General features: G+C 41.6%; 1 protein-coding gene and 1 long non-coding RNA gene across 2 annotated transcripts; one reads left to right on the forward strand and one right to left on the reverse strand.

The window, feature by feature from the left end:
* Positions 1-6,333: 6,333 nt before the first annotated feature.
* LOC125156493 (uncharacterized) lies at positions 6,334-69,016 on the reverse strand. Its single transcript, XR_007148627.1, has 7 exons — positions 68,879-69,016; positions 46,933-47,011; positions 30,055-30,195; positions 28,051-28,256; positions 20,364-20,481; positions 12,115-12,208; positions 6,334-7,684 (listed from the first exon to the last, which is right to left on the reverse strand). It is a non-coding gene; the product is annotated as an uncharacterized LOC125156493 (long non-coding RNA).
* Positions 69,017-69,261: 245 nt separating this feature from the next.
* Positions 69,262-97,618, forward strand: BPGM (bisphosphoglycerate mutase). The gene is made up of 3 exons (XM_047850414.1): positions 69,262-69,371; positions 83,020-83,681; positions 95,550-97,618. The coding sequence occupies exons 2-3, from the start codon at positions 83,081-83,083 to the stop codon at positions 95,729-95,731; spliced, it is 783 nt and encodes a 260-aa protein (XP_047706370.1). The 5' UTR covers positions 69,262-69,371; positions 83,020-83,080; the 3' UTR covers positions 95,732-97,618.
* The last annotated feature ends 46,561 nt before the right edge of the window (positions 97,619-144,179 follow it).

Genomic DNA, 144,179 nt, shown 5'->3' on the forward strand with positions numbered 1-144,179 from the left:
TCCATTGCACGCATACACTACCTTTTGTCTATTCATTCGTCCCTTGATGAGCACTGAAGTTGTTTCTACCTCTCCGCTACTGGGAGCTTGGGTGCATGATGCTATGGTTTTTATGAAGTGTATGGGAGAATGTCTACAAAAGGCAACCCCCAAGTTTCCTGATGACGGTGATGCTACCTGCCTTCAAGTAGTGAAATGTCAGCTGGTGTGGGGAACCTGCAGAAGATCTTGCCCCGCTTTGTGACAGGGGGCAAGGGTGGTGAGTGGGCTTCCACGACCCATTTCAAATGAACTCATTTGGACAAAAGTGGGTGACGGGTGGTGGTCACAAAAAGATGCCCGGCTATGGATGGGATGACTGGCAGTTGGACAAGAGGCCGACGAGGGCTCTCTCCGAACCACGTGGGGCATGTTCATCTTGGCGACAGTAGGAAGTATTTCCTCGACAATAAGCTCAAACGTTAAGAAGAAATCAAGGGTGATCCCAAGGACTGTTGAGGACAGTTGAAAGAATTTTGTTGAAAAGTTCAAAGATTCTGTCTTCTCTCTCGCGCTGTTCCTTCGTCATCCTCCTACCAAAAGAGCAACCACCACAACAACAAATCTCTATAATAAAATGACTGGAATAAAACATTGAAGCAAGAGTGAAAGGCTTGTCCATACACCAGGAATAGTCACTGGAAATGGGAACAAGACAGGATCCTCTGTCACCACGGTGACAAAAGATGAAAAGTACCTAGGGGTAAGCTTAACACACCCTGTGTCAGAACTATATGAGGGAAACTGTTACGTGAGGACATAAAACAATACTTCAGTAAATAAAAAGGCCTATTCTGTTTCTTGTTAGGAAAGCTAGGTGTTAAAAACGCCAAATCTACTAAAATTATAACACAGTTGCATCTAAAATCTCAGTACATTCTTTTGAAACTTGACAAAAATGGTGTTAAAATGTAGCCACAAGAATGAACATGAGAGAATATGTCTTAAAAGTATTCTAAGGGAGTGTGATTGGGCTTTTTGCATATTAAAGCATACTCTAACTGCTATCGCTGAAACAGTGGTTGAGATACAAAAAGATAAAAGGATTAATGGGTAGAGAGTTCATAGTCATCCTGGTATATGTAGGAACTTAATGTATAAAGAGCTGGGTTTTGCCTGCCTAAATGGTAAGAAAAAAAAGAATTTTTTTTAATATGAAATTTATTGTCAAATTGGTTTCCATACAACACCCAGTGCTCATCCCAACAGGTGCCCTCCTCTGTACCCCTCACCCACTCTTCCCTCCCTTCCACCCCCCCATCAACCTTCAGTTTCTTTTTAAGAGTCTCTTATGGTTTGGCTCCCTCCCTCTCTAATTTTTTTTTTTCCTTCCCTTCCCCCACGGTCTTCTGTTAAGTTTCTCAGGATCCACATAGGAGTGAAAACATGTGGTATCTGTCTTTCTCTGTAGGACTTATTTCACTTAGCATAACCCTCTCCAGTTCCATCCACGTTGCTACAAAAGGCCATATCTCATTCTTTCTCATTGCCAAGTAGTATTCTGTTGTGTATATAAACCACAATTTCTTTATCCATTCATCAGTTGATGGACAATTAGTCTCTGTCTATAATCTGGCTACTGTTGAAAGTGCTGCTACAAACATTGGGGTACAAGTGCCCCTAGGCATCAGCACCCCTGTATCCCTTGGGTAAATTCCTAGCAGTGCTATTTCTGGGTCATAGGGTAGATCTACTTTTAATTTTTTGAGGAAACTCTACACTGTTTTCCAGAGTGGCTGCACCAGCTTGCATTCCCACCAAGAGTGCAAGAGGATTCCCGTTTCTCCACATCCTCTTCAGCATCTATAGTCTCCTGATTTGTTCATTTTAGCGACTCTGACTGGCGTGAGGTGGTACCTGAGTGTGGTTTTGATTTGTATTTCCCTGATGAGGAGCGACATTGAGCATCTTTTCATGTGCCTGTTGGCCATCTGGATGTCTTCTTTAGAGAAGTGTCTATTCATGTTTTCTGCCCATTTCTTCATGGATATTTGTTTTTTGGGTGTGGAGTTTGGTGAGTTCTTTATAGATTTTAGATACTAGCTCTTTGTCTGATATGTCATTTGCAAATATCTTTTCCCATTCCGTCTGTTGCCTTTTAGTTTTGTTGATTGTTTCCTTTGCAGTGCAGAAGCTTTTTATGTTCATGAGGTCCCGATAGTTCATTTTTGCTTTTAATTTCCATTGCTTTTGGGGATGTGTCAAGTAAGAAATTGCTGCGGCTGAGGTCAGAGAGGTTTTTTCCTGCTTTCTCCTCTAGGGTTTTGATGGTTTCCTGTCTCACATTCAGGTCCTTTATCCATTTTGAGTTTACTTTTGTGAATGATGTAAGAAAGTGGTCTAGTTTCATCCTTCTGCATGTTGCTGTCCAGTTCTCCCAGCACCATTTGTTAAAGAGACTGTCTTTTTTCCATTGGATATTCTTTCCTGCTTTGTCAAAGATTAGTTAGCCATACGTTTGTGGGTCCACTTCTGGAGTCTCTATTCTATTCCATTGCTCTGTGTGTCTGTTTTTGTGCCAATACCATGCTGTCTTGGTGATTACAGCTTTGTAGTAGAGGCTAAAGTCTGGGATTGTGATGCCTCCTGCTTTGGTCTTCTTCTTCAAGATTGCTTTGGCTATTCTGGGTCTTTTGTGGTTCCATACAAATTTTAGGATGGCTTCTTCTAGCTTCAAGAAGAATGCTGGTGCAATTTTGATTGGGATTGCATTGAATGTGTAGATAGCTTTGGGTAGTATTGACATTTTAACAATATTTATTCTTCCAATCCATGAGCACGGAATGTTTTTCCATTTCTTTATATCTTTTTCAATGTCCTTCATAAGCTTTCTATGGTTTTCAGCATACAGATCTTTTACATCTTTGGTTAGGTTTATTCCTAGGTATTTGATGATTCTTGGTGCAATTGCGAATGGGATCAGTTTCTTTATTTGTCTTTCTGTTGCTTCATTATTAGTGTATAAGAATGCAACTGATTTCTGTACACTGATTTTGTATCCTGCGACTTTGCTGAATTCATGTATCAGGTCTAGCAGACTTTTGGTGGAGTCAGTCGGGTTTTCCATATATAATATCATGTCATCTGCAAAACGTGAAAGCTTGACTTCATCTTTGCCAATTTTGATGCCTTTGATTTCCTTTTGTTGTCTGATTGCTGATGCTAGCACTTCCAACACTATGTTAAACAACAGTGGTGAGAGTGGACATCCCTGTCGTGTTCCTGATCTCAGGGGAAAGCTCTCAGTTTTTCCCCATTGAAGATGATGTTAGCTGTGGGCTTTTCATAAATGGCTTTTATGATGTTTAAGTATGTTCCTTCTATCCCGACTTTCTCGAGGGTTTTTATTAAGCAAGGATGCTGAATTTTGTCAAATGCTTTTTCTGCATCGATTGACAGGATCATATGGTTCTTATCTTTTCTTTTATTAATGTGATGTATCACATTGATTGATTTGCGAATGCTGAACCAGCCCTGCAGCCCAGGAATGAATCCCACTTGATCATGGTGAATAATTCTTTTTATATGCTGTTGAATTAGATTTGCTAGTATCTTATTGAGAATTTTTGCATCCATATTCATCAGGGATATTGGCCTGTAGTTTTCTTAAAAAAATTTTTTTTAATTTATTTATTTAAATTCAGGTTGGTTAACATATGGTGTAGTAATGGTTTCGAGAGTAGAACCCAGTGATTCATAACTTATGTACAATACCCAGTGCTCATCCCAACAAGTGCCCTCCTTAATGCCCATCACCCATTTAGCCCACTCCCCACTCACCTGCCCTCCAGCAACCCTCAGTTTGTTCTCTGGATTTCAGAATCTTTTATGGTTTGCTTCCCTCTTTCTTTTTATCTTATTTTTCTTTCCCTTCCCCTCTGTTCATCTGTTTTGGTTTTTAAATTCCACAGATGAGTGAAATCATGTGATATTTGTCTTTCTCTGCCTTATTTTGCTTAGCACAACACACTCTAGTTCCATCCATGTTGTTACAAATGGTAAGATTTCACTCTTTTTGAACACCAAGTAATCGTCCATTGTGTGTGTGTGTGTGTGTGTGTGTGTGTGTGTACACATATATACATATGTATATATATTACATCTTCTTTGTCCAGTCATCAGTCGATGGACATTTGGGCTTTCCATTATTGTTCACAGCGCTGCTATAAACACTGTAGTGCATGTGCTCCTTTAAATCAGCACTTTTGTAGCCTTTGGGTAAATACCTAGTAGTGCAATTGCTGGGCCCTAGAAGACCTGTTTGTAACCTTTCATCACTTGACCTTTACCCCTTTGTTTCTCAATTTTCTCCTCTGAAAATGAAACTAATAATTGTATCTGCCTTATAGCACTGTGACAATTGAGTTGGGGAATGCCTATAGGCCATACAGCACAGTGTCTAATTATAAACAAAGAGACAAGTGCATGGCTCTGGAGAGATATAGCCTGTATCAAATCTCAGCACCACCATTTACCTTGAAAACATTGCTTACCATCTCTATTTGTCAGTTCCTCATTTGTGAAGGGGGGGCAATAATAATAGCACTGACCTTATGAGGTTGTTTGAAGAGTAAATGAGAAAATGTGTTAATCTTTTCTTAAAAGTTTATTTATTTATTTTGAGAGAGAGAGAGAGAGAGAGAGAGAGAGAGAGAGAGAATCCCAAGCAGGCTCCACACTGTCAGCATAGAGCCTGACACAGGGCTCTATCCCAGGAACCGTGAGATCATGACCTGAGCCAAAATCAAGAGTCAGACACTTAACCAACTGAGCCGCTCAGGCACCCCAAGAAATGTGTTAATCTATATAATAGTACGTAGCACAGGGCCTGTTAATAATAGTAATAATCAACCATAAAGAGAATGTGCTGGACTCAGGATCAACCCTCTCCTCATTTGATAATGAAGGCCTTTTTTGTTTGTTTTAAATTAGTTAATTTTTGTCTGGATCATTCTTCCTATGAGGTAAATTCTGAGCCAGATATTCCTCAGCTGATCATGGAACTGGAACTTAACTTTTTTAAACAAAGTTAATTTTTGGTACTATAAAGGAAAAATAATGGCTGGGAACAATGGCTCCTGGTGGATGGTATCCACTTCTGAATGTGTTCTGTTACTCTCCCAGCTCACACTTGCTTTTGCCTTCATTCCACTTTGACTTCCATTTATTTCAGGATTAAAATCCATTATGTTAGGATGTTTCGTCTGGAGGTATCATCTGGGCTCAGGAGTTTAGGGGAGATGTGAGATGTCAAGGTGAGGGGTGGTGCCTGTGTGGGTTGCCCTCTGTATGTTGGCTTCCCCTGAGACGTGGCTCATATGTCTGGTCCTTAGGTGTGACCAGCCCTGCAGTTACCCGAGATGTCCATATCCCCATCAGATCCCTAGGCACTCAACCCCTCTGTAACCTCCCCAGATTGGGCTGCCCTGAATATGATGTGCAGGTTGAAGAGGTACATTTCACAACCTTCACACTCCCAGCTCAGGGACATTTAGACACTCTCCAGAAGCTTTCTGCCAGGCAGCTTTGCCCTCACGTGAACACAAGAAACTGGTCTGTTCTCTCAAGCACTGAGCTGGGACTCCTGGACACCCCGAGGCTGCCATTGAACCCACTCAGATGGACACCTGTCATCACCGTGACTCTACAGCTTAGAGACCTGGGAGCTTCCTTGACAGGGTGTCTTCTTCCCAACCTCACCCTGGGAAATAGGGCACAGTTCTCTGCTTTGAGACTTCCCGACTCAACTGGGTATCCCCAGATGTTAACAATAATAATCCCCCAAGCGTTGATAATAATCATCTCGAAATGTGGAAATATGGATGGATTTTATTTTCTTATATAATCTTTCCTGTGCTCTCTAATGATTTTTCTGATGGTTGTCAGAAGGGTTTTGTGTGGGCATGGGTAATTGATAATGGGGATGAAGGAGTGCACTTGTTGTGATGAGCACTGAGTGATGTATGGAAGTGTTGGGTCACTATATTGTACACCTGAAACTAATATTACGCTGCATGTTAACTAGCTGGAATTTATTTTTATTTTTTTATTTTTTTAATTTTTTTTTCAACGTTTTTTATTTATTTTTGGGACAGAGAGAGACAGAGCATGAACGGGGGAGGGGCAGAGAGAGAGGGAGACACAGAATCGGAAACAGGCTCCAGGCTCTGAGCCATCAGCCCAGAGCCCGACGCGGGGCTCGAACTCACGGACCGCAAGATCGTGACCTGGCTGAAGTCGGACGCTTAACCGACTGCGCCACCCAGGCGCCCCTAACTAGCTGGAATTTAAATAAAAACTTAAAAAAAAAAAGAAATGCCATTGACTTGCTGACCCCCTGGTGATCTTACATCCCTGGATCATGTATCTGAACCAACTCTGCTATAAATGGCCTGTCCCCTGTTAGATCAGGGCGTAAGTCAAAAAGCAGGAAGAATGAGTATGATGCGGCACTTCCTTTACCCAGTACTGATGTCTCACTCTTGGTTCCTCGCAGCTATGGTCCACCTTCTTTGGGAGACCCTTAGTGAAGGAAGCCCGTCAGAATACCCTTAGGGATCTGAAACAGGACTGTCAGGACCTATCTTATTCACTGGCCACAAGGATTACAGGTTAAAGCTACTCTCTGTCCCAATCTCCAGTTCCCGAGCAGGGAACTAGAGCAGGGTACTAGAAAACAGCAGCTGTGCAGGGCTGGGGGCTGGGGTGGGCTGCAGCATGGGGTCTTGCTCTTCATGACCTGAACTGCAGGTTTTCAGGAGGAGACAATGAAACAGAAAGGCACTGGCCCAGAAAGGGGGCTGAGTCCATGTGTAGCTGCTGAGATGACCAAGCGCCTAGGTCTTCTTACAGTTACATCTAAGAGAATCATGATTTCTGGCAGCCCCAGCAAGCAATTGCCACATCATCTTTGTCCTCCTTCTGTGCCAAGGGTTCCCCTCCCAGGGGAGCTCTTACATACTACAATTGCAGGGTTCAACCCTCTGGTTAATCAAAGCACACCTTTGGGTGCCATCTTGGAGAAATGCCCAAGCATGGCCATGCTGGAAGACAGACAGCCCTCATTGAAGAAACAGAAGAATGCATTGTCTGGGGCTCCCCTCCAGCCTGCTTCGGAGAGGTGAGAGGAACACGAGTTCCTGGCTGTCTCACCTCATGTCCAGCTAGGGTGATGACAGTGTGGAATCCCTAACGGCTGGCTTCTTGAGGCTGCTAGAATACAAGTTGGCCAATATCTTCCCCCAGGAAGCCACTCCTTTGGAAGTTAACCCTTGTCTGGTGATTTTGAAACTGAAGGTTGCCTCCAAGTGTATATGGGGTCTGGTTATATGAAGTTAGTGTCCCTGATGATAATGGTGGCTTTGGGGATGCGTTAATGACAGATTTTATATCAATCCAGCAGTTTCTTTTTTTTTTTTTTAATTTTTTTTTCAACATTTATTTATTTTTGGGACAGAGAGAGACAGAGCATGAACGGGGAGGGGCAGAGAGAGAGGGAGACACAGAATCGGAAACACAATCCAGCAGTTTCTAAAATATAAAAACTTACTTACCCCAGTAGACTGGTTTAGAGGTTTCATTTCAAATCGCAAAGTTCAGAGTTTGTACAAACTACACTTTCTGATGTTTGGACTCTGGAGCATTTCTGGGGTAAAAAAATGGCACACAGATGTGGATGTTGAACGCAGGTTAGGATCTTGAAACCGCATTTAACAGAGCTGAGTGTTCAGGTGCGCATTGCACTAAGCTTTTTGTGCTGCAGTTACAGCCTGGGAAGATCCTTCTCCCCATAGATGATAAAAACAAAGTCCTCAACAGTAAAGTAAGATTCTTGGATGCCTGGGAGGTAGGCTCCATCTTGTTCTACGTGTGCTGGGAGTGAAAACTTGCCTGTAGCTATCCACAAGGGTCTACACTGGTGTGAAGGAGCCTATGTACTTGATGCTATTTAATTCCATCATCATTATCCTCTAATCTAGCTTTTTCAACTCCTTCCTAATCACCTCTGGCTTTTGGGTTCATCTGACAATATGTATATTTTCAAAGGCTGAGGACTGGATCATCAAAGGAGATAGGAATATAATGTACCTCAATATAGAGGATATACACGCTGTTCTGAAACCAGGGGGAAGGATCTGGAACAGAGGGTCTGCCCTGGGGTTGCATGCCTTGGTTGAGTAACCTGGCGTTATGTTACCTGATTTCTCTAAGCCTCAGTTTCTGCCTCTTAAAAAAAAAAAAAACAAAAAGACAAAAACAACCTTATAAAAATATATCTTTTAGGCTCTGGTAATTTAAAGATTAAGATAGCCAACATCTGTTGAGTGCCAGGAACTTTAATCATGGAGCTTATTTAATTATCTAACTTAATGGGGCAGGTACTATTATCATCCCCATTTATAAAAGAGGAAATTGAGACCTAGAGAGGTGGGTGACTTTTTCAGACCACGTTGCAAAAGTGTGGCAAAGCTGGGATCAGACCCAGGTCTACCTGTCTCCAAAGTCCAACTGTTCGAAGCCCTGCACGTGGTGTTTGGCACACAGGGAATACACACGTTTGCACATCAGGGGACACAAGTGCTTGGTTTCTGAGATCAAGTAATCACCTGTTCCATGTAATTCTTATTCAAAATCGAATTAAGGAGTGAAAGTCTTTTTCTGGTATTTTTTCCCCCTGAAAACATTGTTTCTTTCTCAAATGCTAACAGAGAACAGAGGGAATGAACAAACTGCAAATGACTGGTGACAACACCACCAAGAGTTAACTGCGTCATTTTATCGGCTTGTGGTGTGGGGGCACACGTCCTTATAAATTTGTATTGTGTTTTACTGCTTAAAACTGGATTAGGACTCACCTTTCTGAGGAGCTTAGAATTGGCATGATTTAATTAAATGTAACTTTTCTGTGGGTGGTTTGTTCAAAAGTATTTATCCGGAAGCACGGGCTTTCTTGCTACTTTGAACTTTAGCAGCTAATAGTAAGAACATTTAGAGAGAAAAATTGATTTGATAAGGAAAGCGTGATGAAGCAGAAAAGTGATCATTTCATAACGGCAAGGTTAGCAATCTTGTAAATGTATTTGAAGGGAATTATCTTTGGCAAGTAAGCCATTAAATTTGCTGGCTAGGAATAGAAAGGATGGAGGAAATGATCTGGATTTCTATGGGTGGGTTTTTGGGACTGTTATGAAAGCTCTCTAGGTTGTATATAAAGCAAATCCACCAGCTGTGATAAAGATCTTCAGTATCACCACTGAATTTGCTCGACAGGATATGTCATTTGCAGTTAGGTGCTACGAGCCTAAATTCGCAATAGTAAAATAGCAATGATTTATGTCATTAAGAACCATACTAAATAATAAATTACTGAAAATATATCGCACGAGCAAGACACTATCCATCGAAGCAAAATCAAATAAATAGTCTCATGAAGCCATCAATTTGTCATGCCTTCTGCTATTTTGATTATGTAATTAAATACAGACCCACAGTCAATGTGACAAAATGTCACTGCTATACAAGCCATCAGCTGGGTGAGCCCAAATACTAGAAAGATGGTTCAAACTACAAGTTGAAACATGCCGGTTTTTTTTTTTTTTTCGGACTTACATATTCTTATTTGCCTTAATGACCACACAAGTCATTATCCAACTACCTAGTCTTACATACTTGTTTGATGTATTTACTGAAATAAATTTGTTAAGCCTGAATCTTGGAGATGAGATATTAATTTCTCTTTGCTAGTGACAAAACCATAGCCATCAAAACATAAAAAGAAACTCAAATTCTGGTACTTAACTGTAAAAAAAAAAAGTCAACATATTTCTTCTGCTACCACAAACAACCTTCCATTAGGGAAATGTTTCAGGTTTGATGATTTATTGAGCAACATAGTGGTTTAGGTGCATGGATTCAACTCAATGAATGTTTTATTCCCGGGAATGAAAACTGTGGCAAGACCTACAACAAAGCCTAAAATTTCAGCAGACTCAGACTTTGCATTAAATCTGATAAGAGGGCTCTATGATATATATTACCCAGGTAAAATACGACATCTTCTACCCTTAGGAATTATTCTTTGTGAAATGTGGAGACCAGCACACCTCTAAGGTTGGTTCTGTGAGATTTTTTGCCCTAGTTCTTATGACGATATTCAATGTGGCAATTATGTCATTGTTCTCTGCAAGAAGTACCCCAGTTTCACAGTGCCATGCCCTTGGAATGGATTTCAGAATAACCACTAACTAAAAGATTCGGGGTCATGAAAAGATTTTGATGAACAAAGTCTGTGGGTCCACGATGAAACAGCACTGAACACGTAAGCGATAGATTTTTATGTGGATCCAAGACCAGTTCAATAGAAACCTAACTGACCACCCTGAACCACATGGGAGAAAAAAGTATAAAGGAGTCCACGTGGGCCCTATACCCCCTTACACCTGATCTATGACACACGGAAACTTTTATAGTATCTCATTGCTCAACTCAGGCATGTCGTGGACCTTGTGATCTCATCAATTCTAAACTCCTTTGCCCAGTTTGAAGACCGACATCATCTACCCTAGTGGCCCTCAGCCTTGGCTGTACCTTGAAATCAGCAGGGGAGTTTGAAGAAATTCCAGTGCTGAGGCTACATCCCAGACCAATTTGGTAAGAAACTCTGGGAGTGGATCCTGAGATCGGTATATTGTAAAGTCCTCAGGGGATTCCAAATGGCTGTCAGATTTAAGAACCATCGCATGAAGTGTCCCTTGAGCACCTCAAGTTTGTCCCTGCCACAAATCCTGCTTTCTTCCCTCCACCCCTGCTCTTGTTCTTTCTCTCTTTCCTCCAAGTCATTTTTCAAGTCCCAGTTTAAACTCCACCCGGAGTCTGCCCTTCCTTCTCTGACCTCCCTGATTCCCAGTGCTATGCTGTCAAGCGACTGGAGACAGCCTCAGCATCTGGCGGACTGATGGATCCCCAGAGGGGAACCCTAGCACTTTAATTGGACTGTGAGAGTCTTGGCAGAAGGAGGTACACGGTATACTTTTATATCCCGACAACTCCTGGACAGGTTCTGGATGCGTAATAAATGCATAATAAATACATGTTGAATCTGGACTGCTGTTAACATATAGGGTATCTTGGGACAATTTCGGAAAAGTATCCTTCACAGGCTAAAAATCATGGGAAGATACCTTTCCTCAAGTTCAATGTAGTTTCTGTACCTGGGAACATGTCTTGGTAAGTGGCTAGTGGCCAGATTGGGGCCCCATTCAATCACTTGGCCTGGTGCCCCTGCCAGGGCACAACCTGCATGACCCTCTCCAGTGGCCCTGATATTATTGCCAGCCAAACCGATGTCAGCGTGGGAGAGGGTGACTCCAGATGCAGACAAGAGGTGCTTCCCCACATGCTGCAGCCTCTTCCAGGGCCAACTCGTGTCACCCAGATGTAGGCAAGAGGAGGGGAGCAAGTATATCGAAGTTCTACCTTTTCCTCCTTGTTTCACTGGGGCTGGTAAAGGGCAGTAGGGCTGAAACCAAGGAGCTTTATGGCACACATGAGCTGGACAACTGGACTGAAATTTCCTTTTCATGCTTCAGCTAACGTTGCCATGATGGCTCCTTTACCAGCTTCTCCTGCCCCAGAGAAGACGAAGACAAGCCAGGGTCCCTGCAGTCTCTCTAGGACTGCTCCAAAGGTGTTCCTTTCTGTGATAGGCCATGAAGGACCTGGTGGACCAGGGGCTGGTGAAAGCCATTGGCATTTCCAACTTCAACCACTTCCAGATTCAAAGGCTCTTGAACAAACCTGGACTGAAATATAAACCAGTGACTGGCCAGGTAAACTGTTTAGGGAAGGGTAAGAGTCCTGCCCTTTTCCTTCTCAAACATTTGGAGCAAGTTCAATGCTGTGTACTCAGTCTTTGGGGAGGGGCGAGACAGGTCTCAGGGTCTGGTTTAGGCAGTCCAGCAGTGGGAAGGGTTTGACCTCTGCTTGGCAGTCTTTTTTTACGTGGGGGGCTCCCTCTGTGCAGCTTGAAATGCAGGCCACCTTCCCTAGTGATGGCAGGTTGGGTGTCATCCTTACCTTATACAGGAGAAACAGATCCAGTAATGTCACTCCAAGCGCATCACTGTCACATGGTGGTATTTGAAGCCATGTGATGGGGTAAATGAGTTTCCTGGAAAGCAAGTTTCCATAGAATAGAGAGGTTAAACAATGCCTTCCTCCAATTTACTTTGTCAACCATAGGTTTCATTCTTAATTGAATGCTTATTAAAGGAAGTGGGAGTAACTTCACCTTAAATCTCTTATAAGCATCCAAGATGAATTTTTTACTCTTGCTAGGTGATCCTTCTAAATGATCTATTAATCGGGGCGCCTGGGTGGCGCAGTCGGTTAAGCGTCCAACTTCAGCCAGGTCACGATCTCGCGGTCCGTGAGTTCGAGCCCTGCGTCGGGCTCTGGGCTGATGGCTCAGAGCCTGGAGCCTGTTTCCGATTCTGTGTCTCCCTCTCTCTCTGCCCCTCGCCCGTTCATGTTCTGTCTCTCTCTGTCCCAAAAATAAAAAAAAAAATTAAAAAAAAATAAAATAAATGATCTATTAATCTTTCACCAGTGCTTTCTGATTATTAGATCCCATTAAAGATATCAAAGATATTTGTCCTTGGGAAGATGGCTTGTGACATTTGATATTGCCAGGTGCCCAGTTTAATGACAATCTGAATCTCTTCTATGGTTTTTAAAGCCAAAACAACAACTCAGTTTTTCAAGAGCATTTCAGTGTCTCAAGCATCAGTTTGCATGGCATGATGTTCCATATCCACCCTGCCCACCCCGGGTATCATAGAGCTGCCTTTCCCCACTTACAACTGCTTATTTTTGTTAGAGGGCAGCAAAGCAGCAGCTACTTAGAATGACAAGGAATGTCAAATGTCGAATGTGACCTTCCCCAGGATGAAACTACCTCTCCTCCTACCAGCATCATTTCTGATGGAGGCAACAGAGGGGTGGGCTCACGAGTGAGAGTCCACATCCCAGCTCCACCATTTATTTCTTAGCCGTGTCACCTTCGGTAGATTTCCCGTTTCCCAAGTTGGTTTCTTTATCCACAAATTTGGGATGATTGTACTAAGTGCAGCTAACATCTACTGCGTGTTCGCTCAGAAAGGGGTAGGCATCCTAAGCTCTTTGCATGTATTATTAACTCACCCAATGCTCACAGCATCCCCCAAACCATTCTCTTGTTCTCTACTCACACGGTTGTGAGAATAAGTGGGGGTGATACTGGGAGGGCGCTCAGCTCCGTGCTGGGCACCAAGCTTATTATTAGCTATCCATTAGGGTTTATTCTGGTGCCCCGATCCCTGCTTCCTGCCCTCCTTCCTAGCACACCATTTGGGGCAGTTGGATGGAAGGTCAAGGCAGGGCCCCTTCTTGTGTCCTTACAGCATCTTGTGGGGAGGGCTCTGAGGGAGCACAAAACCATAGGGCACACCACAGGAGAATGCCTTCTCAACTAGTTAATGCTCACATACTCTCCTTTGGCCTTGTTTTCTCTGCAGGTTGTCTCATTTGGAGGATTACCCCTTCCAGAATCCAGAATCAGAATAAGAAAGCTGAATCTCCTGATAAGATGACCCCACAGATTCTCTCTCTTCACTTTATTGAAGTGTAACTCTTTCTGCCAGAGTCTGACTTTTGCCAAACTTGTCTGAAATCATACTGACACTGGCCTCATAGGCAGGATCTAGGCGGTGTTGTATCGAGATTGGTATGCTCAACCAGGAGCAGATTATCACAGGGAGACCTGAATTAGATAAGCAAATTACAGGGTGTCCTCTTTTGCTACCCCCACTCATTTGATCTGACGATCATCACAGGGGAACTCTGCTAACACTGAGGATCCAAAGATAAAAAGAACAAAGAATGATAATAATAACCAAAATGGATTGAGAGATTGCTATGCGCCAGCACTATTCAAAGTGCTTTTTGTATCTGTTCTCATTGAATCTTGCAACCACCACACTTTTGCAGAAAAGTAAATGCAAGGATGGAGAGGCCAAGGGACTTGCTCAAGGGCATCCGTGTTGTGAGTTGCTGAACCAAGTGTCAAAGACAAAAAGACTGGGAGAGCTCACCGTGATTGGTTATCCTCTCCCTCCCAAGCTTCTGGAAACTTCCCTCTTTGCCTTTCCTTCTTCTTTTCCTTCCTCATCCTCCTACTCTGCCTTTAACATGACCTCATGCCCAAGAGTCAACCCTGGTGATTGGCAGAGCCTGTAAGACCCACCCACTTGCCACCCTCCTTTGAAGAAGAGCCATGGCGAATCATCAGGAGTGAGGTTGGAAAGGGAGGTGAGTCTAAACAAGGAGAATGTTCCTTATTCCATTAACCTAGAACATTTCTTTTTTTCTACAATAATTTCTTCTTTGAAGTATTCCAATTATGCAGAAATGCAAGAGACTACTATAATGAGCATCTGGCCACCTACTTTGTACATTTAACAGATGCTGACATTTTGCCATATTGGCTTCAAACTTAAAAAAAAATTATCAATGAAATAAGTGGTTACCAATACAGTTGAGGACCACTCTGTACCCTCCCCTCCCCATTCTCTGGACTCCCTTTCCAGGAAGAAGGTCTTGCACATCCACAGGTTGGTGAGGCGCCTGCCCCCTTTTCTGCCACTCACTTGCCTGCTTGCTCCCAACCATTACCCTCCTCTATTCTCAATGGGAGGGAGAAGGGGAGTCCACGGACTACATTTCCCAGGATTCCCAGCCACTTCTGCTGGGTTTGGTCAATGGGAGGTACAGTCAGGCGATTGGAGGGCAGGAGGAAGAGAGAAGCCAGGTGTTTCTCCCTCTCTCTCAGCCTTGAGTGGCATCTCCAAATGCAGTTACATTTCCTGTGTGGTCCCAGCTCTTGCCAGACAGCCTCCACTTGAATTTCTCTCTCTCTTACCAGGGGACATGGCTTCTGGGATTAGAAGTATCACTTCCTCCTAGGTGCTCCATTTAGGACCATAGTTCTTTCCTGCTGCTGTTAACCCCTGAGTCACCTCACTGGCTCTTCTCCCTTTTCATATCCCAGCTCTTCCATCACCTGGGTAACCAAGTCTTTGAATTAAATATCCAATGTTCAACAATCTTAGAGTACATTCTGTTCTCCCAGCTGGACCCTGACTGATACACTTCCCATCCATGTTTTTATATTTTTACTATTTATCTACACATCCATAAATAATCTATGGGAGTGGTTTTTTTGTGTGTGTGCTTTCAAAATGTTATAATTTTTTTCCTTCATGTGATTATGATTTCCTTGATTAAAAAGCTTAGATTATAAGATAAAAATATTTCTATTAATAAATTACATGACATTTTTGTTTCACTTAAATTTAACAAACCAGAGGTAAATAAATAAGCTAATATAGAGAAAGGCTGTATTCTACAAAAACAACTTCTTATTTATTGCTGATTTTATTTTATACATTTAAATCTCAAGGAACGAGAACTTTGCCAACCTTGGGGTCCCTAATATCACAGTTCTAACAGATACAATGAATCCATCCTAAAATTTGTTCACTGTTTTTGAATTGCTGGGAATAAAGCCACTCTAGGCATCAACTGAATTTGCATCCACCGTCATAGAGAGTCTAAGGTATACATTACAGGGGTGTGTTAAGTGAACGCTTTCTACTCCATGAGTGTGTAGGAAACTTGCTTTATCTTATGGAGAGAGAGAAGGGGAGTAGCTGGGGAGGAAGGGATCCAAGGCAGGATGTGGAAAAGAAGGGAGCTTATCATGGAAAGTTGTGGGCCCTCGTGTCCCTAGTACGTCTCTTCCACCCATTGTCCTGGATTGGTCTGGAAAACAGAGTACTAGCTAACCTGGAGATCCAGGAGTCACTGCTGCTGTCCTGCAGGTCCCAAGAAGTCTTGGGACTTGATTTGACCCCTCAGTATGTAAGTGAGATCTAGCAAATGCCCACCAGCAGATGTCAAACTACGGCTGGGACCTGGAGGGATTGGAATTGCTCAGCCAGATGCCATAATGCCCAACTGCCCAGGCCTGCTTTAGTCAATCATTAAACCTACAGTAATTGCATTTCATGTAATTAAATTTTTGGACCCTACCTATTGCATTATTGTGGGATTTCACTGTACATTATAGAGCAAAAGCAGTACCAATATAGAGCAAAAGCAGTACCATAATTTTCAGTAAAATTTGAAAAGACTCTTTTAGTGAACATTGTTGGAAATAAATATTTCTTTGGCTTTAATATTGAGTATGCATGACTATAAAAATACAAAATTTGGACATAAAAACTATGCAAAAATAATGGGCAGTAAAGAATCTTGGAAAAAAACATTTACCATGAATGTGACAGAAAATGGATTCATGGTTTTCTTATGATTAAAAAGCTTTTTCAGATCGGTAAGAAAAATTTAAGAGAAAGCAAAGTTGATACATGAAACCTGGCCAGTAAAGCATGTGAAAAGTTGTTCACACTAGTACCCAAAAATGCAAATTAAAACAAGCTATTTTCACTATCAAATCAACAAAGTTTAAAATAAAAGGGAAATCTATCTAGAAAGATAGAAATGTAAATAGTTTTTTTTTTCCTATGTAGTCACAAGCAAATTTTTTTCTTGTTATTTCACATAATTTTCAAGTTTTTTACAATGGGAAATTCATTTTTACAATCAGAGAAGTATTAAGCCTTTTAAAAAATAACAAATAAGGATCCAACTCAATTAAATATTTCATACACCTACACTGTTACTTGAAATTATTTTCATTCAATTGGCCTTTCAACTTTAGAAAACAAATATTCTGAATGTACTACACAGTGGAATTTGATTACATTTTACTTTTAAATTCTACCCAGCTTGTTGCTCCTCATTTGTTGTCAGTAGGGTAAATGTTTTCCCAGAAATTTCAGGGAAGGGCTTAACCCTTCAACTTGATAGTGCTGCCTACAGGCACTTTCATTGTTTCTTTTAAAAAAAATTTTTTTTAATGTTTATTTATTTTTGAGACAGAGAGAGACAGAGCATGAACGGGGGAGGGGCAGAGAGAGAGGGAGACACAGAATCGGAAGCAGGCTCCAGGCTCTGAGCCATCAGCCCAGAGCCCGACGCAGGGCTCGAACTCACGGACCGCGAGATCGTGACCTGAGCTGAAGTCGGCGCTTAACCGACTGAGCCACCCAGGCGCCCCCACTTTTATTGTTTCAAAAAGGTCAGCCCTCGGGTAAGTTGGGGAGTATTGGTGGGGACCAAGAAGAAGAACTTGACCATCATTAAAATATAACACAAAACAGGTAGTTTGGGGTTACCACTGTGTTTGTGCCCCAGGACCTTTGCTATTGTTATTCTGGTTGCCTGGGATGTGCCACCCTCATATATGGGAGTGTTTCTCTGCCTGATATTCTTCTGGTCTTTGCTCACTAACCATCTTCTCAGGCCTCAGTGAGGACTTCCTTCACCGCCCTGTTTAAAATTAATCCATCTCCTGTGGTAATCTCTTTCCTTTCTTTGTTTTCTTTTCCACCATACGATATATATATAATTTATAGTTTGTTGGCTTGCTTGCTCTGTTTCTACCCAAAAGAATGTAAGCTCTATGAGAGCAGGACTTCTGGTCTGTTTTGTTTGTTGCTGTATTCTCTGTTCCTCAATCCTATATTTTGAATAAATGGACGAATGGATGGGTAGGTGGGTGGGTAGGTGGATGCAAGGTGTGCTTATTGTTATTTTACACATGAGAAAACTGGAACCAAGCCTCTTCATTCTTACACTTCCTGGTGCCTACCCACATAATCTGAAATGATTCTATGAGTGACTCAACAACTAATTATATATATTTTTTATTTGAGAGAGAGAGAGAGAGAGTAAGGTGCATAAGTGGGGGACAAGGGCAGAGAGAGAGAGAGAGAGAATCGTAAGCAGGCTCCAGGCTTAGTGCAGAGCCTGACACAGGGCTCTATCCCATGACCGCAAGATCATGACCAAAGCCAAGATCAAGAGTTGGTCGCTCAACCGACTGAGCCACCCAGGCACCCCTACAACTAATTATAAACTTCAGGGGCTATATGACATTCTTAAACTGGAATTGAACTGACCATTTTGGAGTCAGGGGTGATACATGGAGAATGTCAGTTAACTCATGATCAATTTTTTACTCCTGTCCTCACTTGGGTATAATTGTAAGGGCTAAAATAACCATTGAAAAGCAATTCGTATTCTCCTCCTTCAGTTCTGTTTGTTTGATTCCATACCAGAAACAAGTGAATTCCTTTTATTAGCAATTCCTTCCTAAATGTGATTTGAACAGGGCTTGGTGATAAGCCACAGTCCCAGGATCTTTTCTACCAGGGCACATCTTCAGAAGGCCAGGCCAGGGAGGCAGTGAGTGGAGGAGAATGGCCGTGGTCCTATTCTCCATGAGTCAAGTGATGCTAGCAGCTCAGGAAAGCAGCAGGGCCAATCACAGCCTATTTGTCAGCCTTCCAGGGGTCTTAAGCTGTCATAATTGGAAAAACTGTATTCCACTGCCTCAACCTTGGACGAATCCTGGAAATTAAGGAAATATAGTGGCTGTCTCATGTTGATTGATAAGTGGAATTCATAACCCTTGCTATCTTCCTATGAACAGAAATATTCTGATTTTTCCAGTTTTGATTTCTTCCTTAGTGCCTGTACTAATTTTCCCAGGGTGGGTGTAACAAATTACCACAAAGTTGGTGCCTTAAAACAGCATGAACTTATTCTCTCACAGTCCTGTAAGTCCAAAATCAAGGCCATACTCCTTTTGACAGCTCTAGGGGAGAATCCTTCCCTACCTTTTCTAGCTTCTGGTAGTTGCTAGCAATGCTTGAGGCTCCTTTGCTTATCGGAAAGGGGATAGGATTCCAATGTCAGCCTCTGCTTATATAACCTTCTTATAAAGACACTAGTCATTGGATTTATGGCCCAATGTACTCCAGTATTACCTCATCTTAACTTATTATATCTGCAAAGACCTCATGGTCAAATAAGGCCACATTCTGAGGCCCTGGGTGGACACAGACTTTTGAAGGACACTATTCAACTCAGTACACTGTCAACTCAGCGTCAGTTACCGTGACCATAGTTGAAGGCCCAATACTTGTGAGAATGTATTTATGGACTTTCTTGAACAGGACTTCCCTTTAGCATTAGTTTGTTACCCAAATAGCTAAAAGAGCATCTGAACGTCATCCGAATCATATTTAGGCCCATTTTTTCCCAACAGCCTGTTTGCTTCTGTTCGTATCCATTCTCTCCGCTTTCTGCCTGTATTACCTTATCCAAGGCGAAGCATTTTCAGCTGTGTTTGCAAATGTTGGCAGCTTCCCTGGCACCATGCCTTTGCATTTGCCAGTCTCTGTTCTCTGACATGAGAATTGCGCCTTAGGAAAACAGACACCTGTTGCCTCTGCAGAAGACCCCAAATTGCCTGACATGACTGAAGAAGTTTCCGGATCTTTATCCATCTGGCCTACGGGTATTTTCCTCTTCAGATCCAGGCCCAGCAGGGGCCAAGATAACACACTTAACGTGATCACAAATGAACTTAACAATTTCCTTGGGGTCACTAGCCATTATCTATCTTAAGGTAGATGTAGAAGGCAGAATTAAGACAGCCTTCAATGACCCTCACTCTTGTATAATCTCCTTCCCTGGAGTGTGGACCTTATGCATATGATAAGATAGTACCCAAATATTGATGTGATATTGTATGGTACAGGGTATTTTACAGATGTAACTAAGGTCCCAAATCAGCTGACCTTATGACGGAGATCGCTGGGGTGGGCCTGACCTAATCATGTGAATCCTTACTTGTGTTACTTCTGCTTATTAGACAATCCGTTGCACTGAAAATGACAGAGAAGAAAGGAAATATAGGGCAAACCATCGTTCCTTTTCTTTTCAGTACATCCTCAATCATCTGTAAGCCAAATGTAGAACCAAATGTGGGAAAATGCATGCATATCCAGAAATGAAATAAAAACAATTGAGTTAGTTTTATGCAATCTTTCTACTATTGTGGTAAGAATGACATATATACATGTGTATGAGCTCCAAAATATAGCTGTGTAACGTTGATGATTTTGCATATGAGTTAAATGCTCTCCTATTTGCATTTGAAACTGATATTGCAGAATATAAAGATAAATAGTAAAATTCATGCTAATAATTTTCAACTTAAAATTTTCTTTACTTAAAATGACATTAAATAGCAAATTAAAAAACACTATGGTGGAGAGAGACTATGAGCAAAAATTAAAAGCTTTATATTTTAGTACCTTTAATAGCATTTTTTTCCTCCCAGGGGGTAAGGGCTCTGCATTTTCATTTTCCATTTAGTTCTGCAAATTATGTAGTCAGTCATGGACTCAGATTTCTTGTTTTAAGCAGTTACAACTACAGAAAGACACAAAACTAGAATGAACTCTGTGGAATTGGATTAGGGTTGGTGTGAACTCATGAGTTTCTATATGGATGGGGTGGCATAGAAGTAGAGATGTAAATATCCATAAAGCTATAGATATGTATGTACTATTCTCCATTAAAAGAAACCAGGTTACTTGGAAAGCTAGATGACTCCAGGATTGAATCAGGGAACAGATTTTTCCACCGGGAAGTGAGGGAGTGCTCAGTGAATGATGGGCTTCTGCCTAAAGGCACAGAGACCAGCTCAATTAGAGCATAAAATTAATAATGACACTAATGGATTATGACCCATTGAATAAAAGAGGAATTCATGGAACCACTCTGAAATGAATAAATAAGGACAGAAAACTCTCCCTCACCGTATATTGTCAACTAATATGCAGGAGAAATAATGGAATCAGAGGACCATGATTTTAACCACCATATTAATAATTAACCCATCCAAGAAACATCAATTGATACTTAAACTAATAAGTGGGTAAACATTTGATAAGGGATAAGATATTTGTCTAGTCTTAAAGTACCTCTTTACAAAATGCTTATTAATTGCTATTATGTACTAAATGTGTCTCCCCAAATTCATATGTTGAAATTCTAACCCCCCAATGTGATGGTATTAGGAGGTGGGACCTTTGGGAGGTAATTAAATCATGAAGGTAGAAGCTTTATGAATAGGTCCTCATAAGAAGGGCCTCATAAGAAGTATATTAACATATACTTGAAAGCTCGAAACACACCCACTTATGATCTCACAGTTCTATAAGTCAGTAGTGTGGGTGGCTTCAATGGGGTTCTCTGCTCTGAGTCCACCAAGATTGAAATCAAGCTGTCAGCCAGGCTAGACTCTTACCTGGAGTCCTCTGGGGAGGAATCTACCCTCTAAGCTGGTTCAGGTTGACAGGACTCCACTTCCTTTATTTCTTTGTTAATTTTTTAATGTTTACTTATTTTTGAGAGAGAGACAGAGCACGAGCAGGGGGAGGGGCAGGACTCTGTTTCTGGAAGCTGTAAGACCGAGTCCCTATTTCCTTGTTGGCTGTCAGCTAGGGTCCAGGAAAAGCCCCCTGAACCTACAGGCTGATCTTGGGTCTTTGCCTTGGGTCTTCTTCATCTCCTTGAGGTACACCTTCCTAGAGTTGAATCCCTGTGACACTTCAAATCTCTCTGACCTCTGCCTCTGTTAACAGTCAGTGAAAACTCTACTTTTAAAGTACTGATATGATTGTGTCCACTAGATAATCTCCCTTTTGCCATATCATGATCATAAGAGTAACACCACCAGCCAAAGTCATAGAGCCATCCTAAGTTTCTGCCTATTAGCCCACCTTAATCAAGGGCTCAATTTAATATTACCAGTAATATGACAAATCGAAATTGTATACCAATAGGATGCAATGAGAAGAACTCAGCATCACATCTGTGATATTCCTGCCAAAGTATAATTTAAATACAAACTTGAAAAACATCAAACAATCCCATCATAAGACACATTTGACGAAATTAGTGGTCTGTAATCTTCAAAATGGTCAAAGTCATGAAAGTGAGAAAAAAATTGGGGGAACTGATTGAGATCAAGAAACACAAAAATACACAAGAAACAAATGTGATGTGTGACTCTGAACTGGATTCTTTTGCTATAAAGACATTATTGGGACAACTGCTAAACCTTGGATGGGGTCTAAAATTAAGTGCCATCAATGAATTACAGTTAATGTTCTCGTTTTGAGGGTTGCAATGTAATTATATGGGAAGTCCTTGTATGTAAGAATTGCACACTAAAGTATTCAAGGGCAATGGAGCATCATGTCAGCAAATCACTCAGAAAGAAAAGCTCTTCCTACTATTTCTGAAGTTATTATTTAAATCATTTCAAAAGAAAAAAAAGGAAATCATTACTTAGTCAAGACAACAAGAAAAACAGGCTAGATTCCCAACAGAATTTAAAATAAATGATTTTAAAATAAATTCTTCTTTCTTTTTAAATTTTTTTAAATGTTTACTTATCTTTGAGAAAGAGAGAGAGAGAGAGACAGAGCACAAGTGGGGGGGTGCAGAGAGAGAGAGGGAGACACAGAATCTAAAGCAGCTCTCTGAGCTATCAGCACAGAGCCTGATGCGGGGCTCAAACCCACAAAGTCTGAGATCAAGACCTGAGCTGAAATCAAGACGCCCAACCAACTGAGCCACCCAGGTGCCCCTTGTTTTGAGTATACAAGAAATTAAATGAAAACCAAAGAAAAGGATTTGTTCCCTTTAGGATGTCAGTTTGTAAAAATGGAGAATTTGCTAACTGGAAGAAAGTGGAATTGAATCAGAGTGAGTTAGAAAACTGGTCTGAGTAGTTGTCAGACTAATGATGTATCACAATGGAAAAGCTGAAGCTCAGAGGGACAGAAAAATAGAGTATTTGTTTCTCCAGTGTGTTGGGAAAGTAATTCACATTTTTTATAATACAATTGACTCCTGACCAAGCCAGGTTTGGACAGTGTGGGTCCACTTACACATGGGTTTTTTACAGTACGGCCTTGTAAATGTATTTTCTCTTCCTTATGGTTTTCCTAAGAACATTTTCTTTCCTCTGGCTTGCTTTGTTAGAATACGCTATATAATACACATAACATGTGAAATATGTGTTAATTGACTGATTATGTTACCAGTAAGGCTTCCCATCAACAGTAGTTAAATTTTTGAAAAGTCAAAAGCTGTATGTGGATTTTCAGCTGCTCGGGGCAGAGGGTGGGGGGGTCGATGCCCCTAACCCCTGCACAACTGTCTAGGGGTCAACTCTATACAGAAGTACAAGAGTTTTGTCAGGGTCCCAGACCACTCCTTGTGGTTACAGAAAGAATGGCCTCCCTTTATAAAGCAATAAGCAGGGTTTATGCTAGTTATGTTTAAAATAATTAATATTGATGGATTATTTTTACACATTTCTCCTAGAATTCAGCATTTAATAAATACATAGGGACTACTCTTTGGTTCGGTAAAAGAAAGAAAAGAAAGAAAGAAAGAAAGAAAGAAAGAAAGAAGAAAGAAAGAAAGAAAGAAAGAAAGAAAGAAAAAGAAAAAGAACACTGGCTTTTTTTTTTTTTTTTTTAGAGCTCTGTTGGTTTCTGCACTTTGCACGACCCGTATCCAAATACAATCTTATCCTTTGTTAAGCTGTTGGCTGACTTCCCCAGCACCATGACTCTGCATATACATCTTCCTCACTCTGTCTTTAGATTTAGGGCTTTGGCCTTCGTCAGCATAAGCCCTAGGATTGTCACTCTTTCTCCCACCAAGGCAAGGGCTGTGGAGTCTCAGAGCGGGTAGGCTTCTGAAGATCCAAAATACCCATAAGCTCTAGCTCATGCTTTCTAGTGACAACCTCTTTTCCTGCTGTTAGTTACTGTAATAAAGCAACATATACGTGACCCATACATACTCCAGTATAAATCAAATACCAAGTATTTTCTTAAAAGTCCCGAAACAGAAATAGGTTCGTAAAGTGGTGAATTGGAACCGACAACTCTTGCTAAAGTATTATCTCCATATCCACCAAAGTGAAGTTCCCTCTCTGCTGCCTGCCTCAGATTAGTCGCTCCAGAAAAGGCTCTTCCTGGACCCCACACTCTCCACTTCCTGGCAACAATATGAATTTAGTTCTAAGGCCCTACAACTCCTGAATAAATTTCCTTAATTTTTGCTTGGGCTTTCAGAAGGGGGAAAAATGATTTCGGGACAATAAATCTCTCTACTCATTTCTTCTTTGATTCCAGCACTTTAAGACTGCAGCTTCTATCTTTCAGCATTGCTTGATTTATTTCTAAGCCAAACGGGTAATATTCTAAAGCGGAAAATCCTGCTGTAATTGTGTTCTAATGGCTTATAACTCAATTCAGCTCCACCTGTAAGCTAGAAGCCAAGAATCCGGACCAGGATTTTAAACACTTGCTTCCTCATAATGATCAGCCTTGCAACATCATGCATTACAAATCTACGAGATGAGAGGCAGCACTCTCATCGCCACAAGTTCGGATAAAGATGCAGGTGTGTGTCCCTAGAGCCACATCCTGCTTCCTTGTAGGAGCTGAGTGAGGGCTGGCAGCAAAAGGGGCCTCGGTTTCCGTACAGTTGTGCACTTGGGGTTGCAGCAGAAATGACCGGGCTGATTTAGGAGATCACAGACTCTCAGAGCTGGTGGGATCTTAGAGGCGCTGGAGGTCTTCCAGATCTTCAACACCACAGGCTGGCAAATCCCCAACTCCCTCAGGTGACCAACAATTCACTTTTCCCAATGAATAGTTAGAGAAATCTTGTTGTTTAGAGGGGTCTTTGTGATGCTAAGCTAAAATGGGCTTTCCCACATCTTCTACCTGTTGATCTTCATTCTGTACATGCTTTGACCACACAGGACAGGTTTTACCCTATTCGAAAATCTTCTGAATATTTGTTGTAGCTGTTATATCCCTATGTTATACCCAATTGTTTGTGGTAAATACTGCTACTCAATTGATACAGTTTAAATGAATTAAATGCATCTTGAATAATTTAATTTGTTAACAAATTTATTATCCAATAAATTAATTTGTTAATATTAAAGCTCATGGCATTAATTAATACACTCATTCATTAATTCAATGAATACAGATTAAAATGGACGTGCCTTTGGGTTGATAGTGGTAGCTTTAAGAGAAGGAGGGTCAGGCTGAACTTTAGAGGATTCCAGCCCGCAAATTAGTGAGCTCATTCTGAGGCCAAGTTCACATCTACAGCATTGTAGATTTCAAAATCCTTTCTTGTTTGTTCACTCAGGAGTGATCGGGGGGGGGGGGTGTTGATGATCCATAATAATCTATTTCATAAGAAACTGATGAAGATGATGGAATTCTCATTTACATCACTGTTCTCAGAGATGTGCCCGTCAAGCAGACTAGAACATGCGTGTATCTGCTGGCCACACATTATCTTTCCATTAGATAAAAAGCCTTTGAGCACTACTTGAATATCAGCAGTGATTATAATAAAAAAAGTTAAGCCCGAGGCACTTACTCTTTGTCTGAACTCACAGCTGAGCACACTGGCATATGCCTGCTGGCCAGAGAGCGGACTCTCTTTCCACAGTGCTGGAGGGAGAGTCTGACAAATTCTGGATGAATGATTCTTCTTTTAAAATATTCTTTATCTGCCACAAAAGTGCTGCATCAGCACATTTGTGTATATGGCAGCATGTCGTGGTTAGGAGTCTCGGCTCAAGTCAGTAAGTATTTATTAACTGAATGAGTGAACAAATGAATCAGAAATCATTGGATAGGACAAGCTCAGTGGAAATCTGCCAGAATAGAATATATTTTACGTAAGTTTGTTACTTTTTAGGGAATAGTTTGAAATCACTGTCTTTGCAGATGAGGTTTATAAAAGCTGCCGCCCAGGGCTTCTTCCTGTAAGTCAGGAAGCACTCCAGTCACCAACATTTGTAACTGGACTGGACTAAACACTTGTGCACCCCCAAAATTCATATGCTGAGACCCTAACCCCCAACGTGATGGCATTTGGAGGTGGGGTTTAGGTTAGTTGATGGGGTGAGGGCCTCCTGATGGGATAAGGGGTCTAACAAGAAGAGAGAGAGATCTCTTTCTCTTTCTGTATACATCCTGCCAAGGAAAGACCTTGAAAAGATGTAATGAGAAGGTGGCAGGTGCTCACCAGCAACCGAATAGGCTGGTGCCTCCATCTTGAACCTCCTAGGCTCCAGAATTGTGAGAAATAAATGTTAATTGTTGAAGCCTCCCAGGCTGCAGTGTTTTATTATAGCAGCCCGAGCTGATGCAGAGCATAAAGTATCTTTCACAGAAGCAAATTGGTTCTGAGATGAGATGCAGGGTATTGCTTTATTACTTGTATTGAAGAGGGTGGCATTCCTGACGTCTTCCCCCACCAACTCTAGGAAGGTCCCACGGAGGACTCTGTAGGTCCTGTGCTCAGTCTGCAGTGGACAGGGGTTGCAGGGAAGGACTGGATGGATAGTCCCAGTCCTTAGATAAAGGAGGATGTGAGACTGGGGAGCTGAAATGTGGAAAGGGACTTCAGGGAGTGGAGCAGGATTAGAATTGTGTCTATAAGCGATGCCCCAAGGAGTTAACTAAGGACAAAAGGAAAGGTGAACAGCCTTGAGGTCACCACTGAGGTTACAAATTATGGATGCAGAGTTGAGTAATGTGTAGACCGTTGCAACTTTCTGTAGGAGAACCTGGCTACCCAGAAGGAGAGAGGCAAGAGAGTTGGCTACTTAGCAGTGGGGATCAGCAAGGCAGTTAAGAGCAAAAGATTCCAGGAGGCTTACTGGTATTAAGTCACTAACCCTGAAATAGAAAGTGCTTCAGAGAAGTTAGGCAGCGAGTGTTTCAAAGCAGAGGGAGACTGCCCACATGAATAGGTACGAAATGGTTACAGTCAATGAACCTGGGAGTGTCCCGCTACCCCCCTCCCCCGTTGCTTAGGTTCAGCCATTTCTCTGGTTTACATTTATGTGGAGGCTCAAGATCTTCTTGTCCCCAGCCAACGTATCTCTCTGTGTTCTCTACCATTTGTTTAATTCCATTTCTTCCTTAAACTTGAGGCTCCAGTGATTAATAACAATTATCTTGGGGCCCAAGCTGGGGGACAGTTTAGTTGAGACTCTGCTGCCACCTAGTGGTCCTTGGTCGCTTTACATGCCTGTGGCATTGAGGCTAGGAAAGAGGCAAGTGAAAACCAAGAGAGCTGACTATATGGATATGAATATCCAATGGGTCTGGGGTTCACGCTGAGAATAAAGGGGAAAAAATTAATCGGTGTGAGAATTACAGAAGAATAAGGTCTTGTAGTCTAAGAGAATTTCAGAGTTTGAAATCTTGACCACGAAGGAATATCAAGTGAGGATTGATTCCAAAGGCATGGCTATGGTTTTGTGTACCTGAAAATGTCCTGAAGAGAGAGGTTTAAGTTGAAGGTCAAAGAATCCAGGGCCAGGTTTTTTCAAGGGCCATTTACATTCTCCATTTAGAAATGAATGCTCCTGTGTTAGAGTCCATGTTTCAATAATATTTTTCCTCTTCCACACTTCCTGACACATGGTTTATAAAAGGCTATTTGAATGGATTTGAAGTTTACACATCATTAACGGTGATTATAGAGGATGGACTGGAGATTACAACCGTGAACTGGTTGGCCTATATTTTAAATATGATAGAGTTTCAAATATTTGGTTTTCTCAAGCCAAGCAGCTATTTTCTTTTTCTTTCTTTTTTAAGTTTATTTTATTTATTTTGAGAGAGAGAGTGAAAGCAGGGGAGAGGCAAAGAGAAAGGGAGAGACAGAACTCCAAGCAGGCTCCACACTGTCAGTGCAGAGCCCCACGCGGGGCTCGAACTCACTAAATGTGAGATCGTGACCTTAGTGGAGATCAAGAGTCAAACACTTAACCGATTGAACCACCCAGGCGCCCCCAAGCAGCTATTTCCACCCTTCCAGTGACTTCCCCTATGCATCTCTACTAGGCAGATGATGTCCACATACCTGGTACTTTCCGGCTTCACGTGTATCTTCCTAGGGCAGGAAAACATCCTGGATGTTGCTACTCCTTGCCTGAAGTGGACACACCATATTCCGCAATTCCCCTCTTGCCTTCCCTGCCACTTACTCTCCACTGTGAACTTTCTATAAGATTTTCATCGAGGGATTCTTAATCTGGGGTTCATGGATCCCAGGCTTTGGGGAAGCCCCTGAAATCAAATGCAAAAATTTATTTTGTGCACACTTGTTTATTTTCTCTCATTTAAAAAATTTAAATTCTTAAAGGAATGTGTGGCTCATGAAAGAACAGCCCTTGCTTCAGGCAATTTGACTTCCTTTGATCTCAGGCAAGTTTCTGAACCACTGAACTCCATCACCTTTCCCTCCTTTCTGAGTTTGTAAAAGTTTTTCAAAGTTAACTCACTCAACTTTTCCATGCTTGTCCAAGGAAGTCTGGAAACCCTGCATATCTACCCACTGGGTTATCTATCTTTTGTGCATACTATCCTCAGTCAGCTGAGTCTTTGGCTGAACCAGAGGGTTTCCCTTCTCCACTCCCCAATGGGCAGAGGATTTCTAGACATTTTTTCCATTCTTTACCGAGTGGATTCTACATTTCTTCCAACTGAGAGCTCAACCAAATCATATGCTTGACTCATTCTTGCTGACCTTCGGATTCTCCCCGGGGCCCATTAATTCTAAGGCTGAAGCTGGCAGTGGTTCCCCAGACATCCAGGGCCTGAAGGACCCACTGCTGTCCGGTCCTTTGAACACTTTGATGAATACTCTGGTTACCTCGTGATTCTTTTTTGAAGTTTATTTATTTATTTTGAGAGAGAGAGAGAGAGAGAGAGAGAGAGAGAGAAAACAGGGGAGGGGCACAGAGAGAATCCCAAGCAGGCTCTGTGCTGTCAGTGCAGAGCCCGGGGCTCAAACTCATGAACCGTGACGTCATGACCTGAGCCGAAATCAAGAGTCGGATGCTTAACCGACTGAGCCACCCAGCCCTGGTTACCTCTTGATTCTTAAGACAGCTTTATAGGCCAACTTATCTATCATGTAGCTTCCTTGTCAGTTGTGATAGCAGACACTATTTTTTTGTAACTTCTTACTATGGAAAATTTCAGAAATATACAAAATTAGAGAGAATAGTATATTGACTGTAATGTACAGTTTACTCAGCCTTCATCATTTTATGACCAATATTATTTCATCTGTACCCCCTTGCTTTCCACTCCTGCCCCTGATTATTTTGAAGCAAATCCCAACATCATGCCCTCTCATCTATAAATATATCAGTAGATATGTCTAAAAGATAAGAATTCTTAATACCACATCACATCTAAAAATTAGCAAAAACTTTCTGAAGTTCATTGAGCATTAAATAATAGTGGTTGAATGTGGCTCTTGTTCAGAAAGAAAACCTCAATTTCAGTCTTGAGCTAAAAACAAAGAATCGCAATTAAATTTTACCACTACTAAGACACCAAGTCAGGATATTTTGCTTCTATTTCTTTTTCTTTTTTTTTAAGTTTAGTTATTTATTGAGAGATAGCAAGCTAGTGCAAGTGGAGGGGCAGAGAGAGAGAGAGAGATGGAGAGAGAATCCCAAGCAGGCTCTGCACTGGCAGTGCAGAGCCCAACACGGGAGCTCAAACCCACAAACCACAAGCCACGAGCCACAAGATCATGACCTGTGCTGAAGTCAGACACTCAGTCGACTGAGCCACCCAGGCTCCCTGCTTCTATTTCTGACAAAAATTCATAGAATTGAAGATGCTTAAGTCCATAAGAGTGAATTAAGTTCATTTTTTACACTATTGGTTCCACAACACAAAGATTCAAATATTTTTTGCAAAGGATATACTGATGAATAATACAGTAAATAATCACAGGCGTTAACACCTTATTGTTTTATAAGTTTTGTAAATTTGTCCAATTAAGCCTTTTTCTGTTCCACAGAAGTTTTTACCACCAGCAGTTGTAATACTGTTTAGCAGATTCTACCTCGGTTTGTACTGCATTATAGAGCTTCTCAACTTGTCACTGTTCTTTATGCACCATTTGTAGGATCCAATTCTTCAGCCATTTCAAACTTGACATTGACACGTCAAGTAAACAGCAATAACTGAGCATTATCTGGGGCACCTGTCAAGGCATCAAGATACAAGGAAAGATACTCAGCCATTAGCCTTGTCTTTTTTATGTTTTGTTTGTTTCTTTGTTTTAACTAACTGTTGATGTTATTCCCAATGTCTTCAGCACTTGGACCAGCTGTTCTTACCAAAAGACTGGTTACCTTAAACAAGTGTCTTTTCTCTGGACACGTTTTTTTCAGCTTCTGCAGTCAAACATGTTTTAATGAATTTACTAATGGTCAATGGCTTTTCTTGTTTGCTACCAAATGAGCCACTTGAAAACGTTAGCCTCATTTACGTGTTTAATTTTTGCGAAGAAATTCTGCTATATTGAGATATTCCATTTTAAATTTCTTAATATTTCTGACTATCGCTTTTCTGTGAGTTGGAAATATTGTGATGGCCGCTTAATCTGGTAAGGTTGTTTTAGCACAATTATAGTGTCATTACATAATGAGTATAATCCAATAAAAAGGAAATCACACTCCAGTGATGAAAAAGTGCAGCATTTGAAGTCCCCTTTTCTTGCTTTGACATGAAGGATATGCATTGGTGATATGAAATGAAATGAAATGAAATGAAATGAAATGAAATGAAATGAAATAAAATAAAATAAAATAAAATAAAATAAAATAAAATAAAATATCATGGTACAACAATATGCTTAGCACCCATAATACTGTGTTGAGTGAGTTATGCTCCCCTGAGAAGCAGTATGAAGTGAAGAGAGTTCCACATATAGTCTCTGTTGCAACTTCTCAGCTCTACTGTTGAAGCTTGAATGTGGCCATAGACAACACATAAATGAATGAGTGTGGCTGTGTGGCAATAAAATGTCATTCACAGACACTAATCTTTAATTTCAAGTATTTTTCACATGTCACAAAATACTATTCTCCTTCTGATTTTTTTTCCCCCAACCATTTAAAAATGTAACACCATTCTCAGTTTGCAGGCCATATAAAAATAGGCAGTGGACCAGATCTGGCCCATAGGCCATAGCTTGTCAATCTGTGGTCTAGACCACTGTGTCTCTAAAAATTCCACAGATGTGTCAGTTTCTTGAATCATCTCCTATTATCTCTTACTTACACATTCAAAGTTCTAGCCCACTTTCTGATACCAGGCCCAATTGGCATGGTGTCATCAGGGTAATAGAACAGTGACCAGAATGTCCAGATAACCAAAGTCCATCCATCCACAATCTATATACTTTCAGCAAGGACCAGACTGTCAATTGAATGGGTTACCGTGAAGAGCATCACTCCTGTATCCTTTGAGTGGCTGAGGGTGACCTCAATTGCTACAGGATTCTCTGTTGGCATCAACTTACTATTTTTGCCTAAGGATAGGGATCAGGGAGGATTTTTAGGAATTTCCACTTAGCCTTTCCTACGATGAAGACTTAACTCCACAGAGAACCAACATGAGAGTTTTTCCAGCTGCTAAGAATACCACAGCCCTCTGACTTGGGCTAGGATGACATCTATTACCTGGCCTCTAAACATCCCTCTCTAATAAGGATTTTGATGCTATTTTGGGTCCCTTGGTGTCCATGTCAGCCTATCCATGGCCCTCAAAATACCCGAATATTCACTTTCCCCTGTATATGATGAATCTGGTTAAAGTCTATAGACTCCTTTCGGGAAGGATTGTTAATAGCCACTGTAACTACTTGCTATGGTGCTTCAAAGTCCTTCCTCAAGGGGGCATGGCCCTTCAATCAATGGATTCTGAGACTGAAAACTGCCTAAACTCTTGAAACTAGACAGGAGACCATGATTTTCCACTGTGGTACTGACTGACTCAAGAGGAGGTTTTCTTGGATATATAAATCAAACAATGCCTTCATTGCTTGCCCATATATCTCACTTCTAGGTGACCTGGCTTTGCCACAATTTCTAAGGGTCAAGTCCTCTTGGTTGTCACTGTTTCCCATTAGGATAATTGCATCTACCTGGCTTATTGTGGCAATTAACACAGCCAATTAATTCCACCGACCCTACCTCCACTCTGCTACTTTTGTGTTATCAGCTGGCTTTTGCTATTCCAGAATCCTATTATCCCCATTAAATCCAGGGAGACCACTTTCCCAGAAGATCTTCTGTCAGCTTTGGCCTGCAGAAACAAACAACACTGAGTTTGTCAAGGTGTTGGTGTCTCCCTTTTGAAGCATTTCTTTCTACTTTAGTGAAGAGTGTTCTCTGGGTTTTGCTGAGAACCACCGGCATCTGATAGTTCTCTGGTGTTGCACAGTAAGTCTGTTCTAACATACCCACCTTTCTGAGCCTTTCACCCCTTCCTCAGCCAAGGAACTTCCAGCATCTCTACCTCATTTACTATAATTATCATTTTTTCCAAGCCTTATTTAAGAGGCATTCTGGCAGTGTATTAGGAGTGGCTCCAGGTATGCTTACCAGGCAAGCTGGGGGAAGAGAAAGCAAAAAGAAAGGGAAGCAAAAGAATAGGCCACATATCTTTTTTCCCACTGGTAAGTCCTCAAACCAAAAATCAGTTCTGAGCTAAGGGAAGGGAAACACTCTGACCTGGATGACAGTTTGAAGTTTTTGACTGGATAATACCTTCTAATACTTGAAAAGCCAAGCTGTTTCAATACTCAAGAGCAAATGGAAAGTGAATGGAGAGCCTTTGGATCTGCCCATGATATCACCAAGGGAGAGAGAGGGAAGGGAGAACCAGCAGAGTATTTCAAGGCAGAGGCAGAAGAAAAATAGAGCTGTTTCCTCACTGTACCCTATCAATCATAGATGGTTTAAATATCCAGTTGCACAAGTGTTGAAGTACAAAATGGTGTTGCTGCCTTTTAGTTTTCCGAGTTGTTTTTCCCATTTAGGAAATGGGTTACAATGAGCCATTATGCAATGTGAAACCACTAGACATTCCATTTTTATAAACAGAGGGAACAAAATGAATAAGCTGTCCATGTCATAATATGTAAACTGGTCTCAGAGACTGGCAAGTAGCAACATAGGTGCCATACAAAAGTTTTAGCTATGTACTATGGAGCTCAATGAAGGAAACATTTCATCTATGGGTCAGTGGTTGCAGGGTCAAAAAGGAGATGATATTTAAAAGGAATTTGAACTACTGAGTATGATTTTGAAAGGTGTAGAGAAAGAAGTCCTTCCAAGTGCAGGAAACAACAGGGAGAGGCCTGGCAGAGTGATACTAGGGATGAGAACTTCAATTTAGATGAAACAGAGAACCTATGTAGAGATGTAATAGAACAAAGATTGAAAAACACATTCCATTTGTATCTGGAGAGTCCTGGGTACCAGGGAGCGGGATTTATATTTCATAGGGAGGTATAGGAGTGATTGATTGTAATGCTAATGCTTTCCTTAGTATTTTCCAAATAATTTCTTGGACAGTATCTTCAAGTTGTTGTTTGAAAAATAACCCAAAGGTAGAGTAAGTGGGAGTAAGGCTCTGCTAAGGAGCCAGTGGGCAGGGACTTGCTGATGCAGAGCAGTGACTGGGGGTGGCTATACCATACTGTTCCATAGCAGTGACCTGGAGAACAGGCAGAGCTCTAGAGTTCTTGTCCTGCCTACCAGCCAGCAGTAGCTGAGGTGGAAGGAAGCAGGTGCCATTTCTGGGTTTGACAGCTTTCAGTAAACCCCCCTTTCCACTGCCCTCCTCCACTCTTGTCCTGGTCTGAGTACAGGAAGTGGGTGGTGAACACTGTGTTGGACCCTATGAGCAAAGGACCTTTTTCCTCTAAAGTTGATTGCCTAGTCTTCAAGGTGAATATTGGAGCCCAGTGTCAGCGTACTGTATTTATATGAACAAGCTTATGCTTTCCCCTCGCTGGATCTTCAAAGGGAAGAGAGTTATTAGAACACTCCTAAGGTGCTAGACATGCACCAGTGGCTATCTCAGAGAGTTTGTGCAGGGAGGTAGTGCAACAACACACGTAAAATGGTTATCATTTCCTGGCACAGAGTTGACACAATATTAAGTTCCCTTTCTGTCACTTTTCTATGTCAGGGAGCAGCACAGAGTAAGTCATCTCTTATCTCCTTGAACCCCTGCCCCCCACCCAGGTAACTGAAAACATATTACATCCTTTATCAATTATATTCCCCATTCCTGCAGACATTTTCCATAGGAGATGGTTTCAGAGTTGCCTCTTCCCAGCCACTTCTTCTGGACCTCTATGGGTTGATGTTGTCCCTCAATGACACAATACCTGGAAGACCACTCAGTTCTCCAGGTAAGGGCTGACCAGTGAAGGAGAAACAAAAGGGTTCCCGCACCTCGCCCTAGATACTAAAATGCTGTTTTTCCAGGTTAAGATTTCTTTAGGGTTTTATTTTATTTTGTTTTGTTAAGCAGCAACAACTTGCTGTTGACTCATATTTAGCTTCCAGCCAACAGAAACTGGAGTCTTTTCTTTTTCCCCATGTGGTGCCATTAAGCCATCTCAACCCCACCCAGGTCTTGGACATTTGTTTGTTTTTACAGATCTGAATAAAGGACTTCTCATGTCTGTTAAATTCCATCTTGTTAGGTTCATTTTCTCCATTCTAGCTTCTAGCACATTAACTATCCTGTCCCAGCCCTATCCCATAAGAACCAGATACCAATCTTCTTTAAAATAGATTGAGTTTTAATGGTATCCTTTACTGAAATTTATTAAAAATTTTAAAAGGGGCAGCAGCCCCCCCAAAAAAGGCAGCCCAAAGCTCTGGGACCTGCCACAAGAGGCCTCTTAACAGAGCGAAAGGAAATTCCGTAAGTGCCCCTCTTTGGGTATGGTCATTCAACTGGACATGAATTCACCTAATTGATCTAGAATCCAGTTCCCATTATTACACCCTTTCTAAAATAAATTATGAGGGGACTTGCCAAATGCCTTGCCCACGTAGACAATTTATGCTGTATTCACTCCATCTTCCATTCTAGAAACTCTACCAGAAATGAAATGAATCTAGAGTGCAGTGGCTTCCTCTTTGTGAATACCACATTTACCACGACCTGGGGCATTGCCCTTCCATCCCTCTTCCCTACACAACAGTGGTCTCTAAAACATACTCCCTTTTTCACAAAGGCAGCACTGTGAGAAAGATCATGAAGAGCATGAGTCTGGGCTTGAATCCTGGCTCCTCCAATAGCTGGCTGTGTGAACTTGGGCAATTTGTCTCACCAATCTGTGCCTCAGGGTCTTCATCAGTAAAATGGGGATAAGAATAGAGGCCACTTCATCAGGTTGGTAGGAGAATTGAATAACTCAATATTTGTTTAAAGCATGTAGAACTATTTCTGGCCCATTCATAAGGAATATAAAAATTCTTGTTAAATAACTAAGTGAAAAAAATAATAAACCCAGTGTGCTGGTATACAGGTGTCAGAACAAAGCCTAAAACATCAAATCATGGACACCCCTCTAGTGGCCGAGTATAAATAGCAACAAAACACACCACAGCAAACATAAACTGTAGTTTTCTTAAAAATAACCCACAAGCCTTGTAACTGACCAGAGGTAGAGTCTCTGTTAACTTCTCAATACTTTAGAGTCAAAAAAAAAATTATTAGGGGAATACATTACGTCTCCAGAACTTATGACTTCTTATTACTGTCTAGTAGTCATATGTGTATTTTGTATTAATGAGCATATGCTTTCCTCTTCCAAATCATTTTAAATACTCTAATTGGTACTAAATAATTGAATAGCACAACACTTTCTATTACTTTTACTTTTACCAGAAAAAAAGTCTATATAAAATCGGGATATCTCTTAAGTTCCTGTGCATTTTATACTCTACTTCAGATTGAGGAGAAATTCACATAACATTAAATTCACCATTTTAAGGTGAACCATTCAGTGGCATTTAGTACATTCACAATTTTATACAACCCTCACCTACCTCCATCTAGGTCCAACACATTTTCATTACCCCAGAAACTCTGTGACCATTACATAGCTAATTAAACTCCCCATTCTCCTCTCTCTCAGCACTGCCCTGACAATGACCAACCTGTCTTCTTTCTATAGATCTGCTTATTCTGGACATTTCAAATAAATGGAATCATTCAGTATGTAGCCTTTTGTGTCTGACTTCTTTCACTTAACATAATGTTTGTGAGGTACATTCATGCTGTAGCATGTATCAGCACTCCATTCCTTTTTATGGTTGAATAATATTCCATTATATAGGTATTCCACCTTTGTTTATCGATTCATCCACTGATGGATATTTGGATTATGTCCACCTTTTAACTATTGTGAATAGTGCTGCTATAAACATCCAGCACATGTATTTGTTTGAATATTGATTTTCCATTCTCTTGAGCGTATACCTAAAAGTGAAACTGCCAGTGCATATGGTAATTCTAAGTTCGATTTTTTGAGTACCCACCAAACTGTTCTCCATAGTGGCCGCACCATTTTACATTCCCACCAGTATTGTAAGGAGTTCCAATGTCTCTATACCCTCACGTGTTTTATTTTATTTTTTTAATTAATTTGGTTTTTTTAATGAAATTTATTGTCAAATTGGTTTCCATACAACACCCAGTGCTCATCCCAAAAAATGCCCTCCTCAATACCCATCACCCACCCGCCCCTCCCTCCCACCCCCCATCAACCCTCAGTTTGTTCTCAGTTTTTAAGAGTCTCTTATGCTTTGGCTCTCTCCCACTCTAACCTCTTTTTTTTTTCTTCCCCTCCCCCCATGGGTTTCTGTTAAGTTTCTCAGGATCCACATAAGACTGAAAACATATGGTATCTGTCTTTCTCTGTAGGACTTATTTCACTTAGCATAACACTCTCCAGTTCCATCCACGTTGCTACAAAAGGCCATATTTCATTCTTTCTCATTGCCACGTAGTACTCCATTGTGTATATAAACCACAATTTCTTTATCCATTCATCAGTTGATGGACATTTAGGCTCTTTCCATAATTTGGCTATTGTTGAGAGTGCTGCTATAAGCATTGGGGTACAAGTGCCCCTATGTATCAGCACTCCTGTATCCCTTGGGTAAATTCCTAGCAGTGCTATTTCTGGGTCATAGGGTAGATCTATTTTTAATTTTTTGAGGAACCTCCACACTGTTTTCCAGAGCAGTTGCACCAGTTTGCATTCCCACCAACAGTGCAAGCGGGTTCCCATTTCTCCACATCCTCTTCAGCATCTATAGTCTCCTGATTTGTTCATTTTGGCCACTCTGACTGGCATACCCCCACGTGTTTTAAAGTAGTCCCTCATCATCCTTTCTATTTCTGTAAAATCAGTAGTAATGTCTCCACTTTCATTTCTGATTTTAGTTATTTGTGTCTCCTCCTTTTCTTCTTTGCCATATATGCTAAAGGTTTTTCAGTTTTGTTGATCTTTTCAGAGAAACAACATGTGGTTTAATTGGTCCTCTTTGTTGTTTTTATATCATCTATTTCATTTGTTTCTGCTCTAATCTTCATTCGTCCCTTCCTTTTGCTAGCTTTGGGTTAACTTTGCTTGTCTTTTTCCAAGGTATAAAGTTGGGTCATTGGTTTGAGATCTTTCTTCCTTTTTAATGTGTTCAGCTATAAACTTCCCTCTGAGCATTGCTGTCACCGCCTCCCATGGGTTTTAGTATGTTATGTCTTCACTTTCAAAGTACTTACTAATTTCCATTGCAATTTCTTTTTTTAAGTTTGCTTGTTTGTTTATTTATTTTGAGAGAGAGGAGAGAGACAGAGAGACAGAGAGGCAGCGAGAGCAGGAGAAAGAGAACCCCAAGCAGGCTCTACACTGTCAATGCAGAGCCTGACGTGGGGCTTGAACTCACGAACCACGAGATCATGACCTCAGCTGAAACCAAGAGGTGGCCACTTAACTGACTGAGCCACCCAGACACCCCTGTTGCAATTTCTTATTTGAGCCATTGGTTGTTTATGAGGGTGTTGTTTAATTTCCATATATTTGTGATTATATGCTACTTTAAATCACACTTCATAGTCAATGTTAAATTCTATATATTCTACCTTAAGGATCTTATTTGAATCCTTACTAAACCTCATTTTCTTGTATTTATCATACCATTTAGACAAATTGTTTTTGGATTCCGATTTCATCATTCAATATATTTGGCCTAGAAGACTTTTATCAAATAAATGATAAAAATGTAGAACAGGATTAGTTAAGATATACCTGTCTTCATAATTAGTACATAATTATACATAACAGTAGCAGTTCACTTTATTCTTTTTTTACCTTTTGAAAAAGTAAAAGGTTAGGATTGAAGATCCCAGCCTACTTTCTTCAGACTATAAATCCTTAATATAATTTATATTCTACAAATATAATTAAATACGCTATAATCTTGCTGTGATGGTTCATTTTATGTATCAACTCAACTGGGCCACAGTGCCCAAATATTTGGTCAAACATTATTCTGGAGGTTTCTATGAAACTGTTTTTTGGATATGGTTAGCATTTAAATTGGTGGACTTTGAGTAAAGCATATTACCCTTCACAAAGTGGGTGGGCCTCATCCAATCAGTTGAAGGCCTTCTGGGAAAAGACTGACCTCCCCCTTGCAAGAAGGACTCAAACTATACCACTTCCCTGAGTCTCCAGCCTGATGGCCTACTCCATCGGATATTTGATTTACCAAGCCTCCACAATCGTGTAAGCCAACTCTTCAAAGGAAATCTCTCTTTATACACATACATGTTGTTGCTTCTGTTTCTTTGGAAGAGTGACTAATAAACGTGTTATGTAGTATTATTCTGAAGCTAAATATTTCCCTTTTGTCCTCTGATTTATACTTTGTTTCCAGAGTAAAACCTATCCAGAACTTAATTTCTCATGTTGGATTCCATCATGCATTCATTGATTCATTCATTTGGCAAACATTTACTGAACATCTACAATGCACCAGGCACTGAACACAAGGCAGTGGACAAATAAGGAAATATATAGCATGTCAAATGGTGGTAAGTGTTATGGAAAGCAACAAAGGGCAGGATGCAGGGGGTATTTACGAGGATACAGGAGTGTTACCATACACCTTCTGTCTTCTTCTCTAGATCTGTTCCCTACCTTTCTTCACTCCATTATCTGTCATCAGAGGGTGATATGTATAGACTACACAATATACTCTTTTGTACTTCGGCATCCAGGTTGGTTTGGCTGGTTGGAGCGCTGGCAAAGGATTACAGGAAAAGAAAAGAGTTGATTTTGGATATTTCTTCTTCTGGCTCCTTTCCTATCACATTACCATGTTTCAGCTATATCTTTCTACTGAAGCTTTTGCAGGTGGGATGTCCATCTCACTACACCTGTCTCTCTTAGGGTTCTAATAAGCTGCCCTTGCCTGGTACGTTTCAACCTCGGGCACTTCTTTCCCCTAGGGGACATTTAGTGATGTGTGGAGATCATCTTCATTGTCCCGACGGGGGGAATGCTACTGGCATCCAGTGGGCAGAAGACAGGGACGCTGTTATACATCCTTAAAATGTGCAGAACATCCCTCCCCCAACCACATAAAATTATCTAGCCCCAAATGTTGCTAGTACTGAGGTTGAGAATCCCTGCCTTGCCCCCTTGGGCCTGGGAGTTGGTAAGTAAGGGCTCCAAGCCGTTCCTGGCCCAGAGTTACTGTACCATCCCTCACTGTTTCTCCAAAACCAAACCAACACCTGTGTAAACAGTTCCTTTTATTAAACTTTCCTCTAATTACACGTTTCCTTCTGGGACTGAAACTGATACAAGTTGTCAGTCAGATTCAGTGACTCCAACAGAAATAGGCCTAGAGAATCAAAAGAGAGGAATTTATTGGGAAGAATTGATTGCATGGGTATTGGAATACCTGAGGGGCCAAATAATTCACATTAAAGAAACCTGGAAATCAACAATGGCTGGAAGCCACTAGCATTCCTAGGCTGGAGGAACAAAGGGTTGGACAAGAGAATGATAGGAGAACATGTAGGCTTGTACCTAACAACGAAAGTCCCTTCTAAGTAAGATGACATTTCAGTAAGAACTTGAACGAATGAATAGGCAAACCATGTAGATATTTGGAATAAGAATTTTCTGGGTTGCAGGGAAAAGTGCAAAGGTCCTAGGAAGTAGCATGCTTAGTGTATTAAGAGGAAAGTATTGCTAATGATCCCACAACAGAAAGAATGAGTGGGAAAGTGGTGGGAGGTAAGATCAGAGGTTAAGACAGGCAGCAGACAATATGGGACTTTATGTGCCATACTGTGGACTTGGGTTCTGGCTCTGAGATGAAGTCATTGACAAGTTTTGAGCAGAGGAGTAACAATGTGATTATGGTTTAGAAGGATCCTTGTGACTGCTGTGAGGAAAATAGACTTTTAAAAAAAATTTTTTTTATTATTATGTTTATTTTTTGAGAGAGAGAGAAACAGAGCGTGAGTGGGGGAGGGGCAGAGAGAGAGGGAGGCACAGATTCCGAAGCAGACTCCAGGCTCTGAGCTGTCAGCACAAAGCCCAACGCAGGGCTCAAACCCATGAGTGTGAGATCATGACCTGAGTTGAAGTCGGACGCTCAACCGACTGAGCCACCCAGGTGCCCCAGGAAAATAGACTTTAATGGAGCAAGAGATGAAGAGAGAGAAAGAGAGCAGTTGGGAAATTATCTCAATAATCTAGGGAAGGCAGCTTGAGTGAGGGCCCAAGGGGTAGATGAGAAGAGGTAGGTTTTTGCACATATGTTGAAGGTAAACCCAACAGATTTGGTTGGGTGATACGTAAGTGTGAAAGAGTCAAAAATGGCTTCAACTTGAGAAGTGCAGTTTGGAGAGAAAATCAGGAGCTCACTTGTGGACACATTAAGTTTGAGATGGAGACTAGATATCCATTCAGAGCTGTGGGGGAGGGCCATTGGATATATGATTCTGGAATTTGGGGGATGTTTAGATGAGAGATATAAATATGGGAGTCATTGGCATAGGAGCATTTGTCTTAGTTTGGGTTCCCCTAGAAGCAGACCCTGACAAGAATTTGAGTGCAAGCAGTTTGTTTGGGAGGAAGGTCCAGGAATTACCAGTAGAGAAGTGAAAGCAAAAGAGGAAGGAAGTAAAAGGTACACTATGAAGTAAGTTATCCCTTTTGGCAACTTAACTCTATTCCCATTGTGGAATTCTAGGAAAGAGTGTAGAATAGGCCTCAAAGGCATCCTGAGGGATCAGAAAGCTAGGTTTATTACCCACCAAATTGCCATCCATCTTTGGTTGAGGGCTTGCTCTTGGGGACATTTACTCTCTAGGACTTCCAGGTTTCTCCATAGGAGAGTCCAGTACTGCCTGGGCCAATAAAAGCCCCCTTGATAGAACATCAGAAGTGAGGATCCAAGTAAGCAGCGCTCTGTGTGCACAGGTCTTAAAGAACATAGGTGGGGGTTCCAGTCATGAGATGGTCCAGCGTCACCCCCAGAGTGAGTGAGGTTAGAGAGAGATGTCTGGTCTTCTATAAGCTCTATAAGCATTCCATCATTTAGAGATCAAGGAAATAAGAAGGAACCAGCAAAGGAGACTGAGGAGAGGCCAATGAAAAAGAGAGAATGGAGTCCTAGAAGCCAAGTTCAGAAAGTGCTCCTAAAGGTTGGAAGCGATTAGCTACCAAATGCTGCAGAAGGTTCAAGTAAGGTGAGGATTGAGGATTGACCATTGGATTTAGCAATTTGGAGGTCACTGGTGACCTTGAGAAGATCCAAGGAGCAGTGGTTCAAGACAGGGAGTGAGTTCAACAGAAAAAAGAAATCAGAGACAGTCTGTAGAGACAACTTTTTCAAATAGTTTTGTTGTAGAGAAATTGTATGCTAGCTGGAAGGAGATGTGGGGGTCAAAAGAGATGTGTGTGTGTGTGTGTGTGTGTGTGTTTAAGATGGGAAGTGTTGCAGCATGTTTGTGTGTTGATAAGAGTAATCCAGGCAAAAGGGAAAAACTGATAATGCAGGAAAGAGAGGAAAAGTCACAGAAGTGATATTCTTGGTACACAAGAGGGAACGGGGTCTGTACACAGCTAGACAGAACTGCCTTAGGAGCACAGATATGTATCAGTAGTGACAGAGGGAAGGCAGAGGGTAGCTGTGGAGGTGGTGGAGTGTGTGGAAATGCTCTTCTGAATTGCAGTATTTTTCACAGAAGCAAGGAAGTCAGCTAACATTTGAGGGTGGAGGAGGAATTGTTGAAGGGTTGGGGAGAGAGAAGAGGTATGAAATAGTCGTTCAGGATTGGGAATAGTGGAGAGAAATAGAGAAGGATGGCCAAGAAGCAACTGGCCTTAGTGATCATGACTTTGAAGTGAGTGCAGTCAGCGTGGTTGAGTCTGTCTCCAGCCATGTTCAGCTGCTTGGGTGTGGCCATGGGGTAAGACAACCAGGCTGACTGCTCTCACTTTAAATTAGACTTGACCAAAGGTTGGGTGTGCTTTGTTTACAATGCCCAGCATTTCATTTCGCTCCAGAAATGAGGTTTCTTGGGGAAATCATCCTAAATTCTCAGATTCTAGAGAATACGTTTATAAGCAAATGGAGAAAAAAGAGATTTGTGGGAAGATCAAAGCAGAACTTGCTTTATTGAACACATTTTGAAAGTGTTGCTCTGCCAAAACCGATCTGGGACTCAGCAGGAAACAATAGGTCAACCCCTTTACCTTCGATAAATGTAGTGAGCTGAATTTCCTCTCTGAGTTTCTTGACTCTGGTGAACTCTATAGCCACTGATTAAGGAACTGGAACCCAACATGCCATTTAACTGTTAGAGTTCTAAATAATTTATTCCAGTTTACAAGAGGCTGAGTGTACTACAACCACAGGGAATGTAAAAAGCAAGAAAGGTGTTTTTGAAGTTGCCCCACCTTCCTCTAGTAAAATTGTCTTACTACTTTTGCAGATAGAGCTCACATCTTTGATGAGCCTCTGGTCAAAGATTCCAGTAAGAAAACTCTTGAGACAGGGAGCTGTATACTTTGGACTTTCATTTTACCCCCGGCCAAAGAGAATTAACATACTGAGTCTTTGTGTCCCAGTAGCTAGTTTCTGAACAAGGTCAAACAGCCCATTTATGAGTGCTCAGAAGACATCCATAGCATTAAGCCACCAGATAAAGGCAATGAAAAGGCAGGCACAGTGGTTGAATATTGTGCCCCCAAAAGATATGCCCAAGTCCTAACTCCTGGAAACTGTGACTGTGACCTTGTTTGAAAACAGGATCTTTGCAGACATAATTAAGGATCTTGGGATGAGATCATCCTGGATTTATGGTGGGCCACAAATCGAATGCCTGGCATCCTTACAAGAGAGGGGATGAGACACATAGAGACGCCAAGAAGGGCAATGTGAAGATGGAGAAAGAGACGCATGGCGTCCATGAGAGGCAAGGAAGTGATGGGACGGGCACATAATAGTCTCCCTCCGCTTCTCCCGAAGGAACCAGCCCTGCTGACCCCTTGATTTCAGACTTCTGGCCCTACTGAACAGAAAGAGGATAAATTTCTGTTGTTCAGGTTTGTGGTGACTTGTTATGGCAGCTGTACAAAACTGATGCAGGGAATGAACTCACATTTTAATAAAGTGAAAAGTGCATAGTCAGGAAAATGGTACTGAATGAAACGTTCTTGGGACTAGGGAAAGAGGCTGGGACCACTTGCATTTCCTAAAACCTTGGGGTGTTTCCCTTAGTTTCCCTCTAGAAGAACATAGCTAGCTAGCTTCTCCTCCTGAAATCATGCCTCCTGACAGTCTGGAAAACATGCCCGTGAGTCCATTGCTTCATTTCCATGAAGGTGTTTGCAAGTATCCGGCTCCCCCAACAAATCCTACCCTCATGACTTCATCAGCCTGATTCTGCAGTCCTGAAATTTCTGCTTGTAACAGGTCCGAGCTGAGAAGTCTGTACTTTAGAGAACAGCCTCCCAGACACCTGTCTCCCCCTGGATTCCTGTCTCATCTGTAGTGAAAAGAAGTAACAGCTAGCACCACACTTTGATGTGCTTTTTTTTCATTCTGATCTCTACTTTAATGCTCACACTCCACTTAGGGAACTCTTGCCTCTCCTTCAAGACTTGCCCAAATGCCTTCTGCTCTGTGATGGTCTCCTTGGAACCACGGAATCAATTATGTTTTCTTCTACATTCCCACAGAACTTGAGCACCTCTGTTAAAGGGCATAATTAAATTTTATTACAGCCTATTTTTTACCTATCTGTCTTACCTGAAACACTCCAGAGGAAGTGTTATTCATGTCTGAATCACCAGCAGTTGGTCTAGCTCAATAAATACTTTTTGTATAAACTAAGGAAAGCAGTATCTTAGAAAAGTCCACAATAACCAAATTCAAAGGTTCTCAAAAATATACAACTGCTGTTAATTAACTTCATTTATTTTGGATTTCAAGCCATTAGCACTTGGCAAAGAAACAAAGCAACATAGAAATTAGTACGTCCCATATGAGTAAAGAGTTCAGTGCAGAAGTTTGGAGGTAAGTGTTGACTGCTTTGCCATTAGCAAGAGGGAAACTTCTTTCCCGGAGATAAAAAGGGCAATGGATGGCAACATTCTTCAACACATGGGAGATAAGTTCTTCCTATTTTGGATGAAAGTTTAGCAAAAGCTTTCTAGAATTAACCACTGAAGAAGCACAATGAACCACATTTCCTTCATCTGGTCACTGCAGAAAGCTGAAGTGTTCACAGCAGATGGTGTTCAGTGTGATGTTATCATACCATGGCTTATCCAAATGTCTCCTTTCATCATGTTTTGTTTGGAGTTATACCTGGAGTTTTATGTATTTGAAAATATTCAAAATGAATCCTCAGTTGTTGAAGAAACATGGATTGTGCTCTAAGCTTATATGTGAACATGTTCTGTAGAAAAGATGAAAACATCCAAGTGAACAGAGGCCCAGAGCATAAATTTAAGAGGAGGGTTTGAGTAGGTAAGTATGTATGTTCTCATGGGAACACACAGCTGCTGCCAACAAAAACCATGGGAAAAGGCCACAGACTCTTTCTATGATTCAGGCTAAAATCAAATTTGTAAAGGAGTCAAAATACCCATGAATCATCTCCTCTTTCAACCACCATGATCATTACTATCTCCAAGTCAAAAGCGGGCCAAGAGTTACAATGAAAACCAGCCTGTTGTGACAACTGGAGATGTTTGTACTAAGTAATCTCCCTGCCAAGGAATTCTGGCAGCTTCTAACATCCCCCAAATACCCTTTAAGTTCCTTTGCTTATTAAGACCCCCATAATCTGGTACTATAATTGCTATCTCATCTAATTTGTGACCACTTCCCCATTTTGGTCGAGGTGGTCTTTTCACTACCCGGTACACTTTCATGTTCATTCATGCCAAAACTTGACTCACTCTTTGTCCCCCAGTTCATGTTCCTTCTTCTTCAGGTATTCAAACCAATTTGTTCTTAAATTCCAGTCCCAGTACCATCTGATTGGTGGGGTCTGTCATGACTGCTGACCATATTTGCATTACCCTGCTCTTAATTCCCATACTGACACTTCAGAGCTAGAATCACAAGCTAATGTTTCTTTCTTTTTGTTTGTTTATTAGAGAGAGAGAGAGAGTGCAAGTCAGGGAGGGAGGGAGGGAGGGAGGGAGGGAGAGAATTCCAAACAGGCTCTGCACACAGTGAAGCCCCAATGTGGGGCTCGAACTCACAAACCATGAGATCATGACCTGCGCCGAAGCTGGATGCTTAACCGACTGAGCCATCCAGGTGCCCCCCAAGCTAATGTTTCTTTTGAAATCAGTCTATCATCTATGGACACTCATTGGATTCACACACTGCTAGGAGCATAATGGAGATTTCTGGTTGACTTTCTAGCTATTGTCTTTGTTGCTCACCATTGTAAACACGTCTTTCCTTCCCAAAGATGACCAAGATAAGTAAGGGCTCTTGTTCCTTTTTAATCCTATGCAAGGGAAACATCTCTCCCCCTTCTAGGCAAAAAAGAATCAGTTCGTACTAAACTGGTGAAAGCTATTGGAATCTTGACCTTTAACCCCTTCCAAACTGCATAAACCTCAGCTAAACTACAAATCAGTTACTAGTTGAGAAAACCCTATGCAGATAAAGGAATACTGGTTTGGGGTACCACTTGGAATAAGTGGTCTGGATCCCAGATTTTGGATATCCAGACTGTGGAGTCACTAATAGGCATATTCCATAGTCAGGATTCAGAATAAGAGTAATTCTTTTGGAATCTGAATCTTGCGGGGAAAAATAAATGAACAGGGCTAGATTCAGGTCTCAGAGTCTGGCAATCACAGTTTAGTCACGAACAGATAATGGAATCTCTGTAACATTTGCTTAACATCTAAAACCTCAAAATGCCTCCATTTCTAGGGCAATGTCATCTTTGTATCAAGAAACCATTTCTGGGCATGGAGACATTTAGCCTGGTATTTTATTTTATTTTATTTTAGCCTGGTATTTTAAAAAGTCACACTAGTTCATCTGTGCTGATTGAGGGGAAAACTGAAAGAAATTTTTTTTCCACCTCTTTAACTGAACAAACTGTAGCTGCCCTTGAATGACCTTTCTGTAGCTTACTCACTGCGTAAGTCACTGTCAAAAATGTTTACACCTTTCCCCTCCATGAAAGGGACATCCTTCTCCCACTCCTTTACTTTGGTTTGGCCATGTGACCTGCAGCTATGTAAGATTAAATGACTGTTATTCTACTGAGTTTGGGGGAAAGTTTGTTACACAGAGTTCTTGTGGCAACAGCTAACTGATGTACATACCATTACCTTCATAGGTAGGTAGTTTCCGAAGTTTCCAGATTTTCCGAAGTTCTGTTTCAGCTCCCAGAAAATGCCATTCGTGACCCTGAAAGATGCAAATATAATATTTTCCTATGGGCTTCTAGATCAAATGGCGTAGTTGCTTCAGACACATGCTTCTATTTTTTTTTTTTTTTCAATTTCCGACATCGTGTTTCCTGCGGAATATTGCAAGTAGTCACAGGGAAATGTGATGTCTCTATGTGCACAGGTTACTTGATTCCAGGCCCAGAGGGATCTGGTTGTGATCCCTAAATCTGTCACTATGTCATGGACCGCTGAAAAGTTGAAGGTAGGAGGCTACATCAGCCAGGGGCTCAACAAGAAACAGAGGGCACACTCAGTTTTGTTGTGTAGAGGCTTTTTATTTAAGGAACTATTTATAGAGATACCGGTAGGATTACAGGAACCCGCGGGGGAGGAACAAGAGACTAAGGACAGCAGAGATCATTTGCAATCCCCAGCCTGAACAGCAGGGGGAGACAACCCTATTACCAAGACCCTGGTTGAGAGCTAAAGTCAGAGAGGAACTTCCCCATGGTAGCTGTGGTTTGGTGATAAGGCCATAGACCTCAGGGAAGCAGAGTGTTTGGGAGGGAATAAATGCCCTGGCATCTCTCTCCATCCACATTCTGACCTCCTGCTGGTGCCTCCTACTTGCTAGAGGGTGACATAGCCCATAGAGGTCAGCTTCCCAGGGCAAAGAACACAGAAGAGGAAAACAGAACAGATCTGGGGAGAACCAAAGAATAATCAGAATACAGGATACCTCAGAGATATCGCGGACTCAATTCCAGACCACCACAATAAAGTGAATATTGCAATAAAGTGAGTCCAATGAAGTTTTTGGTTTCCTAGTACATATAAAAGTTATGTATAAACTATAATCTAGTAAGTGTGCAATAGCACGATGTACATACCTTAATTAAAAATTCTTTATTGCTAAAAAGTGCTAACCATCATCTGAGCTTTAAGTGAGTTGCCACCATCTTTTTGCTGGTGGAGGGGCTTGCCTCAATGGTGATGGCTGCTGACTGATCAGGGTGGTGGTTGCTGGAGACTGGGGTGGCTGTGGCAATTTCTTAAAATAACACAACAATACATACACCGTATTGATTGATTTCCTTTTTTGCAAATGATTTCTCTGTAGCATGTGGTGCTGTTTGATAACATTTTACCCACAGTAGAACTTTCAAAATTGGAGTCAATCCTCTGAAACTCTGCCACTGCTTTATCAACTCAGTTTATGTCATATTCTAAATCCTTTCAACAAACTTCGCAGCATCTTCACCAGGAATAAATTCCATCTCAAGAAACCATTTCCTTTGCGCATCCATGAGAAGCAACTCCTCATCTGCTAAAGTTTTCTCATGAGATTGCAGCAATTCGAATATAATAATAATGAAAACATTTGAAAAATATTGCAAAGAATTATCAAAATGTGAGGCAGAGACCCAAAATGAGCAAACATGGGGAAAATGGTGCCAATAAACTTGCTTGACTCAAGGTTGCCACAAACCTTCAATTTGTAAAAAATACAGTACCTGCGAAGCACAATAAAACAAAGTATGACTGTAGATGTTCATTAACGCTTGACCCAGTTCTCTCAGGAAAAAAAAAAAAAAAACATGGCAGGAAGGGAGGCCAAAAATGGTGTCATGATTAGGGAAAGTGCATGGTCTTTCATTGCTAATTGATTAGCAAAAAGATGGAGATTTAGATAACCTGTAATTGGACCAGTAGGTTGCTTTGCATTGCACCTATGTCACCTTCAAGAATTTCTCTAAAAGCATCGTGACATAAGCCAGTGGCACTAGAAGGCATCAGTGAAATTAACACTAAAGTACCTGGAAGATAATATTTTGAGGAGGGCAATGAAACTAAGGCTCAGACCTGAATTTATGGATTTGGGATTGTGATTTAAGAAGAGATATGTTAATGGATAATGAGGCAAAACCTATCTTGGTGCCAGGAGATTTCTAGCATCTGAGCCACGAAACCCTAATGCTATTTCGATTTTGTGATATTCTTCAGATTCTGGACCTATAAAAATATTATGTGGAGATATTTACCAAACTTAACTCATGACACATCCATAAACCCAAACTTTCCAAAATATTTTAGGTGAGGGTGTGGAGGGCAAGGGATACTGAGGACTCCTGGGTCCATATACACGCATGCCTATACATACACCAGCATCAGCTGTCTTTCTTCAGCAGAATTACACTTCCTTTACATTTTTGGAAACAAAAGTATGCTCAAGTGAGTAAAACTAAAATATCAATATGTTGAGGGTACCTTTTATTACACACAGAAATATCTTAATATGCTGGGAAACAGTATTATACATTATACCAATTTGCTTTGAGAAATCAATTAGCTGACTATTCATCTGAACTCAAATATGTGAGACACACTTCCATGGTTTTGAGATCATTCCTTAAGCTGGATCTTTATCTCAGGAGAATTCTCGAACAGTAATATTTCAGGGATAATGCTAGGTAAACTCAGAGGAAATGAATTCTAGGTCCTTAGGAATGCTGGATGTGAACCATCTGAAGCATCAGAAGATTTACTACCAACATCTTCATCCTAATATTTTATTAGTGCGTTTGCTTGATTTAAAGCTAGCCTAGATCGGGTTTCTCCAGAACAGACCCTGACTAGGACCAAGGCTACAAGTTTATTTGGGAGGTGATCTCAGGAAACATTGGGCTGGGGAAGGGGCAGTGAGCCAGGAGATGAATCCAGGAGTATGCTACAGCTGTGGGAAACTTGGGCTCATTCCAAACGTGTTCCTCTAGGAGGTGGTGTAGAGAGAGCATACCTGGTCATTGTTGCACTCCAAGGATGAAAAACGTGGAGGACTTAGCCACCGAACCCCCACCTGTCATTAGTTTGAGGCTGTTCCCATGGATGTTAATGTGCTGGCACTTCCTGCCCGCCTGGCACCCAGAATGCTCCTGTGGTCAAAGAAAGCTCTCAGCCTAAGGGGTGCAGGTATTGGCAATAGAAAGCTTATCGGCACGTATAGGAATGTTGGGTTACAGGGGGATAAAAATGGTGTGCCAAAAGTACCTACTCAGAGGCATAACCAATTATAAACACATGACTAAATCTTTCTCTCAGTGGGAGGAAACCAAAAGGCCAGCAACCAAGGGTGGCAAGATCTGGAAAGCATAGACGGTAATCCTTCTGATAGCAGTCCTACTCTCTTCCCACACAGGATCCTTGCAAGCTTCTCCTCAACCCCCAGGCAGTCCCTGGAGGTCAGACTAAGGGAGGCCTGAGAACATTTTTTGCTTATCTTCTTGGAAGACATTGGGAACAGGTCAGGGAAGAAGCTATACAGAACACAGCAGGAGAATGCCATGCTTTTCGAATCAATGGTAACTTAGAGTCCATATTCGAAATAGTATTTCTCATGCTGTAAATTGTAATCATCCTATTTATCTACAGGCTTGAAAGCCACAGGATTATCTCTTCAAAGGGAAATATTGAAGCTGAGGTGCTTATTGTTCTTCAATAAAATTTCCACATAGTACTTTCCTTTTAGGTTTTATGGTATCTTACGTCCCAGCCTTACAAGCTTCTTGTACCTCTTAACATCAAATTGAATGAGCAACTATGACTTGGGCTGTTGGTATTTCCTAAATTGGGAATTGGAGAAGGGTTGAGGAAAGGGGAGTTTCCCCTGCCCTAAGCTTTCAGTGCCCTTTGAAAAGACAGTGGTTGATGCTGAGTCTAGAAAACTGGTTCTTATGTAGCTTTTAGGCTTATTTCCTCATCTCCTAACTTTATGGGAGGAAGGTTTTCTTTCAATAAAGTAAGGACTAGATAAGGAGTAAGTAGTTAATCAGAAAAGCGTGGTAGTAAATGTTCTGGGCAAGGGAACCACGTGTGAAAAACATATTAAGCCAAAGGGTGCGCTCATGAAAACATGTTCAGTATCTAGCCATTAGAGAAATGCAAATTAACACTAAATGGAGGTACTACTTCACACCCATTAGAATGGCTAAAATTTAAGACTGACAAATACCAAGTGTTGATGGGGATGTAAAACAATTAGAACTCATACATACTACTGGTGGGAGTGTAAAAGTGTGGTAAAGGGCGTGGTAGTTTCTTATAAAGTTAAACATATACTTACCTTATGATCAGCAATTGTAGATCCAGGTCATTGCCCAAGATAAGTGAAACTATATGTTCACAAAAGGAGTTGTATAAAGAGTGTTCATAGCAGTTTAATTCACAGTAGCCAAGAACTGAAAACAACCCAAAGGTCCATCAACAAGACAATGAGTAAGCAAGCTGTGGTATATTACCACTCAGAAATAAAAGGGATAAATTAGTAATGTTCTGATACCTGCAACACCATGACTGAATCTCACAAACCTGATGCTGAGAAAAGCAGCCAGACACAGAGGGTATATAATTAATGTTTCCACTTACATGAAGTTCTAGAATAGGCAAAACTCATCTAAAGTGGGAAAAAAAAATCAGTGGTGGCTTTTGGGGGACTTGGGGGATCAGCTGGGAAGGGCAGAGGACTTTCTCACAAGATGGAATGCTGGTAAGATTGTAGGTACACAAGTGTAACTAGTTATTAAGATTGTTCAATTAAGATCTGTGCATTTCAATGTATGTAAATTTTACCTTAAAAACTCTAAAAATAATGATAATTAAATAGGCTGGGGAGTGGGTGGAATAGATAAAACAAGAGTGGTAGAATATTCACAGTTAAAGTTAAGTGGGGCTCATTATACTATTCTGTTTATCTATGAAATCTTCCACACACACATGTAAAAAAAAAAAAACAATAAACAAGCATCATCAAAAGGCTTTAAGGGAACTGAAAATAGTTGAGAATGATTGAAGTGGAGTGTCTTTTCCACTCTTTCATCTCGTAGGAATCTTACCAGACTGTGCTGGACTGAAGATACCAAATCTCTTAGTCACATCTCACTTTACAGCACGGATGGTTACAATGACGAGCTAACATAAACTCTGCGGCAAAAACAGACATTTATATCTCGTGTATAAACATAACTTACCAAATATTGTTCCTTGAGGTACCTTGCAGCAATTGGAACAAGAACTTAAACATGAGCCATTTGGCTACCATGCAATATGGACATGTTTACTGGTACAGGCTCAGACCAGTATAATCCCCTTTCTTAACCTGGTAGAGCTCCTGAAGTCGCAGTAACTAAACTATACCACACCCAGTCAACAACTGATTTTTAAAAAGCCATAAATGTCTTATAAATCAAAAGTCATGTCTGAAAATATATAAGAAATACACCCAATAAATCATCACCTCTCATCACTTCCTGCTTTAAAACAGATTGATGCCAATGCTGTGAATGTTTCATACGAGTTTACATTAAAATTCCTTCATCTTAATGTAATGCAGTTGTGTGTGTGTGTGTGTGTGTGTGTGTGTGTGTGAGTGTGTGTGTTTGTGTATGTGTGAGAGAGAGAGAGAGAGAGAGAGAGAGAAATCACAGGTCTATGTAGACTTGTTAGAGTGAATTACAGATTTCCTTTTTAGGAAAAACTTAAAGCTCCCTTTAATTTTGCAGATGAGGGAACTGAAACCAGGAAAAATGAGATCACTGTCCAAGATAACAAGAGTAAGAACGTCACTCAGATCTTATTTCTTCAAGTTGAGATGGATCATTCTGCAACGTGCATAAATATGAAATCCTTTCCATTAGCTGTATCCACATTGAATAACTCTAGAGAACTTTATCTTGGCAGTTTACAGAACACTACACAAATTCAGAATTGTTCAAAATGTTTCCAGCGCATTAGTAGAAATGCACTTTTGAGCCATGGAGATTACTACGCTGGAACATGGTGACTCCTTCAAAAGACCTTGGAAAATACCGCCAATTTGCCATTTGCATATGCTTGCTGACCCAGCATTAGAGTAGATAATTGAACTACTCAAGATCTTTTCTTCTATTTTTTTTGCTTGTCCACATTTTTACTTGGGTGATATCACACACTACACCAGTTTTTTAAAGTAGTGTGTTATAGTCCCTTAGTGAGTTATGAGATCAACTTAATGGTACACAATTAGCATTTTTTAAAAAAAGAAACTAATTAGATTAGAAAATAGTGTACAATATACATACTTAGGGCAAGGATTATTTTGTAAAATTTTTGTTTCATATACCTATGTGTGGACACTGGGTGACAATATAAAACATTTATTATTATAGATCACAATTAAAAGCACTTGAGAGCCATCGGCTCTCAAAACTTAAAATTCCCACAAGCAATGTTCAAGGGTCTCCTAAGGACTTTAATGCTATAACTCTTGATTACTCCTTTCTCAACTCACTTGTTTGTGTTGCCTACTATTTTAATTCTCACTCGTAGAACCACACGAATGAGACATTATTATCATCATCAATAATATTATGCAATTTCTGAATTTACCTATATGTTTGTTAATTTCTTTGTACCTGTCAACTTTATCGTGGTAAAATTCACATCACATAAAATTCAGTTTTAACCACTGTAATGTGTATAATTCAGATGTACATTTAGTACATCACCTCTATCTGGTTCCAGAGCATTTTTATTATCCCAAAAGGAAAACTCTACAGCTGTTAAGCCGTCACTTCCCATTCCTCCCTCTCCTCAAACACTGGCGACCAGTAATCTGCTGTCTCTATGGATCTGCCTATTCTGAGTATTTCAAACAGAGTCATACAGTACGTGACCTTCTGTGTCTGGCTTCTTTCACTCAGCATAATGTGGTTATTGTGAATAGTGCTGCTATGAACATTTGTGTACAAGTATCTGTTTTCAATTTGGGGGGGGTGGTATATAACTAGAGGTGGGTTTGCTAGTTCATATGGTAATTCTATGTTTAACTTTTTGAGGAACCATCAAAGTTTTTTCCATGGCAGCTGCACCATCTAAAATTCCCACAAGCAATGTACAAGGGTTCTAATTTCTCCATATCCTCCCCAACACTTGTTTTCCATTTAAAAAACTATAGCCATTCTACTGAGCATGAAGTGGGTATCTCATTGCAGTCTTGATGTGAATTTCTCTAATGACTAATGATGTTGGACATCTTTTTGTGTGTTTGTTGGCCATTTGTGTATCTTCTTTGGAAAAATGTCTATTCAAGTGTTTGCCCCACTTTTCAACTGGGTTGTTTGTCTTTTTGTTGTTAAGTTATACAAGTTCCTTATAACTTCTGGATGCTAGACACATGATTTTTATGATTTACAAATAGCTCCCATTCTGTAGGTTCATTTTTGATAATATCCTTTGATACACAAAATTTTTAATTTTGAAGTCCAATTTTTGTTGTTGTTGTTGTTTCTTGTGCTCTTGGTGCCCTAAGAAACCATTGCTAAATCCAAGATAATGGAGATTTACCCCTATGTTTTCTTCGAAGGGTATTGTGGTTTCAGGTCTTTGATCCAATTTGAGCTAATTTTTTGTAGACTTCGTTCTTTTGCATGTGGGTATCCTGGAACTTGTTTTTAGAATCATCTTTCTTCTTTTTAAAGTACATTCTTTACAAATTCCTTTACAGAAGGTTTCTTGGTTGTAAATGCAATCTCTATTTATCTGAAAGTGTCTTTTATTGCCTTTGTCCTATAAAAATAGTTTTGCTAAATCCACAAATCTAGGTTGACAGTTATTTTCTCTTCAGAACTTTGAAGATATTATTCCACTCTGTTCTGGTTTCCATTGTTGCCGCTCAGATATTGATATCTACTTATCCTCTTTTGTAAATTATCTACCTTTTTTCTCTGCCTGCTTTTAAGATCTTCTATTTGTCTTTGATATTCTTTGGTTTTCCTAACATATATCTGGGTGTGGCTTTCTTTTTATTTCTCTATTTTGGACTCTTGTTTTCCGTTATCTCTGGATTCATGTCCTTTTGTCAATTTTGGGAGAATTTCAGCCTTTATATTTTCAAATATTGCCTCTTCTCTATTTTCTCCTTCTGGAACTCCAATTAGATGTGTTATACATATTCATTATATCCTCCATGTAGCTTAATCTCTCTTCCATATTTACTGCCTTGTCTGTATGTATTATAGTCTGAGTATTTCCTTCAGATTTAACTCTCTTCAGCTGCATATATTCTGCTGTGTAATTCATCCACTAAGACATTAATTATAATAATTATATTTTATTTATAAATGTCCTAAGTGGTTTTTTTTCAAACATGCCTGTTATTTTCATTAGATTTATATTTTGACACTTTTTCAGTTTTTATTCCATCTTTAATTTCTGGAAAAATTTGATCCACAATTATTTTATACTCTCTATCCAATCATTTCAATATCTTATTATATTTTATTTCTATGTTATGTTTTATTGTATTTAATTTTAACAAATCAGAAGTATTCACTGGGGATTTCTGTTTGTTTCTTCATGGATCAGTGGGGGTTGGGGGGAGAGGGAGGAGATTGACCTGGGACCACTCTAGCCTCCTTCAAAGACTCTTGGTTAAGGGAAGAGTTTCGCTCTCCACTTTGCAGAAAGCCCAAAGCCTTAAAGTTTCTATAGTTAAATAATATCTTAAATTTACAGACAAATAACTTAGATTACAGTTTTAAGCAATTTATCCTAAAGTCACACAACTAGTATAATAAATCGTGGGAGTAAAGTCAAAGTCTCCTGACTCCAAGCCATGCTTATATATTACACCACATTCTACCATTGAATGGACTTGATACTAATTGTTCAAATATGTGGCATTGCATACCAAAAAGAACGGGGAAAAATGCTCTCTTTGAACTAGTTGTTTTCTTCCCTTTCTTTTTACAGAACTGATGACTTCACTCATAACCTTGTTTACTGAAAGAAGCACATAGTTTTGATGAGTATAAATCCTCTATTGTGTATTTTTTTAACTTTTTAACTTTTTTTAACTTTTTAAATTTATTTTTGAGACAGAGAGAGACAGAGCATGAATGGGGGAGGGGCAGAGAGAGAGGGAGACACAGAATCGGAAGCAGGCTCCAGGCTCTAAGCCATCAGCCCAGAGCCCAACGCGGGACGAGAACTCATGGACCGCGAGATTGTGACCTGAGCTGAAGTTGGTCGCTTAACTGACTGAGCCATCCAGGCGCCCCCTGTATTGTGCATTTTTTTTAAAAAATAATTTGCACCATAAGAACAAAAATCTTTTCTTTCCTCCTTCTTTTTCTTCCCCCCCTTTGGTAATTGTTCAACTCCTAACTTCAGTAGATAAGGATGGATACTGCCCAAAAGTAAACAAGAAACACAGTTCTAGTTAAAGACCAGGAAAAAGCTGATTGGTGCATCAGAATCAAGATCTCTCAGAGATATACATAGAAAATGAGTGATGAATGAGGTTAAGGAAAGGTAGAGCTTGTATGCGTGTGAAATGGGGCAGGTCAAGATTTGAAATTCCCAGAGATATATATGCTTAGCTGTTGCTGACTTTGGGGTAGGTTGTAAAGGGGTAAAGGCTCAATACACATTAACTTTGTCTACTTTTCTATGTCCCTTCAGGGTGAGGCCTAGTAGAACTGGACTGGAGTTTCTTTAGTGATTTAACAGAAGGTTACTAGATGGTCGAGCCTGGCTTGTAGCACTTATAGACTCCCATTTGGTAATCAGGTGCTGCAGCTGTTTTCCATAATGCCGGGAATCCAGGATAACATTTCCAGTCCAAATTTCCTTCCTCAATAGCAGAGGTGGACTATGGAGGCAGAGTGGGGAGGCAGAGTGTACAGGATAGATGTAGCTAGGCTGGGTGGGTCAGGGGACAGTGGAGGACAGGTGTATGTAAACATACAGGTGAGGAGGGATGGAGACGGAAGTCACATACAGTGACAACCTTGCACACCCAAGAATAGCACAAGTCTCTGCCTCACAGCTGGGATTAGTACCAGATTGGCTAGGAAGACACTACACATGTTTCACTGCTTAAATAGACTTCTCTGGTGTGTGTCACTTGTTTAAGATCTGATAGCTCTTTTTTTGCCTACTGGTGGGTAGGGCAGGAAATGATCAAATAGGGGGTAGATACACATAGAGTGGATACGAGAGACTGGTCAGTAGGTTATGCAGTCAGAGAGAAATGATGGCCACTTGAATAACAAAAGGATTATTCGTACAGTCAAAAAAGATAGTTGAACTGTATAAGAGAACACTACATAAAATTTTGCCCCAAACTGGAAAATCTAGATGCAATAGATGATTATATAGAAAATACAAATGACCACAAGCAACTAAAGAAGAGAGAGAAAAACTTAGGTAGACCAAGTAGCACCAGGGGTGGGAGGTGGGGTTGAAGGTGTAAAAAGCAGGTAAAATGTCTACCCTCTAAAAAGTCCCCAAGCTAGGATGATTTACAGAGAGCACTCTACCAAACATTCAGAGTCCAGGTATTATCTGTGACAGTCACATTATTCCAAAGTATCAGAAAAGAAGGAATTTTCCCAACTCATCTTATAAGGATAGAATAACCCAGGACAAAAATCCTTCCCAAGAATCATTCAAAACTGTAGACTAGTCTCTCAAAAAAAAAAATGAATAAAATATATAACAATTGATTCTAATGGCATATTTATAAAATATAAAAAATATAAAAAATATTAAAAAACGCTGTGCCAAAATAGGTCTTATTTTTAGAAATTCAAAGACAGCTAAATACTAGAATACCTATAAAGTGATCCATTAATGAATTTTATTAATAGAACACATGACTTAAAAAGCAAAAGATCAAGAGCCAGTAGCTACAGAAGAAGGCAGAGGCCGAAAAATCAGCCTATTTGGAGTGCAGTCAAAATGCAGCAAAGATGATTATTCTAAGCAAAGAAGAGGGACAAAGAGAAAATTTAAGCATAGGGGCTGAGTCTCTAATCTAGATATGGTTGGTGATGTCTCCTGTTGGTTTATTTCCCCTTTGGGGCCATTCTACTACAGTAGGAAGATCCTTTCTGGCACAAATAATTCAAGCCATTTAGCATATATATATATATATATATATATATATATATACACACATATATATATAATAGTATAATATACATTATATATATTAAATATATATTTATATATTTTATATACATATATATATATTGACTTAAGTGTGCCAATATCTTGACTTAAGTGTGAAGTTGGCTGGTGACGAGGAGCTCTATCAGCCTACAGACGATACCTGTGAGCAGTTAAGACCTGTGAGATTTCAGTCCGTCAAAAGACATTTGGGGTAGATGCAGAGTAGGGGCTATGGCTGCAGATAGCCATGAGGAGGACCTCTGCTCCTGTCACTCACTTGGTGACCTGGGGTCATTTACTTCAATTCTCTGGGGCCCTATATTCTCATCTGTAAAATGGGGATAATATGACGTGTCTCACGGGGCTGTTGTGAGAATGAAAGGAGATCATGAAGAGGACGAAGCCCAGAGCCTGGCAGATGGCGAGGCCCGGGAGCCCTGCCCTGAAAGCGCTTACTATTGTGTTCTTTCGGAAAAGCCCCTTCACATGTGTGATCTCCTCTGAGCACCAGGCAGCACACCGACACTGCCCGTCCCCAGGGACCACTGCTCATAAGTTGTGCAGCCTGAGACCTCGGATTATACTGCCCTGCTATGAATTTTGGCGGAGCAAACCAACCTTCTTGAAAGGCATATGCACAGTATCTGCTTTCCTCCTCACGTTGGTTGAGCAAGGAGTCCGCAGGACGCAAACCCAGAGCCCTTGAATATGAACTTGTACGTGAGGTATACTAAACTTCTGGCATTAGGAAGCAAGATCATTTGAGGTATGAATTTTCTTTTTCTTTCATATTTTAGAACACTTCATTACTTTTTCCAAGTACTATTCTACAGTTACAAACATTTCATTTTATCCTCAAAATAACACGGGAAAGTTTGCAGGACAAAGTACATTTTTCCCGTTTAACTGGTATGGAAACTGAGGCTCGAAGTGTGGTGATTCATCCAAAGCCAGACAGACAGTTGGTGTCAGAATTTGAACTACCACCAACTAGATCTTAAGACACCATTACAGGAATGCTTTTTTGTTTTTCTTTCCTTTTCTTCATCTTTCCCGGTCTCTTTCCATCCCTTCTTTGCTTCCTCTCTTCTTTTTTCTTCTTTCCCTAACTCCAATTTCCCCTCACTACATTATACAATACACACACACACACACACACACACACACACACACACACACAAACGGTTGCCTATAGTCCATTTACCCACCTTTCTGTTTAAGAAATATACTGCCATTATCTCTTAAGCTTACTGCATCCCACCCCCTACCTGTAATCCACTATCCTGGATTTTGTAGTTATCATTCCCTTTTCTTTCTAGTTTTACCATCTTATCGTTTATGCATCCCTACAAATATCCACATTGTTTTATTTTGCATGTTGATGGACTTCAAGTGAAGGGAATCATACTTCACTTTCATTTTTGTGCAATATTATGTATCTGAGATTTATTCCTGCTGACGTGTGTAGTTGTAGCTCATTTCCACCGCTTTAGAGTATTCCATTTTATGAATATACCACATTTTACTCATCTTTTCTCCTACTGATGGGCATTTGGGTCATTTCAGTTTTGTGCTTTTCTGAACAAAGCTGCGCTAACTCCTGTCGCACATAGGCAAGAGTTTTTCCACTGGAATTACTGGTGCATGGAATGTACCTACCTACAACTTTACTAGCTAATGCTAAATTGTCTTCCACACTGATGGTACCAATTCTCATAAGCATATGAATTCTAATTAGTCCAAATTCTCATCAACTTGAAATTGTCAGAAATTTTAGCCAATTTCACATCTTTTGCTCAGATCTTGGTTTCCAAACACGCCTCTAACACAACTGTTACACTCTAACTGTTTCTTCCTTGGGAAACAGTTGATTCCAGGGCCAGGGCACATCATACGTAAGATGAACCTGGAATATGTTGCAGTGCCAGAAAGTAAAAACACGGTCCAAAATAAAACAGAACTAGGGACCAACCTGAATTAGCTCTTAAGTGCCAAAGCTGGAAAAATTTGAGCAGCAAAATAAATAATCACAGTGTTTTATTCTAATCCATAAATATAATAGATACCCACGAGTCCATACAGATAAAAATAATTAATTAGGGGCGCCTGGGTGGCTCAGTCAGGTAAGTGTCCGACTTCGGCTCAGGTCATGATCTCGCAGTTTGTGAGCTCGAGCCAGGCGTCGGGCTCTGTGCTGACAGCTCAGAGCCTGGAGCCTGCTTCACATACTATGTCTCCCTCTCTGTCTGCCCCTCCCCCACTCAAGCTCTGTCTCTGTCTCTCAAAAATAAACATTAAAAACTTTTTAAAAATTAAGTAAGTGGGGGAGATGCGACAGCTTTTCCTTTGGTAGAATTTGAACAAATAAATGTAAAAGGAAAGAGGAAAATATAAAATTATCAGGAAATACCACAATAATAACGGCTGCAGACAAACTCCATCACCAGATGGTAAAATTAGTGGGTCAAGTTTGTGGAGAAATAAAGTTTTCATCATTTCAAAATATCTGCCTCAAGATATTTATTAATCACAAAGCGGGATTCAGTAGTTTTAAGTGGAAAAACCTGGCAGAAGCCACCTTAACCAAGTGATGAAGGTTTATACCACCAATGATGAGACACATCAGTATCATGAACTCTGTGATATGATGCAGGAAGGAGAACACGGTATTTCGTGGTATTCTCACCTAACGTGCATAACCTCAGTTTAATCATGAGAAAATATCAGGTGAACTCAAACTGAGAGACATCTGACAAAATAATCTGTACTCTTCGAAAATACCAAGGTCGTGAAAGACAAGAAAGGCTAAGGAATGATTACACACTGCAAGGGACTCAGGACAGCTGCCAACTTCTTTGCACCCCCAGAGCCTCCCTCCTCCCTACATACTTAATACTTCCATCAAAACACCTCAATAATTACACTTGCACTTATATTTGTTGGGCCATAATGAACAATTCATGAGTTGGTCTCTTTCCTTTTAGACCATACTCCTTAGGGACAAGGAAAATGTTTCACTTATATTTATATCTCTTGCTCCCAGCACGGTTCAAGGTAGGCACTAAATGTACTGTTAACTCACTTCGTTCAAAACCTAACACAATTTCTTAAACATGAGGAGACATTCAATGAATGATTGGTTACTTTTGGGTTTGATTTGCTGGTTGAGACCAGATCCTATGCATTTCTGAAGATGTTACTGGTTTGTTTGTTTTTTTAATTTTTTCTTTTCCTTTTTTGTTCTTCTTTCTTCTCCATTGTTAGAGAAGGTGGAGACTCCATAAAGCATAAGAAAATATGGGAGTTTAAGCAAAGAGGAATACATATTATATATTTATATATTATATACCTGAAAATATAAGGAGTTATACATATTTGCTGAATTTACCCTTTTCTGGAGATAAAAAATGTAACTTTTTCCACAATATTTTGTTAAAAGTTGGTCTGTTGTTAATATTTTGCCTAATATGATTTGATTTGGAGCTGAGAACATAGGTTTTTTTTTCCTATTGGTCTTAAAAATACTTTTCAACACAAGGGAAGTGTTAGCAAGATACAGATGCCTGGCCTTTACATACTTGCTTAAAGTTCCAAAGGTGAAGAAATGTAGGTCATGTGGCATTGCAGGTTCTCTGCTTCAGCTGTCACGGAGTAATCATGGATCACAACAATCTGAGTTTCAACACGTCATTCAGCACGTCAAGAATCATCAGCATTGGTGCCTTTGCCATTACTCACCTTATACACCATACCTAGTTTACAGAGCAACCTTTTTTTTTGCTAACTTTTCCATTCTGTGCTTACCACACAGGTGATCTACCTAGTTCTCTTATCTGACATCCCCCTGAGAGATAATGTCAGAGACTAGGATACTCAACTGGCATAAAAAGACCAATGCTCAGTTGTTGGTACTGGCTGATGGTCGCAAGACTGGTAACAAATTGCTTATTCTCATTACTCTGTACTTGAAAACTCACGATAAACGAAGCCAACCAAGCAATCTTCTACATGTATGTAGTGAAGATTCAAATGGGGAACATAAAGAGCTTAGTCTCACTCATGTTGGAGTCACAGACATGTAAGTAAAGTAGCTTACAAAACAGAACTTAGAAGGAGCTACAGAAATGACAGCCCTGAAAGCCACCAGAGAACATTCTGTTAAAAAATTCTGGGACCTCAGGTAGCTTCAAAAATGTTTATTACGCAAGGAAAAGATACTTTACATAATAAGGCTTGGTTTAGAAGCGTATGATAATTTCATTTGTAAATAGATTGTCTTTTGTTTGCTGTTGTGATTTTTAAAACTATTTTAGATTTCTTTAGTGTTTTCCTCTCTGTATTTTTTAAACCCCTAGGCTTCATTTTTTTCTCAACACGCTAGCATCTGTGTCCTGGCACTTGTTTTCACTAAGTAATCACATGTCTTACCCTACGTAGTGCAGCCCCTGAAACCTTATCTGCTAGGACCAGCCTTCTCCTGCCCTAAGAGGGCCTCCCAGTTGCCTACTGTATCAGTTTTTCTCTAGAAGAAAAGAGAATATCAACAAGGTTGATTTTATTCTATACATAAGAAATAATATTGGGCCCTTAATCTACCGTGGAGACTTTTTAAAGCTAAAATTTATTGACCTCCTTCCATATGTTAACTTATTTAAATAATACAACTTTATAAGGTAGGTACCTTTAAATAAGGCAAGGATGCTAAACAGGTTGTCCAAGTGCACATGGTTAGCACAGGACAGAATCAGGCAGACTGCTTCCAGAGCCCACACTCTTACACTTCTTTTGAACCTCCAAGTCATATTTTCTTCCTGTTGGATAATTATTAGTCCCCAGTAATATACTTGCATTAGAGATTCAGCCTGGGAATTAGGAAATTTGAAATATTGTTCTATTACTTTAACTGGGGAGGAAACAGCATTCTAGGGAGGGAAAATGCATGCACAAAGTCTTAGTGGCTATGGAGAGGAAGAAGGAAGGCCAATATTAGGAATAATGGGAAACCACTGCAGTGTTTGAAGCTAGAGGGGCTGGGAGATTAGTTGTGATATGACTCCAAAGATACTCTACCAATATCACCTTGGCTTCCTAAAAGAGAGCAACAGTGGATTCAGGAAAATTTGGTTAGGAGTCTGCTGAGAAAATCCAGGCAGGAGGTGATGGTAGCTTGGGTTAGGGTATTGGTAGTGTGTGTGTGTGTGTGTGTGTGTGTGTGGTGGAAGGATGGAAAAAGGGTATTTTAAAACATGTACCCTTGATTAAAACTGATTTTGATTAGATCATATAAAGAAACTTTAGCAACACATTCTAGAAACTACACCTCCAGATAACATGTTACTGGCTTCAAAGTATCACATTGGGATGTTAAACACCTATTTCAAAATGCTTCATGGCTCCAAATAATTCTGGAAAACCTTTTTTAGAATTTCCTTCAGAAACCATTTATGAGCCAAACCAGAAAAATAGGCTCATTGCTATATACGTGCTTCATATTTTATATATGTATTTTAAGTCACATTTCATATTATACATATACATATACACACACACATATATACACAGGTATACTATAAATCCCAAAAGCTAAGGGAACTGTGTATAATGTTGTTAAATTGCTGCAGGATTTATAAGAACTTCCTTTTATGACTCTCACCTTCCAATGTATATAGTAAGGACACTTCTATAAGAAAATAAGCAACACAGGGGGAAAAAAGCTACATCATCTGATTGTTCACCAAAAACTGAAGATATGTTCTTTTGGCAAAGAGTGAGCCAATTCAGGAAACCCATAGACAGAAGGAATTCTTGGAAAGTCAGGAGGTGTTTTTTTTTGTTTTTGTTTTTTTTTTTACGGAATAGATATAAATATATATCCTAGAAGATTGACAACAAATTTCTCACAGGAAAAAAAAAAATGAAGTTCCACCCATCAGCTTTTAGGAGCAGTGGACAGCATGGTGGGAAGAGTCAAAATTTTAGAACCATGCCTAGGAGTCAAGCTCTGGTTCTCTTAACTAGCTACGCAGGTTTGAACAAATTCTCGGAGCCTTACTTTCCTCATCTATAAAATGGAGACACAAATGCCAGGAGTTTTGTAAGGTTCTATTAACGGACCCCTGTCCATTCCCTCCCCCAATTTTCTGTCACCTAAACTCCCTTTTCCTCAGGAAACTCTGAGGCAAGCAGGGCTTAAAGGCCAACCCCTCTGGGAGCTTTAGGCTTAAATGGCTTCTGCTCTCTCAGCCCTGCAATACCAGGGCACAGAGAAAAGACTTCTTGGCCACCTTACCAGCCCTGTCAAAAAAGAACTGGGACCAGCAGACAGTCCCTTTGGTTCAACAGACATTTCCAGAGCACCCTGTCACTGGGGGAAATAAGCAGTCCATTTAAATCCCTGAATCTTTTCAAGACACTGAAACACCCACAATGTCTGGAAGTAGCAGACTGGTTGAATTATGAGACATAATTCTTGAAGGCACATTCACATGATAGAATTATGTGCTGAAAAAGAATTTTAAATGACGGGGAGATGTTCATAATAAATTAAGTAAATGTTGCTGTAAAATAGTATATACATTAAGGATTCCAGGGTTTTTTTTTAAATAATTCATTTATAGGGAAAACCAGAAGGAAATAAAAATTGTCAATGATAAATTCTGAGTGGTTGGATTATGGGTATTTTGATTTTTTTAATGTTTATTTTTGAGAGGGAGAGAGACAGAGCACAAGCAGGGGAGGGGCAGAGAAGAGAGGGAGACACAGAATCTGAAACAGGCTCTAGGCTCTAAGCTGTCAACACAAAGCCCACATGGGGCTCAAACTCATGAACCGTGAGATCATGACCTGAGCCAAAGTCGGATGCTTAACCGACAGGCGCCCCAGATTACGGATATTTTAATTTTTTTCTTTTCTAAACCTTATACAATAAATGTAATAGTTTTCAATATAGTGTTTCAATATGTAAATATGATACAGCATTTAGGAAACAACTCCACTGGGCAGAAACTGTGACTACCTTGTTCATCACCATAGAAAAATAAGCTTTTTAAATTTTTTTTAACGTTTGTTTATTTTTGGGACAGAGACAGAACATGAGTGGGGGAGGGTCAGAGAGAGAGGGAGACACAGAATCTGAAACAGGCTCCAGGCTCTGAGCCCCCGATGCGGGGCTCGAACTCACGGACCGCGAGATCGTGACCTGAGCCGAAGTCGGACGCTTAACGACTGAGCCACCCAGGTGCCCCGAAAAATAAGCATTTTAAAGAAATGTGCCCTTTTCCTCAATAGAGAGGTAAAAAATTTGGATGGGGCAAATTTTTTGGATGAGGCCCCTCCCTCCCTTCCTTGAGTTTTGGGTGTCCCTACACAGCCCAGAACTGAGAGTGGAAAATTTAAAAAAAAAAATCATCCTGGCTCTTTTCCTGTCCATAGATGCTCAGTGTTGAGACTTAGGATGGGGAAATTTCACATAGTTGAGACCTCCCAATACAGGGGCTCCTGGCCTTGTCCATGGGTCTGCACCCTCTCCACATTCACTTCCTGACAGTCGCTTCTCCGGGTGGCCGTGAGATACTGGGAGACTCCCGTCCTATATCCTCTGCAGGAGGTCAGGTCTCTGCTTGGGAGCAGGAAAGGGAAGGAAGGCACAAGGCCCACATTTTCTTGAATTCTTAAAATGCGAGTACTGCTAAGCAGTTAGAACACTTGACGTTTATCATTAGCGTAATTGTTAAGAATAACTACCACTTACTGAATGCTTTCCAGGTGCCAGGTACACACTGTGTTCTTTCATTGAATTTTCACATTAGCCACATTGGTTTTATTCCTATTTCACAGATAAAGACACAGGCTGAGGTCAAGCAGCATGCCTAAGTTCCCAGTTCTATAAAATGGCTGACGTAAGGTGCTTCACAGATTGTGAAACTGTTTCAAAACGGCCTCTGTTATTTTTCACACTACTCTGTGAGAAGCAGATTCTACGTTTTCACTTGTGAATGAAGGGGCAGATGGCTTTAATGTCCTCTCTGTGGGTCTACGTGCCTGATCCATGAGAGCATTCCCAGCGTTTGGTTTCAGTTAGAGGAGTCCTATACTTAGGGCGATGGTGGGAGCCAAACCTGACCCGACTATACTAGATTGTGCGTGACAGATTTTAATATGACTCTGAAGAAGGTAGGGTGTGGTGGGGGACTAGATACCAGCAGCAAACAACCAGATCAGGATGTGACCTGACACTGTGAAGACAAGGAGACAGTCCTGTACATTGCATATAGGGTCAGTTAATTCTGGACTTTGCTGGTGAGAAGCGGGGGGAGGAGGGAGCCAATGGCTCTGCAGGGAAGAAAAAGGCAGAATAGCCTAAGTCAATGGATGATGTTTTGATGCTCGGTGGACCAGCTCGACCCTACCTCAAAGGCTATATAAACAGCTGTGAAATTCTTTTGGCCAGGTATGTATGCTATCATAAAAGTATTTTATTCAGGTTCTGAATAAGACAATCTGCTACTAACCCTTAAAGTACCACGTGTTAACATCGACTTTTCAATATACACACGTAACAGAGAGAAAAACAAAGAGACAACACGGCTATGATAATTTACGGCATTTTCTTTTTTTTTTAACTTTTTTAAATGTTTTATTTATTTTTGAGAGAGAGAGAGAACGCATGCGCACGAGGAGGGGAGGGGGCAGAGAGAGGGGGAGACACAGAATCTGAAGCAGGCTCCAGCCTCTGAGCTGTCAGCACAGAGCCCGATGCGGGGCTTGAACCCACGAATTCTGAGATCATGACCTGAGTCAAAGTCGGATGCTCAAGCGACTCAGCCACCCAGGCGCCCCAATTTACTGCATTTTCATTTGTTTGGATGAAAGTGGGACTACACCAAAGTTGCTGGAAACAAAGCAGTGAACTGTGACACTATTTCCATAGCTAAACTGCTTGCCTGTATCAGAATTAAATTTCTCCTGATTGGCCTTAATGGAAGTTAATTTTAACATCAGTAACCTTGATTAAAAAAAAAAAACAAACTTTTGGGGCCCCCGGGTGGCTCCGTCGGTCAAGTGTCTCACTTCAGCTCAGGTCATGATCTTGCAGTCTGTGAATTTGAGCCCCGCGTTGCTCTCTGTGCTGACAGCTCAGAGCCTGGAACCTGCTTCAGATTCTGTGCGTCCCTCTCTCTGCCCCTCCCCCACTCACGCCTCTGTCTCTCTCTCTCTTTATCTCAAAAGTAAATAAACATTAAAATAATAATAAAAAAAAACCTATTGTTTATTTTTGGGGAAAGCAGTGGAAGAGGAAACATTTTCTCAGAATTATGAATCGGCAACCTTGGGTCCTTGCCATGGTTCTGTCCCCAACTGGTGTAATAATTGTGAACGTTAAACCTTTTAAAGTTCCGATTTCTCACCTGTACAAAGAGATTCTAAAATGCAAGTGATGTTTGGGATTGTTCATGTCCTAGGTGCCCAGCTAGCCTTCCATGGGTATCCACAACAGTGAAACCAAATCCAATGAGCAGGGGCCCTTAAGTCCTAAGTAAGGATCCCTAAATGTCAAATGCTGTAAGAGTCTGACACGTGAATGGTCGTCTTTAGACTCCAGAGTAGGGATGGGGGGCACGGAGTAGGGAGCTTCGATGCTACCCTGTAGTAGAAAAGCTTTTTCCTGGGGCGCCTGGGTGGCGCAGTCGGTTAAACGTCCCACTTCAGCCAGGTCACGATCTCGCGGTCCGGGAGTTCGAGCCCCGCGTCAGGCTCTGGGCTGATGGCTCAGAGCCTGGAGTCTGTTTCCGATTCTGTGTCTCCCTCTCTCTCTGCCCCTCCCCCGTTCATGCTCTGTCTCTCTCTGTCCCAAAAATAAATAAACATTGAAAAAAAATTAAAAAAAAAGAAAAGCTTTTTCCTCACTTTGCCCCCATCTGGCATGGAGAAGAGGAAAAACAAGTGAGTACGAGTATAGGATTTAGAAGCTGCATTCCTGGGTGTGAACACTGGACGCTGCCTCCTCCAGTTGCTCTGACCTGACTCTCGTCAATCTCGTGCAAGGTGAATTCTAACTATCGCTAGGTGGGACCTATCACCTGCTGGGACCCGTCAGGCCTTGGACGTGTGCTCTCCCAGAAGTAAAGCTCTTGTCTTTGAGATTCCAGGAGGAACTGTCACATTCAAAGACAGGGAAATGCTATGCTGAGCTAACTACAAACACTTGGGTGGGAAGGAGTTCAGTACATAGTGTGTCACAGAGTTTAAAATGTGGAAGGATGATCTTTTCCAAATGATGTTTAATTTAGGCTTATGTTTATGCCTGGTGGTCACAAACCTACTGAACTTGTCACGAGGATGAAATAGGAAAAAAACAAAAGAGGACACTAAACAGTAGGTAGGGCAGCTTCTAGAAATCAAGAAGGACAATTTCCCAGGTGGTCAGGCAAACCTATCATTCCTTATCTTTCTTGTCCACCCAAAAGTTCTGACACTCGCTTCAAAGAAGTGTGGTAGTTCAAAGCTACTCAGATGCTTACAGGGCCTCGTGCCGAGCTTTGGGTATTTTCATGGGGTTTTCCTGTTCAGTCACTGTGGCCTCCCAATCTATAATTCTCCTCCTCTTTCCATTCCATCCTTCCTTCAACTGTTCTAGCTTTTTTCATGCATCCCTCTTATCACTTTTCTTCCCCAACCAAAATAGTGTCGGGGAATTGCCCAAAGGGAGTCCCTATGAACGTACTAAGAGAAAGGGGCATGAGTTACTGCTCATATATCGGGCACTTTAAAGGCTTTTGCTTTAATCACGATGTAAGTCTGACAACCACTGAGGAAAGCAGGAGCTTTTCGCCTGCGAGGACTCCCACCTTCATCCCCAGGATGAAAATTTCCCATGAGCAAAAGAAGGTATCACCTCATCACTTCCAGGATTCCGCGGACACTTCTCTACGTTGGCAGATAGTTCATTTGTGACCCGAATCGCTTTCCAGCAGCACCTCAAGGGTTTAAACGCTACCCAAGCCCAAAGGTTTTCTATCGCCGCTGCGATGCTCCCGGCTTTGTTTTTTTCTACTTCCCCAGGCCCAGGCCCGCCCCCCGGCGTCGAAGTCAGGTCTTTACTGGTCTGCGAGTATGCTCGTCTCCGCAGAGAGCCAATCAAAGCCTCGCCTTCTACCCCAGGGCTTTGGGAAGCGGAAAAGACCCGGACCTGATCCCGGGAGTGGGGCGAGGCCTCAAATGAGTGACAGCTCGACTCTCCAATAGGCAGAGCGCTAGGACCTGCCCCTTCTGGCTCCAGAGCTAGAAAAGAGCGTCGATGCCGGCGGGCAGTGATGAGTTGTAGGAGGAGCTGGCTGCTTGGCGGTTCTGAGGAGCGGTGGCTGCTGCTGCTGGTGGCCTCTTTGCAGGTGAGTGGTTTTGTTTTCGAATTTTGCTGTTGCGAACCTTAACGTTTTTCAGTGATGTGGTGTTTTAATTTGAGCGCAGGAAGGCCAATTCTTTACTCCCCGGATTCCGTCTTTGGAGAGGATCTGGAGCTCGCTCGTCCGCCCCTTGAGCTCCCACCCTCACTTACTCCCCAAGGTCCCTCTCAGCTGTTCCTTTCGCAGAATGTGCCCCTCTGGGAGTCAGATCTGTCAGCTGAAAGGAGGACTCCGCGTTGCCAGTGGTGTCTTGACGGCAAGAATAAACAGGAGTTGGAGGGAGTGATGAACTCCTCGCTCCTAGACGTTTGAGGCACAGTGTGGCAGAGCCCCTTCACTAGTAGGGGTCCTGGAAGCAAGCTCGGGTGTTTTCAGAGCCATGCCACTAGGACGATGGCAGACCTGGCCCTAAACGTCTAAGTAGAGAGAAAAAAACTGAATGGCAGGGAAGGAGAAAGAGGTGAATATCTGCGATGGTTTCATGTAGCTCTCAAATCGAGCTAAATCACAGGTTCTTAGAATCACTAAAAATTAAAAAAAAAAAAAAAAAAGTAAGTTTATTTCTCCTCCTTCCAAAGGGACGGGGGCTGCATTACTCGAGAAGGGCAACAGAAATGCATGATGGAAGTAAAGTTCACAGTTACTCTGAAAAAGTAAAGTTAAAGGATAATTGGTTGTTTGCTAACTTATTATAACCCTCTTCCCCTACTGCCTCCCTTCCAAATTATGGAGGATTTACAGCCCGTGAGTGGTACCAGAATGTTGACCGAATGTAGACTTTTCGAGAAAAGAATCAAATGCTGTCTTTCACCAGCAGCTGCTACAGTTTTCTGTGATGAGAGCAGAACACATGTCAGTTTGTACTTTGTTCTAAACCTCTCTCCCCTGAGGACAGGGACTAGGTTTTATCCATCTTTGTATTCCTGTACCATCTCGACACACCACAGATGCCCCTCGAATGTGGTGGACTTTCTTTTATTTTAAGTTTTAATTTTTAATCCTAGTTAGTTAACATAGAGTGTTATATTAGCTTCAGGTGAACAACGCAGTGATTCAACACTTCCATACATCACCCTGTGCTCATCACAAGTGCACTCCCTAATCCCCATGTTGGTGGACTTTAGAGAAGTGTAATTCAAACATATGGTGTAATGGAAGGAGCTCTGAGCTGGAAGTCAGGACACCTAGGGTTTAGTCATGAAGCTGTTGCTATTTGTGTAATCTTAAACAAATCATTTCAACCCTCTGACTTAGTTTTTTGCATCTTTAAAAAGCGGATGGTGCAGTGGATTATTTCCGAGGGCCATGCCTGTGTTAAAAGCCGGTTTTAAACTAAAGGTGATGAGACGTTTTCCACCACGAGTACATAAGCAAAAAAGCTCATAGCAGTAAATTCTGGGCCGATCTGTTGGCAAATAAAAGTTCCCATCTACAAAGGGTGGTGCTTACTCTTTTGTGCCCCCGTTTAAACCAAACCAAATGGATCATTGTAGAAAATTTGGTCAGTGTACAGAATGACCATTGTACAGGGCGTAATGTGGCAGAAAATGTCATCCTTTATTCCGTCGCTCAGAGGTAACCACTGTTAGTGTTTGGGCAGATCTTCCAGTCTCTCTTCCTCTTTTGCCTTCTACGGTTGGTTGAAATTAAGTGGCACATTTCATTTCAAGTAATGACTGGTACATCTAAATTCAGCTGTGCCTTCATTTCTGTGGGCCTGGTGCTCAGAGAACAGAGGATACACAAATATTTGAACCAACAGGTCTCTTGAACATCCTTGGAATGAAGTCTGGTTGTGAGAGGATGTTTACGTGGAAAAATAAGACTACAAGTATTACTTAATGGTAATACTCTTGCACTGAAATTTGGCCACAAATATTGAAAAAAATATACTTTATAAAACATAAACTTGACCAAGGCATTTGGATTGTAGAATACTGCTTAATATTTTGTATGTTTCTAGAGCTGTATCTTAACATCTACTCCCCACACCCCCAACGCACACAACATTTGATTGTATTTCTCCTTCCACTACCTAATTTAACCTTTTCTCTTTACCCCCGCCCTCACTTTACTTTTTTTAATTATTTTTTAAAGTTATTTTTTTATTTTTTTTTATTTTATTTATTTATTTTAATTTTTTCAACGTTTATTTATTTTTGGGACAGAGAGAGACAGAGCATGAACGGGGGAGGGGCAGAGAGACAGAGGGAGACACAGAATCGGAAACAGGCTCCAGGCTCTGAGCCATCAGCCCAGAGCCTGACGCGGGGCTCGAACTCCCGGACCGCGAGATCGTGACCTGGCTGAAGTGGGACGCTTAACCGACTGCGCCACACAGGCGCCCCAAAGTTATTATTTTTTTAATGTTTATTTTTTTTGAGAGAGAGAGAGAGCATGAGGTGGGGGGGGGGAGTATAGAGAGAGGGAGACACAGAATCTGAAGCAGGCTGTGTAGGCTCTGAGCTGTCAGCACAGAGCTCAAAGCGGGGCTCGAACTCACAGACTGCAAGATCGTGACCTGAGCCAAAGTCAGGCATTTAACCGACTGAACCACTCAGGTGCCCCTCATTTAACTTTATTCCCAGCATTTACTTCTGCGCATACCTCAGCAAGGAGGATCACTTTCAGGAGCCTGAGGTCTGTGCCAGGCTTGGTTCGTCAAAGTCTGCTGCATTCAACCCAGAATACTTTTCACTTCGGCAGGAGTGCTTCACTGTAATTTCATTTAGTCTCACTCATAGCCCTTGAGAACAGCGGTTATCCTTATCTTTATGGATAAGGAGCCTGAGGTCCAGAAAATTTGAATAACTTGGTCAATATCACGCTGTCAGTAAGTAGCAGAGCTGGGACTAATGTCCAGGTTTCTTGACTTCAAACTTCTGGGATTTGGTGGAAATAGCTTGTGTTGACAAAAGCTACTATCCTGGGGGAATAAGTAACCAAAGTTAGGAAGGAGGTGTCATGAGTGGGTGTTTTGCTCATCAGTGATGCCATGCAGGCCGGAACAAGCAACGTGCCTCAGGCAAACACTCATCTCATTACGGATGTAGATGTCTTCCCTGTGAATAGGGGTCTCCCTGCTGTGGTTTGCTTTGCATGTACCAAGTGATCAGTGGGGGCTGCTGGTAGATATAAAGCTGGAGAATGACAGGGTCGTAATGCCTGCAAAACACCTGGAAGTGATAGCATTTGCTCCTGGTAGAGAGGCAAAGCTTTAGGGAAAGTAATAGGTAGTGGAAAACAAGGTACTTTCAGGTACATGTTTGAACTTTTAATATTGAGCTTGATTTGGGGGGAAGAACACTTTGTTAAGACTCCGAGAACTGAGCTCTGGATTTCATTTCCCTTAAGAACAGTTCCTTTTTAATTTATTAGAAACATGGCAGAAAAAAAACCTCTTTTTTTTTCTGTCCTCAAATACAGCCAGCCTATGTTCTGTAGAGTTGGATTCCTACAGAGTTAGGTTAAGAGTTGTTCAAAGCTGTGCAATGAGGTTTTGGACTAGGAAAAACATCAGAGTGGTTGAGGGTAGCATTTGAAGAGCTAATAATTAAGGGTAATCTTTTGATCAAAGCAACCCTGACTCTGTATCCCTTTTTTTTAAGTTTATTTATTTTGAGAGAAAGAGCAAGAGAGAAGGAGTCAGGGAGGGGTAGAGAGAGAGGAAAGGAGAGAATCCCAAGCAGGCTCCGTACTGTCAGTACAGAGCCCTACGCAGGGCTCAACCTCACGAACTGTGAGATCATGACCTGAGCCAAAATCAGACACTTAACTGACTGAGCCACCCAGGTGCCCTTCTGTATCCATTATTTTTATGTTACCTCAATATGATATCACTGATCACATTTCTTCCTCAGTTTTTGGAAGCAGAAAACAAACTAAGTTTTTAGACTGGTCTTTAGCCTGTAATTGTCCCCACCCATTCATGAGTTGTTATGCTAGAGTATTAGACATCATTACTTTTCAAACACCTGAGGAAGGGAGGCAGCAACGTCTCAGGAGCATTAGTTTGGAAGACGGAACGAGCGTCAGTTATTGGGGTTGGCGGGGGAGGTGAGTGAAATTATACGCGTTAATGAAAGGCAGGAGTAGGAGGCAGCCGCAAGATTGTTGTGCTGCATTTGTTGAAACTACCTAGAGGTCCTGGAAATATTGTAGTAGTAACCTCAGTAAATGCAGGGCCATGTGTTTGCACCAGTCCCCTACCTGCCTGCTCTCTCCAGGCTTGCCTTGCTGAAAGGATGCTGAGTCTAAAAAAATAAATAAATAGGGGCTCAGCTGGTTAAGCATCTGACTTCAGCTCAGGTCATGATCTCACGGTTTGTGGGTTCAAGCCCCGCAGCAGGCTCTGTGCTGGCAGCTCAGAGCCTGGAGCCTGCTTCAGATCCCGTGTCTCCCCCTCTCTCTGTCTCTCTGTCTCTCTCTGTTTCTCCCTTAAAAAAAAAATAAACATTTGAAAATAAATAACATAACTTCAATTTTATGGTGGCATTTATGGAAAGAATATTTTTTTGGCTCTACAAGCGATTTAGGTGGAATTTCTGTGCCTACACGTAGTGAAAAGTCTTTGAAAAGATGTCACCTGCATAGCGTGTTTCCTTTGAATCACCTGTCGATTTACTGCTGGGCCAATTGCTAAGCTTGTATTCCCGAGCAAGTGTACATTCACCTGAAGTGTGAGACACTGTGGCAATTTATGAAGACGATAGTCTAAGAAAAGTAAAGCATGTCAAAATGACCTATTTCTGAAGTTGCTTAATACCATGAATACATCTTCTCTCTAACTTTACCTTGGACCCGTTATGAATTAGGTGAATTAAGCAAAAGTAAGCTCCTCAGACTGATTTAAATGAGTTCAGTATTGTCTTCTGTGAGGAATAAAAACAATTATGAATGGGATTTCATTCCTCAAGGTACTTGCAGTTCTGGCCAAGAATAAAATCAGGTGATTTAATAATTCTGAGATTATCCCATGACAGGATGCTTAAAGGTTCAAAATGCTGATATGATTAGTAGATCTGAATATGATATCCAGCTAGGCCAGGGATTGGCAAACTAAGGCCTTCTGGTCTACTCCCTGTTTTTGTACAGCCCACAAGCTCTGAATAGTTTTTACCTCATTTACTGGTTGAAATAAGTCAAACAATGACAATATTTCACATGGATGAGAATTATATACAATTCTAATTTCAGTGTCCACACATAAAATTTTATTGGAATAAAGCTTCATTTATTCATTTATGAACTGTCTATGGCTGCTATCAGCTACAGTGGCAGAACTGAGTAACTGCAACAGAAGCCAGATAGCCCACGGAGCCTAAAATGTTTACTATTTGGCCTTTTACAAAAAAAGTTGCCAACACCTCAGCTAAGCTGTACTGTCTTTCACGTTCATCTCCTTCATCGCATCTCAACAGCCATTATCCTGGTCCAGGTCTCCATTATCTACATTACCAGAATCATTGCAAAAGCCTCTCAAGTTTTCCTATCAGTGGTTTTTCCCATCTCATTCTGTGTTTGTAAGTGCTGCCTGATCCTCCTAAAATACACATACTTATTTTAGTGATGTCCCAATACTTATGGAAGAACCTATCTTCTTTGCACAAGACCTTTCTGGGGCCACTATTCAGTCTTATCTTTCTAGGCTAATCTCCTCCTACTTCCTTGTTAGACCCTATACTTAGGATAGAGATCATAAAATCTTCCAAATGGGACACTCAAGTGTGAAAGGGGCCCTATAATGATTACGTGGGGGAAACAGGCCTAAAGCAAGACTGTTCTAGGCAAAGCAGGAAATGTGGTCACACTATCTATACTCCATCCGGTTTGAATGGCTCACCATTCTCCATATGCACCCGTTCCCTTGCTTCTACTCATTATTCCCTTAGGCTCGAGTTCCTTTTCCTTGTTTTATAAGTCTGAGTCTTGAACATCTTTCCAAATCCAGGGTCAATAGTGCCATGTCCATGAGCCTTACTCAGAAATAATCTTTCCTTTTTTTATCTCCCTTATGAATGGCTTTCTCATGGTGTGGATGACTTTGTGCCTTAGTGGTACACACACACACACACATCCTTTTTCCCCATCAGTTCCTTGAAGACATAATCTGTGTTGGATCCTGTACTCCTCATAGTCCTAGCATTATGTCATGCTCAGGTGGTGGTTGCAACACATGTTTAAAGAATGAATTAATTGACCAGACTGGGGAGACTGATGAATATTTGGGGCTGTCAATTTGTAAATCATCCATTTTAATGTGATTAAAGTAGTGAGAAAAGTTGGGTTTCCAAGGACTGAGGAGAGCCTCGGATGTCAGCATGGCAGTGTAGCAGAGTGGTTCTAGGCGTAAAGATAGGCATTGGGGTCCAGCCTGCCTGAGACTGATTGCCAGCTCTGCCATTTACAATCTGTGTCACTTTGGGCAAGTTGACCTTTCCTCCTAAGTTTCTGCATCTGCAAAATGGGAGTAGTCCTAGAATCTTCTCCATAGAATGGTGGTTGAGGATTCAAATAGTCCCAAATCACATGGTGAGCCCTCTATGAATATTAGCTGCTGTGATACCGCATGCTGTCTTCATCATCACGGTACTATTAATGGTGGGTAGGAAAATACAGCGACTCGAGACAAGGATATAACAATAGAAGAGCTGAGAGAAATGCAGCCCCGAAATCTTAGAATAATTGTACCCCCTTGATTGAAGTAGTCAGTTTCAGAGGGACCAAAGTGGTGTGAGTCCTGCGAGAAGATGGTTTCACTTAGTAAGAAATGACTAGTTAGCAGTTTTTTGAGAGACCAGTTCAGTCGAGTGGTCAAGGCACAGGTTAGGTGTCCGAGAACTAAATAAGTACTGGCCAGAAGGCGGGGAAACAGTGAATAGGAAGGGGTGAGAAGGGGAGACATAGAAGCATATAAAAGATCTATTTGTTTAGTAAGTTTTTTCTTTCAGCTTTACCATACTTTAAAAAGGAAGAGGGATGCCTGGGTGGCTCAGTTGGTTAAGCGACTGACTTCGGCTCAGGTCATGATCTTGCAGTTTGTGGGTTCGAGCCCCGCGTCGGGCTCTGTGCTGAGAGCTCAGAGCCTGGGACCTGCTTCAGATTCTGTGTCTCCCCCTCTCTCTAGTCCTCCCCTGCTCACGCTCTGTCTCTCAATAATAAATAAATGTTAAAAAAAACAATAAAAATAAAAAGGAAGAAACCCTGGGATATGCTAATTCAGTGACCTGTGTGGCCCTTTTTGGAATGAAGTAAATCATTGACTAAAATTGGTGCTTAATTCAGGTGCTGGTAACCCTTGCCAAGGGATACATAAGGAACCTTCAGAACCAACTCCAGAGTGGTTAGCTTTACCAAACACAACACAAAAAACAAAGCTTAATTTAAAAAATAATAATAATTTTTCATTTGAGAGTGGGGAGTATATATTCATAGTACGGCACCCCTCTAAATTGCCCACTTGACTTTGTACCTTGAGGTTTTTCTCGAGCAGTCATAAGCTGAGCCCTCCTTTATACTCCCCTTGTTTGTATGCATTTTATGAAATGACTGCCTGGGTTTGGACGGACAAGTTGTGACTGGAGATGCTCCTGTGAAGTGAAGCCAAGTGGAGCCTAGATACTCAAAAAACCCAGACCCTGAAGTCTCTCCTGGTGAGAAGAAGGAGCACAGGCATTGGAGGCAGAAGGCGTGGATTGTCGTTCCAATTTGCCACTTAGTTGTTTGTTGGTTGGTTGCTTGTTGTTGTTGTGGTTTTTTTTTTCAAGTTTTTATTTGAATTCCAGTTACTTACCAGATGGTATAATATGGTCAGTAGGAGTCTCTTCTTTCTGGAGATTATGACCATTCATGAATATATTCAACTGTCAAGGACCCAGAAGTGTAATGGATGATGGTTATCGGCTCTGGCTTTGCCACTAAATACACTGTGATTCTTGAATTAAGGCTTCCTAACCCCTCGGGCCTGCCAACTGAGTGGTTTTTACTTTGGAAGTTACCGCTAAAACGGTCAGGCCTTAGGCTCATTAAGCACAATGTAATCACCCCTGTCAAACTGACTTCAAGTCAATCAACACAGCTCCTTACTAAGTACCTTGTGTGTGTCGTATGTCAAGTGCCATGCTAGATTCCAGAGATAGGGCAAGTAGCACCTGCCGTGATACAGTTCACAGTCTAATAGGGCACCCAGATGCCGGACAAGTAATCTGTCACAAGTGACCCATCACAGCTGTATGCAGTGTTGTAGAGCAGGGTGCTTCACGAGTGTTTTCCAAGCAGGACTGTCCACTTCCCAATGGGTGAAAGGGAAGGGTAGAGAAGTCTGCCTAGAGCAGAGGTTCTCAAAGCATGGTCCTCAAACTGGCAGGATGTCAGCATCATGTGGGAACTTGTTAGAAATACAGATTCTCAGGCCCACCCAGATGTGGTCAGTCAGGCCTTGGAAGTGAGGCCCAGCACTCTGTTTTAACCACTTCTCTTGGTGATTCTCATGTACATTCAAGTTTGAGAATGATTGGCCTAGAGGAAATAACCTTTAAGCTCTAAAGCTGTTCTGATCCGTTTGGTAGCCACTGGTCACATGTGGCTCTTGAGCCTTTGAAATGTGGCTGGTCCAAATTGAGACGTGCTGTAAGTATAAATACATATCAGGTTTCAAAGACCTACTATGAAAAAAAAAGAATGTAAAATACCCCATTAATACTTTTATATAGATTGTGTGTTGGAATAGTATTTTGATTCTATAAGGTTAAATAAAATATATTATTTTTTTGAGTTTATTTGTTTCAAGGAAGAAGAGACAGCATGAGTCGGGGAGGGGCAGAGAGAGGGGAGGAGAGAGAATCCCAAATAGGCTCTGCACTGTCAGCACAGAGCCTGATGAGGGGCTTGAACCCACAAAACTGTGAGATCATGACCTAAGCCAAAACCAAGAGTTGGGCGCTCAACCGACTGAGCCACTCGGGTGCCCCTCAATAAGGTATATTATTAAAATTAATTGCATTTATTTCTTTTCCCTTTTTAATATGAATTTTAAGAAATCTAAAATTATATATGTGGCTTGCAGCATATTGTGATTGACATAGCTGATCTAAAGGGTAACTAGAGGTTACCTCAAGCTGGGTGGGACCAAAGTGGCAGTGGAGGGGAGGGGATGCAGGGCGAGGGTTCTGGGTAGGGTACAGTGTGTGCAGGGGTCCTGAAGCAAGAAAGAACATGGGATGCTCAAGGAAATAAGAGAAAACCAAAGCCTTGCAAGTCATGTTCAGGATTTTGGACTTTATCCTAAGACCAACGGGAAGTGATTGAGGATTTTAAATAGGGTGCTCACTTTTCAGGAAGTTTGCAGTTAATAAATGAAGGCAAGAGAGCTACATCTGAATATATCAAGACTCTCAAAGTCAAAGCTTCTCCCCTCCCCAAAAGATGGTGGGCATGGAGGCATTTGGTCCGGATTGAAAGGGCGCAGGACCCTGCCCGTCACCAACCCGTGCCCCAGGGCTTTAGGCCCAAACAGCCCCGAGTCAAGGGAGAAGCAGACACCTGGAAGAGGTAGTTTTGCTTTCAGTTCATTTTCAGCATGGTTAAAGCTCAGAGCTGGCCGAAGCATTCCAGGAAGAGTCCAAAGTTGAGTGGAAGTTTGATTACAGAGCTGAGGCTCTTCAGGGCACTGGCCCAGGCTTTGGTGAAGAAGGGTCAGGGACAAGGAGCCTAGCACATGTGGGAGTTAGAGGGTGTTGGACAAAGCAGAGGAAAGCTGGGATTGGAGCCTGGAGGCTGGGGGACTGACCTTCTCCTGGGGTATGGTGGCCTCTTCATTCATCTGTGGCCTGGAGATTTCCCTGTAAGTCATGGTACATATGTTAGCAGACTCAAACTGGCCTCCAGACACATTTCACTTAGTTCATGTTTTTAAAATGTATTTAAATTAGTCACCACTATTAATATCAGATTTCACACAAAACTGCGCATTTCTGGGGCACCTGGGTGACTCAGTTGGTTGGGTGTTCGACTCTTGATTTTGGCTCAGGTCATGATCCCAGGGTTGTGGGATTGAACTCTGTGTCAGGCTCTGCACTGAGTGTGGAGCCTGCTTAAGATTCTTCCCCCGCTGCCCCTCTCTCTCTCCCTCTCCCCCTGTCCCCCTCTCCCCCTCTGTCCCTCCCCTGCTCACAACCCCCCCCCCCCACTCTCTCTCTTTCTCACTACAGTTGTCTTTAATGTACATTTCTGGTGTTTTTGAAAATTGGAAGATCCAGGAACCCCACAGAGACATGGAGCAGCCAAGTAGTAGCTACTCCTTTTATTTTTATATGAACTTTTAGGAGCTGAAATGACCATTTAAAAAAAATTTTTTTAATGTTTATTTTTGAGAGAGAGAGAGACAGACAGAGTGCTATAAGGGGAGGAGGAGAGAGAAAGGGGGAGACACAGAATCCGAAACAGGCTCCAGGCTCCGAGCTGTCAGCATAGAGCCTGACGTGGGGCTTGAACTCATGAGCCGTGAGATCATGACCTGAGCCGAAGTCAGACACTTCACTGACTGAGCCACCCAGGCACCCCCTGAAATGACCATTTTTATGTTTTTTAAAGAAGACATTTATTTACCCTAAAGACAAAACTGAGTCCCTAGGTTCTCTGTGGTCTGACTCGAAGTATTGCAGTCTCTCCAGTGTTTGCTTTGAGGAGTCCCTTCTTCTGTGTATTCTCCAGAAAGGTTGTAAGAATGGGACCCTTAGTTCAGTGAGACCAAGTTATACAAAAGCTCTGTCCATCTGCACAAGAGCCACGTCCATCAGAGAAGCACATATGCTCTCTACAGTTTTCCATGGTTCCCATCATGCCTGTGGCTCAGTGTGTGTGTTTGTGTGTTTGTTGGTAAACACTTGGTATACCAGCTCCCATGATGATTAAAATCTTAAACTTTAAACCTCAGCAGATCCCCTGTAAATATTCAGTAGTTAATTAAATGGGAAGTCAGTTGATAGCAGCAAGGAGGAAAGAAGGAAGTGACTTTATTTACCCAAGATAGATGCACTAATCTGTACTTTGTCCTATGTTCACCCCTGTACACCAGAGGGAGGGAGGGGTGTAGTCTTTGTGGCTGTGGTACTGTTTCTCTGCTCTCTCTCTCTCTCTCTCTCTCTCTCTTTCTCTCTCTCTCTCTCTATATATACATATATATATGTATTGGGGGTGGGGGGAACAGAAATTGTTTTATTTCTTAAACAGAGTAAGCAAATATAGCAGATTAAAATACTGCAAGCTTGGTGTTAAGTGCCTGAATGTTCATGATGTTATTGCCATATATATTTTTTGTTCTCTTGGTATAGTTCATAATCAAAGGCAGTGGAGAAGTGCTTTTGGCTGCAGAATTTGTCCATCCTACCCTTTTTTAAAATATATATTTTAGAGGGAGGGAGGGAGGGAGAGAGAGAGAGAGTATGAGCAGGGGAGAAGGGCAGAGGGAGAGAGAGAGCATGAACAGGGTAGAGGAGCAGAGGGGGAGAGAGAGAGAGGGAAGGAGAGAGAATCTTAAGCAGGCTCCACACTCAGCACAGAGCCCAATGTGGGGCTTGATGCAGGGCTCAATCCTGTGACCCTGGGATCATGACCTGAGCCGAAATCAAGAGTCAGAGGCTCAACTGATTGAGCCTCCCAGGCACCCCATCATACCCTTATTCATTTAAAGGGAAAACAACTTTATTAGCATAAGGAGGCTTCTTGCTTGACACGACAAAGTGAGGGTTGGGGTGGAGGAACACTTGATAGCCTCTCTTTTCTCCATTCCCTTCTCTACCAGCATCAAAAAACAAAACAATAAATGTTACAGGAGGGTGGGTCTAGTTTTTGATCTGACAGAAGTTTCTAGTACTTGGTGAATTGGGGCTCTTTGAAGAAACAATATAAAAATGTCTTTCTTTTGCAAAGTAAACACACACACATACACACACGCCCACACATTCATTATTTGGTCTCTCCCCGTGCCTTAGACGGGGTTTGTTCAAGTGAAAGATCCTGAAATTTGAGCTCATTAGCTTCGTGATTATTCTGCTTCTGGGCACCAGTGATCACACAGCAAAACACTGCCCAGATGTGTGTCATCCCATTCTCTGTTCTTCCGCCAACCTCATGCCCCTCTGGGCTGAGGGTAGAATCATCCCTCTTCCTCCAGAAATTCTCAGCTGTCTGATGTACCTTCGCCCGAGCCCAGTCTCTTCCAGATGCTTCCTGTTTCACATGCACTAAAGCTTCAAACCTGATGCTTGACCAGAAAGGGGTGTCATAAACCTGACGACCCTGGTCTTTCAGCTACTTGCAGATTACCTCAATCTGCTTCTTCCCTCAGGGCCCCATCAGTTTACCTTCTCCTGCAGTGAGATGAAGCCTTGTTTTAAAGGGTTTTTTTTCCCCTTCAGAATCTCTGGAAATTACTAAAGAAAGGAAGAAACTAGATACCTAGATTCCAGTTAACTTTGTCACTGACTGTTATGTAACTGTGGGTGAATCACGGATTAAGTGGGCCAGAAAATCTCCCATTTCATGGAAGTTGCAAGAACGGCAGGAGACCAGGCCCCGATGTTCATATCATTTTTAGTCCCCAGTGTGGGAAACCCTGGGGTGGAAGTGGAGAGCCTGGGCACGCAAGGCGGGCAGTGTTTGTTGGCATACATATGTCCACTGCAAGGAGGGTGAGGGCAGGCTGATGCAGCCGGAACAGCAGATTCTCCAGGGGATGGAGTGGGCCCAGCAGACCTTCGGGCCAGCAGCCTAACTTAGGGAATTCAGAAACACTGTAAGGTTGTCTGTCCCACTTCACCAGATTCTTCTCCCGCTGAGATGCGGCTGGTGTGTGTAGGGCAGCCTAAGATTTGGGCAGGAGGGGGCGGGGCCTCCTTATCAGCGTGCTTCCTGTCACTTCTTCAGACCCGCTCCTGCTAATCTCTTTCTACAGGCAGCATCTCTTCTACAGCTGCTTGCATTTGATAGCTTTTTTGCACCAGGATTTATGCCTGCCGAGCGTTGTTTTGGGGGCAGGTGAGAGATTATTTAGGTGAGTACCGTATTCAGTGTTAATGTTGTTTTAAATCACTTTTGGTGTTGTTTGAACGTTGGACCGTAGATTTTCTTATATGTAGTGTCGCCTGTGGCATTGAAGAGCGAGTTGCCACCCATTAGTGATTTACATACCAAGCAGATGTGGTGGTTCATTGAATTAACATGTTTAACTTCTATAATAAGGTGACACTGGTAAATATTCTTTTTCCACCAGGGGAAAAACAAAGTGAGAAGGATGCCTTCAACCTGGAGTCAGCTGCTAGGAGCTGGGAGTTCCCAGCTACTAGTCATACTTTCAGACATCTATAACTCGTTCTAGTAAATCCTCTCTTCTGTAAGCACAGACTGCCTTTTTATCTGGTGGAAACGCAGCATGCCATTAGAATGACATGTCCTGTCATCTTACATCATACAATTAAGATATTGTCTAGCTGTCAGAAAATTCAAATCGACTAGGCTCCCTGTAATTAATTATCTGTAGAATGTGCCATAGTGTATATGTTGTAAAGTTGTGCTTCCATTCAGGTAGTCGTTTGAATGAAGACCATAACATACTTTTTGTTCCTTCTCTTTCTAGATGTCTTGCTGTCATTGAACACGGGCCCATTTGAAAGTGCTAGGCGAGCTCAGCCATCAGTATGTCCAAGTACAAACTGATTATGTTAAGACATGGAGAGGGCGCTTGGAATAAAGAGAATCGGTTTTGTAGCTGGGTGGATCAGAAACTTAACAGTGAAGGAATGGAGGAAGCTCGGAACTGTGGGAAGCAACTCAAAGCACTAAACTTTGAGTTTGATCTCATATTCACGTCCATCCTTAATCGGTCCATCCACACAGCCTGGCTGATCCTGGAAGAGCTGGGGCAGGAATGGGTTCCGGTGGAAAGCTCGTGGCGTCTAAACGAACGTCACTATGGAGCTTTGATCGGTCTCAACAGGGAGCAGATGGCTTTGAATCACGGTGAAGAACAAGTGAGGCTCTGGAGGAGAAGTTACAATGTGACCCCACCACCCATTGACGAAACTCACCCTTACTACCATGAAATCTACAGTGACCGGAGGTATAAAGTGTGCGATGTACCTGTCGATCAGCTGCCACGATCTGAAAGCTTAAAGGATGTTCTGGAGAGACTCCTACCCTTTTGGAATGAAAGGATTGCTCCTGAAGTCTTAAGTGGCAAAACCATTCTGATATCTGCTCATGGAAATAGCAGTAGGGCTCTCCTGAAACATCTGGAAGGTACCATCTTTATGCTACTACTTATTAGAGGTTGCTAAATGTTATGCTTGGACCTTAATCTAGAAAGGACAGGGTTTCTGAGCACAATTTACATAATGAACTTTCTTGCCCTATTCCCTTTTATCATTTCAGTCTTTTTTTTTTAATTATATGAAATTTATTGTCAAATTAGTTTCCATACTCATTTCAGTCTTTTAAGAATCATTTTGTTCTATTAAATCAAAAACCCTGTGCCTTTCACATTCATACTATATAAAGCAATGATTCTAAAACTTTAGCAAGCATCAGATTTCCCTGGAGGGAGACTTTGGTCTACTCCAGATTGCTGGCCCCATCCTTGAAGTTTCTGAATTTGTAGGCCCGGGGGTATGGTTGGAGAATTTGCACTTCTAAGGTGTTTTCAGGTGATGTGCGGTTACTGCTGCTTGGGGGTTTTCCACTTTGAGAACTATTGATCTAAAGGATAATAAGGTTTTTGCTGTAGCAAGGTAAAAGCAGGCTAGGGAGGGAATTAATTTCTATAGAGATGGTATGCAAAGTCAATTTATTTATTTGAGTCGTTCCAGATAAACAAAATTATCTAGACTTCAGTTTTGCCTATATTCTTCCAACTCTAAACAATTATTCCTGCGTTGCAGATCTGTGTTTCTTGAACAATTCCTTTGTTCCAGCTCTTTCCTTCCAGACCAGGCCTATTCATTGATTGGGAGAAAGTTAGGGGGAAGGTAAATAAAGGGATTGCCTGTTGGAGATAATCAGTCGGCTCAATTTTATTTTAACCACTTCATGTTGTGTTCTAAACATATTCTGAAATGTACAATATTGTTATCTTCCTCTTAACTGATGTAAACTAGGAACCCCTGAGGACTCGGGCTCACCGCTTTGGGGCATCAGTGATTGCACTGTGACACTTAGAGGGGGTTCTTCCTTCCCCTTTCTCCCTTCACTAAGCAATCCCAGGCATTTGTGCTTTTTGAGTGATCTGCTCCCTCGTCCTTTGTCCTGACAGCACCAGCAGTAGTTAGCCCCTGATATTAGAATGCATTTCTCTAACATTCCTTGCCCATTCTGCTTTACTTTTCTCTATGAGGCTGTGAAAAATGAAGAGGTTGACATTGTATGTGAAATAAGTGAAAATAGGTTATTGGTAACCAAACAAAGTGATCTTTATGAGATTTTATTGTAAACTTTTTAGCATGTGCTTTTGCCCCTGATTTTTATAACATGGCCAAAAGCCAAATCATTACTCGAATACTTGCATCCATTAGTTGTGCAGAGATCTAAACTCTACAGACTTTATTGGCTATTAAAAATGTTATTGGCTAGACATGGCGCTCACCCTGTTTGTGTATATATCTTATTTACTCAACTACATAAAGGCTTCTATTCTTTTTCTTTCAGAATAGTCAGGTATTTGATTAAGTGATAAATAACTTCATCATTATTGGACTACAGTACTTTATTATTTGAAGAAGAGTTGAGCCTTCTCTTAGGACAACAACAAACTGAAATTCAGAATTTCGAAGTTTCTGCCAAAAGGTGTATTCTGTTCCACCACTCCAATTCCCTTGTTCCAGAGACGAGACTTCGATCTCTCTGTGGCCAAGCTCCCTTCCCTAAAGAAGATGCCATCATCTGCTTCAGGAACCTCTTTTCTCCCCTGTCTTAACTAGGAAACCCTCCCTTTAAAAAATGATTTCTTGCTATTTAATACTATTTATTCTTCAACTGTCTTTAGGTTTAGATGTCTTTAAGATTATTCTGCATCCCCAGCCACAGCCCATTCTAGATACTCCCTTCTGTTAGTGCATCGAGGATTTCCCTATTTGTTACTGTTCTTTTTTGAAGGGAATAGGAAGGTTTAGCCAATGGTGAAGAAGACTGTCATCCTGGTCAGAGTAGAGGGAGAATTACCTGTGGACGGCAAGGTTACCCATAGAAAGCTTACTTCCTGTATTTGAGGGAGGTTTTGAAACCATTAATAATTTACCGAAAAACCATCATTTGGTATAGCTGCTGTGGAAAACAATCTGTCAGCTTCTCTATAGATTAGACCTGCGGTTACCATACGATCCCACCAATTCTATTGCTAGGTATTTACCTGTATTCATTTCCTAGCGCTACCGTAACGAAGTACCAATAACTGCAAGGCTTAAAACAACAGATACTAATTTTCCTCACATTTCCCGGGGCTGGAAGTCCTAAATTAAAGTGTTGCCCGGGTCATATTCTCTCTATCCTTTCTTGCGTCTTCTAGCTTCTTGGGCTTGTTGGCAATCTTTGGCGTTCCCTGGTTTGTAGGTGCATCCGTACAGACCTGTCTTCACTAGGTGTTTTCCCTGTGCGTCTCTGTTTCTTGTCCAGATTTCCCCTTTTCGTAAGAATACACATAATATTAGAGTAGGATGAAAGATATCATTTTAACTTGACTACCTCTATAAAGACCCTGTTTCCAAATAAGGTCACATTCTGAAGTTAGGACTTCAACGTATCTTTTTTGGAGGGATAATAGTTCAACCCATAGCAATACTTAAGAGAGATGAAAACCTATGTCCAAATGAAAACATGTACACAAACCTTCATAGTAGTAGTATTCATAAGAGCCAAAACACAGAGAAGCATCCCAAATGCGTGTCACCTAGTGACTAGATACATTAAATTTGGTATCCATACAATACAGTATGATTCAGCAATGAAAAAGAATGAAATACTCTTATGTGCTACAGTGTGGATGAACTTTAAACTCATCATTACCTGAAAGAAGGGAGTCACAAAGGAATATTTATTGTGCAATTCTACTTAAATGTCCAGAATGGCCACATCTTTACAGACAGAAAATAGATAATGTGTTTCCTGGGCCTGGGGTAGAGGTGGAAGGGTGTGGAATGAACAGTGGCTGCCGTTAGGTACAGAGTTTCTTGTTGGGGTGGTGAAACGTGCTAAAGTTGATTGTGATGATGGTCGCACGAGTCTGAATATACTAAAAGCCGTGGGGTAAATAGATAAATTGTATAGTATGTGAGTTACCAAGTTAAAGCTGCAAAAATAGTTTAATCAATGGGATTGAAAGATTAAAGGATGTGGCATTGGCCTAGAGAAAAATATTGGAGGGCAAATAGGGGAAGCAGTGTCAAAGTAGACATGTATGGATGTGGAGTAAAGAATAAGGAAAAATAAAATAAACTACAGCTTTGGTCACTAGAGCAGAAATGGATTTATAGGGGATGCTGAGAAATTAGTAGGCATTAGTCCTCAGGCTTTATTTAAGCTTTCTTCTAGAGCTCTTTTTTTTTTTTTTTTTTTTAAGTTGGATGTATAATGCTAAATGACTTTTCAGAGCTTAACACAACTGAAGCAACCTTAAATTATAATTCCTGTATCTCTCCCTATCTATAGGCCTTATACAAAATGTTGTTATTTGGAAGATAATTGATTTAAAACAGCAGTTTTCATGCTGGAAGAGGCAAATGGTATGAGATTTGAGAAGGAAGTACGTGAAAGTAGAAAAGGCATAAAGTTGGCTGATGTCTGCAGCAGAGGACAGGGGAGGTGTAGATGAGGGAGACAGGAAGTGGAAATGGGAGGGTTAGTGACCATGGCGGATGGCAGACATTCAGGGGGAGAAAAATGGCAGAAAATCCAGAATATTCCATTAGGCACAAGCCATAGAGTGGGGAAGCAAAAGCAGTGGATGTGAAGATTGGGATCTGTCCATAGGAAGACAGAAGGCTGGTATGTAAATTTGGCTCACCCACCCCGGGCAGAACAACTTGGTTCCTTTTGGCCTATGGTACCCCCTGGTGGTGCCATTGTTAAGACTCATGGAGCTCTTTGGTGTCGCTGTGACTCCCTTTAGAATGACCTCCACGCCTAACATGGAAGAAATTATTTTAGATTTTAGAATCACTCCATAAATTAGTTATCATGTCTTATTTTAGGAGTTCCCTAAATACCAATCTCCACTAATGGATTTCTCTTACTATATATTGAAAAATAAGATCCATGTATTCGATGTCACAGCTCTAAGAATTAAGCATAAATGACTTTGCCAAGATCCGAAGGAACAGTGTTATGTTATTTCTTCCACATAATTTCTGTTAATGAGATTTTAGCTTTTTAAAAATTTATTCTGGATGTATATGTTTACCAGAATAGGAATACCAACATTAGTCTTACCTCACACATCTGACTTTCAGGAACTCAAGTTATAGGGCTTTATGTGGTATTTGATAAATTCTCAGCCTAAAAGAAAATATTCCTTTGAATTTGGATGCTAACTTAAAAAAAAATTTTTTTTTGACATTTATTCATTTTTGAGAGACAGAGACAGAGTGTGAGTGGAGGAGGGGGAGAGAGAGAGGGAGACACAGAATCCAAAGCACGCTTCAGGGCCTGAGCTGTCAGCACAGAGCCTGATGTGGGGCTCGAACTCCTGGACCGCAAGATCATGACCTGAGCCGAAGTCAGATGCTTAACCTACTGAGCCACCCAGGGGCCCCTGGATGCTAACTTTTTAAGATTCCAGAAATTAAGTGAATCTTACTTACTTTAGGGGGAAATACAGGTATTTATCATATAGGAAGGACCACTGGCCAATTTATTTGTGTGTGTGTATGTTCATTGTGTTAAAAAATATCATAAAATTTACCATTTTAATTGCCAGTTTATTCTTACTGTAAAGTTACATGACTGTATCACCCCCATTTTCTGGTTAATACCTGTTGTTCCAGTGCAATTATTAATAGCATCTCCTTTCACTTTCATAAGTGCCCTGCTTGAATGATAAATTATGTGGTCACCTTACAATAAAGGTGTTAGCCTTTACTAGTATTAAGAATGAATCCCTGAAATAGGTGTGACCAGATTCCATATTTCCTGTAAACACAAAAGTTGCTAAATTCTTTGCATTGATTACAAAAGTAAAGATGTTTGTGGTTGTAGATTCATCTGATTCCTAGTCATGCTTTCTAGATACGTTTATATAAAATTCTCTCCTATTAACAGGATCTTTCAAGGAACTGGGCAATTTTTCCCTGTATTATCCTTAAACTGCCTGACAAACTTAAAGCATGTTACCTTCTGCTGGGGAGGAGTATGGTAGCTGATAGAATCAACGACAGCATACTCTCATATCACAAAAATACTTTATTGTTTAAAGACTATAACTTTGGGGTAGGAAGGATGATGACCCAGTAAAATAACTAATTAGAATATTAGTCTACCCTGAAATCTCAAAGTGCCTTATGATCTCTCTACTTAAAAGTATACTAGTGTTACACATCTACTCTACCTTGTATACACCTCAACAATGGAGACTGTTGGTTCTTAAGACGTTATTTTGTTTGTCAACTATTTGGTGCTATGACTTTATCCTATAGGCAGTTCAGTCCTGACTGACACTTCTTCCATTTGTGAAAAAGAAGACAGGTGCCGTTGAGGGGAAATGAAAGCCAGACAGACCTCAGATGACTTAGCCATGATCATGATAATTAGTTGGAGTCGTGAACTCCACCCAAACCCAGTTCACTGAGTCTCCACACATGATTACCACCTGGGCTTTTTTGTTTTAAATGTTTTCTGAAAAGTAGCCCTTCCCTTGATCTATTTTTTGTTTGGAATACTATGTTTTAAGAAGCTGAGTCAAGAGTATCCTTGGCAGGCTAACCATTAAAAGTTTATTTGATGCAGCTAACTGAGTCTCAAATTATTATTGCTGTTACCCTAATATTGTGGTTTGTGAATGGTGTTCCCTAGTACAGATGTACGAGGTGACCTTTTTTTTTTTTTGAGCACATGCTAAGTGCAGCTCTAGGCATTTACATACATATCCTATTTAATATAGGAACTAGAGCCAGGCTGTGAACTCACTGGAAAACTGAGGTTCAGTCCCGTGTTTTACACTGCTGTTTAGTGTATCTGGGTCATACTTTTTATTTCATTTGACCAATCATTGATCACTCAGCTGTTTTGCTTAAAGAAACTGCTCTAATGAAAAGGAACAAACTACTGATACCCTCAACATCGTGGCTGAACCTCAACGGCATTATGCTAAGTGAAAGACCTGGGCTCAAAAAGCTGAGTATTGTACATTCTTGTTGAAGTCTTAGCCTTCAGTAGTTCAGAATGTGACCGTATTTAGATAGAGAGTCTTTAAAGAAGTAATTAAAGTAAAATTGGGCCATTAGGGTGGCCCTAATCCAACGTGATTGGCGTCCTCATAAGAGATCAGGACACAGACACACACAGAGAGAAGACCATGTGAAGGTACAGGGAGATGACAACCATGTACAAGCCAAGGAAAGTGACTTCAGACTTTGATATCCCCAGAACAGTGAGAAAAGAACTTTGAGTTTTGTTTTGTTTGTTTGTTTGAGTTTTGTTTTTTTTTGTTTTTTGGTTTTTTTTTTAGCAAAAAACAAGCAAACTATGCACTGTATGACTCCCATTTATATGCCTGTCAGGAAAAGGCAACACTATCGGGTCAGAAAACAGATCAGTGGAAGAAAAGGTAGGATGCAGGGAGGCATAAGGAAATTTTGGGGGGTTCATTAGAGCTATTCTGTACACTAAAACCGGTAAATTTTACTGCATGTGAATTATAGTTCGGTGTAAAAAGTCTAGCTTTTATCCAGTGAAATGACCATTTCCCTAATGGGGACCATGGCTTTTGTTGCCTAAGATAAAGACTCGATTAGTTTGTCAACTAGTAGAATGAATTAAATGAAGGTTGCTACATACGCCTAATTGTGCCTTTGAAAACTAACCCGGAGGGCCCCGGCATGCTCTCTCAAGACTGGGAGCAAGTAGTGCTGACTTTACGCAGCACCCAAACCATGGACATCACAGGGAATCGCTGGCACAGCCGGTCTTCGCAAGTGACCTAGAAGCTGTTGGACCAAGAAGCTTTGTCCTTCGAGGTTGTGAGCCTGTCTAGGAAAGGTTTTTCTGCCCCAGAACTATTTCTGCTCACTTGACACTGAATTCTCTAGTCGTCCTTGGGTCTTCTATCTGTCCTTTTTTTCTTCTCACAACCACCTAGGCAAGGAGTAGGTCAATGCAAGAGCATGAAAAGAACAGCAAGGCAAGTGATACTGATTTGGAACTAGGCAGCACTCTTGTGCAAGAATTGCAAACACAGGAACCCATGTCAGGGCCTAGGATACGCTTCTTGCCTGATCAGGACAGCTTCTACCATGTCGATTACTTATTTAACATCTCTGCTTTTAAATTGTAGGTAATTGGGAGGTTGCATTACTTTTAACTGGAAAGTAGTCCTTGACACTTTCGGAAGAAGGACTGCAGACAGACCTATGAGATACGATATAGTAAGAAAATTCCTACCGAAGGAACTGCTTTATCTGTTTCTAGCAGCGTAGAGGATTGCCTGTGCTGTGCTAATAAGTCCAGGCAAAAGCAGGGCTCTGCGCTGACTGGTTCAGACACACTTGTCACAGAGCACCACCGCGAAAGCTCCTAACACAGGCTTAGTATCTAAAAGCATCTCGTTCTGTAGCGCTCCAGACAGGCGTTTGTTTCTTTCTCTGTGGTTGGCATAGTCACTTCCTGTTTGTTTGCTGCTGGCCCACACTGAAGGAAAATCCAGGGCCTGAACTGAAGCGTTGGATGTAGTCTGCGTCTTGCCAGCGGAAGTGGATTGTTTAGTCTGGGTTCAAGCACAGGACTAGGCAGTTTCAAGTTTGGAATCAGAGTGGCATGCGGGAGACTCATGAACAACAGGCTTGGTCCCTGAAGAATTGGGTGCAGCTGCACACATAGCAAGGCAAGGAAGCCTTGAGGCAAAATTAGAGAGCCGGGGAGGGCAGGTCAGCCGGGGCCAGCTGTGGCGGCGGGGCTGACGAGTGCTTCACCTTTGGCATTTTAGCGTGATATTTTCGGAAGCTGCAAATTCAGACCTCTCTCCTGTAAAGCAAATGCTTGTCTGGTGGTATGGTCAGGCTTTCTCTTATTCAAAGTTTAATTGATGTAGGAAAACTTGTACTTTTAAAAGTTGCAGGCTATCTTAACTTTAAAATTCAATGTGGATTCTTCTTTTTGCCTTTCCAAATTAGAGGCTGTTATCCTATCATTGTGTTGCAATATTCAAATAACCCCTTTGCACTTGCTCCCCAGCATAAGTTGTAAATAGTAGCATCCAAACTTTAAAGATTTCTAATTAAAGATAGATAGATCATCTATGAAATTGAGAACATCTTGTGTCAGCTCTCATTTTTACAATAGAATACAGGCCTCTCACCACAGACAGCCCATCAGCGGGGTTTGAATTGTGACCTTCTTGACTGGGAAAGGTAAGTGGGGCATGGGTGCACCTCACGGCCAAATGAATTGGTCAAAGTGGCTTCCCTCTTTTCCTAGTTTCCAAAAGTATACACTATAGATTTGGGGTTTGCTTTCATCCTGTGACAAATCTGTCTCCCTGGCCATCTTTTCTCCTGTGGCCCGAGATGAGCAAACCTTTGGAGGAAATCAAAGAAAATATATAGACAAATTTAATTTGAATTGTTTATTAGCACTAAATACCTTGTATTCAAGCCTAAGTGCCTTCTGTCTCTCTCTCTCTCTCTCTCTCTCTCTCTCTCTCTCTCTCTCTCTGTCTCTCTGGTAAGGTTATAAAGGAAACACAGTCTTTAATCAAGGTTTCAAGAGTAAAAGAATAGATTTAATTAGAAAGCCCAGAGAGTTCAGGTTTATTCATTTCAGCTGTGTGCTGAGGGCCTGTCAAATCAGGTGCTGTTCTTGGCGCAGGATATAGCCCCTAGAATTGGACACGCAAAATCCTGGCTTTTGAGGAGCTGTGTCCCCATTTTGATCTCTTTCTGAAATTCGGCCGATACTGGAACTCTGGCAAAGTCTTCAGAGTGCTTTCATGTATGGACTTTATAAGTTAGAGTTTGTAGCTAATGTTCTGTTACTTATTGCTTGTATTTGTATATAAAAAGTAGATTCAGGGGCGCCTGGATGGCGCAGCCGGTTAAGCGTCCGACTTCAGCCAGGTCACGATCTCGCGGTCCCGCAGTTCGAGCCCCGCGTCAGGCTCTGGGCTGATGGCTCAGAGCCTGGAGCCTGTTTCTGATTCTGTGTCTCCCTCTCTCTCTGCCCTCCCCTGTTCATGCTCTGTCTCTCTCTGTCCCAAAAATAAATAAACGTTGAAAAAAAAAATTTTTTAAAAAGAAGTAGATTCATACAATATATACAGTTGTAAAAGTGGATCATACAGCGGAACAGTTTCTGGATCCTGGCAGCCAATGCATATAATAGAAGGTTCTTTACAGTTGAACAAATATTACTGAGTTCTCGCAGGGGGTAAGGCACTGGTCTGAGAGCATGTGTGACACAGGGATGGATGAGACATGGTCCCTCTTCTCAAGGCGTTTATAATCCTGGTTGGCGAAGCGAGCATTTGCACAGCCACCTCTAATAGAAGGCCAAGTGTGAATGCTGTAAGTGTATCTTAATACACTTAATTAATGTATATACATATTAACGTAGGTATTAATATACTTAATAATGTACAGTGATCTCGGGGCACCTGGGTGGCTCAGTCAGTTAAGCGTCCCGACTTCAGCTTCAGGTCATGATCTCACGGTTCGTGGGTTCGAGCCCTGCCTCGGGCTCTGTGCTGACAGCTCAGGGCCTGGAGGCTTATTCTGATTCTGTGTCTCCCTCTCTGCCCCTCCTCCGCTCCCATTCTGTCTCTCTCTCAAAAATAAATAAACATTTAAAAAATAAATAAAATAATGTACAGTGATCTCAATAACTGACTGTGGCTCCTGTTCCTACTATAATGACTTGGTGGAGAGGGCTCATAGGTGCAGATTTGACTTTCTAGAGCTATTCCTGTATGCAGAAAATGAAGTTGTTTGAATTTCTACCCTTACTGGCATTGAGTTACCCCCTTTGACTTACCGTAAACTTTCACTGTTTCTTACTCGAAATAGCCCAACCATTTGGATTGACCACAGTTAACTCCTAGGTGCTCCTACGTGAAGATTCAAGAATTAAAGACAATGGTTGGGGGCTGAAGAAGGGGTGGCAGTGGAGGGAGCGGTGACGGAGAAGGGCAGTTGCAGGGTGAGAACTCTGATATTTCCCTTCAAACGTTCTTGGAGCCAAAAAAACAACAACAAAAATCTAAGCCAGTTATCAGACAGGGGATGTGCTGTTTGTTCACTCATTTTAACTTTCATATGGTGTTCCAGTTAGTGAATTTATAATACAGTATTGCATAATACAGTATTGATTCAGTTTGGCTTAATTCAGTGCAGATGCATTATTCTAGCCTTAGGAGTTCTGCTGGCTTAACTTTCTCAGGATGAAGAATGGCTTATGCCAAAATCGAGTAATGAGTAATAGCTTCACTGCGGTTTTTCCTAATTTGCTATTTTAAAATTTCAGTCTGTTAAGTCTCATTGACTGATTATTAACCAGTCTAAGCATTTTAAATATTTGTAAGTAATTAGTCTGCTGTGTGAATGATTTGAGTAGTCATTAAAGTGGAATGTCAACTTGGTGTTTATTGGAAATGTCTCTATTTTTGTTGAGCTCTCCTTCCTTTGTATGTGAAATATGATAGTTCTCGTGGCCTTTGTTTAGTTGGCTCTTTGATTTGGTCCCACACAAAAGTGGGATGGTATCTGAGCCATAGACATGAGCTCGAGTGTGGTGCTGTTGAAGAGAGGACCTGTCAAGATCTGGTTAGATCTGGGACCTTGGCCAAACAGGAGAGTCCCATGTGCTCTCCAGCCCCTTGCCAAAGACCTAGAACTCATTTCTAAGGTCCCAGACGACAACCCCTAAACCTGGCGCATCATGATCCCAGTGTGTTAGCTGTTTCAAGGGGATCAGATGAATCTGTTCATGTCCTTACTAGCCCTGAAGACGCAGGAACACGAGGTGCTACTGTTTAGTTAGTACCCAGCCCTTCAAAAGGGCAGAACATGATTGCAAACATTCTCTTCTCTCCTTATACTGCGCTGGAAGTAGCCGTGAACAAGTCGGATGACCAGAGTTGAAATCCTGGGATTTGGGAATAAGAAAACCAGGTGCAATGTGATTGCCTTATCAGTCTTGTGATTTGAGAAATTTAATTTAACTTCTCTGGATCTGTTTAGTATTTTTTAACAGCTTTCTTGAGATATAATTTACATAATGCACAGTTCAGTGGTTTTTAGTATGTGTACAGAATTGCCCATCTATCACCACAGTCAATTTTGGAACATTTTCATTAGTCCCAAAAGTAACCCTATACTTAACTGTCACTTCCCAGTTTCCTCATTCTCTCTAGCCCTAGGCAATCACTAATCTATTTTTCTCACACTAGATTTTCCTATATAAATGGAATCCTACAACATGCCATCCTTTATGACTGGCTTCTTTCATTAGCATAATGTTTTCGGGGGTCATCAATGTTTAGCATGTATTAAGCACTTTTTTTATGGCTAAATAATGTTCCATTGTATGGGTATACCGCAATTACTATAGTTAATTTATCCATTCATCAATTAATGGACATTTAGGATGTATCCACTTTTTGGCTATTATGCTACTATGATGGTTCATATACAAGATTTAGATAGGAAACATGAAGGAACAACAGGTTGCCCTGAAAGGTATCTACTATCCTAAAATTTAATATTTCGCGAATCTCTGTCTAAGCTTTTTTTTTTTTTTTTTTAATTTCTGAGAAGTTTTTATATTTCCAGGAACTATAGCTAGAATCCCTTACAGTATCAGGAGTGGTTCCAGACATGCCACTAATATGGGACTCAATAAATGTGCAGTGAAACAACCGAACAGAACTACCTCCTGTGTTGTCTTTAATGCTTTGTCCCTTCCTCTCCCAATCTACAGGTATCTCCGACGAAGACATTATCAACATTACTCTTCCCACTGGAGTGCCCATTCTCCTGGAACTGGATGAGAACCTGCATGCTGTTGGGCCTCACCAGTTCCTGGGCGACCAAGAGGCTATCCAAGCCGCCATTAAGAAAGTAGAGGATCAAGGAAAAGTGAAAAAACGAGTTGAAAAATGAAAGCTTTCCCATTTACTTGCTAGGAATAGCTGCAAAGGAAGTGGCATGCAGTATTTTTTGGGTGCTGATCTCCCTCTCTTTTTTTCCCCCTGATTTTTCCAGAACTAGTCAATGGGATAGAGTTTATAAGGTAACTCGGTAAATGTTATTGCCCAGATAAAAGATTTAGGATGCCTGAGTGCTTTGTCATAAGTCTGATGAGAACTCTCTTGCTAGTCCTGTTTGAATTAGTCATTCATGGGGCTAATTGGTAACCAGTGGGGTTTAATCAAGGTCCTGAGTGTCTAAGATGAGAGAGTAACAAGTAGAGGTGAAGTTTAAGGTATTCATCATTTAATAAATCGTTATTGAGTCACTATTGACAGACACTACTTATTCCAATAGGTAGTTCACTTTTATATTTACTGAGACTTTCTGGGATGATAATAAGGTATATTAGATAATATGCTCTACTTAAGTATTTATTACTAGTCTTCTCTAGGAAAAGGGATGCTTTGCTAGTTAAAACCAGAGGCCCATTAAATGGGAGAAATCACCGATGGATTCCTCCAAGAAAGCCAACAACAAACAGTAAGGCGCTTTGCCTTGTCTCTAGACCAGAGACATCCTTTCTTTGACAGTTGGTACGATTCCCCTTTGGCTGCTGGGATTAGCCACGTGTCGACAGCCATAGCTGTTGATGTTCTCCTTTTGTTTTGTTGAACTTTAATCATTGGTTACTTAAAATTGCTTAAAACTCAAGGTCTGTGACCTAAAATGAATCTCCTCAAAGCATCTCCATGTGACTGATAAACATTAGGTAAAGGCCTCTGAACTAGTCTTTGGCTCAAATCTTCTGTAACTCTCAAAGTGTTGCACCTATTTCATTGCATGGACACTCCTAATTCCCTATAAATTGAACATCAGGGTCAGGGGGAAGGTAAAATATAATGCATGTAATTTTATTCCCATGAGCAGGAAAAATATGGTACATTGGGGCTGGCCATACACATTTATTGTTCATCAGCAGAGAGCAAAAGATTATAGTATGTGACATAGAGCAGCTAGGGTAGGCCACAGACAGAAATGGTTGCTGATCAATCTCAATGATACTGTTTTCCAGATCATATTTTTAGATGTCATGGGTATATAAGTCACGGTTTCTTCAAACTCTTGCCTTATTTTAAGGCAAGGGACATATATTTCAGTGACAAAGTTATGGAAAAAATCTGTAGCTGTTTATCAGTTTTTCATGATTTTCCATTTGTGGGTTAGTCTATTTGTATCCATTTTAGAGTAAATGGCAATGGAAGAAAACTAATTCTAAAACCCTTGCCACTGCTTGGGCTCCATTTGGTCCTTCCTTTGAGACCTTTTAGAACAAAGATGTCTGGGAAGAAGAGATGACCCTGGTGTGCTCCCAGCTGGCCACATCTGGGATGTGTCGGGACACGGCATGCGGATGCTTTACATTTCTGACGAACCAGTAGTGTCTGCTGTAGCCCTTCATTTTAGTCCACTTACTTAACCAAATAATATTCTTTGGAATTCAGAGATCAGATCTTTCTAGAATTCCAAGCCTATGGCCAGGCTATACCTCAGACCATTCTTTAACAGCTTCATCTCTGGATTTTCTGAATTTCCTAACCCGAGTGGTGACCGTATCTTAATGCAGCTGAAGACCCTAGAGTTGGATTCTTCCCTTGTCCTTCGCTTGTCCTTGTTCACTTCCAGGGAGCGCCCCCGGCAGAATGATGTGGTTCTGCACACAAAGCGACACTCACAACCAGTCACTTGGGAATCTGGCAGATCTCCTAAGATAGGGATAATTTTTGCTGATACTTTCTGATGTAATTTGGTGTATTGTTTTTGAGATCTTGGCTGAAATAAATGAGACATTTATGAAAACCTCATGTTAAATTATTTTTTTGGTAAAGATTCTATTTTTAAAACTCTACACCCAACGTGGCGCTCAAACACAATCCCGACCGAGATCAAGCGTCGCATGCCATACTGACTGAGCCAGCCGGGCACCCCATTTTTTTTAAAGACAGGTAAAATTATTTTTAGCAATTCCAGCACTTCGTCCTTAGACCGCCTAATGTAGCTGTTTTCTTCACATGGCTCAATTCCAGAATTTTTGATGTAGGAATCTTGAAGGCCAACCTGCATCCTAATCTTGGCAACCTTCTGTTCTCTATGAAGCTGGGACCAAACAAAGGGGGATTTTTTTTTCTTTGAAAGTAAAGGCAGATAGCCTGTCTAGAAATTTGGCTGTTAGAGAGGGCAGCCTGGCCTGCTGCCAGGATGGACTTGCCCTGAAGCCGGCTAGACCCGTCTCCTCTGCCCAGGTTGGAATGACTGACTGCCCCCCGGGGTGCAGCAAGTGTGGTAAGGGCCACAGCAGGATGCTTCTCCCAGGCTTTAAGTTGTAAATTTTCCACAAGTGCTGTATCCCAGTACACCGAGAATCTTTTTTTTCTAAGAGAGCACGAGTTCTGCTTCAGAACACGGAGGTTTTCACATCCTCTAATGCTAATTTGAGCACTGACAACAAAGCGTCCTTGGATGAAAATGCATTACGTCATGTATTTTTCTTTGATAAGATGTGCAGGAAAGATTTCTAAATGAGACCTGTTTATCTCTCAAGCTCATCCAGATTTTTTTGCCTGCGATTTGTAGATTATTTCCCATCTTGGAGCTTGATCACCTTGATGGAAATGCTGTTACCACATGTGCACAATAGGGTGGTGGTTCTTTGTCTTCCAGTCTGGGAAGCGTCCCCAGGCCCTGTAGCTTCTAGAGGGGATTTTTTTTTTGGGGGGGGGGGGGGGGGTCAGTGTGTGAGCCTGTTAAAACCAGTCCCGGGTGGGCAGCACTTGGCCGATGTGGTGGCCAAATATAGAAACCCTCCTGATCATGTTGCCGCCCCCAGAAAAGAGAGAAGACTCAGGTAATTCCCTGCTCCTTCTCTCATGTAGCTGTAGTTCTTTATTTCCCTAGGCCCCTTCCTCCTTTTGACCGAATCGGTTAGGGGAAGCACTTTTACTACACAGAGGTTTCATCATCTCTGGTGTCATTTTTCATTCACTTTCTTGCTTTTATAAGCAAGAGTGACTTTTCAAAGTTCAGCTTCCCTATTACCTGGAAAGCCTTTCTTTTCCTTTTAATGATGTATTTATTTAAATTCTAATTAGTTAACATACAGTGTGATAATGATTTCAGGAGTAGAACCCAGGGCTCATCCCAAAAAGTGTCCTCCTTAATGCCCATCCCCCCACCCACCTCCCCTCCAGCAACCCTCAGTTTGTTCTGTGTATTTAAGAGTCTCTTGTGGTTTGCCTCCCTCTGTCTTCATTTTATTTTTTCCTTCCCTTCCCCTATGTTCATCTGCTGAGTGTCTCAAATTCTACGTATGAGTGAAATCATATGATGTTTGTCTTTCTAACTTCTTTCACTTAGCATAATACACTCTAGTTCCATCAACTGATGAATGGATAAAGAAAGGGTGTTCATGCGTGTGTGTGTGTGTGTGTGTGTGTGTGTGTGTGTGTGTGTCCATACATAATGGAATATTACTCAGTGATCAAAAAGAATGAAATCTTGCCATTTGCAACAACGTGGGTGGAATTGGAAAGCCTTTCATATGTTCTTTTTCCCTCAGAAAGATACCAAAATTGCCTCAAGGTTGCAGTTCCTTATTATGTTTCCTGTTTTTCTGTTTTGCATAATTGGATTTTGCAAGTTTTTGGCTGACTTTTATAGCAGCACTTGTTGTATTAAATCGTGCCTTGCCTCACAGCAGGTCTGGCTTTGGTGGATGCCATGTTATGCTGTGGCCTGAGGGTTTTCACATTGGACTGTGAAGGGAATTTAAGCCACCGATTCCAAGAGGAATATGAAACATCCAAAATGTAAGAATATTTTAATCATTGAATCTCCCTCTTATGACAAAGTCATTTGGCCGAATGATGGGCAGAACGAAAGTCATTCTTTTTCCGCAATTGGTAATGTTTTACTTATTGGAGGATAATCTGGCTGTGTAGCCTAGCCTTTAAGACATTGGGACCTTAAGTTGCCCAAAACTGTAAGTTCCTTTGACAGTTTTCTAGAGGTAAGCTAGAGTGTCCCCATCACTGCCTCTTTACACATAAAACAGCCACATATCTCTTACTTGCTTTTTATTTAAGTCAAGGGCTTATTTAAGTTAAAGGCTGGCCATTTAAGCTTCCACTTACTCTGATTTGACAGGAATACATTTTTTAAAATCTTTTTATTGTAGGGATGCCTGGGTGGCTCAGTTGGTTGACCACACCGGATTCTGCACTGAGTATAGAGCCTACTTAAGATTCTCTCTCTCTCTATCTCCCTCTGTCCCTCTCCTCATTCGCACCCTCTCTCCCTCTCTCTAAAATGAAATAAACAAAAACAAAAAAAAAATTTTTATTCTAGAATGCTTTAGAGTATAAAAGCAGAGAGTATAAAAAGTACAAAGAGGGGCACCTGGGTGTCTCAGTCGGTTAAGCGTCCGACTTAGGCTCAGGTCATGATCTCACGGTTCGTGGGTTCAAGCGCCGCATCAGGCTCTGTGCTGACAGCTCAGAGCCCGGAGCCTCCCGCAGATTGTGTCTCCTTCTCTCTCTGTCCCTCCCCGCTTGCACTCTGTCTGTCTCTCTCAAAAATAGATAAACATCAAAAAAAATTGTTTAAAAAAATAAATAGTACCAAGAACACTCATGCCCATCTGCCATTCAACTGCCACCTCATTAGCTTATGACCACTGTTATGTAGATCTTCCCTCTCTCTTCCCCCACCGCACTGGATCATTCTGAAATAAACGCCACACATCAAACAGGATAGATTTCGAAAAGAAAACAGCTTAAACAGTCTTTGTGCAGTTAAAATCGAAGCCATCAATCATCTGTTCCGAACTCTGTCTTTTGTTGGTACTAAAGAGAAACCAAACAGCAGCCATTGCTAAATCGTCAAATTTGAGTCGGGCTTGTATATAGTCTGTACTGTCTCTGTTTGCTGTCTAGAGACCTGTTGATCTGTTATGTGTGACTTCTGCTGAAGGATGCAGGATGATTTGGTGACTGACGTTAAGGATGACAATGTTCCTGAGACCCTTTTTAATAATTCTGAAACAAGCTCATGAGTTTAAAAAATGAGCAAATCTGTTGGTGTTCTTGTAAATCAGGGTGCTTCCTACGGAAGAAGGGAGATAAAACATGGAGGCAGATAAAGAGGAATGCTATTTTATTGGTTTTGAACTGGAGATATTTATATGACTGTGTGTGTGTGTGTGTGTGTGTGTGTGTGTGTGTGTGTGTGTGTTTTCCTTTCCCTAACACCCTCCCCTCCCCACCTCTCACCCCCAACTCTGTCCCTGTCCTCTGAAAGGACCTAGAAGCAATAACCTAGTAATAATCAGCACGTCTACCCTCCTGAGTTTGCCTTCTAATTACTATTCCACAGAACCAGGGTGTTTGCAAAAATGGTCAATTCCAGGTTTGGGACAGATAAAGTACCAAATGAGCTTCGAACATCTTAAATCAGAAAAGAAGAAATAGCCCGAAGACTACTGGGACACAAAAACTGGCTCCAATGGCCACATTTGGGACAATTCGAAGTTAAAGGCAAGAGTAATGACAGTGGATTATAGAACATTTGTCTTAGTATACTCAAGCTGCTATAACAATACCACAAACCAGGTGGCTTCAACAACAGACATTTGTCACAGTCTTGGAGACTGGGACGTCGAAGATCAAGGAACTGGCAGATTTGGTGCCTGATGGGGGCCCTCGTGGTTTTCAGACAGATGTCTTCTTGCTCTCCTCACATGGTGGAGAGAGGAAAGGAGGGCGAGGACACTAATCTCATCATAAGGGATCTATCCTCATGACCTCATGTAAATCTAAGTACTTACCAAAGGCCCCACCTCCAAATACCATCACACCGTGGACTAGGGCTTCAACATTTGAACTTCAATTGGATATTTTTAAGTTAAAAGTCATAAAGGACATTTGGGGTCTGTAGCATTTAAGGGTGAAGTGTCGTGTCTGTAACCCACCTTCAAATGATTAGGCCAACACAATTGTCCCTCTATATTTAGAGAGAGAACGCAAACATAGTAAATGTTATAATTGAAGGAAAGAATGTATAATACTGTACTATGGTACTATTCTTCTAGCTTTTCTGTAGGTCTGAAATTTTTCAAAACGAAACCAGGAAAAATAAAGTGACGGGAGGAAAAAAATACTGACAGAGCAGCAACTGAAACAACCTCTGTGTAGTGGCTGGATAAAGGCTACTGCTTTCTGTGCTTTTTTACTCTACTTGAAATCTCAGTCCTTTAGGTAAGTCGCACACTCATTTTATTTCGATTATGTTTGGCACTACAGTTAGGTGTTAGACCAACAATCAGCTTTTCTGTTGATACAGCAAATCAGGAACAGGATTATGATTGCCATTACCTTGTAGCCGAACAAATAGTAAATGGAATTTCTTTCTCCTGTTGCAAAGCCTTCTTTGTAAATCTCCTTTACTGCCTTAGGGTGGCATCCCTTCTTCCTGTCACCAGTTTGGCTCCTAAACTGTATGTAATCTTTGGGCCTACATTCCCTTGAATTTGAGGTCTGTGCAGCAGCCACCTTGGAAGTGTCCCATGGGTCACTCAGTGACATAGCCCAGTTGAAAACGTGATTCTGAAGCAGCCTGGGTTTCTACTGTTCCTCTATGCATCCTTCTGCTAAGACTGCTGAGGGTCAATGAATGGTTCTCATTGCCCCAAACTAAAGGTAAATGGGTTGTGTTGGTACCAAAGATATGCCTCTTATTTATGTTGTGATTGGCCACGTCAGCCTTAAGTTTATTCTCACTTAAAAAAAAAAAACAAGGTTCATGAAAAAGATCCTGTTTTCATGAAGGAAGCTCTACCCATCAAGACAGCTTTATCACTCAACCTGTTCATTTAATTCTCTGCAAAGCCAAGTTTTTAAAAACTTCAAGCATAGCCCAGAATGTGACATAAACATGTCTCCAAAGAGCCAGCACCTGGTTTCCAGTCTGGAGAAGATAGATGCTGACTGACAGTAACTGGAGCAACCATTGGCCAAAATGTCAAATGGTCATTTTCTCACTTTCTCGATAAGGCACCTGCAGCACCTGAAGGAGTTATTTTGCTGCAGAGAGTTTACTCGAGAATTTTTCATGAATTCACTCTAGCCACACAGCTATTGAAAAGGGAACGTTCGCCAACTGTACAGCCTTGCATCTACTTGAAGAGGAAACTTCATTTGACATAATGTTGACCTCGGTGGGGAATCAGAGGTAGAGTTTTTTTTAGTGAAATTCGTTACATAAATTTCCCTTTTAGTGAGAAGAGTCTTTGGAGTAATTGAAACTGGACCTTGGAGCAGAGAGGGCAAAGTCCATGCATCCATTGGCCACTTGCATTGAGGCCACTTCATCCATTCTGGCACTTGTCCTATAGAATATCCATTAGAATTCTCCAGGCAGTCATTAGCCATAGGTTAGCTAGTCGGCATTTTAATTTCTGAATCACATTAGGATTCTGAATGGCATTGTAGGGAATGTTACTTGTTTCGTAGCTTGAATTCCAGGTCCTCTCTCAGAAGGCTTGGTATCTTATAATCTTTACTTTCTAATCCTTATTTAATGTTTATTTCTGCACCCAGACACTGGGGGTCAGTATTCATTCATAAATGCCTCTAGATTTGACTGCAAACCTAGTTCCATTTATAAAAGGTCATGCCCAAAGAGGCCTGGAATCGATTGTGGGATTTCTTTTTCCAATAATGTAACTGTAGAGCTTGGCCTATGTAAACATAAAATGTAAGTATAAACATTATGGATCCCCATGGGTTTGTAACCTGGGAAAAAGGCAGACATAAATAAATATAAATTTATAATTTCAATCTAAAATATAAACTAATACTGAGTCCTTGCTGGTTTCTGGAGATTGGTAACACCGGTCCTACCAATGCCCTCTGATGCTTAGCCAGCATCGTGGCTGCCATCCTTGGCTTTCCTTCTGACCAGTTACAGAGTCCTGGTAATTCTCTTTCCTCATTCCTTTCAAATTCATCTCCCCTCTATCCCCACTACTCAGGCTTTGGGTCACATCCTCAGCTTTTCTCTCTTTAAACGTTTCAAAAACTGATCTCCCTGCTCTTAATTTTACTCTTCTCCAATCCTCTCCAAAAAATCTGTCAGGTGACTATTCAAAAGCTCTGCCACACAGAGCTTGATGCAGACTTTCAGGGACACCTGCACTTTTTTTTTTAAATTTTTTTTTTTTTTCAACGTTTATTTTATTTTTGGGACAGAGAGAGACAGAGCATGAACGGGGGAGGGGCAGAGAGAGAGGGAGACACAGAATCGGAAACAGGCTCTAGGCTCCGAGCCATCAGCCCAGAGCCTGACGCGGGGCTCGAACTCCCGGACCGCGAGATCGTGACCTGGCTGAAGTCGGACGCTTAACCGACTGCGCCACCCAGGCGCCCCGAAAGGCTCTGCCTTTGCCCTCGTTCATTGTCTCTCTTCTATCGCCCACCCACCTTACCTTCTTTCATTGCCTGCGTAGTATCGGCTCATCCCTCAGGATGCTTAGGCTCCCTTAGAGTCCCTGGCTTACCTATGCTGGACCTCATGTGTCCCCTTGTCCCTTCTCTTCCCTGGCAAGAGAACTGAATGAATCATAAGTCCTCCACCTCATGAAGTTGGTGCCAGACAAAGTCATGCAAACTTATTCTCCAAAATTCCAAAAATGTATTCCCCTTGAGTCCTGAACTATCCATTTTTATAGATTCTTTAGATTATTTCTTGTCTAGCAGATATTTGATCCTAATCTGTACAGCCCTCTGTGGCTGTCTTCCCACTATATCCACAAGAGCAAAAGTAGAAACCCTGCTGCTGGCAGACAGAAAGCCAAGGGAGGCCAAGTGGCCTCACAGCTCAAAGCATTTCTCCATTGGCAGCAGCCATAATAGTGTGGGAACGGGTTAATGATCTGTGTTCTTGCTTTTTATCCAAATTATAGAGCTAAGTGTAGCAGTATAAATAGTTTGAAAATAAGTAGAGAAGATTCCTAAATCCTACCATCCTGAGAACTATTTCATTTATTTCTTTCCGTATGCATTTTTCATGTAGCCTTAATTTACATTCCATTGTGCTTTTTTAATCGTAAACATTCCTCCATGGTTCATAGGCTTCAAGCAATCTTATTATATGGATAAATATTGTTCCATCATTTGGATAGAACTTAAATGTCCCACAGGGAAAAGAATTAGGTGCTTTCAACATTCTGCTATAATAAATAATTCTGTTTATATAACTTCCCATCTTGAATATGCGTGAGGTTTGATACAAGAGCATAATGGTGGCCCACATGCTACTTGTCTATTTTAAAATACCAATCAAGCTAGCAAACTTACATAAAATATTTTGTATGTTTTATATAACTTGATAAATATACCTTCAAAACAAAAATAAAAAAATAAAAATATGTAAAGCCATTTTACATGATTGAAAGCCACCAAACATCAAGAATGGTTATGGAGGGGCACCTGGGTGGCTCAGTCAGTTGAGCATCCTGACTCTTGATTTTGGCTCAAGTCATGATCCCAGGGTCATGGGATTGAGCCCCACATCAGGTTCCATGCTGAGCTTGGAGCCTGCTTAAGATTTTCTCTCCCTCTCCCTCTCTCCCTCTCCCCTTCTCCCCAATTTGCTCTCTCTCCCTTTGTCTAAAAATAAAAATAAATCAATAAATAAAAGAATGGTTATGGAAGTCTTCTCTGAAAAGATTTCATATATACTATACCTTGAATGATGCAGTGTGTATATTTATCTGTGTGTGTGTGGTGTGTGTGTGTGTGCATGTACACATATGCATGTGTCGGTGCTAAGGCAGAAAAGGTTTTCAAAAAATAATAGCTGAGGTCAGGGTAGCTTTGTACAGTAATGAGTAGTGAAGTCTCATGGGATGGGATTAGAGAAGTAGATAAAAGTCACCTTGGGCCATGGTGAGAGGTATGGGAGATATAGAAAGTTTTCTAAGCAAAAGAGTGGTCAATGGCCCAAGCTATTCTTGCCATAAAGAGCTTCAGCCAGGGGTATCTGGATGGCTCAGTTGGTTAAGCCTCTGACTCTTGATTTCAGCTTAGGTCAGGATCCCACCAAGAGATCGAGCCCTGCAACAAGTTCTGCCCCGAGCATGGAACTGTTTGGGATTCTCTCTCCTTTTCTCTCTGCCCCTCCCCTGCTCATGCTCTCTCTCTCTTTCTCTCAAAATAAATAAACATTAAAAAAAAAAAAAAAAGAGCTTCACTCATTTGAGTATATAGTCTCCCCAAGGCAGCATTTACATTCCACTCTTGTGAAATATGATCCCCTTGAGAACTGTAAATCCTATCACAGTTAAAGAGAGATTAAGGCTTCCAAATATATAATTGTTGAGGAACTGAAGGGAGAAATGGACAGCAATACCACAACAGTAGGAGAATTTAATACCTCCGCTTAAGTTATGATAGAACAACTAGACAGATCAACAAGGAAAAACAGAAGATTTGAACAGCACAATTAAACCAGTTGGATCTAACAGACATATACAAAACACCACACCCCAAAACAGCAGAATACACATTCTTCTCAAGTGCACATAGAATATTCTTCAAGAAAGACCACATGTTAAGCCACAAACCAAGCCTTAACAAAGTTAAGAATATTGAAATCATATAAAGATCTTTGACCACATGAAATGAAACTAGGAATCAATAGCAGAAAGAAAACAGGAAAATCATCTAAAATATGGAAATAAATAATTCACTTTAAACAATTAGTGATTCAAAGAAGAAATCACAAGGGGATTTAGTAGAAATGAAATCTGGAGATAAAATGAAAAAACAACATACCAAAACAGATGGAATATAGTAAAAGCAATACTAAGAAGAAAGTTTATAGTGGCAAACGCTTACCTTAAAAAGAGGAAGGATCTCAAATCAACATCCTAATTTTGCATCTCAAGGAACTACAAAAGGAAGAAAAATTTAAACCAAGAGTTAGCAGAAAGAAGGAAATAATAAATATTGGAGCACAGATACATGGAATAGAGAATAGAAGCAATAGAAAAATTAACAAAACCAAGGTTTTTTTTTAATATCAACAAAATTGACAAGTCCTTACCTAGACAAAGAGAAAGAGTTGAGACTCAAAAAACAAAATTAGAAATGAAAGAAGGGACACTATAACTGATGTCACAGAAATCAAAAAGATTCTAACAGACCACCATGAACAATTATATGCCAACAAATTGGATAACCTGGAAGAAATGGATACATTCCTAGAAACATACAACCTACCAACACTGAATCATAAGAAATTAAAAGATCAAAATAGACTTATAACTAGTAAGGAGGTTGAAGCAGTAATCAAAAGCCTCCCAACAAAAGAAAGTCTAGGACCAGAGGCTTCACTGGAGAATTCTGCCAAACATTTAAATAAGAATTAATACCAATCCTTCTTAAGCTTTTCCAAAGAATTGAAGATGAGGGAATATTTTCAAACTCAATGAGGCCAGCATTACTCTGATGCTAAAAACAACAACAACAACAACAAAAAACAAAAACAAAAACAAACAAAACAACAAATTGGAAAGGAAAAAGTAAAATTGTATCTTTTTCACAAATGACATAATTTTGTATGTCAAAAACCCTAAAGATTTCACACAAAAAAACTTAAATTATTTTAACAAAGTTACAGGATAGAAAATCAGCAAACAAAACCCAGTTGTGGTTCTGTGTACTAACAATGACCAATCTGAAAAGACAAGAAAACAAGCTCATTTAGTGTACATCAAAAAGAATAAAATACTTAGGAATAAATTTAACCAACGAGATGAAAATCCTGTACACTGAATACTCCAAAACATTGCTAAAAGAAATGAAGAAGATACAAATAGATGGAAAGACATTCTGTGCTCATGGATTAGAAGACTTAATATTGTTAAAATGTTCATACTACCCAAAGTTATCTACAGATTCAGTGCAATCCTTATCAAAATCCCAATGGCATTCTTTTCAGGGATAGAATCAAATATCCTAGAAATGAATCTCAAGAGACTCTGAATAGCCAAAGCAATCTTGAAAAAGAAGAGTGAAGTTGGAGGCCTCACACTGCTTGATTTCAAAACATACTACAAACCAACAGTAATCAAGACTGTGTAGGAGTGGCATAAAAACATGTAGAGACCAATGGAACAGAATAGAGAGCCCATAAATAAACCTTTGCATAATATGGTCATATGATTTTTGATAAAGATGCCAAGACTACACAATAAGGAAGGGACAGTCTCTTCAAATGGTACTGGGAAAACTGGATATCCGTGTACAAAAGAACTAAGTTGGATCTTACCTTACACCACATAAAAATTAGCTCAAAATGGATTAAAAACCTAACCATAAAACCAAAACTATAAAACTCTTAAAAGAAAACATAGGGGGAAAGATTTAGGACATTGGACTTGGCAATGATTTCTTTGGTATGATACTAAAGGCACAGGCAACAAAAGCAAAAATAGGCATATGGAGCTATATCGAATGTGAAAACTTCTATGCATCAAAGGAAACACTCAACAGAGTGAAAAGGCAACCTACAGAATGGGAGAAAATATTTGCAAATCATAGATATAAGAAGTTATATGCAGAATATGCAAGGAACTTCTACAACTCAACAACAACAACAAAAAACAACCCAATTTAAAAATGGGCAAATGACTTGAATAAACAATTCTCCAAAGATAATATACAAATGCCCAACACATATATGAAAAGATACCCCACATCATGAGTTATAAGAGAAATGCAAATCAAAGCAATCAAAACTACATATCCATTAGAATGGCCATGATCAAAAGAACAGAAAATAACAAGTGTTGGCAAGGATGCACAGAAATTGGAACTCTTAGGCACTGTTGGTGGGGATGTAAAATGGTGCAGCCATCATGGAAAACTAGAAGTTCCTCAAAAAATTAAAAATAGTATTACCATATGATCCAGAAATCCCACCTCTAGATATATATCCCAAAGAATTCAAACCCAAAATATCAAAGAGATATTTACACACCTGTCCACTGCAACATTATTCAAAATAGCCAAGAGATAGAAGCAAACCAAATGTCCATTGGCAAATGAATGGATAAAGAAAATGTGAAATATACATACAATGGAATATTATGTAGCCTTAAAAAAAGAAGAAAGTTCTGTCACATGCTGCAACATAGATGAACCTCAAGGATATTATGCTAAGAGAAATAAGCCAGTCACAAAAAGACAAATATTGGTGATTCCATCATATGAAGTATCTAAAGTAGTCAAAATCATACAAGCAAGAAATAGAAAAGTCGTTGCCAAAGGCAAGGGGGAATTAATATTTAATGCTTATAGAGTTCCAGTTTTGCAAGTTGAAAAAGTTTTAGGGATCTGCACACCAATGTGAATATACTTAACTGTACACTTAAAAATGGTTACATTGGTAAATTTAATGTCATATTTTTTATCACAATATAAGAAAGAGCTTAAGAGGAAGACTTCTATACTTCCAAATGTACCACTTCTGGAAATGATGTCATGACAAGCATCACAATGAAATGAAAATGATGATGACTATTTTTATGACTGTCAAAGTCATGCAAAAGTAGCAAAAGTACCATATTTAAAATCTCGATTTTGAATTTTATCACACAAGTATTCCCAAAGATGCTTCTCCAATGCAAATTGAGCCTGGTCATAGATCTTCTTAAGATCTTACAGAGGAGCCTGAGAAAAGCTGAGTAACGGGCCCAAAGTCACAAAGCTGGTATATAGCTGCTGCAGGATTCAAATCCAGAACTCTCTATAGCCCATGCTCTTGGTCACTATTCCATATGGTTTGTAGTTTGAAAGAAATTTTAAATTGAGGTGTCCATCTAAAAGTGGCCAAAGAATAAGATCATCCAACGAAGCCACAATGAGCAAATTTTATTTTCATTCTCTTACAAAATACTACGGTGCCGCAGAAGTACAACAGAACACTGAGTGGAGCTAGAGAGCTTTGATTTTTTTACACAAAATTTAAGTGTTTGCTTTTCTCAGCGAGAGAAATAGAGTTTTCTTTCCTTCTTTCCTCAGACCATTTGCTCTGATATTTGGGGACTCCAGAGCTTGTGTATCACAGCCTAACTGGATTATTTGAATACGTACACAGAAATAGGTAAACTAAACATTATATTTGCCAAAAAATAAAGCAAAAATCGTGCCTTCTTCAGTATGGGATATTTAAAGCCACAGCCCTCCAACCTCAGAAAACTATATTGTGTCAGGATCCTCAATCAGAAACAGTAGAAACCACTCTAACTAGTCTAAACAAAACAGGAATTTGTTAAAGGATATCAAGTGCCTCACAGACTTTTGGGCAAGGCCAGAGAGCTAAGTTTGGAAGGCCACCCAGCTGAGAGTAACACCCCCAAAGCACAGTGTGGGATGGCTCTAGCAAGGTCTCCGATGACCCTGCTATTGGGCACAGACGCTGTAGTTCCCAGCGATGTTGTTGGGCACTGAGTGCTAGAACATCTGCTGCTGTTTACCCCAATTGGCAATAGTCTTATAGATTGTAAAAATGGCCATAAATTCTTCTTGTCTCCTGTATCCATCCATCCATGGTCCTTTACCATGAAACGTGGAATGACCCCCCACCTGATTCTGGGCTCAGCCATTGGGATCCCGGGAAAGTGAAACAAGCAGACACCTGAGAAGCCTGGGCACTATGGAGCTTGTCTTCATTCAGAACCCTGAAGCTGTCACGTGAAGAAACCCAAGCTGACCTCCAGGATGATGAGATATACATGGCACAGTCACTTCTGTTACCCAAACCTTCAGCTTGACAACCACTGGACACGTGATTGGAGGTCAGCCTAGGTCTCCCATCTATTAGGCAACTTGCCAGTTCACCATGACACGTGAGTGAGCCCAGCAATGATCAACGAAGCTGACACAGACCACACGGTCTGGCCAACCCACAAAATCACACACTAAATAAATGGCCGCTATTCTAAGTCACTGTGTTTGGAGTATCAGCAGCGGAAAGGTACCTGATACTAGTTTTCTAAATTCTTTCACATACCTTTTCTCACAACTTACCCTGCCCACAACTTTGTAAGGCAGGAGGAGCAGGTATATTATCCACATGTTTCAAGGAGGAGGAAATTGAGCCCCACAGAAGCTTAATGACTTGCCAAACGTCAAACCACTAATAAATAAAAAAGGTGGATTTAGAATGGAGGTTACCTTGACCCCCTAGTCAAAATATATACATCACCCATATTGTTTAATTTGGGGCGAAGAAATAGCGCAATACGACTTCAGCTTAGCCAATGGTTCTGGTAACATATCATCTCCTCTGATTGTCATCTAAACTCTTAAAATTCAAAAATCTCTTCCATCATTTAGAGGCAACTATCAAGTAGCCAGACTTGGCTGGAGTTTCAGGTGATTGTAGGGAATAAACAGGCAAATATGTCCTGTGAAGAGTCTACTTTGGAAGAAGTCAATATTTCTTAATCTCTGTTATGGTCTCCCACTTGCTGATAAACTCTTACAGGCACCAGTGTCGGTAAGCATATTACAGGCAAATGGATTACAGGCCATCTTAGGATGGAGTTTTGTGTCAGTACTAATATGAAGGCAAGCTCTTGGTTCTCTGAAGGAGCTTAACTCAAGTTTGTCATTAGCTATGGTTCCAGGAGGAATGTGCACAGCGTTATGAAGTGGGAATAATAAAATACTGTTGGCGCTCATTAGCAGGGTTCACAAAAGCTTTCATGAGGGAGGTCCTGCATCGGAGCTGGGCTCTAAGGATTGCCAAGAGAAGGATGGGAGGAAGGGTGGGGGGAAATGAATCTGGCAGGAGGCTGGCTAGAAGGGATCTAAGAAAATGGGAAGATCCAAATAGACTAAGGTAGATTTTAAGCAGGAATGACCTGAATAGCCTTAATTAAAGTACAGGAGTGATTCATAAAGGCACCAATTCTAGGATCTGCTAGCGATAAGAAACCAATGAAATAGGTGCTAGCTTATAGTCTAAAGAAGAAAGAAAGGGGCTGGTTTAGGGAAACGGATCGTGAGTTTCATTTTGAATATGTCGGGCTTGAGGTATCAATCGATTGTCTTTATGGGCATGTCTGTGACCAGTTGAAAACATAGCCCCAGACCACAAAAGAGAAGTCAACAGGCTCAGCTCAGCTCAGCTCAGCTGTGATTCCTACCTCGTAGAGTTTTGTGAGAATAAGTAGGATAATATATCTGCATGTCTAGCAGAGCGCTTGGCCACTGAAGAAAGTTTAAATTACCATTCAGTTCCTAGAGTAAACAGTTTCCTTTACTCCACGTTTTTCTTCTCCCTTGGAAATGGGGAAGCCTGACTTTGAATGTTTCCTGGGACCCGCCGAGACTACCTGAAAGACCTTTACCAAGCACCCATTACCAAGAATGGTTTGTGAACCCCATTCTAGAGAAAACAGTACGGTGGTTTTAAAACAATTAAAAACAGGATTGCAATATGATTCTGCAATTCTGATAAACACGTGCACAAAATAATTGAAAATGTGTTCCTGAAAAGGTATTTGTACACCATGTTCTTAGTAGCATTATTCAAAACAGCTAAACCATGGAAACACCCAAATGTCCATTGACACTTGAATGGATAAATCAAATGTCTTATATACATACATTACAATATTATTCAGCTTTAAAAAGGAAGGAAATTTTGACACATGCTACAACACGGATAAACTTTGAAGCTACTCTGCTAAGTGAAATAAGTTACTCACAAAAAGACAAATACTATATGTTTCCACTTAGAATTTGGAGTGGTCAACATCATTGAGACAGATGATAGAATAGTGTTTGCCAGGAGCGGGAGGGCGGGGAGGGGGAATGGGGAGTTAATGTTTAATGGGTACAGAGTTTCAGCTTTGCGAGATAAAAAAGGGTTCTGGAGATGGATGGTGGGAGTGGCTGTACAACACCACGATCTGTACACTTTAAAATGGTTAAAAAAATAAATTTGTGTTATATATATCTTACCACTATAGATATATACATTATATATATGTATAAGTACATACATATACATATATATACATATATGTGTGTGTGTGTGTGTATATATATATATATATATATTTTTTTTTTTTTTTTTTTTTTTTTTTTTTGAAAAAGAAATCACATCACCTGGAGAGCTTGGTAAGATACAGATTCCTGGGCTTCGCCACCAGAGGCACTGGTTCAATAGCTCTGAAGTGGGGTCTAAAATTTGAAATTTCTACCAAGCTCTCAGGTGATGCTTAAGCTGACCAGCCCCAGACCGCACTTTAAAGAGAGCACTGCCCTAGGGGAAAGCAGATGAACAACAGGAAAGGAATTGGGGTCACTAAATGATCTTATGTAACAGAGAAGACAGAAATAAACTTTCTTCCTTTCTTTTTTCTCTCTAATGTTTATTTTTGAGAGAGCGCAAGCCTGGGGAGGGGCAGAGGGAGAGGACGATAGAAGACCCCAAGAGGCCTCTGCGCTGACAGCCGTGAGCCGACCAGCGGGGCTTGAACTCCAGAACGGTGAGATCAGTACCCGAGCGGAAGTCGCACGCTCAACCAACTGAGCCCCCCCAGGGCCTCCCGGAAATGAACTTTCTTGAGCCAGTGTCAGTATAGCGCATGCCACCTTGTGGTAGATTAGCTCCCATCCTAATTCAGTTGGTACTCAATAATTGCCTGTTGGATGACTGAGTAAGTGGACTCTTGTGTTCAGAGAGAAAACAACAACAACAAAGCCTGGGCTGCTTGGTTCTTCTGGGTCTTTTGCTACTTGTGAGAGGCAGACTGATCCTGACTCCTGAATGGGACTAAGATGGAGACTGGGGCGTGGCCAAGGGCTTCAGGGCTTCTGGGCAGTGAGAAGTTTCTACAGCAACCCAGAGCCAGGCGCTCAGCTCCGGCTCCAGGAGCTGCTGTGGCTGCTGCCTGCCTGTGTGCAGGTCGGGCCGCTCCCATTCCCCTGGGCCTCCAGCTACCAGCTATTCAGGCCCAGAGAGAGTTAAAGCACCCGTTACCTCGCAGGGCATGATGGGCGCGCAGGCTTGCTGAGAGAGCTTGATTCCAAGTCCATGAGACGAAGAGACTAATAATGGGCAGCGTCAGACCAGGGAGGCGCTGCTGTGGGGGGAAAGAATGCTGGTCTCGACCACTTCCTTCTCTTTATTCTGCAGAGCAGTTAAATGCTGGCCTTGCCCGAATGTCACGCTGAGACCTGGACCTCAGGAACTCCAAAACACACACCCTTTCCAGAAATTTGTAATTTCATCATTTCTTGACCAAATGACTCCAACCGCAGAAAGGCACAGATTTTTCCATTGGGATTTCTTCTGCTGCTCCCTTTTGGTGGGCATACTCTTTCTGTCTTGCTTTTGAAACCCCAATTCATTATATGAAGTATAGGTTTTTCAAAACTCATTTTAAAGTAAGCTTGTTATTAAATATACATATCTTGTCTCTTTCTTGTTCCACTTTATGGGTTTGAGAATGGAGACACAGACCAGCCTATGGCTTAGAGAAGCTAAATTCGCTTTTCATTTGGACCATGCACCATAATCTGGGCTTTGAAGTCGAACGATCTAGGATTACCGGCCCTCTTCCCTGCCCTCGGTATGGCCAGACCCTGATGCAAAAAGCCAGGAACCTCATTCCCCAAGTAAAAGCAATCCAAGACTTCCAGTTTCTGGTTGCAATCGAAGGCTAGTAAATTTGGAGAACAGAATGGAACTGTTTCTTGTACAGGCAAACAATTTGTAATCGTTAAGAAGTATGAACCTAATGAAAAGCAATTAGTCCAACGGCAAGCCTCGCCATAAATTTTATTCCCGAGAACACATGATACAGGCATGATTCTTGATTTCAGATAAAGTAGAAAATGTGGAGCTATTATTAAATCCAAAGCAAAACGACATGAAAAAAATGCCAGGAGATAGAAGGAATGTAAGCAGGAGCCCTGGGGCAGAGGGAGGGAAGAGCTAGCGAAGGCGGATGCGTGGGGAAGGCGAGGGGTGAGGGGCACTGTGCTGTGGAGCTGTGCCAAGTTGAGTCAGTCTCCAAGCTGGCGATGAGGGGCCAGCGACAGAGCCAGCTCCCTTCCCCCCCACCCCAGCCCAAGGAGTTCTGAGCCTGGATCTCTGCAGCTCTGTCTGAACCACTCAGCCCTCCCCACCCCGCTGCCCCTTCCACAGAGAGTCACATGGTGCCCTCCCCTTATGGAGCAAGAAATAAAGAATGACTCCTCATTTTCCTGGAACACTCCAGACCACAGGGGAGTTGGCAGAGGCAGGGGAAAGTTAAGATGTTTGGTGGAACGGGGGCAGGGGGAGAGGGCACTAAAGCTACCTATGTATCTCTCCCTCCCAGATGGAATGCCGGCCAAATGCATGTGATGGCCTTTGAGGTGGCCTGTGGTTGAAGAATCAACCAGGATGAGCGTAGAGCCAAAATGCCAGGTAGGGATCTCTGCCTTTGAAAGATTAAAATAGAATTTGCTCTTAGGCCACCTTAAGGGTACCTTGAATGAATACCTAATATGATCACAAGATCTTCCTAACCACAAGAAAAAGTGTCTTCCCCTGTTTCCATCCCAGATGCCTGAAATTCCTCCGATACAGGACAAAAAAAAAAAAATCTTTATGAAATCATTCAAGATAACATTCTCAAAGCAAATACCACAGAGGAACAGAGCATACCGAAGACACTCATTTATGATAGAAGGCAGTAAGTTAGGCAGTAAATTGAACAATAGGTGACATTTTGGGCAGCAGATTTCCCTGTTTTGATAGAAAGAAGGGGTGCTAAAGAAGAGGAGGGGCTCATGTGGAAGAAAGATCTGGAAAGCAAAGTTACTGACTAGCTGACTGTACTAAAGGTTGGCCTTGTTTATCTTCAGTTGGGGTGGAGGAGAGACAAGAGTGCACTTTCAAGCTGGGCATGAAGATATCTTTGTCTCACGGGGCTGTTGACAATAGATAATCTCATGCACACTTTATGGAGATTTGGCACTTGCTTTCTTAAAGCTTCCTAAAAAGCATTATTTGAGCATTCCACAGCATCATTATTTGAGATCTACATGTCCGAGAGACAGGTGGCGGCCCAGCACGGTGAGATGCTAAGGGCCTGGTATTAGAAGCCCCAGATTTGTGATCTGCCCCGGGCTCTTGCCACCCACTAACTAAATGACCTGTGGCCAGTCATTTCAGTGCTGATGCTCGATTTTCTCAGCGCCGTTGGTCAGGCTTTCCTTCTTTCCGAATTGGGATGCTTTGTTTGAAAGCAGGGCTGTCCATGCGGGAGTAGAGAAGGCCCCAGAACCCTGCCCACCCAGCTCCCTGCTTCCCACCCCCCCCCCCCCCCGGCCTGTGAGGCACTTCATCAGATACCCCGGACTGGACCGTTTGAACTGCACTGCCTGAGACGGTGGCTAACGTCTCCAGGAGCTTATTAAAGAGGAGCTTCTGCTGGAGGAGTGTCACAGACACGCTCTGGGAGTGTAGCAATCCTGTTCATTCCCTGAGCCTTTTGTGCTCAGGGGCTGTGCACGGGTGTCAGAAGAAGCTGCTTGTTCGTGGGCGGTGGGATTCTCCCAAAGGGTAGATCATCTCTTTGTTAGCTGCGTGGGAGGCCAGAATATATGGAGGGCGTAGGAATTTTTATTAATAATTCTTTTGTTGAGAAAAGCTCTGCCCATGACATCTTCTCTTAACAATTATTTACTCTGCCCGCCAGTTCAACTCCTTCTTGCTAGCCTAGGCTTCCTCTTGTCCCTTTCCATCTCTGTCATCCTGTTGGAGCCTGATGATAAATGTTCAACCATGTGTCACAGGTGGCTTACATGGTTAGAATGACTACTTCCTGTCTTACCTGATGAACTTATCATCCACCTGCCCACCACTCCCACCAGATACAGAGAAAACAGATAGGAGATCTGTGCTCTTGTCCTAAAAATTATTAAGCCCGGGAAGAAATAAGAAGTGACTTAAAAAATGAGAAGTGAGGGAACTGGCTCTTTAAGTCTCCATGAAAATCAAAGGCATGTCCAAAGCCACATCACATACAGGACAGAAGCCCTGCAGATTCTTAAAAATTGGAGTGCGGGGAGAGAAAATTGTATTTGGAAAAAAACTACTCTGGCAAAGAGATGGTAAGGGGATCCGAGCAGGGAAAACTCAAAACAGGGAGACCGATGGTTGTATGATTCCAGACTCTGGGTGTGGTGGATGGATCTGTGCTGGAATGACAGCTCTCCTCTATGAGAGCAGCACCAGGCAGTGGGGAGACCTAGGTCTGGGATGGGAGACTGGGAGACCCAGGGGCTGTCAACTTGTCAGTGAGAGGCTTTGAGAATGAGGGGTGGGTCCCCATAATCTACGAGGACCTCCCTGACCCATACAGCCTATGGCTGTCTCCTTCCTCAGCCTCTGTGATCCAGAAAGGCCACAGTCACTAGGCATGTTTCCCTGTATTCCCTGCCTGTATTTTAGCTTGTCCCTAGAGCCTTCTAGACACCCTCCTCGTTGATGGGTAAAAGTCAATAGAGCAGTCCCCGATGGCTGAAAGTCCTGTCTAGAAACATTATATAATAGTAACTAGGACCTCTGTGGAAGCAAGCCTTGCTTAGTTGCTTAATATATTAGTGTATGAAGCACACACTATTATTCCAATTTTATAGGTCAGGAAATCAAGGAACAGAGCAGTTAAGTACGTTGCTCAAGGTCACACAGCTACAAGCTGGGCTTTAAACCTAGGCAGTTTGGCTCTGGAGCCCATGTGTTAAACCTCCACTTTCACCACCTCTCCATTATAAAACATACAGTAATAGCAGTGATACGATACCATACGTGCGAACGGCTCGACCATTCTGAACAAGGAGAGTTTTGAGCCCTCAGGAGAGAGCCAGTGCAGCAAGGAGTGGGGGCGTGGCAGGGGGCGGGGGGCAGGGTATCTCAGGGTGTGCTAAGGGGCTTTGGAGGATGTCACAGCTACTGTATACATCCATTGCTGCCACTGTACCCACTTCTTTCTGAAAATTAACAGCAACAAAGGAACACGATCATTTGCAACTTTAAAAAGGAGCTAGCAGCTATAGGAATCTGGAAATAATATCCCCTTAACTCAGAGGACTGATGCATTGGTTTAAAAGGGGTTGACTTTAAAGCTGGTATGTGAGTTTACTGGGGCCATTGGCAGGGATGCTAACAATTTATGGAACGCATTTTTGGAAAGGATTAGGGGAAAAAACATGTTGTGTCTTACAAACCCAGAGTTAGGAATACAGCTCTAAGGGGTGAGCATTAAATATCAAGCTTTCAGTATGCATAGTTTCTAAGGGAATGGGTTTGCCTTCTTTCTGCTCCTGCTTTTCTTTTTCAGATCTTACCCAAAGGATCAGATTCAGGCCATACCGGATGTGCCCAAATCATTTCCATCTGACGCCCAGGACAGCCTGGGAGGCCTGGTCTTAGGGAGCAACTCCCAGCTAGTGCTATTCATGCAGGGACCCAAATAGAACCACGTCAGTTGAGTCTGTCCAGCCTGGGCCCAGGCTCTGTTTACATCGTCTCGCTAGTTCTCTTCTGTCAGCTGAGTTTTAGAAATGTGTTGCTGTTTGCATTCTGGCCGTGGACTAAAGTAGGGAGGGTGGGGGAAGCCTTCATTCCTGTTTTACCTGCCTCCCAACTTCTCCCTCCCCACCATACAAACGACATGCTTCTTATAAAGCAGAGTTTATTTACAAAGATGGGTAAACTGAGGCACCAAGTGGTAAACTGATGTGCCCCCGGCTCTGCTTCATAATTGTTTAACAAAGAAAGGGACATCTCCCTGTCCAGAACAAAACCTTTGGAAGCTAAGAGAGTGTTAAATCAAAAGGAAAACACCAGACTTTGTAAAGAATCCCTTTGTTGCCGTTTCTGGGAATTCTGCTTGGAGCCCACCTGCCTGGCCCCCAGATCTTCACTGCTCCCCAAGACACAGAGAGCCTTTTAGTTCTGTGTTCGCCTCTGCATTGTGCAGGCATAATCAGACGAAATACACCTGGCAGAAAGGATTTCCAGCTGCTGCTGAAGGCAGCAGTGTTTGCGTGGAGGATGGAGGTCGAACATGCTAGCATTTAACAGGGAGGCGGTGTCTAACGTGAAGTGAGACAGGAAGATGTGACTGACGGCCCAAGGCACTGGGCCAGGTCTGCTCAGGGCCTCTGCCTCTGCTGGCTCGTTCTAGCACAGACAGTGGTCCTACCTCAGGAAGGCCCGTTACACATCCTTACGTTCAGCCCTCTGTTATTTTTCAAAAAGACTATTTTTTTTAGGGCAGTTTTAGGTTCATAACAAAACGGGGAGGAAGGTACAGAGATTTCCCATACACACCCTGTCCCCACGCACACGCCCCCCCCCCCCCCCCCCCGTTATTTATGTCGCTCGCCAGATACATTTGTTACCAAGGAGGGACCAACATTAACACATCCTGATCACCCAGAGTCCGAGACCTAAATTAGCCTTAGGTTTCACTCTTGGTATGGCGCACTCTGTAGATTGGAACAATGTATAAACACATGTATCCGTCAGTATAATATCATATGGAGTATTTTCACTGCCCTAAAAATCCTCTGTGCTCTGCCTAATGATCCCTCCTCTCCCCCTCCACCCCAGCCCCTGGCAACCACTGATCCTATTACTATCTCCACAGTTTTGCCTTTTCCAAAACGTCATATAGGTGGAATCATATCACGTAGCCTTTTGAAGTGGCTTCTTTCGCTTAGTATAATGTTCCACCATGTCTTTTCTTGGCTTGATAGCTCATTTCTTTTTCGTGCTGAATAATATTCCATAGTCTGGATGTACCACAGTTTATTTATCCATTCACATACTGAAGGATATCTTGGTTGCTACCCAGTCTTGGCAATTATAAGTAGAGCTACTATTAAACATGCACGCAGGGTTTTGTGTGGACGTGTTTGCAACTCCTTTAGGTAAATACCAAGAAGATTGCTTGCTGGCCCATGGAGTAGGAGTATATTGAGTTTTATGAGAAACCACCAAACTGTCTTTCAAAGTGGCTGTCCCATTTTGCATTCCCACCAACAATGAATGGGACTTCCTGGTGCCCCACATTCTCACAAGCGTCTGGTGGCGTGAGTGTTCTGGATTTTGGCCAATCTAATAGGTGTGCAGTGGTATCTCATTTGCATTTCCCTGATGCATATGGTGTGGAGCATCTTTCCATATGCTGATTGTCCATCTGTATATCTTCTTTGGTGAGGTGTCTGTTAAGGTCTTTGGCCCATTTTTTTTTTTTCAACGTTTATTTATTTTTGGGACAGAGAGAGACAGAGCATGAACGGGGGAGGGGCAGAGAGAGAGGGAGACACAGAATCGGAAACAGGCTCCAGGCTCTGAGCCATCAGCCCAGAGCCTGACGCGGGGCTCGAACTCACGGACCTCGAGATCGTGACCTGACTGAAGTCGGACGCTTAACCGACTGCGCCACCCAGGCGCCCCTCTTGTTTCTGGTTTTTGAGAGTTCTTTGTATATTTTGGATAACATTCCTTTATCAGATGTGTCTTTTGCAAATATTCCTACCCCCTGCCCCTATCTGTGGCTTGTCTTCTAATTCTCTTGACAGTGTCCTTCCCAGAGTGGTAGTTTTTAATTTTGATGAAATCCAGCTTATCGTTTATTTCTTTTATGGACTGTGACTTTGATGTTGTGTCTAAAAATGCATCACCATTCCCAAGGTCATCTGGGTTTTCTCCTCTGTTATCTTCTAGGGGTTTTATAGCTTTGCCTTTTACCTTTACTTATATGATCCATTTTGAGTGTAATGAATTTTTGTGAAGGGTGTAAGGTCTGTGTTTAGATTCTTTTTTCTTTCTTTCTTTCTTTTTTTTTTTTTTTTATGTGGATGTGTAGTTGTTCCAGGACAATTTGCCAAAGAGACTATCTTTGCTCCATTGTATTGCCTTTGCTCCTCTGTCAAAGATCAGTTGACTATATTCGTGGGGGTCTATTTCTAGACTCTCTATTTGTTCCATTGGTCTATTTGTTTATCCTTTGGCCATTACCACACTTTGGTGGTGACTACTGCAGCTTTACAATAGTCTAGACGGTAGGTAGCTTTGGCCCTCCAACTTTGTTCTTCTCTTTCAATATTGTGTTGGCTATTCTGGGTCTTTTACCTCACTATACAAACTTTAAAATCAGTAATCATCCTTGCCTTGTCCCTGACCTTAGTGGGAAAGCGTCAAGTTTTTCACCATTGTGTGTGATGTTAGCCATAGGATTTTTGTAGCTGGTATTTATCAAGTTGAGAAAGCTCCTAGTTTATTGACAATTTTTATCAGGAATGGGTGTTGAATTTTGTCAAAAAATTTTCTATTGCCAAGTATATTTGGGGAATTTTTTTCTGCACTTACTGATGCGATCACATGATTTTTCTTTTGGAGTCTGTTGAGGTGATAAGGTATTTTTAATATAAAATTTTAATACTATGAAAAATGTTATTTTAAAGATTAAAATATTTGAATCATCTCATTTGAGACGATTCTTTGTTTTAATTAACAAAATTCTTTGTTTTAATTTGAGAGACTTTATACAGAGATGTCTGTTTTTCATGCTATACAGAACAATGTGCTCAGTACTGGTCACATTTAATTTTCTAAAAATAAAAGAAGTCATCTCAAAAAAAAGTTTTGAGCATCACTTATGTGCAAAAGTGATGCTCAAAAATGTTTTGTGCTTGACATCAAGCAGCAAATCCTTATGGTAGTATTTAAACTTCCTGCTTCAATATCATTTTAGAAGTTTTAGAGGAGTTGCAGAATTAGTCCAGAGAGATGCTGTGTGTACTTTATCCTGCTTTCTTCAATGATAACGTCATGCACAACCAGAGTATGTTATTGAAACCATAGTATGTTATGGGTGAGAAAAAATGGAAGCTTGGGAAGGCCGACTTGCCCAAAGATACATAGTGAGTGAGGTAATTTGGTGTCCCCCCAGCAAGCACATTCCACTGGGGCAGGCCAAGGGCAGATGACCATATCAAGGTCCTGTTTGAATCCAGCGTCTGCCGCTTATGAGCTGAATGACTTCAGACAAATTCCTTAAACTCTATAAGCATCAGCTTTCTTATCTGTGCAACTGAGATAATACTCGTACCTAACTTAAGGGATTTTTCTAGGGACTGGGTAAAGGCATATGCAAAATGCTTGGGACAATGTCTGACTTATAATAAGAATCCACTTTCATTGAAGGCCTCTCTGTCCCTGGTACTGCTCTAGTGCTTTCCATGCTAAATTATTTGTTCCTTATAACAACTCTAGAACACCTCATCATCATTATCTTACAAATGAAGAAACTGAGGCACAAAGAGGTCATAGACCCAAGAGTTGGGACTCCAAATTAGGCAATCTGGGCTGAGATGTCTTGCTTTCAACCTCCTATAGCCAAGACTTAAGGAGCAGTTGCTGTTCCAGCACATTGCCGCCCACCTGGGCTCTCTGGCTTGCTGTGCTGGCTTCTCTGAGCCATTCACTGGTGCCACCTGTGTGTGAACTTGAGGCCAGGCACAGAAGCATTCCCAATGCACTTATCATTTGGCCATCAGAAACCTAGTGGTTAATGAGCTACTGGACTGACTTCACTAAGTTCATGGGCTTCAAAGGAGCTCAGCAATCATGCAATCCAAGGATCCCTAGATTCCCATTACCAGAAACTCCTTCATTACCTCCTTCCTTTTCTCCACCTCTTGGGCTCCCTTTGTCTCAAAATATTTTGCCATCAAAATCTTGTATTTGTTAATTAGTTTAGCTATTTTTCATTTTTAAGAAATGAATCAAAGATATGTGCAATTTCCAAACAGATACTGAGCAGCAAAGGATAACCGATGTCATCATACCAGGCTAATAAAATTCTGTCCCAAAGAAAACAAAATTTGACAATTTAATGAGCCTGTGCAAGCTTAGCAGACAGGGGTAGGACTTCAATGAGATTTTTAAAAATACTGAAAATAGTTTGAGGGCTCCTAAGGGTTTAAGAATACCAGGGGCTTAATCCAGTCCCAAAAACTCCTAAAGATTTCAGAAAATCCCCTATAAAACATAAGTACACTTTGTTATGTGTGCTTTACATTGGCCTCAGTCCCTTTTTCAATACCTTAATCTCATTCTACCTTAAATTTTGATATTTACATGGGAATCTCTAAAATTTAAGGGTATCCAATTGCATTAAAATATTTCTAAGCACATATGGTACCCAGGTGCATAATAAATGTAGAAATAATTATTTCTAAAACAGTGGCATATAATTTTTTCCCCTGGTCATTCAATTTCTGTCTACCTACCCACACATTTTCAGCCATTTCCCTTTTCCCAGACAGCCTTTAGCCCCATCGCCATACTCTTTTCTTTGCTATTAAGTTGTAGTCCAATAAGCTCTTAAATAAACATGTACTGTATTAGTCAGGGTTGTCCAGAACAACAGAGCCAATAGTGTGTGTACATATATACAGAAACAGAAACAGAGAGAAATAGATTTAAGAAACGAGTTTAGGGGTACATTGGTTAAGCCTCTGACTCTTGATCTCAGCTCAGGTCATGATCTCACAGTTCATGGGATCGAGCTCCACGTTGGACTCTGGGCTGACAGCATGGAGCCTGCTTGGAATTCTCTTTCTCCCTCTCTCTCTGCTCCTTCCCAGCTCTCTCCTCTTTCTCTCTCAAAATAAGTAAACAGGAAAGAAGGAAGGAAGGAAGGAAGGAAGGAAGGAAGGAAGGAAGGAAGGAAAATGAGTTTACATGATTGTGGGGGTGGGCAAGTCCAAAATTTGCAGGACAGCCCGGCAGGCTGGAAGTTCCAGGAGCCAATGTTGCAGCGTAAGTGTGAGGGCATTCTGGAGGCAGAATTCCTTTCTCTTCCAGGGACTTTAGTCTTTTCTCTTAAGACCCTCAACTGACTGTATGAGGCCCACCCTCATGTGGAAAAAAAAAAACTAAAATAAAAACAAGCCAGACACAAAGTATCCCTTCTTCTCCCAAGGTATTAGAAGTGGTGGCTCCTTCATCATGAACTAACGTTTCTTCCTTCACATTAACGTCAAGTAGAAAGCAATGACATCAAATGAATGGTCGACTACCACAATGAAGGTTTTCAGTCCTGGATAGGGAAATTGACATTTGGGTAAAAATAACAAACATGGCAAATTTTGAAAAAAAATTTTTTCAGAAAATAATTGAAACATTAGAAAAGCAGAAGAATAGAGATACCCTATCCCAAAAGGTAAGCTTCATAAATAAACAGGGAGAGGAACATGCAGGATCCGAGAGCTGGGAGGACATGAGCAATTATCCAGCCTACAGATGAGCATCCTGGCTCAGAGAGGCTATTTGTTCCCTAAGGTCACCCAGCTAACAGGTAAATTGAAGAGAAAAACTTATTCTCTTGACAAGTGCTTGTTCTTCTACATAATGTTGCCTTTTATTATTATTTTTTAAAGATTTTATTCTTACGCACTCTCTACACCCAGCGTGGGGCTTGGTCCTATAATTCTGAGATCAAGAGTTGCACCCTCTACGGACTAGCCAGCCAGGCACCCCCGTAATGTTGCCATTTAGATTTCTGGACACTGTTTATCCATTTTGGAAGCTTAATCAACAACGTAATGGAATTTTCCAGAATCCTTACAGCAAAAAAATGAGCCAACTTTATTCAATTTTTTTTTTTCTTGTTTTGGTGGAATGTATAAGCAATTCACCACCAGACCTCATTGCACAGTCTGAATGGAGTAGGGAATGAAAGAGATTTCGTGCTCAATCTCTCAGGAAAGGAGGAAAGTACTGTGACACATACACATGGGTGTGGCTGAATTACTTGGGGGTTTATGTGTGTTAGTGGGATTTGGGGCAAGAAAAGTGATAAAGGAATAACTAAAGGGAATGGATGCCTTCTGGAGACAAGAGCTCTGAGGTCAGGCATACTGCCCTGGACTCTGATCTACTTCTCGTCTTATGAGGTAAATACTATCAGTTGGTTACTTTCATGAGAAAGAAAAGTTTTCTAGCTAAAAGAGGAACATAATTAGTTTGTTGATCTAAATGACTCTTGCTATAGACTGAGATGTTTGCGTCCCCACCAACTTCATATGTTAAATCCTAATCTTCAGTGTGATGGTGTTGGGAGGTAGGACCTTTGGAAGGTGATTAGGTCACGAGGGTGGAGCCTTCAAGAATGGGATCAGTGCCCTTATAAAAGAGGCCTCAGAGAGCTTCTCACCCCTTCTGTCATGGGAGGACACAGCAAAAAGACAGCCATCTATGAACAGTAAGTGGGCTCTCACCCGATACTGAATTTGCTGGCACCTTGATCTTGGACTTTCCAGCCTCCAGAACTGTGAGGAATAAATTTCTGTTGTTTCCTAGCCACCTCGTCTCTGGCATTTTTTAATTGCAGCCTGAACGGACCAAGACAACTCTTTGGGAAAGCATGTTGCAACAGGTCGACAGAGAACTGCTACACAGGAGATATGAAAACAGCTGGGGTATGCAGAAAGCTTGTGTATTTACAGTGCATTCTACTTCCAACCCTGCCTCCCTTTGCAATTTGAGCACTCAAATTTTATGCATTTTTTATAAAGTGTTGAAACAGAATTTTACCTGGACATGAGCATAATGAAAGCACAGAAGTAGGAACCGTGCTTTCCTTTGGAGCAAATGAGTTAAGGGGTTCCACACGGACTAAGCTTTTGTCACTGACCTTCCTAACTCTTCCCTCACCCATTTCTTTACTGAATCAATATTAGCATTTCAAATTGCACTGGGGTAGTACAATAGCTTGAGAGAGGTTAAGGCACAAACTCTCTTTTTGGTTTTCCTTTTGAATAATTACACTGAAATTCACTGTGTGTTGGAGCCAGGGGCAGGGTTTGGGACACTGAATTAAACCACGCTCGCTGGCCCATCCAGACATCAAAGCATTTAGCCCACATTCTCACCACGGAATTAGACACCAGGGATCCAAAGTTCTGGGACTGGCTTAGAACAGCCCTGTGCCTCAGCACAGCTTCCAGAACATTCCAGGAGGATGGGTGTTTCACTTTCACAAGGCTGAATGTTATGCCATCCACCCAGGAAGATGAAATGTCTGACCATAGTCTCTCCTATGTGGCAATTCGTGCCCATCTGCTCTCACATAGTCATCGCTGAACATCATGGTGGAGACTCTTTGGCAGCTTTATGAAACCAGGATGGAAAAATATGGAAGATGGGAAATATGGACATTAGAGAAGAGATGGAATTGACTACTGTTGGTGCTGAAGGCATTGTTTGTCACCCGTAGGGACAGGGGTGGGGCAGGAACTTTCAAGAAATTGAACACTTTTTGTTTTATCGAGGAAACCCTGAAGTGCCTCAGACAACCCAAGCAAGAAGCAAAATGACCGATACTTTGCCTGCGGCCAGATATCTGTGTGAGCCAGGAGGAGCTGCCTCCCAAGAGTCAGCGAGATAGACTGTCTTCTTGTCTCATCACCGTGAGATGACAGGGTCACAGGGTCACTCAGAACTATTGTTGAATCCTTGAGCCCCCTAACTCTCAGGTGGCTTCCTGGATAGGAGGGGAGAGGGATGAGCTCTGCAGACAGGCAGGCTTATCATGCATCTGGGGGTCCCCAGCTGACTCTGGCCCTGCGCACAGCCACTCAGCAATATTTACTAGATACCTGGCATTGGCAAAATGCTGTTCCAGAACCTGAGGAGTCACAAGGGCTGTAAAGGGTCTCCCCATTCATAAGGGTGAAGGTATGAATCAACACAAAACCAGTCAGTAGAAATGCAAGTGACAAAGACATTTACCATCAACCTCAACTGCACAGAGATCTGCACAAATACCCCTACCAGCCCATCAGCGGGACACACATCGAATCTTGGCACTGGGAAGTAGTCTCGGAAACATCTGGAGCAATTCTCTCCCCAATTTACAGGTGAAGGAATGGCGCCCGGAGAAGGGAAGGTCTATGCTCCGCACCCAATACAGTTAGGAGGAGACGGACCTCGAAGTGGAACCACGCTGCCGATGCCGCTGGGGCTCCCTGTCCCGCCCACGCTGCCCACCTCTTCTTGAGAGTAACAGAAAAGAAGGAAGGGACAGAAGCCAAATAACCAATAATTTGGGTTTTAATCCCCTCGCCCGCGTAATCGGTGTTCCGAAATTGCCAAGGCAGAAGGTGGCAGGGCCCACAAACTGACAGACGCACAAAACCCCAAGAACGGCAGGAGGATAGCCTCGCCCCCAGACTCTGTGTGGATCTTTCTCAACATAGCTCTACCAACCTGTCTTGCACTCTTAATACAGTTTCTTATTAAGTCTACGTATTGTAGGACACGCTGGTTTCAGGCACAGGTGCTGGAACCAGACTGCGTGGGTTCACATCCCACTGTTGCCCCTGCTGGCTGTATGACCTTGGGCAAGACCGTTAAACTGTTTGTTACTTTCCTTACCTGGGAAGTAAGGATGTAGAAAATAGGTGCTGCTTAGCCCTCATATGCTTGTGCTTCTATTTATTTAAAAACGTAAGAAATGGCAAATGAGGGGCCCCTGGGTGGCTCAGTCGGTTAAGCGTCCTGCTGTTGATTTCAGCTCAGGTCATGATCTCATGGTTGGTGATTTTGAGCCCCACCCCTTGTCGGGCTTTTCTCTGACAGTGCAGAGCCTGCTTAGGGTCTTCTCTCTCTCTCTCTCTCTCTCTCTCTCTCTCTCTCTCCCTCTCTCTCTCTCTGCCCCTCGCCCAGGTGTGCACGTGCTCTCTCTCTCTCAAAAATAATAAATAAATAAACTTAAAAAAAAAAAAGAAATGGCAAACATGCCAATTGGAGGAGGGGAGGGTCATGGGGTGGGGGGAGAGGCATTGGTGGGAGACAGATGGTTCAGAGAGCCTTTTCACTCAGCTGAAAATCAGCTTTTCTTCTTTCTCTTTGCCTTGCCGTTGGGGTGCCCTGGCTGCAGAGGAAGAAACTTTGAGCTGTTGTTACTGAAGAAGACTGTGGTCGGGAATTTGGCCAGGAAGCCGAGGTTACATCCGACAGCAGTGAGGCAGTGATTGGCTAAGGGTTTGATGAACACTGGACGTTTGGCCCCTGGCTGGGAGTAGAGGGCATTGGTGCAGTGTAAGACCTAGCATGTATCGTCTGGGGTGGACAAGGTGATCACCACGGTTACCCCAGTCACCAGTCTGGAAGTCATCCCCAGGGGAATTGGAGCTAATGAACCAGAATCGCTGGGAGTGGGGCCCAGGAGTCTACAGCTTAACCAGCTCTTCAGGCGAGTTTTAACTTAGGTTTTAGAACCGCTGGTGTGGTCCACCCCCTTGCTTACAAGTGAGGATCAGTGATTTCTTTTTGTTATGCTTCCTTCCTTCCTTCCCTGTTCAATGCAGGGAAGCAGTTGGGTGCCCGCATTGCTTCCTCTATAGGTCACGGTGCTCAGGGAGCTAGCGAGGAAGCATGAGGAAGAATGTGGGTGAGAAAGAGCCAGACAGTTCTCAAAGCTTCAGGAAAAGTAGATTTGACTCCCTTTCGCCTACTGCCCCCAGAATGCAGAAACCCTGGGGGACGCGTGGCCTCAGGTGTTACCAGGAAGAGGGGAAAGTCTTCCTGAGAAAGGAGACCCTTACTCTTCACAGGTGCCTTGGATGGGCTTGTTCCAGAAGCAGCTGCCCCTTCACCCCACCCACCTCCCCTGCAGCCTCGGCAGAGCCCTAACCTCTCGCAAAAGCAGTTTCCCTGAGGTCAAGGACTGAGAACAAACTGCACATAAAAATATCAGTCTTCTTTACAGCTGACTCACTCCAGGTCACCCCAGGGAGCAGGCAAACCACTGTATAAGGCAGGAACAGCTCGATTTGGGCCATGTATAAATTAGGAAATGTGAAGTACTGAATGGAAAAATAATAGGTAGTTTTGTTTGCAGAGCTGACAGACAAATTTGGCATTCTGTGTGCTTGGACTTTTAAATATTTACAACCAAGAACCTACCAGAGTAGTGTTTCTGCAGAGACCTTTTTGATGCAGTGTTGCAGACTTCAAGGAGCCGTTTGACTTTTTCTGCAAACCCATTCAGCAGCATTTTGTAAATAACAGGTACCTTTTCCTGGGTCACCTCAGTAAATAATGTCTGGTGTTTCTTTGAATGTGGCCAGGGATCTAAGGGCTTTGGAATATACCTAAACTGCAGGGGTAACTACCTAGCAAAGAGGTACCTGGGTGGCTCAGTCAGTTGAGCGTCCAACTTGGGCTCAGGTCATGATCTTACGGTTTATGGGTTCAAGCCCTGCATCAAGCTCTGTGCTGACACCTTGGAGCCTGGAGCTTGCTTCGCATCCTGTGCCTCCCTCTCTCTTTGCCCCTCCCCCACTCAACGCTCTGTCTCTTTCTCTTTCAAAAATAAACATTAAAAAAATTAAAGAGAAAAGAGATCCTACTGCTAATAAGCAGGCAGAGGTGCTGAACCTATGGCAATTTAACACTGAGGACCCATAGAACCTCCTCCCCGGTGCATTTCAATAGAGGCGGACCCTGGAGACCCATTCCAGAAATGAGTCTTACTACCCTGCAGTATATGATCAGTGCCATGGGGACATGTTCAAGTAATTATGAAAGTAATGTCATGCTTTTATTTGTTGAGGAGTGCTTTGCCAAGCATCAGATTTCTTATCTGTGAATCTGGGCGGATAACACCCATTCAGAGAGTTGTAGTGAGTACTGAATGATATAACACGTGTGTGTCGCACACCCAATATTTTTTCTTGAACATGGAAACCTCATAAAATGGGAGAGCTATTTTTTTTACTATTGTGTTTGGGGGAGTAGAAACAAGTGAGTTAGTTGAAGCGTGCACATCACTTTCTATGACCCAACACAGAGACCCATCAGTGACCTTTGGGAACTGAAGTGTTGTTAAGTCCAATATGGACTTGGCAAGTCTTTAAGCCAAACAATCAATAAAAAAGAGTGATTTTTAGGATGGTTGCAAGAGATTAGATGGGCATGTACTCAGGAAGTAGATGTTGTGAGGTGGAAAGAACACTTTATGTGAAGCCAGAAGTTCTCCTTTCTTATTGGCCAGCTGTACGTTCTTGGCAAGTAATTTACAGTTCAGGGCCCTGGTTTCTTCATGCCGTGGAAGAAATGTAAAGTACTGAGGATGTTTGGAGGATGAATGGGATAATGTATAAATAGCATGATACGTGGTATAATTACTTAGTATTGTCATGTAAAGGGATATCCACAGTCTATGAAAGTGAGGATTTCCAAAGGTTTCCAAAAATGTTTGGATTCACAGAAATCAGTTGGAATAAGTTTTTGTCTTCCCAAAGTAGACAGTTCTCATTTGCCGCATTAGTCCTGGACTGTTAGTTAAAAATCTAGTCACACAATTATAATTGGAGGGATTAATAAGACGGGTTACAATCTGACAAGGGCTTTCACAATCCTGCCTTTTTCTTTGCCATTTGCAAAGCACAGGAATGTTATGGACCCTAAAATGAGAGGGAGGTAGAGATCTAAATGGAAAGTACCATGATGGGCATCTGAAGTTCCTTTTGGATTAGGCTCTGATTAAAGAATGGAAAATACCTTTGCAATGAAAATTCTTGTCATTAGGCCAAACACCTTTCTTGGATTAGGTTCCTCTTGGGAGAGCCGAAGCTCCCTCCTGCGCGAAGCACCTTATCTCTTTAGGGGCTGACACCTTATCTGTAACCAATAATCTCAATATGGATCTGAGCCCAATATTTGTAGGATTTAGTCTTTTAAAAATAGATTCGCAAAGGATTAAATTGCCCAGAAAGAGTTAAATATCTAAATGTCTTCATAGTTGCCCTGGTTTTTAATCATAAAAGTATAAGATTTTGTACATCTCTATAAAGTAGGTTTATTCGTAGAAAATCTAGAAAATGCAAGAGAGCCTAAAAGATAAAATAAAAAATCACCAATAATCATCCTTCATTGTCAGCTTATCTTTTTAGTCTTTCTTCTGTATATCTACATGCATATATTCACCAACATTTATATATCACATAAGGATAACATGTGTGATAAACACTCTGAATGAGCTCATATTTACAAAATGCTAGGAAGTGGCTTTTCGATTTAGTTTATCATGAACATTTGCCCGTGTCATTTAACATTCTCCTACTGAATGCTTGTAAGTGGTTGGAGAATAGCCCATTGCAGTGGGGCTGGGTATGGTCTGGCCACAGGGTTCAGCGAGCCCTTCGTGGGTCCGGTGAGGACATCCCATGGAGACACCAGCTGGCATCCTCTGCTCTGCCCACAATCATGCTCCCTGTGCTTTCCATGGGGTTCAGCAGAATAGGCAGTACCGGCCTCTAATTCCTGAGGACCTTGACAATCTGGAAATGCCCCTGGGAGGGTCAGAAGAGGAAAGGTTGCCTTTGGTTGTGGCCATCTTGCATATTAAGAGAGGCAGCCTAGCCAGGAGTTAATGCCATATGCTCTGGTGTCAGGCCGACTGGACTTGAATCCCTGCTTCACAATGCACCAGCCGTAGGACCTTGGGTAAGGTGTCCAGCCTCTGTGGATAAGAGGATTGTTGTGAGAACTAAGTAAGCATTTACGCAAAGCTTGGCACAGTGTGTGTCAAATGGTAAGCGCTCAGTAGATGTTAGCCATTCTCATTATTGCCCCAGTGTTCCATGAAGGTGGGGAACATTTGATGGGAGAACAAGGTGGGATAAGATACAGAGAAGGATCACAAGAAGAAAGAATCTAGGGAGGATCTTGGCAATGGTGGTAGAAAGTGGTATTTGATGGTAAATTTTATGTGTCAAATAGGTTAGGCCAAAGTAATCAGATACTTGGTCAAACACCAGTCTAGATGGCACTGTGAAGGTATTTTTCAGACGTGATTAACGTTTGAATCAGTAGACTTTGAGTGGTGGGGTGGGCCTCATCCAATCGGTTGAAGGCCTTAAGAGAAAAAAGACTGACCTCCCGTGAGGAAGGGGGAATTCTGCCTCCAGACAGGAGCTTCAACATTGATTCTTTCCTGGGTCCCCAGTTTGCCCTGTAGATTTTGGACTTACCAGCCCCTAATCACATGACCCAATTCCTAAAAATCTCACTCTCTCAAAAGGGGGGGGGGGATATATATACATACATACATATATATATATATATGTATGTATGTATGTGTATATACATGCATACACACTTATGTATATATATATGTATATATGTGTATATATATTATTGGTTTATTGATAATATATACATGCACATGCACACACATATGTATGCATATGTGTGTGTGTATCCTATTGGTTCTCTGAGGAACCTTAACTAATACAAGCTATTATATAAAGTATACAAAACATAGAGAAAGGTAAAATGGAGGTGGGTGTTCAGGTAAAGTCAGTGAAGGAGGGCAGAGAGAGGATTGTCAGACACATTCGGAGCAGGAACCATGGGTTCTTTATCTTTGTATCCTTAACACAGCTCTGGGGTATTACCAGATTCAAAAGGAGAAAGAAGGGAGGGAGGGAGGAAGGAAAGAAAGAGGGAAAATGCAATCCGCAAGGAAGTCTCAAGGCAAGACTGCTCTAATTTCCCTTTCTCTTTTTAATCCTTGACCCACTGCCCAAAGCATTCCTTTCCCGCAGGCTTTAAAATCAAGCAACAAGCACAGATCTCTCACCATTTCCCCCCAAACCTTTTGCTACATCAAACACCTCTTTCATCTCTGTCACTTGGAGGTCTAGCCAGCAATACCTTCTTTTTATAATACTGAGTCTGCAATCTGTCTTGGTACAACCGTAATGCTCTTCGGAAGTTCTACTTAATGTCTGCCCAGGACCTACACCGAATTGTCAGTTTCCGTTCTAATCCAAACTTACCTGACCTAGGTCTTACTCATTCTCACCTGGAAAACAACAATAGTAGACAATCCTCCTTTTGGCCGACAATGTGATTGGCCTCCCAACATCCAGTTCCCCCGGGACTGTGGAGAGGATTGTGAATGATATACTGTACACGTGCCTGAGAGCAGAGGCCCCCAGGGGATGTGATATTTCTCTGACCGTATTTTGTGGAACAAGAGTTTTGGGAGATATTTGCAGGTCCTCTAGGAAGAATTGTTTCTTTTAATAGAATGAGTGTGGGGAACATGACTTCTTTTATCCTCCCTTCGAAATTCTCAAGAAACATTAGCATTGTAAAGGCTTGATATCCTGCAGGAAAGAAACCCACTGAATTTAGTGTAACTTAATCATAACCCCAGGTGGAATTTTTTTCCACCTACGGAATGATGGTCCACAGAACACTAGTTTGGGAAACACGCACCCAAGCTAATAAAGTGAAGAAAGGAAGTGGGAACAGAGAGATTTCAGATGACTCCAAAGAGCAGAGAGAAGAAATGTGTTGAACTGGAGAGGGATGGTTTGGCAGAAGTTCCAGCCCAATTACATGGTGCCACACAACCATGGAGATGTGTGGATAGTCAACGTCTTCCTTCATCTCTCGGCCGACTTTCCCTCCTCTGGCAGGGCCTTTCCAGCCCCTCCTCTTCCGGTCTCTGTCCACTTCTCACTCAGAGAAGATTCTCCAGAGATCTCACTCCATCCTAGCTGCCCCTTTTCTCAGACCATCTCCTCTTTGCATCTCCACATGCTGGTACCAGCTGTGGTTCCATGTTTGCCTAGTGAGGGGAGGGGGCTGCATTTTTCTGGTTGTCTGGCTCAGTTCCATCCTTGCATTGTCACATGTTATATGCCTTGCTGCAAAGATTCCATAAGTATAGAACTCTAGCTTTGTTTCCGAATATATATACTTCAGCTATTTAAAAAAGAAACTATGATAATAAACACATACTCTAATTTGACATGCACCAGATTTTAACATATTAGAGACCACCACTACAGTGACTTGAACTGCTGGGTGAGCTTGGTTTAGTTTAGAACTGGAAATAGCATTTCTCTTGACATGTCTGTGTGTATATTTGAATGTCTTATAGATGTGCCTTTGAACAGAGTCCGTGGCTCTGCCCTGATCTGTTCCTGAATTCAGGCCTGTGCATGTCCCGTAGGGTAAATTATTGCAAGTGTATACCCCCCATTTACATGGGGGGATCACGCTCCATTAAATGCTGGGCAAAGCGTGGGTGCATATGCTCAGCACGTGCTCTCCCCATGGGGTAGAAATCAGTTGTGCATTACGATGGTATTATGTTGTGGTAATTTTAGTGAATTAGGCTTTCTGTGCTTCTGACCTTCACATTAATACATGTTATACACATGTATGTGTGTGTGAGAGATAATTTATGTTTATATTTACATTTATCTCCTCCCTTCATGGGATGAAATAATATATAAGCACCATACTTATAATAAGAAAAGAATCAAGATGATAAAGACAAGGCTGACCAGATGAGCCACCTGCCCAGAAAACAAAGGCCATGTGTGGAAAACTCTCTCGTAAAGTCTTGCAGGCAAGAAGAATGGTAATAATTATTTGTCACTGGGGTTCACCTTTTATGGTGCTAAAAGTTACTGGACGTACTTCATGCGGTAAAAATTTGCAAAATAGTTCTTTGACTCCTGCCAAGCTACAATGGCATCTTGAAACAGAATATAGTAAGAATAAAAATAAGGCTATTGACATCTTACCTCTTACAGTCTTGAGATTACTGTTCCTAGAAAACTGAATATGAACTAAAATTAAATCTGACAATGAAAATTCATAGGCAGCATCATTCAAAGAAGATGTGCTCTATGAGAGAGAATGGAATGTTCCACCAGGGAAAACATTGTTAAATGTTCTGTTATTAACAATGCAACTGGCTACTATAAAAATTCAACCACACACACTCCAAAATTTCAACCACTACCATTGTCTGACAAGTGTATGTAGTGTGGAATACAAGAATTATCACCCAGTGTGCTTGACGAAGTGATTCAGAGGCTGAGATTTTATGAAATCTTTATAGATCTGGTGAACGAGAATCTGTTTGTTTGCTTTTGTATTAGAAGTTCATGCAGACAAATATGAAAAAGATTTATTACTTTCTAAAATTTTTGACATGTGCACAGCAGAAGAAATTTTTAGGTGTTTAGATCAGTTTTTAACACACCAGCAAATAAATTGGCAAAAATATAAGCTGGTTGTAGGAGCAGTATGAAAACAATGGCAGGGGAAAGAGTCAGAAGGAATAGTTCATTTCAAAACCATGACCAAAGTTAATTTACATGTTCACGGTACCCTGAGTGGATGTGCACTAGCTGTTGATAAATGCACCAACTATTGAATAGCCCCACGCAAGTTGCCGATTTGATTAGTAAATACTATTTACGTTGTGAACTTTCATGTTTTATATGAACCAGATTAATAATAAGTTCTAGAACTTACTTTTTTATACCAAAGAGCCATGCCAAAAATCGCTGGTGTTTATTTGTGATTATTGTTGTTGGTTAAGAAACTCTGTTACCATGCTGTCTCTCAAATGTGACAAGGTTAGACCACTGTAGTTTTTAAAAATATATACGTATAATAAATTCTATTTTTAAAAGCAACTTTAGGTTTACGGAAAAACTGAGCAGGACTACAGAGTTCCTGTACACTCTTTCCTCCACCCTTCAACAATGTCCCCTAATATTAACACGTTGCTTTAGTGCGGTGCACGTGTTAGAACTGATCAATGGACGTCGATACACTACCAGTAAGTAAGGTCCATGGTCTATGTCAGGGGTCACTCTTTGTGTTGTACATTCTGTGGGTTTTGACAAACATATAACGTCATGTATCTGCCGTTACGGTGTCAAACAGAATAGTGCCACCACCGTAAGGTCACTGTGGTTTTAATAAGCTGAAAGAGAGCCCAATGGGGAAATGAGAGTAATGTCGTTAACCCTGCTCAAATCTGCAGACAAAGCACTAGCAACTAAAATGAAACTCTTTTCATTTCCACTCAACACATCTCACTCAACACACGTCACGCAATACCAACTAAATGTACCTGTTTTGGTCCAAGAATGAAGAAAGAGGAAGTGGATGGAAAGCGGTGAAGCAAAAGGAAAGGTCTGACTGGGAGCATCAGACAGCCCTGGAACCCAGCTTCTAACTTGGCCACTCACTGACTGGGGGATTCTCCTGCCTCAGCTGGCTCAGTTTCTTGGTCCACAAGGCAAGCGGTTTGATGCCCTGATTGCAAAGGCCCGTCCAGCTCCAAGGGAAAGAGGGCACAGATAATTACAACCAGGGATAGTATGTGTTTAGTGGATTGAAAAACATTTTCTTTGAGCCTCAGGATTTCTTCTGCTGATTGCCTTTGGAGAATTCGGGAATTTTTTTAAAAAGACTAAAAAAAACAGAGAGAGATTTCTATTTGGAATTCTACCAATTTAGTCATTAAATGGCCTGTTTGGGCGACAGCTAAAACAAAAAGAAAATAAGAACTCAGATTATTTCTAGATAAGAATCTATATGTGTAATTCTCTTCATCTACTCTTTAGTATATGCACGAAGTTAATACAGGAACATTTTTCTTGGAATAAGAAAAAAAAACCCTTGATACTAACCGTATGAATTCTCAGAGAAGGGGGACATTTTATTTGGTGCCAATTTATCTTTTTCTTATTTACACAGAACCATACTAGAGTTGGTTAGTGGTAAGAAGTAGAAAAGTGGGAGAGTAGTTTTGCTTATAAGTGCCTGTGGCTTTATTATGAAATCCTGGGTTCAAGACTGGATACATTTTTAAAAGTCTTCCACTTAGGGAAGAACACCATATCCAAAGGATTAGTGTGAATATTCACCATTAAAAATAGTTAACACTTATTTTAAGCCTGACACTATTCTAAGCACCTTACATGGACTATAACATTTTATCCACTCATCAGTCTTATGAAGTAAACACTATTACTATCTCCATTTTGCTGAAGCAGAAATAAAGCACAAAGAAGTTAAATAATTTGCCCAAGGTGGCTTTATGGTTATGTTGAGATTTGTACCTTAGGTGGGCTGACTCCTGAGCCTGAGTTCATAAGTCCTATACTATACTGCTATAAATTATATATTTATATATTATGGGAAAGGAAGGATAATTTAATATAACAATATTTTTAAAATAAGAGCTAAGTGGCCAAATACAGTCTGTAACACTTGTCTTGTACTTAAGAAAGTATAAATCTTAAGTCATAGTAAATTGCTATTCGAATTTATGTTGCAATTAGACTAATCTTATCCTTTAATATCGATTCTGTTACAATGCAGATGGACCTAACAGACTTGAACTTGCATTCAGATTTCAAGCATTCTGGTCATTTGTTGCCAGGATTATGCTAATGCTTAACAAACAATATGGTCTTGTTGGGAGACAATTCTCCAGGTCTCTTGCATTTGTGGATGTCCTGCAAGAGGAGGCACAGGGTTTCTTCTAGACTATCTTTTCAAGGATGTTCATATAGTAAATAGCCTTGGAAGATAGAGGGTGTATCTTCTCCTGGAGCAAAGAGCAGGCATGCTCTACTTACCACTGTACAATGTCCAGGTGTCCTAAGCTCAGGGCTCTCCTCCTCTAACAACTGATTGTGGGTGCAGGTGTCACCTGGCCCTCTTCATGTTGCTGTGTGGGGACTGTGGTTCAGGAAACTGGTGCAAGAAAAATGCCAAAACATTTTGACGACTAATATTGCTGTGAATAACGAAGTCCTTTGTCTCTGACCCAGGAGTCTTATGTCTTCTGCCAGCATTCATGCACCTGCAGCATGTTAACTTGCTAGTTTGCAGGAAGGGTAAAACCTCAGACCTTTCATCGTTCTTGACACCTGTAGCTAGATTTTTTTATGTTATGAAAACATCATCACCATTACATAAATCAATAACACTTACCAAATGAATCTTTAAGTTGAACAAATGAATCACCTTTTAGTGAGAACCTATCAGGGGTTTTCACCCATGCTAGCCTCACAACAGCTCTTAAAGTATAGACTGTTATCCTCATTTTTCAAATGAGGAAACTGAGGTTTCGGGACGTTAAGTATTTCCTCCAATATCTTACAACTCGTAAATGTTAGAACTGAAGCTTGAGACTAGTCCAATGTGCTTTCTGCCACTATTGCCTCTTGAAACATTTTAGTTATAGAAATGTTAATTTTGGGGGCGCCTGGGTGGCTCAGTGGGTTAAACATCCGACTTCGGCTCAGGTCATGATCTCACAGTCTGTAAGTTCGAGCCCCGCATTGGGCTCTGTGCTGACAACTCAGAGCCTGGAGCCTGCTTTGGATTCTGTGTCTCCCTCTCTCTCTGCCCCTCCCCTGCTCATGCTCTGTCTCTCTCTGTCTCAAAAATAAATAAAAACATTAAAATAATTAAAAAAAAGAAATGTTAATTTTCAAACTAAATTATAAAGGCCACTGGGAAAGGAAAAATGATTGTTTAAAGAGAAAATGTGAGCTTTAAACTAGAAGGAAGGGGAGAGGTGAAGAAAGAGTGAATATGCAAGAAAATAGAAAGAGAAGTGACAGAAAGAATGAAAAATGTCCAAATACCTTTTAGTGCAAATGTTGGGGTAAGGTCCCTAAAACTAGGGTTCAGGTTAGCAGGGGATTATGGGCTTGATGAAGGGGAATTGTGAAGATCCACAGAGAATCTCAAAGATAGTACCCAGAGTAAGGCCTGGAAGGAGCCAATAGTCAAGTAAGCAAGCAAATGGGGCATTCATCAGAGTCCCCTGAAAAAAGTGAGATGAAGAAGGATATCAAGGCCTTCGTGCTTGCAGAGAGCAGATAGGAGAGATTTCTCAAAGCACTGGATTATTGTGATGTGGGCAGTCTTTTGTCACCATTGGGTGTTTGCTTAGTTTTGTTTTGGCACCAAGGGCCTTCCTGTGTGCAGAAGGAAACTGTTAAGCGCCCCAGTCTGGTTTGGACAGAGCAACAGCAACCAGTTACCTTGGCCGGCCTTTAGAGGAGTGAACTCTATAAGGTACTTGTTCAAAGTCCAAGTCATCAAAGATACCTGCAGTGAGTTTTTGTGCCCTTGTTTTTATCTCTTCTCAATTCAGTTGTGCTTTGAGCCACAAACAGCCTTGGAAATAATAAAGGCTGCTGTTTCTTTTAACCCCCACTTTGGGTAGTAACCAAACAATATGGTTTTAGCATGTGGCCTCATAAGCATTGTCCTCCATATTTTGTTTTGTTCAGACTCACACTTTGCTCACTGATATTCCACAAACATTTGTCAGTGATGATGGCGGCATGCTGGTGAGCCCCCCTGGTTCTTTGTTTCCTTGCAGAGCATGGATAAAATAATTTGGGAAAGTTTCTCTTCTTCAGGGGGCTGGGAAAAAATGATGAATGACTCCCTTGTTCTGATGCATCATTCTGTTTCCTACAAGGGGAAGAACTGACAGCTGCTAATCTCTATATTTTCATGAGCCCCACCTTACTCTCTTATGAGATCACTTACTGTTGTATAAAATATGTGCCATGGAGGTGAAGCAGAGTTTCATATTATTCATTAGGCTTGAGTTCTCATTAGTAACTCTTTTATAAAATAAACACTAGGCTCTGCAGAAATAGGGACCAAGAGCCCACTTCATACAAAGTACAATGATAAATGTCTCCTGTGGCCCTGGATTCCAACTCTTAACATCTGTGATCTCCCCGTCTCCATGGCAACATAAAGTAAATAATAAAAATAGCCCAAATCCAGGAAAAGCACAGCAGGGAATGTCTGTCCTGAAAGAAAACAAGTGCTTAACGTGCACTCACATACCAGCAAGGGGACCCATGTGAAACCTAACAGTTGATCGATAGGAAAACAACAGTTAGTGGATGTTGCAGAGCACGAAAGCAAGCAGACAAAAAAATGTGGTTTTTTTTGAAAAAACATTGTTTGAAGAAGTGTTGTCTGCTTTCGATAGGAGGCCTGAAGGGAACATTGCTTCTTACATTCATGGGCTTGTACAGTAAGGATTTTACATTTTGTAAAAATGTGTTTTGAATTATAGGCCTGTTATGTTACACTGTATTTAAAGGGAGCCATAGATTATAAAAGTAATAGTATCAAGCAAAGAGTTGGGAAGTGCCGATTTAGTTTTTGCCACATAGCTTCTTAGCAAAGTCGTGGTCTGCCAAATAGGCCTCCTGGGTCTCCTCCCTACTTGCACCTCAACAGGGTGCTGTTCCTCCTGTGCCCCCACCACTGGAGGGAGGCAAAATGGCATGCTGGGGAGGCTCTATAGGCCCCACAGTTGGTGTGTAAGCAACAAAGCAGCCTTCTGGGGGAGAAGAACGTGCCCTCAGGGGCACAAGGAAACCCACAGGAATAGGGCATTTTCAAGAATGAAGATTGGGGGTTAATTTAATTTTCTAGTTAACTGTAGCAACTAACGCTGTGACTTAGGACCTTTCAATTCACTGAGCCTGGTGAAGTTGATCTGCAAAAAAAAAAAAAAAAAAAAAGAGGGGACTTTATGACCCTGGTGTCCCTGCCTGGAATTCTATAATTCTATCAGTTGAGCACAAAGCATGATTTTGTTTCAGCTTTTGTGGATAAAAAACTAAAAATTTCTGGGTTTACTGGTCTACTGTAGCAAAAACTGTGCATTGAATACAACCAGATGGCAGTGCATGACTGTGTGACTGTGTGTGTGTGTGTGTGTGTGTGTGTGTGTGTGTGTGCGTGTATGTGATGAGGTATAGGTGTGGCTTGGGGGAATGACTGAGAGGTCTCCAGCCAATCCCATTGACTAGCTGTGTGAGCTTGGACAAGTTACTCAACCCTCTTGGCCATAATGTCTCTATCCCTAATGGGGTTAATGGTTCTCACCTTATAGCATTGCTGTAGGAACAATTATAAATGATTAATACATGGTAGCTATTACATTTTTATGGATTTTGGATCAATTGTTTAAAGAATTTTTTTGATCATGTAGGTGAGATTCTATAGTTGTGAGGCCACTTGTCTAGTATGAGTTATGGAAGGCAGCCTCAGGACCTTGTGATGGGAATCCCATTCGGCACCAAGTACGTGAATCTATACTGAAGATCTACCATGTGGGTTTTTCTTTTGACTTCTTAAAAGTAGTTTTTTATTCTGATTATTTCCATTTTTCTCCCCAAAATAGAGTATAGCTAAACCATTTTGGCTAATGTAATAGTCTAGAATGGTTGAGTTCTGATAGGTAGAAGTTTTTACTGAGTCGTGCACAGACATTTTGCCATTTATTCAAAGGTGGCGTTCAGATTAAAAGCTAACCAGAAGTCAACAGTCATGAAGATGGCCTTGGAGCAGGTTCTATTTATTGTTCCTTTCTTCCAGTTAAGTTTCTCTTTATCTCTTTCTCATCTTTTTGACCTTTCTCTTTCTCTTTGTTTTCTTTCTCCTGATCTTCTGATTTCAGTAGTCTCTTCTTTCCTACTCTGCACTGTGTATTCTGCAGTATTTTTGCTTTTCCTACTCCTTTACCCCTCTTTATTCCATCTCTGCCCTCTTTTCCTTTTTATTTTCCATACTTTTATTTCCATGGATCCACAGGGCCTGTTGGGTGGCTTTTTCTGTAAGACAAATAATGGAAGGACAGGCGGACTTTTCCTTGAATGTAGGAAATGGGACTCGCAGTTACCTGCTGGGGCTGAATTTCCAGAGAAAGGTTGATGCCAAAGAATCCAGCTGTTGTGGATTTAGAGATAACAGGCTGAAAACTAGCAACTGCCTGGGGTCATAGTGACTTCAGGGGCACCGGGATTCTATCTAACCAAGGGAGGAGGGAATCAGTGGCCACGATTAGAGAGGAAGGTGTTGTATTTGATCCAAAAGACTAATCCTGTGTTTGAGCTGCCTGACCTAAAAGGACTGGGAAAATGGCTATACAAAAAAAGGCGACATTGATCTCTGTCCCAATTTTATCATCTACAACCCAAATAATATGTTAAGATAATTGTATTCAAATCCTTGGCCAAACACGAGCACTGGTTGATCTCTAATATTATCACCCCCTCCCCCTGCAAAGTATTGCAGACCTGAGTATTAAGGCCATCTCTACCAGTTATCAGCTGACTGACCTTAGATAATTACTTAACCTGCTCAAGGTTTGGTTCCAGCTGTAAAAAGGAATGACATCCTTACCTTGTCTAATTGTGCCAGGGATTAATTAAATGAGATCACATGTGAAGTGCATTTGGGATACCTTGAGGTTTCTATGCAATTTCTGCATTTTGGCCTGGGACTTTAATATTTTAGAAAAGGTTTGTTCATCTTATGGGTTGTTTAGTGTCAGTTTAGTTCAGCACCCTATCCACGTCATCTTGTCTTGACATTGAGTCAGAAATAAAATGGTGAGCCTCTCAGTATTGGGCTGTACACAACTGTTCACGGCAGCCTTAAATCTAACCATACTTGGTACCCCCAATATTCCCATTAGATTTACTAATGACTTGAGTTGTCCAGAATGGCAGAAGAAGTTAAGAATTGCAGGCTCAAAATCCATTTGAAATCTCATACTAGATCTGTTTAGAGCGGTACTTCTCCAGTGGGAGTGATTTTTGTCTCCCAGGGGACATTTAATAATGTCTGGAGGTATTCTGGATTGTCACAAGTTGGGTGGTGTGGGGCCTGCTACTGGTGTGTAATAGGTGGAGACCAGAGAGGCTGCAATGCAAAGGATTGCCCTATCCAAAATTTCAATAGTGCTTAGGTTGAAAAACCCTAGATTAGAGGTAGCCAGTTACACAAAATCGCTTTGTAAATAACGGGATCCTTTTGGCTTTAGCATATTACTATTCATTAAGTCCGAGAAAAAATCTAGATAGAGGAGGCATTCAATGGGATTTGAAAACCTTTAAACTGAGCTGCTGTTATGAATCAGAGAGGCATGTTTGCCTTTCGGACAAAAAGATCTGTAGCCTTCTGCATGCCAAAAAATTTGCTCAGGGTTTGCTATGCAGCGGCAGGAGAATCTGTCCATAAAAGGGATGGACTTTGCTGCCCAGAGGGATTCCCTTCAAGGGTTTCCCTTGTGAGCCTGAAAAATCACTGGGAAAGGGCAAGGCTGGCCAGCCTCCTAGTTCTAGCCCTCCCTGAGGGGTGTTTATACTCCCCAGGAGGTGAGAGTGAAGAAGCTGTGGGGAAGGGATGGGACTCTAGCCCTAAAAAGGGGTTGTTTGGGAACCATCTTCTGCTTCTAAGATATGAAGATCAACCAGCTTAACTGTGAAAAGCCTCCAAAATGGGAAACTGGGTTTTACGCTCAGGGGAAGCTGAAAGGAAGCCTTCACTGAGGAGAGAGCACTAGGCTTCGAACTTCACCTCCTCCTGCTGCCTACTGACCCTGTGATCTTGAACAAAGAAAGGATAATAACTAAAATTACCACACACCTACCATATGCCAGACTTATGCTAGTCTTGCATATGCAGTAGGATTTCACTGTATTTTTACATTAACATTTTGGAGTCACTTAGCTAAATCAGATAGTCAGTGGCTGGCTAAGTCTCCCTAGATTTGACTCCAAAGTCCATGTTTTTTCCACTGCATCACACTGTTTCCTCAAATCCTTAGCCTCTTTAAGCCTCTGTTTCCTTGCTTGTTAAATGGATGCAGTCAGACCCCCCTCCAAGGAATGGAAGAATCTTTGATGTCTCTGGCACATGTTTGGCCCTGGCCTCTAGGGGGAGCTCAACACTCCTCCCCCTCCTCTGCAGTGGTTGGTGTTTTAAGGACATTTATCAGCCATTACACCTGTTGGGGGCATCAGTGTGCTGAGATAAAGGCCCTGTGCCCAACGCGGGGGGGGGGCTTCTGCTTCCTCCTCTTTCTCTGAAACCACAGTCAACTCCCTTTGCCCATGGGTCGCAGAGGTGGGTGCACTCAACTCCCTCTCCCGTTTTCCCTTCCACTTCTGGGAAAGATAAGTTAGGTGGCATAGGGTTTGCTCCTCAGAACTGGGAAGACCTGTCACCTCTTTCTCATTCTTCAGCCTGGCCTGAGTGCCTGTGTAGAAAGCCCAGGCTAGCTCATTTTGTAGGTGTCAAAGCAAAGGCCTCTTTTCTTCTGCTGGATGCAGCCTTTCCTTAATCCAACACTTTTGGAACTCGATGCAGAAACTGACAGAGACAGACCTCCTCAGGCTTCTCTTCTATGGAATAAAAGGAGGCTTCCATGGATTCATCCTAGTTCCTTGGATTCTACATTGCATATGGGACCCAAACCCAAATACTGTCTCTCTCAGGGAGGCTTTCAAAAGTGGGTGATTTAGGGCAGGATTTAGCTTTTCTTCAGATTCCAGACCACATATGGCATTAACATCACCTCTTAATTCTG

Source organism: Prionailurus viverrinus, chromosome A2 (genome assembly GCF_022837055.1).
Source record: "Prionailurus viverrinus isolate Anna chromosome A2, UM_Priviv_1.0, whole genome shotgun sequence".
Lineage (NCBI taxonomy): Eukaryota > Metazoa > Chordata > Mammalia > Carnivora > Felidae > Prionailurus > Prionailurus viverrinus.

Coding starts and splice junctions, on each gene's coding strand:
- BPGM (XM_047850414.1), top strand. CDS start 83,081: ATGTCCAAGTACAAACTGATTATGTTAAGACATGGAGAGGGCGCTTGG. Junction 83,682..95,549: donor TCTCCTGAAACATCTGGAAG/GTACCATCTTTA, acceptor CCCAATCTACAG/GTATCTCCGACGAAGACATT.